General features: G+C 35.8%; 1 long non-coding RNA gene across 2 annotated transcripts; it reads left to right on the top strand.

The window, feature by feature from the left end:
- The first annotated feature begins 23,252 nt into the window (after positions 1 to 23,252).
- On the top strand, positions 23,253 to 124,159 carry LOC140615612 (uncharacterized). Of its 2 annotated transcripts, XR_012016106.1 has the most exons (4): positions 23,253 to 23,376; positions 54,283 to 54,380; positions 111,461 to 111,597; positions 123,971 to 124,159. It is a non-coding gene; the product is annotated as an uncharacterized lncRNA (long non-coding RNA). The 2 variants fall into 2 exon arrangements; XR_012016107.1 differs by lacking the exon at positions 54,283 to 54,380 and having other exon boundaries at positions 23,261 to 23,376.
- Positions 124,160 to 144,179: the final 20,020 nt, after the last annotated feature.

The raw sequence follows: 144,179 nt of genomic DNA, 5'->3' as shown, positions 1-144,179 counted from the left end.
ATTTTAAGTGGGACTCTTAAAATTTCCCTTCAAGAAGAAGTCCAACGGAACAATCCACAAAAACAGGGACTGAATAGATATCATGATGACACTAAGTTCATATCTGTCAATAGTAACTCTGAACGTGAATGGGCTTAATGACCCCATCAAAAGGCGCAGGGTTTCAGACTGGATAAAAAAACAGGACCCATCTATTTGCTGTCTACAAGAGATTCATTTTAGACCTAAGGACACCTACAGCCTGAAAATAAAAGGTTGGAGAACCATTTACCATTCAGATGGTCCTAAAAAGAAAGCAGGGGTAGCCATCCTTATATCAGATAAACTAAAATTTACCCCAAAGACTGTAGTGAGAGATGAAGAGGGACACTATATCATACTTAAAGGATCTATTCAACAAGAGGACTTAACAATCCTCAATATATATGCCCCGAATGTGGGAGCTGCCAAATATATCAATCAATTAATAACCAAACTTAAGACATACACTTTGATAATAACATTTATAATTGGTGACTTCAATCTAGCGCTGTCTATACTCCATAGGTCTTCTAAGCACAACATCTCCAAAGAAACAAGAGCTTTAAATGATACACTGGACCAGATATATTTCACAGATATCTACAGTACTTTATGTCCAAATGCAACTGAATACACATTCTTCTCAAGTGCACATGGAACTTTCTCCAGAATAGACCACATATTGGGTCACAAATCGGGTCTGAACCGATACCAAAAGATTGGGATTGTCCCCTGCATATTCTCAGACCATAATGCCTTGAAATTAGAACTAAATCACAACAAGAAGTTTGGAAGGACTTCAAACACATGGAGGTTAAGGACCATCTTGCTAAACGATGAAAGGGTCAACCAGGAAAATAAGGAAGAATTAAGATTCATGGAAACTAATGAGAATGAAGATACAACTGTTCAAAATCTTTGGGATACAGCAAAAGCATTCCTGAGGGGGAAATACATCGCAATAAAAGCATCCAACCAAAAACTGGAAAGAACTCAAATACAAAAGCTAACCCTACACCTAAAGGAGCTAGAGAAAAAAACAGCAAATTGATCCTTCACCCAGCGGAAGAAGAGAGTTAATAAAGATTCAAGCAGAACTCAACGAAATCGAGACCAGAAGAACTGTGGAACAGATCAACAGAACCAGGAGTTGGTTCTTTGAAAGAATTAATAAGATAGATAAGCCATTAGCCAGCCTTATTAAAAAGAAGAGAGAGAAGACTCAAATTAATAAAATCATGAATGAGAAAGGAGAAATCACTACCAACACCAAGTAAATACAAACAATTTTAAAAACATATTATGAACAGCTATACACCAATAAATTGGGCAATCTAGAAGAAATGGACGCATTCCTGGAAAGCCACAAACTACCAAAACTGGAACAGGAAGAAATAGAAAACCTGAACAGGCCAATAACCAGGGAGGAAATTGAAGGAGTCATAAAAAACTTCCCAAAACACAAAAGTCCAGGGCCAGATAGCTTCCCAGGAGAGTTCTGTCAAACGTTTAAAGAAGAAACCATACCTATTCTCCTAAAGCTGTTCAGAAAGATAGAAAGAGATGGAGTACTTCCAAATTCCTTCTATGAGGCCAGCTGTCACCTTAATTTCAAAACCAGACAAAGACCCCACCAAAAAGGAGAATTATAGACCAATATCCCTGATGAAAATGGATGCAAAAATTCTCAACAAGATACTAACCAATAGGATCCAACAGTACATTAAGAAGATTATTCACCATGATCAAGTAGGATTTATCCCTGGGACACAAGGCTGGTTCAACACTCGTAAAACAATCAATGTGATTCATCATATCAGCAAGAGAAAAACCAAGAACCATATGATCCTCTCATTAGATGCAGAGAAAGCATTTGACAAAATACAGCATCCATTCCTGATCAAAACTCTTCAGAGTATAGGGATAGAGGGAACATTCCTCAACATCTTAAAAGCCATCTACGAAAAGCCCACAGCAAATATCATTCTCAATGGGGAAGCACTGTGAGCCTTTCCCCTAAGATCAGAAACAAGACAAGATGTCCACTCTCACCACTGCTATTCAACATAGTACTGCAAGTCCTAGCCTCCGCAATCAGACAACAAAACGACATAACAGGCATTCAAATTGGCAAAGAAGAAGTCAAACTCTCCCTCCTCGCTGATGACATGACACTCTACATAGAAAACCCAAAAGACTCCACCCCAAGATTGCTAGAACTCATACAGCAATTTGGCAGTGTGGCAGGATACAAAATCAATGCCCAGGAGTCAGTGGCATTTCTATGCACTAACAATGAGACTGAAGAAAGAGAAATTAAGGAGTCAATCCCATTTACAATTGCACCCAAAAGCATAAGATACCTAGGAATAAACCTAACCAAGGAGGTAAAGGATCTATCTCCTAAAAACTATAGAACATTTCTGAAAGAAATAGAGGAAGACACAAAGACATGGAAAAACACTCCATGCTCATGGATTGGAAGAATTAATATTGTGAAAATGTCAATGTTACCCAGGGCAATTTACACGTTTAATGCAATCCCTATCAAAATACCATGGACTTTCTTCAGAGAGCTAGAACAAATTATTTTAAGATTTGTGTGGAATCAGAAAAAACCCCGAATAGCCAGGGGAATTTTAAAAAAGAAAACCATAGCTGGGGGCATCACAATGCCAGATTTCAGGTTGTAGTACAAAGCTGTGGTCATCAAGACAGTGTGGTACTGGCACAAAAACAGACACATAGATCAATGGAACAGAATAGAGAATCCAGAAGTGGACCCTCAAGTTTATGATAAACTAATATTCGACAAAGGAGGAAAGACTATCCACTGGAAGAAAGACAGTCTCTTCAATAAATGGTGCTGGGAAAACTGGACATCCACATGCAGAGGAATGAAACTAGACTACTCTCTTGCACCAGACACAAAGATAAACTCAAAATGGATGAAAGATCTAAATGTGAGACAAGAGTCCATCAAAATCCTAGAGGAGAACACAGGCAACACCCTTTTTGAACTCGGCCACAGTAACTTCTTGCAAGATACATCCACGAAGGCAAAAGAAACAAAAGCAAAAATGAGCTATTGGGACTTCATCAAGATAAGAAGCGTTTGCACAGCAAATACAGTCAACAAAACTAAAAGACAACCTACAGAATGGGAGAAGATATTTGCGAATGACATATCAGATAAAGGGCTAGTTTCCAAGATGTATAAAAAACTTATTGAACTCAACACCAAAGAAACAAACAATCCAATCATGAAATGGGCAAAAGACATGAACAGAAATCTCACAGAGGAAGACATAGACATGGCCAACAAGCACATGAGAAAATGCTCCGCATCACTGGCCATCAGGGAAATACAAATCAAAACCACAATGAGACACCACCTCACACCAGTGAGAATGGGGAACATTAACAAGGCAAGAAACCACAAATGTTGCAGAGGATGCGGAGAAAAGGGAACCCTCTTGCACTTTTGGTGAGAATGTGAAATGGTGCAGCCACTATGGAAAACTGTGTGAATGTTGCTCAAAGAGTTAAAAATAGAAGCGCCCTACGACCCAGCAATTGCACTGCTGGGGATTTACCCCAAAAATACAGATGCAGTGAAATGGCAGAACACCTGCACCCCGATGTTTCTAGCAGCAATGTCCACAATAGCCAAACTGTGGAAGGAGCCTCGGTGTCCATCGAAAGATGAATGGATGAAGAAGATGTGGTCTATGTATACAATGGGATATTCCTCAGCCATTAGAAACGACAAATACCCATCATTTGCTTCGACGTGTATGGAACTGGAGGGTATTATCCTGAGTGAAATAAGTCAATTGGAGAAGGATAAACATTATATGGTCTCATTCATTTGGGGAATATAAATAATAGTGAAAGAGAATAAAAGGGAAAGGAGAAAAAATAAGTGGGAAATATCAGAAAGGGAGACAGAACATAAAGACTCCTAACTCTGGGAAACAAACTAGGGGTGGTGGAAGGGGAGGAGGGTGGGGGTGGGGGTGACTGGGTGGTGGGCACTGAGGGGGGCACTTGATGGGATGAGCACTGGGTGTTATTCTGTATGTTGGCAAATTGAACACCAATAACAAATAAATTCATTATTAAAAAATTTTAAAAAATTAAAGGAGTGCAAAAATTATTTAGATAAGAATTATAATATTAAGGAAATCATAGGTTCTACCTTTTATAAAAGAGATAATATAATAGAAACAGTTACTATTATGATAATATTCTCTTAGTGTCTAATATTTAATTACATTTTTTCTAACTTTTCTGTTCAGAGAAACACATTTAGATGAACTACACACTAATATATTCTATCTGAAGCCCTTTGTTTCTAAATCCCTGTGAAAAATTTTATAATGAGTTGTGGATCTAATTAATAATTTAATAAAATTAAAACTGCAGAAAAAGAACATTGACTTGGTATAACTTAACACTCATTTAATCTATATGCTCTGCAAACTCAGAGAATTATTTTTGTTGGGCCCCATTGGGTTAAATGCCCATGATCCTTTCTTTAGGAATATTTAAAGAGAAATCATTGTCTGTTTTCTTAAGGGAATATAATCAGTATAAATCCCAATAACTAGAAAAAAGTAGTTTATGCATCCAATAATTTATTAAACAAATATTCACTGAGCACAGACTATATCCTGGCTTTGCCTTAGCTTTCAGAAAGGCCAAAAGAATACCATAAGACACTGTCCTCTAGAAGTACTAGATTTGTTTATGGAAACATATGTGAAAAACCACATTATGTGTTAATATAATAGTACTATTTTCAAAGCATTATGAGAGCTCAAAGGAAAAAAACTCATTCTGAAGGATTAAAGAACGTTAAAGGTGATTTTTATTTAAAGGTACACATTTAGGGGCATCTGGGTGGCTCAGTGGTTGAGCATCTGCCTTCTGCTGAGGTTGTGATCCCTGAATCCTGGGACTGAGTTCCTCACTGGGCTCCCAGCAGGGAGCCTGCAACCTCCTCTGCCTATATCTCTGCCTCTTTCTCGTGTCTCTCATGAATAAATAAATAAAATATTTAAAAAAATAAAGACAAATTTCTAGGATAAGTAGAAACTAAAATGCTGTAAGAGGGGAAGAAATTTCCAAAAGATAAAAATAAGATTCATAAAATTATGGGTGGGTAAACATGTGGAATGTTCAGAAAAAAATCAAAACAATCCCCCTTCCCCCAAAAAAATGGAAAGAAAAGAAGAGAAAAAGGTATATTGTAGCTTTTGAGGCTGTTAATGCTTCCTGAATGACTTTCTTTGGAACCCAGTAGTTTAGGAATAGGAAATCTGTTTGGAATTCTAAATGGACTTTGGCATACAGACTGGCTGGCCATAGTATTCCTTAAAATGGAACTAACTAACCAGAGTTAACATTTTAAAAGTATTAATTTAATGAAAAGCTTTAAGAAAGTATAATATAATATAAACATGTAGAATACTGAGTAAACTATATATTTGTAAATATTAATATAAGTATTTAGATATAGATTTTCAAAATCCCCAAATGTGTTATGTTGAAATATCTAAGAGGGCCAAATGGATTAATGTCTAATAGGTATATACTTATTAAAGTGGATACCCTATATGCCCATGAATTCAGGAATAGTTAAGAGAATGTGTAACAGAGATAAAATGGCTGCTCTTATATTTTGAAGATGGAGAGTTTAAACTAAATGATATTGAGTCTTTTAAAAATAATATTTATCCCTAACAATGATAATAGGAAACATTCATCTTATGATCAGTGTCATGCATTTGCAAAGCACATACTAGAAGTCAATGTTATAATCATACCTTTGGCCCTGATTTAGAATCCCATAGAATCAGTTTCCATTTATCTTTTTTAACGTAGCTAAGCATAAAATAGAAGAAACTAGTAGGGTGATCTAAACATGACCATGGCACCTCAACTGAGAAAAATAGAGTTTTTCCATCCCCATCTTTAGAAATAATTATTACCATGATTTCAGAGAGTGTTTACTTGTTATGAAGATAATGGGACACAGAGCTATTTCTATAGATAGCATTTCAAACAGAAGTATGTTGATCTGAGAATCAACCCAATAAATCTGGCAGTAAAAATATAAAGAAAATAAGTTTCCTTGAGAGAATCTGTGTATAAAATATTTTTCCTTGACATATGGTCTTTGGGTAAAGAGAAGTACTACTTCTTTCTTTTGTAATTTCAGAAATAAAATATGTACTGTTTAACATCTGCCAAGTTAACCAGACTTTAAAAAGGAAATGTGGGCAGCCCGGGTGGCTCAGCGGTTTAGCACCACCTTTGGCCCAAGGCATGATCCTAGAGGCCAATGATCGAATCCCATGTCAGGTTCCCTGCATGGAGCCTGCTTCTCCCTCTGCCTGTGTCTCTTCCTCTGTGTGTGTGTGTGTCTCTCATGAATAAATAAATAAAATCTTTAAAAACAAAAAAAAAGGAAATGTGCTAAAGGATGCCATTTCCACTGTCTAAACCTCTGTCTTGATGAAAATTAGTAAAGGGGAGGAGGAGAACTAGGTTAGATTTTGCATTTTATTTGGCCCTAAGTGGTTTTTAATAACTAATTGGTTGTAGAAGGGAGAACAAACAGTAACATTCCTTAGATGTTCCTCACCACAGCTAGATTTTTTAAAAGTAAAAATAAACCACTTATTTTCCTACCCCTAGTGAAATAATGTCAGTAGGTGAACTATTTGGCAGCACATTAAGAAGAGTAATGACGATGAAATTTCTCAAATTCTCAAGTAAAGTGAAAACCATGGTGATTTGAGGAAAAGAAAAAGCAATGTTACATGTGTTTGGGCTAGGAAGAGCAAGAGCAGCCCAAAGCTAAATATTTGGCTTTTTAACTTTCAGTTAGTCAATGTGAAAATAAGAAAATTCTTAACTTTAAAAAGTCATTTTATTTTTAATGATCAGGCTGGCTACCATCATTCTATATTCCAGGATTTTGATTCTAAAGAAGCCTCATCTTGCATGCCAAACTTAATACAAGGTAGGAGCTGCAGGGAGGTACCATATTTAGTGAAATTCTGAGAATGCATTTGGGTAATTTCAGAAAAACTGTCTTAATTGATACATCATTTATGATCTTGGAAACAGAATGGATACCAGCTAGTTCAAATGAAATTTAATGAAGGTACTACTACTTAAAGAGTAGTGGGCAGCATAAAGAGAACTGGTAAAGGGTGAAGAGATAACCAGAGATAAACAACAGAGAAACCCCCTGGCTGAAAAGGTGGGGATGAAATAATGTTACCAATTCCTTTGTGAGAGGGGATCCTGGAAGGTGGGCCTCCTTGATAGGAATAGTGGAAGAGAAAGTAGGGGATGCTTTTCAAAATGAAGCTCTGAAGCAAGGAGAGGAAAGGATGAAGTATCTATCTTTTTTCCTGCATTCTGATCTGTCCATACCTCCGATGGCTAACCCAGGGAGTTAACACTGATAAATGAAGTGTTTAAAAAATGGCTTTCAAAACAAAAACAAAATCTTGATTTTAGAATTTGCCAGTATCTGTAGTATAATCACTCCCACCATGGCTGGGTTTGATCTACCAATGTTATGTCATTGAACTGGAGGTGGAAAGAGATGCATACAATTGGCTCTTGCAAGCTGGTATGAGTTGGCTCCCACATACCACTGGATGAACCTAAAACAAAAGTTAATCACCATGGAGCCTGGGGGATGCAGTACAGAGGAGATTTAGAGCAAAGCAAAGATTAGTAGTGAATGGATTTAGGAGTAGGAGAGTGATCACATAGAGAATGACCATATTAATGAGGTATAGGATTTGACTCAAATTTCTGCATAATTGACCCAGCCAAGACTCAAACTAATTCTGATATAAGTGCAGAGTATTCTCTCCTATACTGTTCTAGCTCTTTAATACAATGCCTGTATATGCAACCACCAATTTCTTAAGACAAACTTTTGACTCAAGCCCAAATTAAAACAAAGATTCAGAGATGAAAAGCCTCTTGTTGGAAGTTTAGCTTCTCAGTGAATATGCAAAAAGAAAATACATTTTAGGCTTAGAAACTGAGCCTTTCCATCTTGACTTTTAAAATGGCGTGGAGTAGTTGGGAGAGATTTCAGTAGGATCCAATGATAGGAAAAGAAAAAAAGCAATTGCTTTCTACTTCCAGAAAGCTTATTCAGACACTGATGGAAAAAACTCATTCTATATAAGTCACCACATTGACAAGGCTTTTGAAAATGATATTGAAGCATCCACATGGTAGAGGTTGTAATTAAGTATCTTTTAGGAACTTTAAAAACTGAGAATTGATCTGGAATCATCTAGCTGGTACATATAATAGTTATTTTTTCTATGAAATTATAATTACTAATCTAAGACTTCTATTTATCTATCAGATGTGAGGCACTCTTTATAATAAAATAACATATTGGGAGGTTAATATAGGACATTTTCTGTCTCAGATTAGATTGAGGATGCAAAAGACCATGAAGAAACCAATTTGTGACATGTCCTCCTAAATTCCAAAGTGAGCATTTGCAAAAAAGAAAGTTTCCTCAATGTTTTCAAACCCTGTAGGCCTCATATCTTATCAGGAGTGTAAATAGATTGAATCTGAACAAGTTGGGAGAGGAGATTACTATAGAAAGTGTTGGTGCCTATTTACCCTCCTCTGCTAGAGTTGGGTTAGAGGGGTTTAAAATGAAGCTTGATAAAGGGTTTCTGTGGGTGTCCTGGCATTTGGATGAGATATTCCATGGGAATACTGTTTGACAACAGCTTTTGAGTGATCTAAAGTTGCAAGGGTAAATAAATCAGTCTGAGGAATGAAAAGGTGAGAAATAGGATGGCAATAGGACTGAGTTTTACTTCTACCAACAGTAGGGCAACAAAAGTATGAATCTTAGTCATGAGTTAAAGTGGGCACTGGTTTAAACTGACTGCAGTCCTCTTAAGTCCTGTATCAAGGTGGGATGTGGGAATGAAATGACACCGACAGAAAAAATAGACTGCCAGATGCCCAAGGATCCAGAGAAAAAAATTGAAGCAGCCAGATGAAAAAGTGATAATAAAACACCACCTGCATCTTGGGAAGGACAGTCCAGAAAAACACCACCAAGAGAGAGAACTGAATAGTCACAAACCTAAGAAAGCCCAATGTTAAAGCAGGATAAGATCTGTCGAGTAAAGTGGCTGATTCTTAATTATCTCTAGCTCACTCCAGCTTCAAAGTATTCAAATACTGGATGGCCAGAAGCCATGGCTAGTTGACTTGCAGTAGGTAAAGAAAAGCAAGAAGAGAACATAGCCAGACATCACCCTTTTCCAGTATAACTTCCTCAAGCATAGAGCAACCTCAAAGTAGGAAAGTTTTTTATTATTTGAGAAAAAAAATAATCTCTAAATTTTTGTTATAAGAAGTATCTAACTCTTTTAAGTATCAGAATAACCAAAGAAATTAGTCATAGAAAGCACGAATAAGAAAAATAAGAGATAAATATTAATATATTACCAGTAAGAAAAATAGAGATGGGGCAGTGCAGGTGGCTCAGCGGTTTAGCGCCACCTTCAGCCCAGGGCCTGATCCTGGAGACTCGGAATCAAGTTCCATGTTGGGCCCCCTGCATGGAGCCTGCTTCTCCCTCTGCCTGTGTCTCTGCCTCTCTCTCTCTCTCTCTCTCTCTCTCTCTGTGTGTGTGTGTCTTATGACTAAATAAATAAAATCTTTTAAAAAAAATAGAGATGATGTTTGTAATGTATCTTTGAATATAAAAATAACTCAAATATATAAGGAAAAAAGAATCGATTACATAGAAAAAAGGGGAGCAATGCCATTTAATAGGCATTTCACAGAATAGAAAATATGAATGCCAGTAAATATTGGGAAGCTGTTGAATCCCTTTAAAGAGCAGGGAAGGGAAATACAAATTATAATCTGAATAAAATACTATTTTATTATATATATTATTATATATATTATTAATATTATTAAATAATAATATAATATAACATAATTTTATAATAATTATAATTTAATTTTTATAATTATTAATTATTAATAATTATTAATTAATAATTAATTTTAATTATAATTATAATTAAAATAATATGATAATAATATAATATAATTAAATATTATTAATATTATTATATTATATTATTATATATTTATTATATATATATTTTATTATATATATAAGATATGCAAAATGAAAGCCTAACAAAGCAAGGACTAATAAGAATGAAGAGCAAGAGAAATTAACACATTGCTAGTAGGGTAAAAATTGGAACAACTTTGGAAAAATATTTGGAATTAATTACCTCATGAAGTTGATGTAATGGTGTTATGCTATTTCAATTTAGGTAATCTGTAAATGTGAATTCCAGAATTCTTCTTGTATGCTTTCATGTTAGGGTTTGTCACATGAGAAATTTACACATTGTTTAGTTAGAATCTGTAAGGGGCAGACTCTGTGGGGATAGTGTGTTCCTGTTTGTCTTCCTGCTTTACTCCTCATTCAACCAAGCTTTCCTTCTCTGTCAGCCTGCTGGATGAATTGCTGCAGATCCAGTGAAAATATCCATGAAAACTCAACACACTACCATGGATTTCTATCCCAGACTCCTGCAGGATTCACTCCCGCAACAGATATACCTAGCTTCTCACAAGCTTCAACTTTATCAAACTCACCATATCAAATATTTTTACTTTTCTCTGATCCATTCATCTTTGTCTTACCAGCACTTCCTATAATTCCGTAAGATTATTTTTTGTAATAAATTCTTTAACCATACAGCAGTTCTGCTACTCTGATCCAACACTGACCCATACATAATTTCTGATTCTGCAAATCCATTCCTAAGCACATATTCTGGAGTACTTCTAGTCCCTGTACCCCAAGAAATAAAAAAAAGGACCCTTTTGTGTTTAGGAATACCACTGCAACATATTCATAACAATAAAAGTGAATTTAACCAACAGACCCATTAAATATGAAATAATTAACTAATGTCTTGATAAAGTTTCTTACAAAGCAAATCAGTAAGTTATAGCTTTCACATCAACATGGTCAAATCTCAAGAAACATAATACTGACATAAAATGTTAGATAAGATTATATAATGTTTATAAAAATAAATTATCTTTTGGGATCCCTGGGTGGCTCAGTGGTTGAGTGTCTGCCTTTGGCTCAGGACATGGTCCTGAAGTCCCGGGATTGAGTCCCACATCAGGCTCCCTGCATGGAGCCTGCTTCTCGTTCTGCCTGTGTCTCTGCCTCTCTCTCTCTGTGTGTCTCTCATGAATAACTAGATAAAAATCTTTATAAATAAATAAATAAATAATCTTTTAAGCACAAACAATATTTTTGCCATACTTTAATATTTGGTAAAATAGTAAGGAAAAGGAGAGGAATAATAATCATTGAAGTCAGGGTAGTTATCCTAGAAAACAAAGACTAGAATGGAATTGGGAGACTGGAAGGTATTATGGGTTGAACTGTGTTCCTGCAAAATTCATATGTTGAAGTCCTAGCCCTCAGGACCTCAGAATGTCAATTTATCTGGAGATGGCACCTTTGTAGAGATAGTTAAATTAGTGAGGTCACTAGAGTGGGCCCATGTCCAAGATGACTGGCATCCTTTTGAAAAGGGAAATATGTCCATAGAGATATCTGTAGAGGTAAGATCATGTGAACACAGGAAAAAAAGAGGCCATCTACACATCAAGGAGAAAGACCTGGAATATATTCTTCCTTCACAGCCCTCAGAAAGAACAAACCCTGCCAGCACTTCCCCTGGGACTTCTATTCTCTGGAATTGTGAGGCAATAAACTTTGATTGTGCCAGCCACTCCTGTCCATCCTGCTTCTCTGGAGAACACTACGTCTTACAAGAAATATCTTGAGGCTCCACTTAATCCAAGCAGTGGAGAGAAATTATCCCTATGAAACACATTTGGACAAGCAAGTGTAGGAAAGCATAAAACGGTTAGAAGAGTATGTATGACCCATCAAGTTCTGCATGTTCAATGCAATGATTACAGAGCATTATCTCACTTAGTCACAAGAAGAAGCTGGGAACAAGGCATGATTACCCTCAGTTTAAATATACAGAAAAGGAGACTTTTAGAGTTGCTAATTAACTTACTCTAAGTCACATAGCTAGTAAATACCAAACCAGGAATTTATAACTTCAGTGGTTCCAAGGAATAAGTTTATAAAACAGGCTGAACTTAATAGACTGCTACTATAAAAAACTATCCTTTCTTGAGAAAGGTGTGAATATACATTTCTTCTTTTATAAGATCTCTCTCCTTGTTTCTCCCTTTAGTTCTTCTAGCACCTGGGATTGTCACCAGTCAAAACCAGAGAGCCAAGAAGGCCAACTAGTTGGCTAGCAGTGATATCCAAACCTGGATATCATCCAAAGCACTAGGGGAGCATTTTTAAACATAAATGTTTAGAATTCCTAGGTTTACAAAGTGCTATTGACCAATCTCTGAAATCCTATCCACATTTTTTAGCTTTAGTGAGGTATAACATTGTGTAAGTTCAGGGTACTCCATGTGTTGACCTAATACATTTAGCAATTGCCACCATAGCAATAGCTAACACCTCCCTCCTATCACATAATTACCTTTTCTTTCTTGCGAGAATTCTAACCATATTTCTAAAAATTTTTATCCATATTTAAAAACTCTGTTTTCACCTGACCCAATTTCCTAACAGCAATAGAGTACAACTTCTCTGAAAACTTATAGCACTTATGTAACCATTTATATACATATCAAACAATATCTTGCACTGTAGTTATTTTAGGTTAATATTTCTTGAAATTAGGCTTTCATGTTCTTGAAATTTAGGCTTTTCCCAAAATAAAAAGCATAGTATTTATATATTTAAATACTGTATATATACATATATATATTTACAATGTATAAATTTAGACATAAATAAATAGATTTATCAATTGGAAAACAATAGTAGTGAAGTTAAGTAGTGAAGTAGTGATAAATCTTACAAAGAGATACAGAGAGGAAAAGAAACAGAAAAAGTACATATGGCTTTAAAACATTGTTATAAATATGTGTAAAGGATTAGGATAAACAAGTGTTTATGGATTGTCATGAAAATGTTGAATAAATAAATGTACTCCTCTCCACATAACATTAATTTTAATCTGAAACTAGTTTGACCTATAATTTATTGAATGCATTCCAGATACCGTAGACAATGGTCTACCTACTTTATACTATTTATTTTATCTAATTCTCACAAATCTGTAAGATATTTTTTTATTTATATCTTTAAGATAAAGAAACAGGGATAGAATAATATTCTAATACCAATATTTTAATTCCTAATAATAAATCTGTATATGGTCCTTGATACCATCAGGTGAGGACCATTGCTTAGACCAGAATACAGATTTTATCCAGCATTTCAAATCAGTCATAGAGAAGGGCCCATATTAGTCCCTAAAAAACAGAATACTAGACCTCAACTAAGTAGCAGACTGGAGTTAAATTCATTATTTCAAGAGTTTATTTACTATACAAGTACTTTTGGGTCACCTCCATCCTAAACACTGTGCAAACCTGTCTATAGAAAGAGCTATAATGTGTATGTGAGCACCAACTACCTCTGTGCATTCATTACTTTGAGGAACTGACTTAATCATTAATAATGCTATACATTTATCTGTGAAATGGAAACATTACTTCAATTCATCTCATGATTATTGTGATAAATCGCTTATAAAAACAATTTAAAAGCACTTAAGAAGAACAAAGTACTAGGGGAAAAAACTCAAAATATTCCCTATAGTACTGGGTCTATACTAAAACTATATGTATTGTCAAAGGGACATTTTTTTCCTAATTACAGCTCTGTCCTTTAATTTAAAATGAACCTGTTAGCTTAAAATAAATCTGGCATTAAAATAGGTTTTATGTCAAATGAATGTGTTTTCCCCCCAAAGAAAGTTCGATAAAATCCATTTAATTGTGTTATCTTAATTTGCCATTATTGGGTAACTGAAATTAGCAATGATAGGTGTTTAAATAAGCGAATTCCAAGTACTATTAACATAAGCAATTCATTATTCCAAATATAATCAATGTAGCTATTAAAGTACTGTAAACAGAATTATCAATGTGAATTATATTCCTACCATACAGAGTCTGTCAGATACAGTTTTTTGGTGAGTTTCCTTTTTTTAACCTTGTATATTTATGTATTACGTATGCTACATATGTATATTTAAAATGCTCCTTGTGAACATTCCCCTTTGTCTCTTTTTCTTTTAAGGTTTATAAACAAAGGTAGAACATTACAGATTTGTAAATAGTACATACCAGCAAAAACCTATCCTTATTTTACACTAAAACCCATTGACTAAAGATGGCTGGCTGTGACTTTCAGGTCTAATTTTAAGCATATGTTGTATCCATTATTTTCCCCCTATTTTAAAGAGATACAGTCTCATCATAACTATATGGCCGGAAACATCTTTAATGAAGTATGGAGTAAATTATGGCTTAGGGTAAGACATTTCAGATATTTGGAATCTGCCAGTTTGACAGAAGATGGTAGTGGTAGTTGTGTGTGGTGTGTATATGTGATATACATATGCAGGGGGGCAAATATAATAAGCTAAAATGCTTATTAGAGGAATAATTGCTGCACTGATCAGACCAAGGGTTCCCTTAGCGAAACCCAGAAGACTCCACACCACCGCACACATGAGTTTAAAGAGCACTGGAATTAACTGGCCAACCAATGAACTTGAAAAAGCAGGCATCATTATTTCTACTTTACAAAAGACAGAACTAATTCTGTAAACAGTTTAAATATTATTTTCTCCAAAATGTCTGTCTAGATAATAACAGCTAAATACTGAAGGTTTAATAGGCAGTCTATTGATTATTAAAGGTAAAGAAGGACAACTTCGTATAAATGCTAAGTGGACACTATGGAAACAAACTAATGTGAAATAGTTTTCCAGTAGGTGACAGAGAGGGCAAGATAGTTCTAGACCATAACTACTTTTGTGAAGTTTTAGTGGTTAGAAAGGGACAAAACTGTTTAATTAATTTTGCCTAATACTTTTCAATCCTTTTGAGTAACATATTTTATTTGTACAAAATTATTTTGTTTTACAATGATAAGGCAAAATTCTATTCTGTAAGGAGTGTTTTATGCCCATGAAGTCAAAGCAGCCATAACAATGAAATTTGGCATCATTAGTGATAGAGCTGTTTTGCAGCATATTATCTTTTTCTTTGGGAAAACAGCTCATTCCCCCATCCCCTTCTGCTACTACCACTGCCCAGAGGCTGGAACTTCCACCCCGGGGAGAAGAGGAGAGCTCTGGCATCAAACTCATTCCCTTGAAGCAATTAAGTTATACAGAATGGCCCCTACATCACAAAAACTGACTGGAAGAAGGAGAAAGTTAATCAAGAAGCAAATCTGTAGGAAGGACCTTGGACTGGACTAATTATGACTGATTCAAAGTGTGCTCCTCTAGTTTGCCCAACTCTTCAAGTAAATTTTCTTAAGTGACCAAGCTTGGTATTAGCAATCATTTTGGGGAAAATATAGAAGGGTCCCACACCTTGCAAGGCACAAAGTAGCATAGCAGAAGCAGAAATTGCCAAAAGTTTATAGTCAGCAAAAAAAGACCTGCAAGAAAAATAGGCAATGGTCTAGAGCCCCACTAGGTAGATAGCCAGGCTAACAAGCAACAATTAGAATGTATTTGAGAAATAAATAAGCATTCCTCACAGGATGTCTAGAGAAATCTGTAGAAGTGACTCTGTAGAGTCATTCATTATACTCAAGCATAAGACTTGCATCTTCATGATGTGTGTCTTTTTTGGGAGTCATCAGCAGGGGGATTGTTATATCCAGGTTTGTGACCAACACATGCTTATGTGACATAAGATACAGTTTCAAAGTTTCCTTGTCCTGAAATGTAAAGAGAACCAGGGATTCTAGAGGCTAGTATTTGAAGCAATCATTAATGAAATTTCATTCCACAATTTGAATGAATGCATGTCATGCTGCCTATCATGGTTGTCCTAAGACTGATATAGTAATCATTTTTTATAGGTGTAATCACTCAAGGAAGAGGCAACATGTTTGGTGTACCACGTTTGGAAACTAAATTTGAGATCACCAAGATTTAACATCAAACTTGTCACTATATACCTCTAAGTCTTATCTCTTCTAACTTGTTTTATGGCCCATTAGTATTCACAATATTTTCAAGTTATTTTAAATTACCATACTCAATAATGTGAATTACATTAGATTTTAACTGTAGCAGCTGAGCCTTACTATCTCTATTACATTTTCATCTATTTTTAATTAAAATTTAGTATGAGAAAATTACCAAATAAACCCAGTATGGTACTTTCCTGTATTAGAATTGCATCTGCTAAACAAGGACTCATCATCTGGTCCTACTTAGTAGGAACAAGGATTAAGTGGAAATCAGAGACCACCCAATTTCCATTTGTTCTCGTCACAGATAGACTGCTACAGCATTTTAAGACTAAACAGTGACTATGGGGAGAGGATTCTGGTACCAAGATTTAGGCACATCAGTTCCCCTCATCACTTCAGTTCAAATGAATGTAAATAAATGAGTCCAAAGGAATTCAAAATAGCTTGAAAACTGGGTCAATTTTCTTTCGTGCTTGTAAATAACGTGCATAGCAATGACAGCCTGTTACAGAGCTCAACAAAATTAGTGGGAGGACATCAACTTTAAAAATGTGAGACTGCATTCTCTTCCCAAGGACACAAGATGAGAACTGCCAAACACACACAACAAAGGCACAAAACAAAATTAGGTAATAAAAAGAAAACAAACAAAAAAAGAGAAAAGGAGGTTTTTTGTAGATATTATCTATTAATCTTTAAAACTACACTGTAAAGTGAGTATTACTATCAGTGTTATATTAAAGAGAAATCAGGCTCACTGAGCTTAAGAAACAGCACTAACACCACTTACAAATTAAACAACAGAATGGGAGAATCTAAACCCAAATCATCCTATTTTATGTCTCTGTGCCCCACTGTACCTCATGTTTCAAGGTGTTATCTCTTCCAAACACCCTCCCCTTGTACCAGTCTTTGAATCATCACTTTGTTATCTTTTTGTTTTCCTGAGTTTTGTTCTGTTGCACCTTTTGAAATTCAGTGAAAACAGAATTGAATCTTATATCCTTGCTGTGTTCCTATTAGATCACACATGAAAAGCGAACTCCGGGTAATGGACATTTTATCTTGTAAATTGAAATAATTAGTATTAAGAATGAGATGTAGTTAGAGGACTTACTGAGCATATTAATTCAGTTAATATAACCCCAAAAGAAGAGAACAAGCTGGTTCTATTTTATGGCACACCTGGTTTCCTGCTGCATAAAAAAAGGATTGCTGTGAAGGCAAAGAAGAAATTCTATATCTCAAAGGAGAGCAAATTTTCCTTTAAGAGAGGCAATTATATCACATTCCCTGCTCTATCCCTTCTCTTTGTTGTTCACCAGGACTAAAATAATAGATTCATCTGCCCTAAAGGTAGACATTATTAGTTGCTCGCTTGTATCAACGAAAGTTTGCCTCATTAACAGCAGGCTCCCCCATGCTGTGGTTAGTCATGGTTATGCATTAAGCAGAAAACTTCATTAAATCAGCATTTCAATGTTTTCTTTTTACCTTTACATTTGGAATTTATGAAATGAACTTATTCAGCTTCCTCACCCCTGAATAATCTGCACAATTGATTAGTTCATCAAGTGCATCCAATCTCTTCTTTGTAAATATATTCACATCTGTAGCAAGAATCACATGTGTACAGTTACATAACCATGCATTTTTCATGGGTACAGAAGCTGGGGGTATTGATCATTACTGGTACTTTAAAAGAGAAAAGAAGGTCTTCTGAGTAGTTTCAAGTTTCTCAAGGCATATTATATCACAGTATCAATGTATGCCTTAGGATGTTTATTTAAGCTCTGTTTTCCAAGAATCATTATCTTATCCATACAAGATAAAGTGACATTGGAAATAACTCAAGTATAGAATTACTTCTGCTCTGAACTCAGTGTTTGATTTGGAATCCAGCCCCTGGTCTTCTAAGCTATGATTACTTGGCCATTTGGTGTAGTTCTTTAAATAACACAGTACTCATTTCAATAAGAGTTAGAATCACACATCTCTTACTTCAATCTTGCATCAGTTCTGATTTTATTTAACAAAAATAGCCAATATTTCTAGAAATGATTCAAGGGTTAATTCACTGAATAATAGTCTTTCACTAAGTTCTTTTGCTTAAGAGATATTTTGCAAAGCTTTTCTTGTTTTGACTTTGACTTTGAGAAATTGTGAAGGAGAAACTACATAAATAAAAGGAATTGTAGAGATATGTAGGCTGTTGTATATAGTTAATAATAGATGTACCTATAGCAAAAATGCAGTGCAAAACCAAAAGTAACGAAACAGTGAACATAATGCTCTTTATGTATTTATAATAAACAACTTTGGAAAGCACTTTCATATATGTGTGTCATTGGAAACATTTAAATTGATTTTTTTAATGGTTATAAGTTAGATGCCAGTAAAAACACGCTAGGTACTCAGAAGAATCATGTACCAGTTCTAACTGCTCTTGGACTTCAGATGCCTCATGTTCATAAAATGATTATAATTCCACCCCTCTGAGAATTTATATAAAAGATTAAATAAAATATGTAATATTAGTGCAAAGCATAATGTACCTGCAAATATTAAAGGCTTTATTGCTATAAATATATATTTTTGCAGTCATGTCTATAAAAGATTCAAATTTTGAGCTTGTTTTTGTTCCATTTACTCCTAAATATCTACTTTCTATAAGTTTTTTTTTAAGATTTTATTTATTTATTTATTTATTTATTTATTTATTTATTTGAGAGAGAGAGAGAGATAGAGAGAGTGAGTGAACATGAGGAGCGGTGAAGGAGGAGGGCAGAGGGAGAAGCGGCCTCCCCACTGAGCAGGAAGCCAGACACAGGACTTGATCCCAGGACCCTGGAACCATGACCTGAGCTGAAGGCAGCCACTTAATCAACTAAGCCAACCAGGCACTCCTGTTTTTTGTTTTGTTTTGGTTTGGTTTTTGTTTTTTTTAAAGCACCTTGTCATCCCAAGTTACTCCTTTGCCTGCCATGCCCATTAATTATCCTATGGTTTGTCTATTCAAAAACATGTACTTCCCTTTATTGATTTAGATTGGATTGTCTTTTTTTTAGAAAGTGTTATTTTATTTCCCTGTTCATAGATAAAACATCTTTTATAATACTATACTTCTTTCCAAAGTTAACCTTCTCTTCACTCCTTCCCCAAAATACTATCCAAAGGATGTCACAGATTTATAGAGCAGTCCATGTTTCTACTGAAATCTTGAGAATTTTCCAGTCACAGAAGGCAGTGTTTCTGTAACATACAAGTAAATGTGTAGCACATGCATGGGAGTATATGAATATATGTACATGTGAGTATAAAATTAGAAGAATTTATTAATAAATTGGATAGAAAACAAAAGAGTTTCACTCAAAGGCTGAGAATAGGGAGCAGCAGGTTAGTGGACATAGTGACAATACAGCTTGCAACACACTAATATTGTAAAAGACCCACAAACTAGTGGCTGCTATTTTTGGCATGAGATACCTCTGGAGCTGCTTCTTTTCTGGAAAAGATCAACTGAATTTGAAGTAATAACCAAATTAGTATTTGAAAAATAAAGGTCAAGTGGAGGAGTATTCAGTTTGTTTCCTCTTGTTTATTTATTTACATAATCTGGAAGTTCTCATTGACTAAAAGATAGTTAAGTCAGGCATCACTCCATTCACTGGCATGTGTAATTTCCCAATGTGGCCTATAAAAGTCCCAAAATGGTTTTCCCTAGATCATTGCTCAAATCCTGTTTTGGTCCTTCCTAAATCAGAATTCTCTCTGTTAATTCAATTAAAATTAGTAGAAGGAACAAAATTAAGATAATTTGCAATTGAACTTTATCAAAACAACATTTTCCAGGAGAAATTCCTGTAGTCTTTCTAGTCTGATGAAAGAGAAGATAGACTTTAAACAATAGAGGACAAAGAAGACCATCAATGCTTACAAAACATGGACCAGACTTAAATTTCTATTTCCAGCCTAGCCCACTCCCCTGAACTCCAGAACTGACTATCCAGTGGCTCACTCAAGACCTCCCCTATAGGGGACGCCTGGGCAGCTCAGTGGTTGAGCATCTGCCTTTGGCTCAGGTTGTGATCCCAGGATCCTGGGATCAAGCCCCACATCGGGCTCCCTGCAGGGAGACTGCTTCTCCCTCTGCCTATGTTTCTGCCTCTCCCAGTGTGTCTCTCATGAAATAAGTAAAATCTTAAAAAAAGAAGACTCCCCCTATAGATTTCTATCAAGAATCTCTATCAAAGGTAATACTGTACCAACTGAACTTGATCTCTTACAGTTGCCCCAAAACTGTCCCTCCCTCAGATTATTGCAGTAAAAGCTAACTCTAATCTTCTAGTTGCCTAGGAAAAGATGTTTTTAACATTTCACATGTAATTTCTCAGCATATCTTTTTATTTTCAAATTATATTACAAACTTCTATCCCTGCAGTCTCTATTCTGCCAGTCTCTGGAACTTCCTCATTCCTAGAGATGAGCATCCTCCTTTCCAGACACAGTTGCCCTTCTACATGCTATTCTCAGTACAGTAGTGGGAGTAATTCTGCTAAAAGAAACTAGTATCATATCACCCTTAGTGCTCAAAACCGAAGTCTTCTCATTTCACTTAAAACAAGTCATAGGTCCTACAGTAATCTGTATTCTCTACAAAGAGCAGCTCCTGCTCTCTTCGACCTCATCTCCTACCACTCTCAACTACCTTCCCTTTCTTTACTCCATTCTAACTAAACTTCATTAACACTCAAGACACATTTCTGTTCCAGATCCTTTGTATTTGTTGTCCTTACTTCCTGGAATACTCTTCTTTCAAATATCTAACAGCTTGTTCTCTCATTTCTTTCTAGTCTTTACTTAAATATTCCTTTTTTAGTGTAGCCTTCACCAACCACATGATCAAATACAAACCCTCTAAGAAAGCCCTTCCTTCCACAACACTTACATCTAAGTGTTAGTCTTACCATCTAATTTATGATACGTTTTACTTATCTTATTTTTCATTGATTTCCTATTACTAGAATGTAAGCTTAAAGAAGACAGGGGTCTTTTTCTGTTTTGTTTTCTGTGGTGTCCCAGAGTTTAAACTTTTACCTGATGAAAGGAGTTTCCAATTTTAACACCATGCCTACAGGAAATGCAAAAACAGTCTGTATATGGTAGTTTCTTCATACGACTCTTAATAAGTCAGAAAAAAAAAAAAACCTTCCAAATGGAATAAAGGAATGGTGTTCAGGTAAGGATTTAGAATAAAATGAGTCACAATATAGACTTGTTTAGCTCATAATGCTGTGAGGGAGATAAAGCCCAGTAAAAGAAGAATAAGGGATATCATGTCACTTAAAAGAAGAATAAGGGATATCATGTCACTTGGAATCAAAATGGATTCTCATCCTAATTTCCCCTAATAGTCAAGACCCATTAATTCTCCAGTTTCTTTAAATTACTTGAGAAAGAATTTAGCTCCTTTACTCCAGTTAGGCACTATGTGGTTTTATGTGAGATTCCACATATCAGAAAAATAGGATATATATAGAATTGATGAATTACTGTACCTATTTCACGTAAAGAATTTGTCTTACTAAGCACTGGAAGAAAAAATCCAAAACAGATAATTTATAGCTTAGTAGGTATTACACTTTTCTAGCATTTTTGCCTCATGATTTGGCATTTCTTCTCACAGATTTCACACCTTGAAAATGGAAATAAATGACAATATTTAATTCAAATTTGTTACCAGTGTCAATTTCTAGGATGAATTTTCTTAAAATGGGTTGACTATTTGCTTTGCAAAAACAAATTTGGAATGGCTTTTGGTAGTTATACAAATTCTCAAAACTGTAAGTGCACAGAGACTCCAAAAGTCAAAATATTTGTCTTTCTAATTATTTGTGTTTACATCATGGAAATCTCAGAATCAAATGACAACATTAGAAAACATATATCCTTAGATATTCAAGCTTTAACTTACATTTAATTTTTCTATACCAATGGAAATCTAATTTTTTTAAAATATGAATTTCACCTCTCCCCTACCAAGCTATGGCCTGATGTCAGAAGCATAGATCTGAGTTAAAGCTGAATATCTGAATATCTAATTATTTGTGGATATATATATGTATATATTTTTAAATTTACATATTAAAATATAAATCTATTTAAATTTTGTTCCTAATACAATCTATAGCCACATATTAAACATTTAGTTTCTATAGTATCTACTTTAAAAAAAATCAGTCTCACTTTTCTATGTTTATTTTAGTTTAAGGATTGTTTGCATTTCTAGGTTTTATTTATGTAGAGCAACTTATTTAAGTATTTTCATCTAAGGCATTTATCTTTTCCCTGCATTCATTTTTATAGCAGCAAAGAGTATTATTTGGATGTAAGTGAACATATAGTGATCAGAATAATATATGTTACAAATAGGATGATTTGGAGATGGTGATGGGCTGAGCTCTGAGAATGTTTAGAAACTTAATGAGTGAAGAGATGTAAAACTCTTAGCACAGAGCCTAGGGAATCAAGAACACTGTGTAAGTGTTGCCTCTGCTGATGCACTGACTGCTCTGGCCATGTAGGAGAGGAGCTAAGGTGATTCATTTCATTCAGTGGGTATTTAAAGACAATTGTAAAATAATTATAAATGCTTTCCCAATTAAAGTGAAAAGAAAATCCCCCAAGTGCTGTGAATATTCAGACTTAGTTCAGATAACCAACGTTTATTTTGTCAAATATCTCCTATGAAATTGAAATAAAACACAGAGAAAGAAAGCCAGCATTTAGGCACTGTCCAATAAACAGATTTGGTAAAATTGACTTGGTCCTTAATGATTTGCTTAATGAAAATGTTGCTGTTTGACGGATCTTAATTACTAAACCACTGATTATACTGTACTACTTTATCTTAAAATGTCATAATTAATAGTCTGAACACATAATCTGGTGCCTATGACTAAGCCTTAAGACTTCACTCTAAGTTAGTTCAAGCAATACAAAACAAATGAATGTCATGGATAACTTTTCAGCATTACAGAATCTGCTGTTATCTGAGAGCTTTTGACAACTAACAAGTACCACATAAGATCCTACATCTGGAGATGGTAATAGCCCCAGAAATTCCACTAAATTGCCTTTACCTAATCTCTAGACTTCAGTGTTCTCATCTAGAATTAGAGAAATATTGAGTAGAAGAATTGATTTAATCAACGAATATTTATTTAGTAGCTATTAAATGCCAAACAATGTGCTAGCTGAGAATAGAAGATATTAGTGCTTGGGATTTGTACAAAGACAGATATGCAAGCAAATTAGTTTAATTTAATAAAATGACAACTAAAGGTCAGGCAAGTTAAAAGGTCTGTAGGGGCAAAGGAGAGTTGTTGAGAAAGCATTTCAGTATTGTCTGAGGATGAATTATTTGCCAAGCAAACAAAAAATTAAAGGAAATAGGAGAAAAGAGATAAACAGGAAGGGGAGGGAAAAAGGGAGGGACAGAGAAAAAGTTCTCACTTCTAGAGAGAACTTGGTGCACAAATACATTGAAAGCTTAAAAAGCTGGTTAAATTTTGGAAAATTCTAGTGAGAAAGGATGAATTCTGAGCAGCACCAGAAAGTAGTGCTACATAGTAAAGAGGGACAGAAGAGCCTAATCTATCTTCTAAAATGTTTAGTGTTCAAGTAATTTATTTAAACAAAAGAAGTCTTGAAGAATTTTGAGGTAGAAATACAATCAGATTTGCAAATGCTAAGAATTTCTATGACATAGGAAATATGTTAGAGAGTAATGAGATTCAAAGCTTAGAGAAACTTGAGAAAAGACAAGGGGCTAACTTGTAAGAGCTAATTATTTTTTAGTACTTATTATTTACTATTTTGCATTTTTTATATTTTTATGTATTTTTCATTTTTATTTATTTGTTTGTTTAAATTTGATTTGCCAACATATAGTATAACACTCAGTGCTCTTCCCATCAAGTGTCCCCCTCAATGCCCATGGCCCAGTTACCTCATCCCCCAACCCACTTCCCTTTCTGCAACCCTTTGTTCGTTTCCCAGAGTTACGAGTCTCTCGTGGTTTGTCTCCCTCTCTAATTTTTCCCACTCAGTTCCCCTCCTTTGCCTTATAATTCCTTTCAGTATTTTTTATACTCCCCATATGAGTGAAACCATATGATGATTGTCCTCCAATTGACTTATTTCACTCAGCATAATACCCTCCAGTTCCATCCACGTTGAAGCAAATGGTGGATATTCGTCCTTTCTGATGGCTGAGTAGTATTCCATTGTATATACAACCACATCTTCTCTATCCATTCATTTTTCGACGGACACTAAGGCTCTTTCCAGTTTGGCTATTGTGGACATTGCTGCTGTGAACACTGGGGTGTAAGAGTCCTGGCTTTTCACTACATCTGTATCTTTGAGGTAAATACCCAGTAGTACAAATGCTGGGTCATAGGGGAGCTCTATTTTTAACTCTTTGAGGTTCCTCCTCTTTGAGGAACCTCCACACTGTTTTCCAGAGTGGCTGTACCAGTTCACATTACCACCAACAGTGCAAGATAGTTCCCCTTTTCCCCTTTTCCTTCTTACAGGGGTTGCATTCTGTGCATAAATCTCAAGTTAATGACTAAGGGAAGACAGTAATTTCTTTTTTTCATAAATACAAAAAGCTAGAGAACGATGTGTGTACCCCTCATCAAACATGGATGGCAGACAGGAAAATATGAACAAAATGAACTGGAGCTCAGAACCATCTTCATGCAGTGTCACACACCATCTAAATTAAATATCAGAGCAGTTAGGATAAATACAAGCAAGTGTCAGTTTTAGCTAAATAGGGTAACATTTTAAAGTTACGTGGACATCAAGCTTTTGCATTGATTGTACTTTTTCAGAGTATGTTTACTTAAATTATGAAACCTTGCACAGAATTTGATAATTGTGTAAGTGTTGCACAAAACTAATACAATATGCAAATATAATGTCATATTGTCTCATTAGCCATGAGTGAATCTTTATTATAATAAACCTGATATCTAATTTAGAGTTTTTTACATAATTTATTTTAATTTGTGGATGAAAGATCTGCATTGTAATTACAAAATTTAATTTGATTAAGTCTTCCATCTGATAAGAGCATTTATGCAGATTTATACATACCTAACTAACATCAAAGCCCATGGAACTGTTAAGCTCTTACCCTGGTTTCAATATTTTAACTTTCAAAATACAATTTTGATATGTAATAGTGAAGATACATACTAATACTCTGAAGATGCATTACATAGTAGAGATTCTTCAATCCCTCTATTTTTCAAAGTTGTTTAAATCTCACATCTTCTGAAGTATCCTTAAAGGCAGTAATATTAAGTTGCAATAAAACTTTCCAGCTGAAGACACTTTTATAATAATACTGTAAGGAAGATACAGATAATTACACTCAATTTAAAGATGAGAAATTTTCAGGAAACTTAAGACTAATTTCACCTAAAAAGCATTCAATTGCTAGGTTGAGAAGCTAGGCTCAGATTCTAGTCTACATTGATCTTTATTTTTCTTAAAAGCCCAGAGCATGTTCTGTACTACTCATGTTGACTTTTGATGACAGTCTTAAGTTTTCTAAAATAATTTCCTAAAAGCTAAATCACATATACTTCATAGGATTAAAAAAATACTGGAAAAATGATCTCTTCATCTATTATTATACTTTAATTCTGAAATGTCATTGGACACTTATGACTCAATAAAATTATTGATAAAATCATTTTAATTTTTTAGGATAAAAATATAATTTTAGAATAAAAAATTATTTTTTAAAGATTTTTTTTTGAGAGAGAGAGAAAGAGGGAGAGTATATGTGCACATGAATGGGAGGAGGGGCAGAGAGAATGGGAGAAGGACAAGCAGACTACATTGAATGGGACCCCCTCAGTCTCATGACCCTGAGATCAAGACCTGAGCTGAAATCAAGGGTCAGCTGCTTAACTGACTGAGCCACCTAGGAGCCCTCTAAATATGTATTTTTAAATACATTATCGTATCTAATCTTTTTAACAACCTTGTGTATTAGAAGTTGTCTTTTTCCCGTTTTTCTTAAAATGAGAAAACTTAAGACAGGGAATTTAAGGAGATTTCTCAGTTATCCACATTGTACATGGTACAATCAAAATTCAACGGCATCCCTGTAGATTAACTTTCACCAATTTGGGAAACTTTCGAAATAGGAAAAAGCTTAACATGAATTTAGATTGATCTGTGACATTCAATGTAATGGAGGGAAAATTAAAAATGGTAGAACTTGTAATTGCAAGAGTTTAATAAACAATTACAATGCTTGGTTTCCATGTTAATTTCACATTAATGTCCTCTCTTTCCTAGTTGTAGCATTTTAATAGAATGTGCTGCTTTAAAGGTGTTGTTTGTTGATTAAAATGATTTAATGAGGGCAATACATAAACCATGTTTCCATTCCAAATCTGATCCTATATAATAGGCTAAAAATAAATTGCCTTTGTTTAAAGTAAAAACTGTACTTGACAGTTAAACAGTGTTCTCATTTCTTAGGACTTAAAGAGGTGGGAGTTTAATAAAAATAACTGAACAAAATTCCACAAAAGCACTCCTTCATATACCAGAGGCATGAAACTCAGAGATAAGTGTTCCAAATTTCAAGCCAATTGCTCTCAAGTCTTACAAAACGTCAGTGTGTGAAAGCAGGTCACTTGCACTGAACCACTGCCAACATATCAGAGTAAAACATATTTCTTGATGAAATGTAAATGTTTGAACTCCGAACTCCTTCATAATATGTTTGCCATTATAGGATATTTGAGGCCACTGTTTGACCTGTGCTAAAAATAAAAACCACAGACACTGGTTGACCTCAGTTTATTGCCTGGAAACTTCTCTTCTGTGGGGGAAATGGCCTTAGCGTTAGAGTTTGAATTTCTAGTTCTAGTCTTTATGTAGTAGAACTAGCCTTGTAAATTGTAAACTAAGTATGTATAGAACACACATATCCGTGACAAGGATATTATACTGTACAACTAATTTTATATTACAAATGAAGTTTGCACTGAATTATCTATTTTATATTGAATCTCAATAGTTAATCGAGGTAAAAGTTTCCTTTCCATTAACACTAACAGATTGAGTATTAAAAATATAATTCCTGTTATCCGGAAATAAGTACACGTTTATAGACAATGAGAAGAGTACTAGTCTTTTCCTCGTCTCCTAAATGCTCTCACCCCACTTCTGAATTTTTTTTTTCCCCACTTCTGAAATTATTCTGACTGGCTTGATTCTGTGATGCTGACTTGTCCTATTAATTATGGCAACAGAAACTATCTTGACACACTGTACATTATTTAAATCTCACATCTTCTGAAGTATCCTTAAAGGCTGTAATATTAATCCTTAAAGCAGAGATGCTCTTTTCTTCCTTTCATATAGTACCTTTTATTTTGCATTTGCAAAAGTTGACTCTGTCATCATTTAGTTTCTCTCTCACTGAGAAGAGTAAAGAACTATGAATTCTGCATAAATAGTAAGCTGACCCAGCTAGTTCTAGCACTTCTTTATGTCTTTTCATTGGCAGTCAGAGGGTAGCTAAATCCTTGAATTCAGGTTTAGGCTTTAAGGAATGAAAGGAGATCTCTTGGGCTTAAGTAACCTTTGTAACCTTGAAAACTAAATAAACAGTTGGGGTACAAGCTTAGGTAAAATAATGGGGTTTTTTGTGTGTTATCATGTCTCTTATGCATTTATATCCTGGATGAAGCATAAAGCAAAGGGTAGTTGAGTCAAGGTATGATTTATGTATTTCTGAGCTTGATACCATCTAATAACTCTACACTCTCATAATTTATAATCTCACTCACTGCCTTCCCTGCTATTAACAACATTCTGCTAAGTATGATGCTGGACGGAGATGTACTCAATTCATTCTTTCTAAGCTTTATTTTATCTCACGTATGTTCACATGCATAATTATCTTGTGGGCATAACCACATTTTGATATCTGGTTTGGCTTTCTGCAGGATTAATTAATTATACTTTCCTGTATTCTTACAAGTAATCATCACTCAAGAGCATTGAGAATTCCCATAGAAAATGGGTGAATTGTGGCCCTGGCTTGGACAAGAGTAGAACATCTGAGTAGGAAAGGTGGTAAGAACCAAACTAGAACTCAGTTTTATTCATGCACATAATCTCATAAAATAAAACGAACCAATTCTCCAATAAGCAGTCATTCGAACTTTTGCCAACCACTTAACCACTCTAGAAGTCAGTTTCTTCATCTGTGTTACCAGATGTATAGGTTAGCAGAGGAGTAGCAGCCTCTAGCTCTAATATATTATGAACCTAAACTTAAACTCCTTGAAGTAAATACTTTTTGTTTCTCCTCCTGAACTATGAGTATCCTAGAATAATTAGAAAGCTAGTAGTAACTTAGAAAAAAAAGATAAGAAAAGGATCAAAAAAGAATTATTCCAAAGAGTATTTTAATCATTGGCTTTATTAGATTATCCACTTCAAATACATGCCAAAACCTGGTTTAGGATACAGTTAAAGAATTAGCAGAGTAGAGGAAGAGTCTCTAGGTAGAACAGAGGAAAATGGAAAAGGGATATCTTAGAAGCATAAATTCCTTTTGTCCACTTCTACACTGTTAATTTTTTAAAAAGATTTTATAATTTATTTATTCATGAGAGACACAGAGAGAGTGAGAGAGAGGCAGAGAGAGAAGCAGGCTCCACGCAGGGAACCCAATGTGGGACTCGATTCTGGGACTCCAGGATCACACCCTGGGCCAAAAGCAGACGCTCAACCGCTGAGCCACCCAGGTGTCCCTGCACCATTACTTTTAATAGCTGAAGTTGAATCGATGCCTTGAATACTACATTAAAAGTTCTTAGCCTTAAAGAGAGACAAAATGTTAGTGTTATTATTGTTTTTTTTTACTTACTTTCTTCTACAGTATATGCAAAGGAAAAGGTTTCTTTAACAAAACTTCCCTAAGAGGCTAATTAGTACATTTGACATGCTTGAAATTCTACCAAGTAGTTGATTCCTTCAGTTGGAGACTTTAATTTCTCCAAAAATATAATTCTTTATGACAGAAGTGTGGCTTTAGCTTGACTGTTTTTGATAATAGGTTTTTATATGGAGCTGCATAAAAATCAGGAGCCCCAAAAGACAAAGTAAGAGTAAAATAATCAGGAAAGGAGAGCAATGGGCAAGGGTCATCCTATCTGGGTTTCCCTGTCAGAAAACCTTTCTTAATTATCCCCTTTACAATGGATGCAACTACACACAGCATCACCTTAACTCATCACATTCCCTAAAAAGCTTTTTAATTTTTCCCCAAAGAAAAATTACAACCTCAGTATCAGCTCAATAAATGGTATGCATGGCTATAAAGCCATCTTATATGACAAGGATAAATCTTTCAGGAAAGTCTGCTTCCCATTCAAGATAGGGTTCAACTGCAATAACATTTACAGGATTTAAGAATTGAACTGTGGAAGAAAAAAACTTCTCAGGGGATGAATTTTGGCTCTGTATTGGCCCAACCTAAATACCCTAAGCGCAAGAGGGGATCGTGACTCTACTTGTTATTTGTAGTAAGTTCAAAAAGGGTAGAATGGGACAATTGTGTTTGAATTATTAATGTGAAAATGTATGCAGTGAGTTGGATGAGGAGGGAAAATATACTAAAATGGTAACTATTTTTTTTTTAAAAATTAAGCTTTTAAGCACAGCATATCAATCAGTTAAGTGTATTTATTGAGATTATCTGAGGTCTCTAGCACAATTTTTCCCAATCTTATTTCTGCTACAACATATATAACAGTAACATGCACATGCTTGAGAAACCACAGCAGACTTAGGTTATACACTAGCTTAAATAAGTGAACTATGGGCTATTTTAAAACTGAGGATGAAATGTCTTTATCTTGACCTCACATAATAAATTTTCAATATTATGTGTGGAAGAACAGTGGCTGAGTATCACCTGCATGATATATAGAAGAGACTTTGTGAATGCTTATTGTGTCAATGAGTGGATGGATGTCTAGGATGTCACAAACTACATCAAAATATCAATACCTTCAAAGATTGTGGGTTGGTAGGCAAGCTGAGGCAAGAGGAATATTAAAGGAGAGAAGCTATTTCAGTATAAATACATATTTCAAGGAAAGAAAGACTCCTACATTTTGAAACCTTTGTGTTCAAGATTATTTCCATTCATTCTTCCAATAAATATTTATCAAGGACCTAAAATTAACTGCAACATGTTCTAGAATCATCAATACAAAGATAAATGATAGTTTTGTCTTTAAGAATTCACATTCCCTTGAGAAGAATTGTCACGTAAACAGAGAAGTATTGAGTACAGGAACTCCTTTTCTGTAAAGGCAAAAGACAGAGTGTGGTAGAGTAATTTTAAAATTAGAATAGCTGTTCTCTATTATTTAAGTATCTCATTACTGGATGGAGACACTGTTACTTTTGTATTTCTACCTAGTTCTGTAATCCTATAATCCATGATAAATATGTATCAAAGGCAAACAGACTTGATAATTAAACATAATTGTAAATTTAATTGTGGTCATATGCAGAGATCGATGAAAAATGATTTCTCTAGAATTCCTTCAAAAGAAAACTCAATATAAATTTTGCCACAGAATATGCTGAATTCTTTATTCCTTGACCAATATATGAAAATGCTGCTAAGAACTAGGTGGATTTCACAACCTCACTCAGTAGATGATATGCTTTTCTGAATCTGAGTGTCATGGCTTTTTTTCCCCCCCATATGTGGGACCCAAGATGAATTTTTGAATGTCAGTGTGGCATTTAACATTTGAGAACCATATCTGATGAGTCTATTAAACCTTTACAAGTCCACTTCCTGGGGTCTTTTTCAAAGGAGAGCCATAGATATTCTGCAATGGGCAAGGAGGAAGCATGAACTCTTGAAAAAGAGGGAGTGGTTAAATTAAAGGCATTAAATTAGATGGGATGAGGAAAGTAATAAAGTGAAAATGGTTCATCGTGTTAGTAACCTTGTGCTAAGAGGGGCAAGCTCTGCTGGAGTTCATCATGAAACTCCAGAGAAATTACCAAATGAAAGAAATCAGAGCTTTTAAATGTGAGAGGTTTGATCTGAAAGCTTGTTTTCCTTATTGTTCTTCTTCACACACAATTTCCCAAAGTTGAAAAGACTAGAAAAAGTAACTTCATATTCCTTCACTCCGTCTTTTATGTGCCTTTATTATATAAGTGTGTATCTATAGAGAAATAACAAAAGCCTCTACAAATTCTATTTTTCCTAAATAATCACATTTTCACAACCATTATTTAAACAATACTGAATAGATTTTTTTTAATAGACTCTTTTATTCCTTCCCATGGGAGTGATCACTTATACCTGTCAGATGTGGGGATTGAGCAGGATATAAATAGAGCAAAGAAGCAAAGATCAAAAGCTGAATAAAATATACCCAAGAGGCAGAGAAGATCTTTTGGGTGCTGGTCTAGCTATAGGTATGGAGACTGATATTTACTGAGTCTGATTGATAGGCACAATGTGTTTAGGATTATTGTATTCTCTGACTATTGTCCAGACAAAATGTTATCAACTGGTAGTTCAGAATGAAATTCTATTTTGTGTAATAACAGTGGATGGGAACCCAGCATGCATATAACATTACATGCTCAGGAAGACTGGGAGGTGGTCTAAGCAGTGGTAGGGATCCAATGATGTTCAGGGACAGACCTCAACATCTGTGACTAGAATTGGGAAAATCATGGTAGGGTTTATTTCTAGGTGGGAACAGAATTTTAAGCTGGTAACCAGAATAGAGATTTAGAAGCAATGATAAAGGCCTTGTTAGAGCAATAAGAAAGAGACACAAAATGTTAAATAATAACAAGGCCCTTAAAAAGATGGCCATTCAAGAGATGTCAGAAGGAGAAATGTGACTAAGCTCTGAAAGAGATGCATAGATACTGATTGTTGTAAATGGTCTCCTGTGGGGAAAGGATTGTTTTTAGCTACTCTTGTTGGCAGCACAATTTGAACTTTACTTTCCTTATAAGTCTAATTACAGCATAATGACAAGTGCCACAGAGAAATATAAAGAAGTTCTGCATAATCACAGAGGAAGTTACCAACTCTACTTGAAATTCAGTTAAAATAACACTTTATTTGCCTATCTTGAAAGAACATTTAAGAGGTATTTGAAATGAGGAGATCTATTGAAGACAAACAAGATATACAGGTATATAGTTGTGAATAGGAAGAGGTGGTTGGTGGAGATGGATTTTCACTGGGGTCTGGTAGGCTAGAACTGAGGGGAGGAGAAGGTAAGAAGGAAGGAGAAGATAAGGGCAATTATGTAAAGCTCATATGAAAGAACATAGCCAGCACAGTGTCAATACTAGAGACCCAGAAAGATCTTTAAGCTGGTAACAGTTATGATCAGATTGAATTGTAGGAAAATTATTTCAGTCACAGAGTTTGAGAACTGTGAAGAAGTATACTCTACTGGAAAAGATTTATTGAATTAAAATATATAGATGAAGTGAAATGTAGAGAATTTTCTAGATAAATCCAATGATAAAGACAGAGAAGGATAATGGATGAGAAGGATAGCTTAGTAAGTAGTATGAATCATGTTGGAAAGAATGTGCAAAAAGGAAAATGCTGTGAGAATCACCTGAAAAAGAATGTAATGACTCCTTGTTGTTAACTTCTATTTTTTTCATGCCAAGCATTATGTTATACTCCTTATATTCATTTTCTCATGTCATTTACATTTATTTACCCTATGAGGCAAAAATTATCGCCAATTTTAGGATGAGGGAATCAGCTCCCAAAACACAAGTATTAGAAATATTATTAAATCTGGCTTCCAAACTTCTGTGGAAATCTCTTGCACATGCTCTAGTTTTCCTTGATTTTGTGGATTTCTATCTTTCTGCCATTTTAGTAGTATTTCAGGAGAGAACTAAATTTTAAAGAATAAGTGAAATATTCTCTTTCAAGCAAGAAAGAGAAAGACTTTATGTCAAAAGAATATACACTGAATGCAAAAATTTTGAGAGAACTGGAACTTATGAACATCTTTCCTCTACTGATCCGAATCTGGTCTGAGAGCTGGTTTATCTCTCTGGTTTATTCACCAGGTATGCCCTGATATGTACTGTCCAGCCATGACTTCAGGTGGTAGGTGCACAGGCAATAACAGGCAATAAGTCTCATAATGCTCATGCATTATGTTCAAACTTTTAAATATTTTTCTATGACTCATTTTGAAAACCACAACAGTAGAACCCATAGCAAACTGGCCTATTTTAAAAACAGTATTTCCCTTATAAAAGGAATACAAAATTAACTTATTTCTGTTCTCCAATTCCTCCTAGTACATAATCCTTTATGACCTCAGATATTGTTATATTAGTCTTTAGTTGTAAACACATCCTGATACACATTTGAAACAAATGTTGACTAATAAGATAATAAACTCCATCAAAGGTACTGGGTAGACCTACTCTTGACTGCTATTACTTCAAAGAATAAAGATTTTTAAAATATTTCTCATATAAACATTGTGTGACAGTAGTTGAAAGGACAAATGCAAAAGTCAAACTAAGGTCTTCTCATGGTCTTTTGCCTCTCTTGCATGTGCTTCTACTATTCTTCAGTCTGGGAGAGAAGTACGGGCAGCAACATGGGTGAGATAAAAACTGCCCATCTGCCTCTCCAGAGTACTTGGCAGGTATCTATTTTGTTATAACTTGAGAGTACTTAAAGACCCGAGTGACTCAACACATCCAGATTCCTCTTAGGCTCTTCATGTTATTTTCAACATTGTGAAAATACATAAATGTGTGTTAGTAAACAAAATTCAAGGAGAACCTATTATATACCAAATAAACTATTCTTGACATTATAGCTATGTCAATTCTGCAAAACAATTATCTAGGCAGTGCCCATTCTAACATATGAGTAAACTGAAGTTCAGTCCTTAATTAGTTTCTCCAATTTTAGATAATGAAAAGATGGCAAAGCCAAGAGCTGAACCTTATACAACTAACATTAACTCTTCTTACTTCATATTCTGACTCTCTAGGCAGGTATTAAGTACAGGTAGCTTTTACAGACCACAGGATTTTTATTATATAAGTATGAATGAAAAATAAATATGAGCTTAAAATAGGACAACTGTATACAAAACAGGTTTAATAGTCTCCATTCATTCTGTTTCAATTTTGACATACCCCATGATAAAAATTGAGTCATCTAATTAACTTAAATCCCAAAGTAATTTTAAAAATTGGTAAACTCTTATACTCATTATATAGATGAGCAAGTAATGTAATTAGAATACCATTAACTCCTCTTGACTTCAGATTTATGTTATTATATACAATTCCACATTTCCAAATTTCCCCCAAATTTTAAAAGACCTCCAGCTCTGAATGTCTTTAACATGGGTGCTCTGGTTATAATAATGACTGAGATATGAATGCTTATAAACTAACTAGTGGGGATAAGCCATGTTCATAAATAACTATAAAGGTAGAGATCTCTTCATAATTACTTAATGCTACTTTTCCAATTGTATCTATTTCTCCAAAAATATGTATTTTACCTATAATTTCTCATTTCTGACTTTTGCTTAGTATGCTCTTTTCTTATTTCCCTATAGTCAATCCTTTAAGCCAAATTCATATGTTACCTATAGTAACATTCTTCTCTAGAACCACATACTTTCTAAAACGTATTTACTAGTATTTACTCCTTCTATGGAGTCTTATAATATATCACTTCTATTTCCCTTATGTAAATTATCAAAGCCTACCTTGTGTGTAAATGCCTGGGTTTCCAAATGTTGTATTATTAACCTATATATCAATTCTCTCAACTTTTCCATGCTATTTCTATCATCACATCATTTAGTAGCATGTAGACAACCAAAATACTGTATTTTTCTGAACCACATGAATAGAAATAAACATTTTTGAAGATTCTAAAAGATAAACAACATTTCCCCACCCTAATATGGAAGAACTGGATAGGCAACATCATTAAATGCATCAATTAATTGTTATCAATACTTCTGTCAAAGGATGGAGAGAGGAAGCAAGAAGACAAAAGAAGAATGCAGAAAAATTAGAAGGCAGGAGTTAATAGATTTGAGGGACTCAGTCACTGGTTTGGATTTCAGAACAGGGACTAAAGAGTAATATACTGTCTTCATGCACAGGTAAAAATCAGAAACAGCCAAGCACAGAGTAAGGGAGAGAATAAGCGCACCGTGGTAAAGAGTTTATACATGGCACTATGAATCTGGTGTAGTCTTTTGAGAAGACAATCTGTATGTGACTTTCAACATGCAAAACTTTGATAGAATAGATATGCTAATATTATGTAAATGAGACAAAGATGGTCTTATATATTGGCATTTTGATTGTTTCTTCACAGCAGGCTAGGACCATTAGCTCAAAACTCACAGATATAAAAGGCAAATTTTATACATCTAATTATTTTATTTATTTATTTATTTATTTATTTATTTATTTTTACATCTACTTATTTTAAATACAGCCAAATTAAGCATATTTTTTAAGCTATTTAGAGCCTGTAATTTGTAAAACTACACACATTTGCTAGTCATAGATAAAACAAGACCTGAGCTATAAAAGATCCCAAGCAGCTTCTTTCAGAGCTCCGCGATGCATAGGCTTTTGTTGAGCAATATTACCTATACATGTAAGCCCCTTCCCTAGGAATTTCCTTACCCTCATCCCCTTCTGGTTGGTGGCTTCATGTCTCCAGGTCTAGGGGACCTTGCTTTCCCTGGCATTCCCTATCAAAGCACTACCCTATACAGCTCATTTTGTACTATTGTCATGTTGCAATCATGCATTTTTCTTTGATAAACTCCAAAATCTTCAAACTCACTATAGGTAATTAATTTTAATTCTCATTGATTGATGGGAGCCATAGGTACACTGATGTCAGTAGAGCCTCCCAATCTAGGACAATGTTGAACATGCCAATGGATGAGACCCATGAACTGATTATAGCTGACAGCTACATCAGAGAAAATAAGGTATAGGCTGGTCACAGGAAAGGCAAAGTAATGGTGAAAATTTAAAATACATCTCTATTTTCATGGAATTAGCTGGAAGAGTGTATTAATCATTTTTCTTTTGATTTTATGATGTTTTGACATTGTGAGGGCCTTGCATACCCAGGGATGGACTGCCTTCTCCAAGATTAGCTAATTCCCAGAGATAGCAAACAACTATTCAAACGAACCAATCCTACACCCATATCCTCCTTCTACCTTCTTTTATCAGGCTCCTGTAGTCCAGGACACTATCTTTCTGTCCTAACTCACCTGGGGCCAGGTGCTGGGCAATGAAGGATTACCATACAGCCTAGAGCCTGCCAAAATTATTCCAACTATACAATCCTAAACCTACTCTTCTTTCTACTTTGCTTTGCATATTCTTTATCATGAACACCAACAATAAAGACTCCAGCCATTCTTTTCTATCACTTTTTCTGCCTCCTGACCAAACGTTGCTGTAGTTCTTTTATAGTCCTGAATGTTGTGGTATGGAGTGCCTCTCCTCTTGGGAACTGTAACAAAATATCTTTTCATGGTAATGTTCTCCTGATCCACTGGCTTCATCACACCTGAATAAAAGCAAAATATCAAGAATATTTTATTTTATTTGTCAAGTACATTTTAAATCAAAGGATCATTCTCAAATCTCAAATGTATCAGGAAAGAAATTCTGTATCATATCCTCTGACCACTACTCCCACTACACTACTAACACTGATGTGGCTGCAGCGTGTTGCAGGAGAAAGAACATGGAGTTTGAGTTCTAGGCCTTGTAGCCCAGATTCTAATCCTATTTCTTCCATTTTCTAATTGTTACATTAAGTAAGTTATTTCACCTCTCTAATGTCCATTTCCACATTTATAAAAAGGGCATACTACTATTGACCTGGAAAGTTGTATGATGAAATAAGTTAATTTCTAACAGACAACCAGGGACCCAGTAATTACAGTGCAACTCTAATTTATCTTTCTTCCATTATTCCAGTAAAATTATGAATAAAAATAGTCTAAGTGTTATATCTAAAGGTTAATGTTAAGCCAATGTCTAGAAGCTATAAAAAGACAGCTTTTGGCTCAATAGAAAAAGGGAAATTTCTGATTCCACCTTCAACAGGTAAAGACTTTGGGAGCTTCCAACCCATACTTACAAGAAAATGCTGACCAAACTAAAAATCAATGAATTTTCTTAGGCCCATTAGAGAATTTAGGTCAGATGACAAGCATCACTCCAGAATCTGGAGAGAAAGGCAAATACAGAGAATCATAGTTGAGATCAATTTACTCAGAGCAAAAGCTGCTGGAAGGCATAAGTTGGTAGGAAGACTTAACTAGCAATATGTACCTAAATGGTAAATGCTGGAAGTGTAATGTAGGCTAGCATTATAGTAAGAATCTCCTGGAGGACACAGTCTTAAGTGAGGGGACACTTTCATGGGTTTTACCTATTGAAACATCACTAGTTTCTCAGGATGAAAAGCTAAGAAAAAATCCTTCTGTTTCTAGTAGGGAGGCAGAAATAGCAAACACTTGAAATATGCCCGGAGTTTCTAGAGTGTTCTTCATAATAAAAGTGTACTCAGCAAGGGAAAAATCTTTACTCATAATTTATCTGATCGGGGAAAGGAGAAATTACTCAACTGTAGCTCATTTGAACCACTACATTACTAACAGAAGGGTTAAAAAGAACAAATAAACATTTGTGAAGGTTGCAATCAGGGTTACAGACCCACCAAAAGATTAAGATTTAATCATAGGATTACAAAATGCTTCCCATTACACTTCAATTTACCACGACATCAAAAGACCCCCAATGAAATAACATTGGATTATACTTAAAAGACCTTAAGGAATAGACTCTATTTTAAAAAGAGATTAAAAGAAAGACTTTTGACCCCATGATTATAACAAGTATTAAACACAGATCTTCTACTAGTCCATCGTTAAATCACACGTTAAAGATCTAGTTGCCTGAGTTATTATTAGTCAATACATCATGTCTGGAGTTCAACAAAAATTAAAAGGCATACCAAAGACAATTTAAAAACAGACTATGAAGAGGCAAAGCAAGCATCAGAACCACACACAGATATAAGCAGTGTGGGGGTGGCTCAGTCCGTTGAGCCTCTGACTCGATATCAGCTTGTATCATGATCTGCGGGTTGTGAGATCAAGTCCTGAGTTCAGCCCCACCTGGAGCCCTGTTTTGAGCCCAAAGTCAGGCTCCACACTCAGCACAGAGTCTGCTTGAGTTTCTCTCCCTCTGTCCCTCCTCTCACTCACAAACATTCTCTTTCTCTCTAGGAAATTAAATAAATAAATCTTTTTAAAAAAGAATCAGACACAGATGTGAGACAGATTTTTAAAATATCAGATAAGGTATTAAAAATAACCACAATTAACAGATTAAAGACTCTAATGGAAAAAATGTGAACAACACGCAACAACAAATGGATAATGTAAGCACAGAGATGGGAGTTCTAACCAATAGTAAAAGAAATGCTAGAAATCTAAAAAACTATTAACAGAAATTTAAAAAAGCATGGATGTGGGATGCCAGGGTGGCTCAGCACTTGAGCACCTGCCTTCGCTCCAGGGCATGATCCTGGAGTCCTGGAATCAAGTCCCACATTGGGCTCCCTGCATGGAGCCTGATTCTCCCTCTACCTATGTTTCTGCCTCTCTCTGGTGTGTCTCTCATGAATAAATAAATCAAATCTTTAAAAAATTTTTTAAAAAAATGCATAGATGAACTCATCAGTAAACAACTGAACTCAGATGAGGAAAGAGTACATGAGATTCAAGCTATATCAACAGAAACTTCTGAAACTGAAAAACAAGAAATAATTAAAAATGTCAAAGAATATCCAAAAAACAGTGGGAAATTTTCAAAAGGTGTAACAAACATATAATGAAATGCCAAAAGCGGATGGAAAGAAAATGAACTGCACACACACACAAAATTTAAATACATGTTTGAGATTTTTTTTTTAACAAGAAATGACAGACTCCAAACTACATATCCAGGGACTCAAAGAATGCAAAAGAGGAAAAATACTAAAAATTCAACAATTAAGCATGTCATATGCAAACTGCAAAAAAAACAAACAAACAAAAACAAAGACAAGAGACAATCAGGGGAGCAGGTAGAAAGAAAATAAAACCTTGCCTAGAGAAATAAGAATTACATTGGACTTTTGTTCAGAAAATTTGCAAGCTAAAAGAGACTGAAGTAAAAAAAATGTTAAGTATTTTTAAAAAGATGAAGAAAAAAAGAAAACTACAACCCTAGAATTTTATATTTTAGCCCCCCCCCCAAAAAAAATCCTTCAAAAGTAAAGAAGGGCACTTGAGTTGCTCAGTCAGTTGTCTGCCTTCTACCCATGTCAGGATCCCAGGGTCCCATAATGAAGTCTTGCATTGGATTCCCTGCCTGCCTCTCCCTCTGCCTCCCTCTTTCCCTCTCTGCGTCTCATTAATAAATAAATAAAACCTTTAAAAAAATAGTAAAGCAGAAATTTTCCAGGAAGATGGTGAAATAGGAAGCATCAGAAATCTATTTCTCTACCTATACAACAATTATACTGACAGAATCATCTTATGTAATCACTATGGAACTCTGGAGTCTGTTGAAGGCATGCAACTTCTGGTAAACTGCAGTTAATTTTCAGTTAACCTCAGCTTTCAGCACAGGAGCGGCTACTCATTCCCCAATATCTCAGCTGCATGGCAAGAAGCTATGTGTGTGCTCCTTGTGCAGCTTGCACATCTTGCAAGAGTAAGGATGAACAAAGATAGAACCCTGTCCTCCAAGCAGCAGGGATCCATGCTCTGAGCTGATTTCTGCTTCTGATTATAGAGGTGCAGAAAAAGAGGCAGGTGGACATCATTGCAAGCAGTTCCCCCTCAAGTTGAAGTGACTTCATGTGTTGTATAGATCTGGTGTCTTTCCCTTTTCCTCCTTTCATGTTTCTCTTTTTTTCCCTTTAAGGAGTCATACATTAAAGTGCAGGGCACTCAAAAACTTCTGCCTATATAGAAAAAATTAGAAAGTGATGCACATCCAAGAAAAAGCTAGAAAGACAGGAGAGAACCTAAATTTTGCACTCAGGAAGATCTTTGCCACAGAAACAGCCTACAAAAAACAAAACAATAACAAGAAATAGCAAATCTGTAGGAAGGGGGAGAATCTAACTTCCACAGTAATACTACTAGTATTAAATTCAAATGCCCAACTTTCAACAACAAAACATGACAAAGCATACAAAGAAACAGGAAAGTTTGGACAACTCAAAGGAGGGAAAATAAACTACTGCTGAAAAAGAATGAAGGAAGTTATACTAGAAAATGACTTTAAAACAACTGACTTAGGTGCCTTGATGGCTCTATCAGGTAAGCAACCAACTCTTAATTTCTGCTCAGATTATTATCTTGTGGTCCTGGGACAGAGCCTTACATCAAGTTCTATACTCAGTGGGGAGTCCACTCAAAGATTCTCTTCCTCTGCCCCTCCCTCCCATTCTCTCTCACTCTCAAATAAATAAATAAATAAATAAATAAATAAATAAATAATATTTTAAAATATTTAAAAATAAAAAAAATTTAAAGATGCTCAAAACTCAAGGAAGATGTGGTGAGAGTCAACAAAATGATGCATGAACAAAATGAAAATATCAAAAGGAGAATGAAATCTAAAATGAAACCAAAAATAAATTGTAGGCCTGAAAATCATTAAAACTGAAATAAACAATTAACTAGAGGAATATAAAAACAGACTGGAGCAGGAAAAAGAAAATAATACTGAATATGAAGATAGTACAATAAAATTATATTGAATATTCAATATATTCAATATAAATTTGGAAAAGAAAGAAAAAGGATTCAAAAAAAATGAACATAGCCTGAGTGACCTGTGAAGTAACACCAAGCAGATCCACATAGTTATTTTAGGAGTCCTGTAAAAAGAGGGAGAGACAAAGAGAATAAATGAAGAAATAAAGCTCTAAAACTTCCAAAATGTGATGATATACAGGCATATAGACATCTAGAAAGCTCAACAGACTTCAGATAAAATGAATACAAAGACCCACTCTGAGAACATTATACTAAAATTTTCAAAGACAAAGAATTTTTAAAGCAATGGAAGAGAAGTGACTAGTCATGTATAAGGGATCCTAAGTAAGATTATCAACAGATTTTCTCATGAGAAACCTTAGAGGCAGGGCACCTGGATGGCTCAGTGATTGAGTGTCTGCCTTCGGCTCAGGTCATGATCCCAGGATCCTGGGATCGAGTCCCACATTGGGCTCCTCACAGGGAGCCTGCTTCTCCCTCTGCCTATGTCTTTCCCTCTCTGTGTGTCCCTCATGAATAAATAAATAAAATCTTAAAAAAAAAAAAAGAAAAGAAATTTTAGAGACCAGAAGGCAGTCTGCTGTTAAAGCCAAAGCATTAAAGGAAAAAATACTGTCAACCAAGAATCTTACATCTAGAAAATACTCTTCAAAAATAAAAAAGAACTTAAAGATACCTAGTTAAATAAAAACAGAGAGCTCATAACCACTAGACCTGCCCTGCAAGAAATGCTCAAGAAATTCCTGTAGGGTGAGATGAAAGGACACTAAACAGCAACTGAAACCAATAAGAAGCCATAAATGTCTCAATAATGGTGAATACATGGGCATTATTGTAATAATAGTGTGTAATGTTACTATTAATTATCTATGATTGAGGCACCTGGGTGGCTCAGTGATTGAGCATCTATGCCTTTGTCTCAAGTCATGAACCTGGGGTTCTGGGATCGAGTCCCACATCAGACTTCCTGTTGAGAGTCTGCTTCTCCCTCTGCCTATGTCTCTGTGTCTCTCATGAATAAATAAATACATAAAATCTTTTAGAAAATATTTGTCTGAATGATTAAGGAACTACTACATTTTAATGATTTTTCATGTAGTTATTTATTTATTTTAATGAAGTATAATTGACATACAGCATTCTTATAGTTTCAGGTGCACAGTATAATGATTAAACAATTCTATACATTTCTTAGTGTTCTTCAAGATAAGTGCACTGTTAATTTTGTATATATATTTTTTTAATTAGATACATTTTAAGTCGTCCAAATGTAAGTCTTTTTTTTACTTTGATTTGTAACTCAATATTTTGTTTTCTACTTACTTTAAGGAACTAGTGAATTTAAAATAATTATTAATTTATATTTTAGGGCACACAATATATAAGTATATAATATTTGTGACACCAATGATCAAAAGGAAAAAGGATAAAGCTGCAAAGGAGTATAAGTTTTATATAGTTCTGAGGTTAATCTGATAAAGAGTCAAACTAGAATGTTATTATTTTAGGATGTTAAATGTAATCCTCATGATAACTTCAAAGAAAATTCTTTTAAAATATATACAAAAGGAAATGAGAAGAGAATTTAACATTTCACTGAAAAAATATCAACTACACACAAAAGACAAGAGAAATGCAGAAAATGAAGGGCAAGAGATATTATAAGGCATATATAAAACAAATAGCAAAATGACAGAAGTAAGTCTCTTTTTATCAATAATTATTTTAAATGTAAATGGATTACATTCCACAATTGAAAAACAGAGTATGGCAATGTGGTTTAAAAAAAAAAGATCCAACTAAATGCTATATCTACAAGAGACTTGCTTTTAGATCCATGATACAAATAGATTGAAAGTGAAGGAATGAAAAAATATATTCGATGAAATCATAACCAAAAACTGCAAGAGTGGCTGTACAATCATGAACAAAACAGACTTTAAATCAGAATAGGTTACAATAGAAAAAGACATTATGTATTTATAAAAAGTTTAACATAGCAAAATTATGTAATAACCATAAATAACCATAATCATTTACACATATGATGAAAGACCATAAAAATATGATATAAAAAGGTGCCTGGCTAGATCAGCTGGTACAGCATGCGCCCCTTTATCTCTAGGTCATAAGTCAAGCCTCACCATGGGAATGGAGCAGTTTGAAAAAAAATGAAGTAAAAATTGATAGAATTGAGGGGAAAAATAGGCATTTCTACAATAATAGTTGGAAACTTCAGTACCCCACTCTTAATAATGGATACAGCATGACATAAGTACGGAAATAGAAGACTCACACAATATAATAAATCAGTTTGATCTAACAGATCTATACAGAACACTTTACCCCACACAAAAGCATAAACATTCTCAAGTGCACATGAGGAATCTTCTAGGATAAACCATGTGTTAAGCCACCAATTAAGACTCAACAGATATTTTAAGATAGATATCTTACAAAGGATCTTCTCCAGCCACAGTGGAACACTGTTAGAATCAATAACAGAGGGCAGCCCGGGTGGCTTGGCAGTTTAGTGCAGCCTTCAGCCCAGGGCGTGATTCTGGAGACCCGGGATCGAGTCCCATGTTGGGCTCCTTGCATGGCACCTGCTTCTCCCTCTGCCTGTGTCTCTGCCTTTCTCTCTCTCTGTGTCTCTCATGAATAAATAAATAAAATATTAAAAAAAAAAGAATCAATAACAGAAAAAAAATACCCTGAGAAATTCACAAATTACTAGAAATTAACACACTCTGAAATAACCAATGGGTCAAAGAAGAACCCAGAAATGAAATTTAAAAAGTCTTGAAAGAAATAAATATAGAAACACAACATACCAAAATTGATGGGTGAAGCAAAAGCAGTGCAAAAAGGGAAATTTATACATGTACACACTTAAATTAAAAAACAAGAAAGATCTCATGTTTACAACCTAACTTCTCAATTTAAGGTACCAGAAAAAGAATAAACTAATTCTAAAGCTACCAAAAGCTAGAAAGTAAAGATTAGAGCAGAGATAAATAAAATAATAAATTGAAAAACAATGAAGAAAATCAATGGGACCAAAAATCTGTGCTTGAAAAGATAAAGAAAATTAACATTTACTTGATTAGCTAAAAAAAGAGAGAAGTCTCAAATTATTAAAATCAGAAATGAAAATGAGGACATTACTAATTCTATAGAAATAAAAGGATTATAAGACAGTTCTAAAAATAATTGTATACCAAAAAACTGGATAACCTATATAAAATAAACAAATTTCTAGAAGTGGAAAACCTACCAAGACTTATTATAAAGAAATTTAAAAATCTGAATAGACCTATAACTGGTAAGAAGATTGAATCAGTAACCAGATTTATTCTGACAGAGAAAAATGCTGGACATGATGGCTTTCACTGGTGAACTCTACCAAACATTTGAAGAGAAATTAATACCAATCCTTTTCAAACTTTGCCAAAAAAAAAAAAAAAAAAAAAGAGAGTGAGAGAGAGAGAGACAGAGAGACAGAGAGAGAAAGAGAGAGAGAGAAAGAGAAAGAATGAAAGGAAAAGAAAAAAAAGAAAGAAAGAAAACAATGGGAACATGTCTTAATTCATTCTATGGAGTTAGCATTATCTTGATACCAAAGCCAGACAAAGATACTATGAGAAAACTACAGACCAATATCCCTCATGAACATTGGTGTTAAAATTCTCAAGAATACTAGCAAACTGAATTTAGCAGCATATTAGAAGAATTATATACCATGATCAAGTAACAGTTATTCCTGGAATGCAAGGATGGTTCTGCATATGAAAATCAATCAATGCAATGTCACATTAACATAATAAAGGGAAAATACACATATAATTGCATTTGATATAGGAAAAGCATTTGACAAAATTAAAAAGCTTTTCATGATAAAAACACTAAGAAATAAGAACAAACAAAAACTAGGATTAAAGGAAACTATCTTAACATAAAAATCCATATAAGAAAATCCCAAACAACAAACATTGCACTCAGTGGTAAAGACAAAGATTTTCCTCTAAGATCAGAAACAAGACAAAAATGCCACTTTTACTACTTGAAGTTCTAGTCAGAATAATTAGGCAAGGAAAAGCAATGAAAGCATCCAAGTTGCAAAGGAAGAAATAAAATAACCTTTGTTCACAAAGGATATAATCTTATATGTAGAAAACACTGATGTTTCAGCAATAATTAATTTTGTGCACAAAATCAGCCACATTTACAGACACTAAATATAAATGATCTGAAAATAAAAAATTATGAAAAAAAATATTTACAATGGTATCAAAAAGAATAACACACTGAGGAATTAACCAGAAGTGAAAGATTTGTGTGATAGAAATCACAAAGTATTGCTAAAGGAAATTTTAAAAGACCTACACAAATGATTATATATCCCATGTTCCTGGATTGGAAGACTTAACGTTGCTAATATATACATCTGTAATTATAGATTCAGAGTAATCGCTATCAAAATCGCAATGACACTTTTTTTCAGGAATTAAAAAGGCCATCCTAAAATTAATTTAGAATCTTAAAGGATTCCTAATAATCAAAACAATCTTGAAAAAGAGGAACAAAGATGAAATACTCATACATCCTGATTTCAAAACTTACAACAAAACTACAATAATCAAAATTGTGTGGTATTAGCATAAAGACATATAGATCAAAGGAGTAAAGCAGAGAGCTCACATATTTTATCAAATATTTTTTTGATAAGGGCACCAAGACTACTAAATGAGAGAAAATACAATTATTTAATTTTTTTTTTTTTTTTATTTATGATAGGCACACAGTGAGAGAGAGAGAGAGAGGCAGAGACACAGGCAGAGGGAGAAGCAGGCTCCATGCACCGGGAGCCCGACGTGGGATTCGATCCCGGGTCTCCAGGATCACGCCCTGGGCCAAAGGCAGGCGCTAAACCGCTGTGCCACCCAGGGATCCCAAAATACAATTATTTAAATAAATAGTGCTAGGGAAAGTGGATATCTATCTACACGCAAAAGAACGAGTTTAGACCTCATGCAAAAATTAACTCAAAATGGATCAAAGGCCTAATTGTAAGACCTAAAGTTAAAACTCTCAGAAGAAAAGATAGGCCAAAAGCTTCATGACACTAGATATAGAATAATTTCTTGAATAGAATATAATACCAAAGGCACAAGAAGCAAAAAATGTCTACTGTCAGGAAGGAAGGAAGGAAGGAAGGAAGGAAGGAAGGAAGGAAGGAAGGAAGGAAAAGAAAGAAAGAAAGAAGAAAAAGAAAGAAAGAAAGAAAGAAAGAAAGAAAGAAAGAAAGAAAGAAAGAAAGAAAGAAAGAAGAAAGAAAGAAGAAAGAAAGAAAGAAAAGATCTGAACAGACATGCTGTCAAAGAATATAAACAGCAGGGCAGCCCCGGTGGCTCAGCGGTTTAGCGCCGCCTGCAGCCCGAGGTGTGATCCTGGAGACCTGGGATTGAGTCCCATATGGGGCTTCCTACATGGAGCCTGCTTCTTCCTCTGCCTGTGTCTCTGACTCTCTCTCTCTCTGAATAAATAAAAAAATCTTTTATATATATATATATATATATGCATATATATATATATATATATATATAAACAGCAATAATCACATGTAAAGATCCTCAGCATCATTGGTCATGAGGGAATTATAAATTTAAACATCACTAAGATATATCTATGTATTTATTAGAGTGTGTAAAATTCAGAAAGCCAGCAATAGTAAATTCTGTCAAGAATGCAGAAAAATAGGAACTGCCATTCATTGTGGGTGAGAATGAAAAATAATACAGCCACTTTGGAAGAGGACTTGGTGGTCTCTTACAAAGCTTAATATAGTGATACCATATAATCCACCAATTGCCCCCCAGGTATTTACACAAATGATTTGAAAATTTAGGTCCAGACAAAAACCTGTACACAGATGTTTACAGCAGCCTTATTCATAGCAGTCAAGAACTGGAAGTAATGAAGATATCCTTCAACAGATTAGTAGATGAACAAAGTGGGATTCATTCTTTGAATGAAACACTATTCAACAATAAACAAGAATGAACTATTGACCAGGCAAATATATGGATAAATCTTAAATGAGTGGAGCTAAGTGAAAGAAGTCTATTGTAAAAGGCTACACACTGTATAATTCCAATTATTGGATATTCTGGAAAAGGTAAACTACAGAGAAAATAAAATGATTGATGGTTGCCAGGGGCCAACTGTAGAAGGAAGGAATAGGTAAAGTGAAGGAAATGTTTGTCCATAATTCTATTCTGCATTAAATAATAATAATGGATACATAACATTACCTATGTGTCAAACCTCATAGAACTTTAAAGCACAAAAGTGTACTTTAATGTATACAATTTAAAAATGTAATTTAGGAAGTTGAGAGATCACAGGATAGAATGCAGAATATAACAAAAGAATGTAATAATATGGCAAATATATGAAATAATATCACTGAAGTAAATTGTCATTGGGGAAATGGTGCTAACCTTACAAAATGGATTCTGTGTGACTAAAGACAAAAGAATCTGTGCACAGGTACTAACATCCAGTTGATAAAACTGGTTCCCATAGGGCACCAGTTAAAACTCCGATACTGCTTTGTATGTATACTGGTATTGAACAATTAAAGATTTGGTGCATATTGGAAGCTAGACTTCTTTTTCATTGTTGGCATGAGAATTTACAGATAAGCAAGGGAATCCAGATGGCAGTGAATTAGAGTTTCATAAATAATACAAACTCATTTTTAGCTTAATTAATATAGATAGATGGTTACATTTAGAAATATGTATATGTATAAGTGTTATAATACATATTTATGTGCTGTCAGCTGAGAGCATCTAAAGGAAATGACAGTTCAGGTACAAAAAGTGCATCTAGTCTCAAAATCTTGGTTTCCAATACCATTCTCAATGAAAGGAATCAAGACTCTTTGGAGAAATGGCTAATCCACACGTTGGGGTAGAATACATAGAAGATGAGCCTGGAGAGCTTTCTCTAGGGCCAGAACATAATAAAGTGCTAAGAAAGGGAGGGTAGAAAAAAAAGGGGGGGCAAAGGAAAGAAAAAGAAAAAAAGGAGAAAAGAGAAGAAAAGAATAAAAGAAACCACATTGTTGAAAGAACTCCTGTGGCCAAAGCTGGAACAATTTAAGCAACCAATTTAAACAATAAATAAAGGATCACTGGGTCATAGCCCAAAGTATAAAATAAACACCCATGATCCATACTGATATACATGAGTACAATGATAGAACATGTTATTGAATGGCTGAGACAAATTTCCCATATTGTTCTAAATAATTTATATGGATATCCACTTTCTATGAAGTTAGCATGACTAGTCACTCCTCAGGTATGGATTGAGCAGAGTACCTCCTTCAAAAAAAGCCAAAACAACAACAACAACAAAAAACAACAGAAAAAAACACACCCAAAAATGAAAAGGTTTATGGTTATGGTGCACATTTACCTGGCAAACACTACCTTCAGCCAGGTATGTGATCAAGGTCAACATCAACAACCATAAACCATATTGACATTTTTTATCCTTGATAAAATGTAATAAAAATAACACTTTCATTCTGTGGTCTTCTTTCCAATAACTCATTATTCCAATCTTATCTTCCGGTAAAATACCTGGCTAATACTTGTCAAAATTCTCAAGGTCATTAAAAATGAGGAAGATCTGAAAAAATGCCATAACCAATAGAAGCCTAAGGATATACATGAACTGTTTATCTCATGATATCCTAGGTGAGATCATGGAGCAGAAAAGAACACTTGAGGTAAAAATTAAGGAGATCTGAATAAATTATGAACTTCAGTTAATAAAATATATCTGTATCAGTTTATTTTTTTTTTAAGATTTTATTTATTTATTCATGAGAGACACGAGAGAAAGAGGCAGAGACACAGGCAGAGGGAGTAGCAGGCTCCATACAAGGAGCCTGAGGTGGGACTCGATTCCAGGTCTCCAGGATCACACTCTGGGCTCTAGGCGGCGCTAAACCGCTGAGTCACATGGGCTGCCCTGTATCAGTTTAATTTAACAAGTGTATCATGTTAATGTAAAATGTTAATGTTAATAACTGGGTAGGGGATTAAGGAAACATTCTCAAGTTTTCTGTAAATGTAAACTTGTTCTAAAAATGCAAATCTCAAAAGAAAACGGAGTTGGGAAGAGCTCTTCAAAGATGCAATGTGCTACCTGAGAATAAAGGGAGCTATTTTCACTGACTTTTTAAAATCCAAGTTTGGATTATATATTAGGATTCCCTACAGATTCACCATCACAGGTGACCACTCAGAAACCATTAAAAAAGGAGTTGAAACTTTGTTATGGTAATTTATCTCATTCAACCCAGATATCCTCTGACTAAATATTTCTACCATTTTGCATTACTCCAAGAATTATGTAGGTAGGAGAAAATTAACTCTGTCCTATAGCACATAGTCCAGGTTTCCAGGGACTGAACTCGGGGCATGCATATGAATAATCATTTTTATGAAGTTTGTTCCACATAGGATTTCAACTGATCCTCACAAAGCTCCAGAATATTTGATCTAGTTAATATTGTCAGTATATCTCAGGCTTCATTTGGGTAAAAATTATTTTCTCAAAGTAGCCTAAGAATCTGATATTTACAGTTTTGATTCCAAGTGAAAATTTAGTATTTCAGTCACCTTACAAACAAAGAAAAACCAGAGATTTTAGATTGGAAACTGTTGGCATAATACTTGTGATAGACAGCTGATATAAATTAACACAGAAAGAAGGTGGGATTCAGTTGCATCTGTATTCACCACAACGCTGTCACCCTAAATAATTATAGATAAATATGGAATAAAGAACTAAAGATTGTATCCTAACTACAGGGTAGTGATTTGCCATTAGTCAACTAGCCATATTAGGATGTACACAGGGATTAATATAAAATTAGGAAAACAAATGTACTCAATTGTGGTACTGATTGTTGAGGGAGTGGTTAGCCAGAAATAGTGTTTCTAAGGGGAAATTATCTTGTATTCCAAACTTTAGGAAACTTTTATTAAAAACAGCCATTCATAACTTGTAATTGTCAATATAATGCCTATTGTGGATACCTATTTACTAAATTAGATAAGAAAAATACAGAAATAGCTGCAATCCTTATTGGTCAGGCTGGACCCACTTGGAAAAAGTAATCAAAGGGATGACATACTGGTAGAATTCTTCTGTGGTGGCATTTTACCCTACTTGTGAGCAGGAGCAATAACCAGGCAAAGGTTCCTTCTCTAAACTAAAATGTGTACTCCTACATACTCATCAACTTCCTTACCTGGTTCTATTTTTTCCCATAGCAATTATCAATTTCTAACATATATGTATTAGTTTGCTAGAGCAGCCATAATAAAATACCACAGGATGTGTGGCTTATACAACAGAAATTTATTGTCCTACAGTTCCAGAGGTTAGAAGTCCAAGATTAAGTTGTCAGCAGGCTTGGTTGCTTCTGAAGAATGTAGGGTAAGCCTCTCACCATGGCTCATAGATGGCCATCTTTTCTCTGTGTCTTTATCTAGTCTTCCCTCTGTAAGTGCCTCTAAATTACCTTTTTTTTTATAAGAACATCCATTTCGAATAGGGCCTACACTAATGATCTCATTTCAATTTGATGATCCTATCTCTAAATACAGTTACTATATTTAGATAGATGAGGTACAGGGGTTAGGACTTCAACATATAAATTTTGGAGACACATTTCAGTCCGTAACACTATATAACTTTCCTGTTAGGTTATTTATTGTCTCTCCCATGCCCACACTCATCACTAGCATATAGTCTCTGAGACAGTATTTTTCCATGTTTTGTTCAATGATATATTTCAATTACTGAGAATAGCAACCAATCTTACTAATTACAGAAGAACGTTTCTACATGTTGTATAAATATTCTTTATGACATAAATTATTTGAAGCCCTATGACATACCAAGTATTTTGCATGAGTTAACTGTCAAAAAATAGGATGTAGGTTCTAGGATATTTCCATTTTAAACTATATGTCATCATGCTCATTGATGCACCAAACTCACAAAAATTGAAGCTGGAGTTGAGTCTGGATATTTGGCTACATGTCTTCATGCTTAGACTCTGTGCTGTGATGTCTGTGCAGATATAGCAGTGATTTTTGATCGGTGGTAGAGAGAGAGGAGAGTGATAAATATACTGATATAAAGTTTTATTGATATAAAATGAGATATCTATTAAAATAAAAAGGGGTTGTGATAGGCAGGATAATAGTTCCCCAAAGATGTTCATGCCATAACCCTAGAACCTGTAAATATGTTGCATTACATGGAGAAAGGAATTTTTCAGATGTAATTAAGGATATATCCTTGAGATGGGAAAATCATCCTGAATTAGGTGGGCCCAACCTAATTATATGAGTTCTAAAAAGCGGAACAAGTTTCATTCTTTTGCATATAGCTATCCATTTTTCCCAACACCATCTGTTGAAGAGACTGTTTTTTCCCCCAATTATATATTCTTTCCTCCTTTGTTGACAATTAATTGACCATATTATTGTGGGTTTATTTCTGGATTTTCTATTCTGTTCTATTGATCTATGTGTCTGCTTTTGTGCTAATACCACACTCTTTTGATTACTACAGCTTGTAATAAGACTCAAAGTCTGGAATTGTGATACTTCCAGTTTTGTTTTTCTTTCAAGATTATTTTGGGTATTTGGGGTCTTTTGTGGTTCCATACAAATTTTAGGATTGTTCTAGTTCTATAAAAGTGCTCTTGGTATTTTAATAAGGATTACCTTAAATCTGTAGATTGCTTTGTAGTATAAGCATTTTTAACAATATTTGTTCTTTTAACCCAGTGTCTTTCCATCTCTTCGTGTAGTCTTCAATTTCTTTCATCAATGTTTTATAGTTTTCAGAGTACAGGTCTTTCACTTCTTTGGTTAGGTATATTCCTATGTATTTTATTATTTTTGGTGCAATTGCAAATGGGATTATCTCAATTTTTCAATTTATTCATAATTAATCATTAATCTATAAACAGATTTCTATACACTGATTTTTGTATCCTATGACTTTACTAAATTCATTTATCAGTTCTAGTAGGGTTTTTTTGTAGTCTTTAGGGATTTCTATACATAGTATCACATTATCTGCAAATAGTGAAATTTCAATCCCTCCCAAAACAAATCATCCAATTTAAAAAATGGGCAGAAGATATGAACAGACGTTTCTCCAAAGAAGACGCACAGATGGCCAACAGACATGAAAAGATGCTCAAAATCACTCATCATTACAGGAATGCAGGTCAAAACTACAATGAGATACCACCTCACACCTAACAGAATTACTAAACTCAAAAACACAAGAAATAGCAAGTGCTGGTGAGGAAATGGAAGTAAAAGGAACCCTCTTGCACTGTTGGTGGGAAAGTAAAGTGGTGCAGCCACTGTGGATAACAGTATGGAAGTTCCTCAAAAAGTCAAAAGTAGAACTACCCTATGATCCAGTAACCACACTATTGGGTATTTACCCTCAAAATAGAAAACACTAATCCCAAGTGATAATTGCATTCCTATGTTATAGCAGCAATATTTACTATAGCCAAATTATGGAAGCAGCTGAAGTGTCCCCATCAATAGATGAATGGATAAAGAAAATATGGTGTGTATATATGTATGGTGGGATATTTTTCAGCTATTAAAAGGAATGGAATCTTGCCATTTGCGACAACATAGATGGAACTACAGTATATGATGCTATGTGAAATAAGTCAGAAAAGACAAATACCATATGATTTCACTCAGATGTGGAATTTAAGAAACAGATGAGCAAAGGAAAATTTTAAAAAGAGAGAGACAAACCAAGAAATAGACTCTTAACTGAACAAAACAAACTGATGGTTAACAGAAGGGTTGGGTGAAATTGGTGATGAGAATTAAAGAGTACACTTACCATGATGAGCACTAAGTAATGCGTAGAGCTGTTGGATCATTACGTCATATATCTGAAACTAATATAGTACTGTGTTAACTATACCAGAATTAAAATTAAAAGCTCGATTAAAAAAAACTTTAAAAGTAAAACAGGGAGGCAAAGAGTGTGTGAGAGAGGTGCCACAGGAAGACTTGAGTCATTGTTTCTGGTTTTAAAGATAGATAGAGAAGGCCACATGAAAAGGAATGCAGGCAGGCTTTAGAAGCTGGGAATAGTGGAAATGGATTCTCTGTTAGAGCATCCAGAAAGGAAGGGAGTTCTGCCAACATTGTGATATTACTTCAGTAAGATTGGTGTCGATCAATCTTTCCACCTTTACAATGATAAAATAATAAATCTTAGTATTTAAAGAGTCATCCTTAGGGATTTCTAAACAAAGGAAGATGAAAGCCCAACAAACATTAAATTGCACTAGTACTTAAGGGAATGAAAATAAAAACAAAATTAGATATCAGCACCTTTCCTGAGATAAAGATTAAACGAATAATACCTAGTGTTGGCAAGCACCTTGAGAAAGAGGCACTTTCATCCATCTTTGGCAACATGTATCACAGACTCTACAAACTTTCAGAAATTTAACATTTAGAAATTCATCCTAAGAAATTAATAAGCAAAAGTACATGATAGAGATCAGATGTCCACTGAAGAATTGTTTATGATTTCCACTACAGGTAACTATTTAAATAATCAAAAATAGAGAACTAGTTAAATGAATAATGACCTGTCTCTACAAAGGGATGCTATGAAGAGATTTAGAATAATGAGGAGGAATCTATATTTATTAACTAAAAAGAGAAAAAATACATTAAAATGTTAAATATAGTTTTATCTCATTTTAATAACATTTATAGTTTGTATTTTTATTTATTTAATTGCATTAGAAAAGTTCTTCAAAAACATGTTTCAGATTTTTTCATAATGATTATATCTGCTTAATGAGATTTATTTTCAAATGTATATTTTTTCCAGCTTCATTGAGATATAATTGAATAACATGAAGGAAGCTAAAGGTGAACAAAATGAGGATTTGATACATACATGTGTTGCAAAATGATTACCACAATAAGGTTAGTTAACACATCTGTTATCTCACATAATTTTGTGTGTTGAGATCATTTAAGATCTATTCTTTTAGCCACTTCACTTTTCCAACTTTTTTAGTATAATTTACATATACTATCATTTAAGTTTATGACATACGATGTGTTGATTTGATACATACATATTGCAAAACGATTACCACCATAGCATTAGCTAACATCCCCTTCACATATTTACCATTTCTTTTTTGTGGTAAGAACATGTAAGATATACTCTTTAAGCAACTTTCAGGTATATAATACAATATTGTTAACTATAGTCACCATGCTATGCATTAGATCCCCAGAACTTATTTATCTTCTGTCTGGGAATCTGAGTCAGTTCATAGTATAGGGAGATGTGGATGTGGTACAAAATGCATTGGGTGGGCCCATAGGCCACTTCTGGGATCCAGTTGTGAGGCTTTCAGAGATTTATTGTCATGCTTCATATTAGAATCTACAATGCAGCTCTCAAGAACCATCCCCTTTAATATCCTTTGAGAATCTTATCTGCTATTCTTCCTATTCCTTCCCCCCCAGTCAAGAAGCTTTCAACTTAGTAGTGTAGAAATTAGTCTCTTTGGCAGTATTCAGTACAGATGAGGATACCAGATATATACCCAACTCACTCTCCTTTTCCCCTGCAGGAGAAATCAAAGGCCCAGAAAGTCTTGCTTATCTCTAAACTGTGCTGCCTTAGGGAAAAGGTAATGCAGGCAAAGTCAAATTTTACATATGTTTTTACACACACACACACACACACATGCACACACAGTTCTAGTGTAAACTAGAACTTCTCTAGAAATCTGGACTTTGACAAAGGCTTGTCCATTGGTAACTATTTAAGTCCATATCCTCCAGGTATTTCCAGACCATAGCCAAAAAGGAGCTGGAACATGTTCACAGACTATAGCAGTTTCCACAGCTGGTATCAATATCTGTTTACCTATTACTGATACACATTCTCTGCCTGTGTCCCCTGGCATATGGTATTGAACTTCTCAGTTCCCACAAAGGCACTTTTATTCATGGCTGGATGCTGAATTTATTTGTTGGGTGGGGTAAAAATGAGGAATGTCTTACGTAGCCATGATGCAGGTGTCATGTGCAATTTTTAGGTATATAAGACAGTGTTGATAACTACAGTCCACATGCTGAATATGAGATCTCTAGAACTTATTCACTTTATAGTGGGAGTTTGTAACCTTTATCAAATATATAGTTCTTGAAACTATGATTAAATTCTTAAACCACAATCCCAGAGAATAGTAAAAAGTAGTAGGTAGTGAAGAAGAGAACATAAACTTGAATGAAATAAGATTGAGACTCGAGATAACAGAAGCAAATAACAAAAATAGCTATTGAAAGTTATATACAAATCACACAGCTAAATTGTTTGCATGCAATAATTATTATTATTTTATTTTATTTTATTTTTTCAAGAAGTCTGAAAGGTAGCACTTTTAGTCCCATTTTATTTTTTTTAAATTTTATTTATTTATGATAGTCACACACAGAGAGAGAGAGAGAGAGAGAGAGAGGCAGAGACTCAGGCAGAGGGAGAAGCAGGCTCCATGCAGGGAGCCTGACGTGGGATTCGATCCTGGTTCTCCAGGATCGCACCCTGGGCCAAAGGCAGGCGCTAAACCGCTGCGCCACCCAGGGATCCCTAGTCATTTTAAAGATTTAAAAAGGGGCTTAAAGAGGGACACCTGGGTGGCTCAATGGTTGAGTGTCTGCCTTTGGCTCAGGGTGTGATCCCGGGGTCCCAGGATCGAGTCCCACATCGAGCTTCCTGCATGAAGCCGGCTTTTCCCTCTGCCTGCTTCTCCCTCTGCCTGTATCTCTGCCTCTCTCTCTATGTGTCTCTCATGAAAAAATAAATAAAATCTTTAAAAAAAAAAAAAGTAGCTCAAAGGGTGATATCAGTACCATGGAACAGTAAGTCCATGTCCTTTTTTTCCCCTTTTTGTAAACAAATTAGACATCTGTAACCAAACAAAAGTGTTTCTGCACTTTGCAGAAAAGGACCTAAAAGCTTTCTGGACCATGGTTCAATTGTAAGAACCAAATAAAATATAAAAGCTTAGTTAAGGGCATATCTGCTACTTCAAGTGCAAAAGCAGAAGAACATACCTATAAACACAGTGAAAAATCAATATGGAATCACAAAAAGAAAATGATAATGCTCCAGCAATCAAATGCAAAAGCATGGAATATTACAATCTCATCGATAAAGATTCAAAATAGCTATAATGAAGACATTCCATGAGCTATAAGAAATCTCAAAAAAATTTAATGAAATCAGGAATAAATTGATGAACAGAAGGAGTTCTTTACCAAAGTGATTGAAATTCTTTCAAAGAACCAAACAAAAATTCTAGAGGTAAGGAATTTGATAAAGGAGATGAAGAATGTAATAGAAAGCATCAATAAAAGGCAGACTTGATAGAAGAAACAATAAGGAACTTGGAGGATAGGAAAATAGATGTATTCTGCTTAAAAAGGAGAAAAACGAAGATATTTTAAAAAAGAAACTGTAAGAACTTTGGATTTGCTCAGAAATATTAGAATAATCAGTGTTCTAGAAAAAGAAGAGAGAGAAAAGAAGCAGAGCTTATTTAAATTTATAATGAGAAGCAGAGTGTTTATTTAAATTTATAATAGCTGATAACTTCCCAAACCTAGAAAAAGACTTGGCATTATATAAGTCCATGAAGCTAATAGAATATCCTGTCATCTCAATGCAAAAAGACATTTTCCCAGATATATTACAATAAAACTGTCAAAAAATCATTGATAAAGAAATCATCTTAAAGATAACCAAAAAAAAAAGAAAGAAAGAAAAGAAAAGAAAAAAAGAAAAGAAAAGAAAAGAAAGAAAGAAAAGAAAAGAAAGAAAAGAAAAAAAAGAAAAGAAAAGAAAAGAAAAGAAAAAAAGAAAAGAAAAGAAAAGAAAAGAAAAGGAAAATAACTTACAAAGAAATCCCCATTAGGCTATCAGCAAAAATTTTCTCAGCAAAAAATTCTATAGGCCAGGAGAGTCAAATGACATATTCTAAATGTAGAAAGATAAAAACTGCCAGCCAATAATATTTCATCTGGCAAAGTGAGTGTTCAGAGAAGGAGAAATAAAGGTATTCCCAGATAAAAGAAGCTGAGGGAGTTCACCATCACTAGACCTGCCTTATAAGAAATGATGAAAGTTCTTTACACTGAAATGAAAAGATACATATCAGCAACATGAAAACATATGAAAGTATCCAACATTGGGGCACCTCTGTGGGCTCTCTGGGCCTGCCTTCAGGGTGATCCGGAAGTCCCAGAATCAAGTCCCACTTTAGGCTCCCTGTGTGGAGCCTGCAACTCCCTCTGCCTATGTGTCTGCCTTTGTCTCTCTGTGTCTCTCATGAATAAATAAATAAACACTTTTAAAAAAAGTATCCAACACACTAGTAAAAATAAAAAATAGAAGTAGAAAACTGCAATTACATTAGAATGGTGTGGTAACTGCTTACGTATAGTGTAAAAATTAAAGACTAAGAATAATGAAAGTAACTATATTTACCATAACTTGTTAACAAATACACAACATAAATATATGTAAATTACAACATCAAAAATAAAAATGGAAATGAAAGAGTAGAGCCTTTATAGATGAATAAAAATGGATCAAATGGACTATTTTATTTATGAGAGGTTTATGTAAGCCTCATGGTAACTGTAAAGGAAAAAACTAGTAAACTCATGAAACAAACAAAAAAAGGGGTGGGTGAGTGGGGGAGAAACAGAGCATACCATCATGAAAAACCACCAATTTGTAAAGGGCAAAAAGAGAAGGGAAAAAACATAATGGGTATAGAAAACAATGAGAAAGCAAACAATAAGATAGCAGTAGTAGGTTCTTACATATGAATAATCACACTAAATGCAAATGAAGTGACTCACCAATAGAAAGACACAGAGTGAATAGATGGATTAAAAAAAGGCCTTAAAAAAAAAAAAAAGGCCTTGACTATATGCTGCCTATAAGAAACTCATTTTAGTTCAAAAGTCACACACAGGCTCAAATTGAAAGGATGGAAGACAACATTCTATTTTTTTGGAACCTCTCCCCCAAAAAGTGAAGTTAGCCATATGTGTATCAGACAAAATATACTTTAAAAACATTACCAAGATACAAAGAATGTCATTATATAATGAAAAAGGGGTCAATATATCAAGAATATATATCACAAATATATATGCACCCAAACCTTGGTGCATCTAAGATGCTCTGTTATTAAGCAAACAATAACAGATCTGAAGTGATAGACAATTACAGTAATAAATATATATTAAGAAATTAGATCTCAAACAACCTAACATTGTACCTCAAGGAACTAGAAAAAGAACAAATTAAGCCCAAAGATAGCAGAAAGAAGGGAATAATAAAGATCAGAGAAGAGGAACACCTGGGTGGCTCAGCAGTTGGGTACCTGCTTTTGGCCCAGGTCGTGATCCTGAGATCTGGGATTGAGTCCTGCACCCGGCTCCCTGTGAGGAGCCTGCTTCTCCCTCTGCCTATGTCTCTGCCTCTCTCTCTCTCTCATGAATATAAAAAAAAGAAGAAAGAAAGAAGAAGAAAGAAAGAAAAGAAAGGAAAGAAAGAAAGAAAGAAAGAAAGAAAGAAAGAAAGAAAGAAAGGAAAGAAAGAAGAAAGAAAGGAAAGAAAGGAAGAAGGAAAGGAAAGAAAGAAAGAAAGAAGAAAGAAAGAAAGAAAGAAAGAAAGAAAGAAAGAAAGAGAAAGAAAGAAAGAAAGAAAGAAAGAAAGAAAGAAAGAAAGAAGAAAGAAAGAAAGAGAAAGAAAGAAAGAAAGAAAGAAAGAGAAAGAAAGAAAGAAAGAAAGAAAGAAAGAAAGAAAGAAAGAAAGAAGAAAGAAAGAAAGAAGAAAGAAAGAAATTCAGAGAAGAAGTAAGTGATATTGAGACTGAGACTGGTAAAACAATAGAAATTATTTTTGAAACTGAGAGCTGGTTTAAAAAAATGACCAACCTTTATTCAAACTATGAAAAGAGGAAAAAGATGCAAATAAAATTAGAAATAAAAGCGGAGACATTACAACTGATAAATAAAATTTATAGGATCAAAATAGACTCTTCTAAACAATTATATGCCACACATTAGATGACCTAAATGGATAAATCCTTAGAAACACACAATTTACCAAGATCAAATTAAGAGCAAAAAGGGGCAGCCAGAGTGGCTCAGTGCTGCCTTCAGCCCAGGGCATGATGCTGAAGACCCTGGATCGATTCCCATGTCGGGCTCTCTGCAAGGAGCCTGCTTCTGTCTCTGCCTCTCTCTCTCCATTTCTTATGAATAAATAAATAAAATTTTTTAAAAAAAGAGCAAATAGAAAATCAGACCACTAATGAGTAAAGAGATTGAATTAGTAGTAAAAAATATTCCAACACAGAAAAGAGTTTACTAGAGAATTCTACCAAACATTTGAAGAAATAGCACCAATCCTCCTTAAACTTTCAAAAAATTTGAATAGAAGAGAATAGTGCCAAATTCTATGTGGTCAAAGACAAGTGAGGACACTGAAGAAAAGTATAAACCAATATTTTAAAGGCTCTATGTATTCATGAGAGACACAGAGCTAGAGAGAGGCAGAGACACAGGCAGAGGGAGAAGCAGGCTCTGTGCAAGGAGCCCAATGTGGGACTTGATCCCGAGTCTCCAGGATCACAACCCGGGTCAAAGGTGGCGCTAAGCTCCTGAGCCACCAGGGCTACTAGACCAATATTTTAGATGAATATACATAAAAAATTCTTAGTGGAATATTAGCAAACCAAATTCAAGAAAACATTAAAAGGATTATACTACACCATGACCAAGTGGGATTTACCACTAGGATGCAAGGATGGTCCGACAACCACAAATCAATGAATGTCAGTCAGGTCGTCTGGGTAGCTCAGAGGTTTAGCGCCTGCCTTTGGCCCAGGGTGTGATCCTGAAGTCCTGGTGATCAAGTCCCACGTTGGGCTCCCTGCATGGAGCCTCCTTCTCCCTCTGCCTGTGTCTCTGCCTCTCTCTCTCTCTCTCTCTCTGTCTCTCATGAATAAATAAATAAAATTTTTTTTAAAAAAATCAATAAACATCATACATTAGAACAAAGATAACAATCACATGATATTTCAATAGATACAAGAAAGGATTTGAAAAATTACAACATATATTTCTGATAAAAAAACTTACAACATATCATGCATAAAAGGAACATACTTCAACATAATATGTTGACAACATAATGACAAATCCACAGATAACAATATAGTCAATACTGAAACATTGAAAGCTTTTCTTCTAATCAAGAACAAGACAAATATGCCCATCCTCACCTTTCTTCTTCAATGTAGTACTGGAGGTCCTAGGTAAAGCAATTAGAAAAGACAAAGAAACAAAAAGCATCCAAATCAGAAAGGAAAAATTTAAATTGGTATTAGCAGATGATGTGATTTTGTATGCAGAAAATTTCACAGACTCAACCAAAACACTAATCAATGAATTCAATAAAGTTGCAGGATATAAAATCAACATACAACAATCAGTTACATTTCTATGCACTAATAATAAAACATCTGAAAAAAAAAGAAAGCTATCCTATTCAAATAGCATCAAAAACAACAAAATATTTAGGAATAAATGCAACCAAACAAGTGAAAGATCTGTACAATAAAAAACTATATGACTTTGTTGAAAGAAATCAAGACAACACAAATGGAAAAACATTTTGTGTTTAGGAGTCAGAAGAATTAATACTGGCGAAATGTCCATATTTCACAAAGTCACCTATAGATTCAATAAAAGTCAAAGTTCTATCAAAACTCCAAAACCATTTTCAAAGTAATTTTTAAAAAATCCTAAAATGTGTGTGGAGTCATGAAAGACCCAAATAACCAAAGCAATCCTGAGAAACAAGAGCAAAGCCAGAGGTATCACACTTCCTGATTTTAACTAAACAAGAAAGCTATAATGAACACAGCACAGGATTGACATAAAAACAGACACATATACCAATAAAACAAATTGGAGAGCCCAAAATTAACCTTCTGCATATAATGCCAGCTAAAAATTGACAAGTAAGCCAAGAACACCCAGTGAGGAAAGGTTAGTCTCTTTAATAAAAGGTGTGAAAAACCTGAAAATACACTTGTAGAACAATGTAATTGGACTATTACCTTACACCATTCACAAAAGTTATGTCAAAATGGATCAGACTTAAACATAAGACCAGATATCATAATATTCTTAAAAGTAAACATAGAAAAGAAACTTCTTGACATTTTTTTTAGCAATGAGTTTTTGGATATGACACCAGAAGCTCAAACAACAAAAGCAGAAATTAACAAGTGGGACTATATCAAACTTACAAGCTACTACATAGCAAAAGAAATAATCAACAAAATAAAAAGGTAATGTACTGAATGAGAACAAAATTTTGCAAACCATATAGTGAATTAGCAAACTAAAATACATTTTAAAAAAATCGCACAGCTCAATAACAAAAAACAATTTAATTAAAAAATAGGCAGAGGAACTAAATACACATTTTCCTAATAAGACATCCAAATAGCAGATAGGTATATGAAAAGATGTTCAACATCACAACATCATCATTTGGAATGAAAATCTAAACCACAATGAGCTATCACCTCACACCTATTAGAATGTCTATCATCAAAAAGACAAGATAACAAATGTTGGTAAGGACATGGAGAAGAGTAAATCCTCGTATATCATTGTTAGAAATGTAAATTAGTTCAGCCAACATAGAATACAATATGGAGGCTTCTCAAAAAAATTTAAGAAATGGATCTACCACATATATATCCAGCAATTCTGGATAACAAAAAATGAAAACAGGATATCAAAGAGAAACATGCATTCCCTAGTTCATTGCAACATTATTCACAATAGTAAAGATAAGAAAGTAACTTAACCTCTCATCAATGAATAAATGGAAAAGAAAATGTGCTATAGGGGTGCCAAGTGGCTCAGCTGGCACTGAGACTGAGACCTGTATCTCAGTAGGTCTTTCCTTAGCAGGGGGTTGAGATCTGTATCTGGCTCTTTGCTCAGCAGGGAGCCTGCTTCTCTCTTTCCCTCAGCTGCTCCCCCTGCTTGCACTCTCTCTCTCTGTCAAATAAATAAATTTAAAACCTTTCCTTCTTTTTTTTTTTTTTTTTTTTTAAAGAAGATGTGGTATAATCATTCAGGAGAAAAAAAGACATCCTGCCATATGTGGCATCAATGGATCTTCAGCACATTATAAGTGATGTAAATCAGACAAAGAAAAACAAATACTAAATGATATCACTTATATGTGGAAGCTAAAAAAGCTAACCTCATAAAATCAAAGTAAAATGATGGTTACCATGGGATGGGAAGTGGGAGGATAATATAGACATTGTACAAGGGTACAAACTTGCTATGAGTAGTAATTAAGTCCTACCTATCCAATATATGGTATAATGAAGACAGACAATAATATTGTATTATAATTATGAAATTTGCTAGGAGACTAGAGCTTAATTTATTCTATTACAAAGAAATAATTATGTAACATGATGGTGGTACTAATTTTCAGTATGATGGCAATATTACAATATATAAATGTATCAAATTAACATGGTGTACACCTTAAATTTTTAGTGTTACATGTCAAATATATTTCAGTAACAAAAGCAAACAAGCTCAGAGGCTTAAGTATGGTACTGAAAATCATAGCTAATAACTGTCTGAACTAAGATCTGTACTTTACCAGTTTGCCTACAGGATTAAGATCATTACAAAATAAATTATATTTATAGAATTCAATTAGGATTTGTGGTAAGGTAAAAAACTGACATGTAAATAAGGGAACCAGTGTGAAGCTGAAGCTAACTTAATGAGCTCCAGTCTAGATGCTGATATCTAGGCTCATGGCCAGGATCCACCTGCAGGAAGATTTCCAAATTCACGAGGGCTTACAATGTATATGACAGGAGGTTTGTTTGGGGTTAAGTATATTTTGGACATGTGAGCTTTTCTAAATTCATTGACCATATAATTTCATAATGTCCATCATAAACATTTACAAGCTTATCAAAAAAATAATATTTCTAAGTCTTGAATACTTGAAATGTACTTATTTGGAAATTTCACAGCCCTGTTTTCATCCATCTTATATCTAAAAAGACTAAGAAAAAAACAAAAAAGCCCTAGGGATAGTTATTACAACTGTGTGAGTATTTTCAATGTTATGATTGAAATTAAACATAAAACTCTCTCCTAGATATACCATATATCTACTACTTCCTGAGTCATTGCACAGTATTTCTCAATTTCTAGACAATGTGTTTGTTCTTTTATTGAAAGTTAATCGGAATTTGTTATTTTTAGATTCCCCAGTCCCAACAGAAGTGTTTCTTTATTTTCCTTTGTTTAACTACAGTTGTGTGTGTGTGTTTTAAACAAGGCATTCAATTAGCCAATCCTCTCTACTGAACTTTCCATTGTTTTATCTGACAAAATATCTGCTGTAGTGAATGACAAATATGTCTTTCTTTGAGCCTATCCACATGGATACCAGTGACATCCATTTATAAGTGGGCTGTACTAGTGGCATGTCACTAGTACATTGTCAAGCCCATAGTACAGCCTACTAAGGGCAAACCATTGAAGCTCTGTAGTGTATGAAATGTTTTTATCTTATCAAATCATGGTTACAATATCCACTTAACTAAGTCATTTCAACTTGGAAACTGTAAAATATCTCCTGGAAATAGCTACACTATTCATTAATCAGGAGACCAAAATAATTAAGTCATCCATCAATGCTGATGGTTGCTCGGATGTGTGGTTTCCTTGTTGTCTTGACCTTGGTATGTCTGGTGCTGAGGTAAAGCCTTTGATGGATATGTTAACTACCTCAAGGCTTGAACAACCCAGTGTGCTGAAAGTGAGAAAAACATCATATTTATCCTTATGTTTTCAATCATCATGACATTCTCCTACAATGTGCCACTTCAACACAACCACTCAAGCTAATTATTTCTTCTTGGTGTTCCCGTAGTCCTTTCCAATTATCCCTATTATAATCCTTAGTACACTGTATTATGAATGCTTGTATGTTTCTCCTGTTTTAATGTAATCTCTTCAAAAGATTGGATTATATCTTACTTAAGCTTTGTTTCCCTTGAGCAAGCCTACAGACTGTTAAATAAAAATTGATTAGTAATGGATATAATTTTGAGTTTTATCACTATTTGGTATAGATACAGCTAGAATAATAATATTCTTTAAAAGAAAAAAAGGAAATTAGAATAACAATCTATTGAGTACTAATCATGTTGCATAAAACATATTAGAAAAGATATTATCTCCCTAGATTTAAAACCATGTAGTCGGGGATCCCTGGGTGGCACAGCAGTTTGGCGCCTGCTTTAGGCCCAGCACGCAATTCTGGAGACCCGGGATCGAGTCCCACGTCGGGCTCCCGGTGCATGGATCCTGCTTCTCCCTCTGCCTGTGTCTCTGCCTCTCTCTCTCTCTCTCTCTGTGTGACTATCATAAATAAAAAATAAAAAATAAATTAAAAAAAATAAAACCATGTAGTCTTGTTTAAACCTGGACTATGCCACTTTGGAACAGAATGGTGTTTGGAAAGTAATTTTAATTTTCTATCAGTTTCCTCAACTTAAAAAAAAAAAAGCTTCAAAATGTGTACAACCCAGGATTACTGCAAAATAAAATCAGGAAAATTATTTTGAAGTGACTTATAAACTGTAATGTATAACGTAAAAGATGCAATTAATTTAAGTTCTACTATTATTAATGCTATCAAATTTTTCCCTTCCTTGATCTATTTACAGCATTTGGCACAGCTAATCATCTCCTCCTCTTTAGAATACTTTCATTTTTCTCCCTACCCACTTAGTTATTCAGTTACTCTTGCTTTTATGTCCTCATACCCCTAACTTCTTAAAGCTGGAGTCAGTTCTTACATCTTTTGTCCTCTCAGTGATTAAACAGTAAAAAGAAAACTGGTCCAAAATGGAGTTACTTGTGCTATGCCCCATGTCAACAAAATGTGTCTCTTTGGCATCTGGATTATGCTCCCTTAGGTTCTTCTTGGCTGTGAGAATTTCTCAGACTTTCCCTGTTTTTGACAATTTTGACAGTTTTGACAAATAAGATCAAGTAGCTTATAAAATGTCTTTTAACTGGAATTTTTGTAATATATATCTCATGATTAGGTCAGATTCATGAATTTTGAGAAGAAGACGCATGACTTGTCACTGTTGAACCCCTGATAACTAAGGTAGTTTTACTGTCTTTGTAGTTTTACATATTCCAAAATATTATAATTGGAAACAAAGTACGTGGCTTTTGTAGTCTGGCTTCTTTCATTTAGCAGTATATATTTAAGGTTAGTTCATGTCTTCGCCTGACTTGATCATTCATTTCTTTTTTATTGCTGGAGTGCCCTTTGATGGATGAACCCCAATTTTTTCACCTATTAAAACCTATTGAAGCACATCCCATTCAGGTTTTTGGTCTATTATGAATAAAATTTCAGCAAATGTCTGTGTATAGGTTTTTGTGTGGATATATGTTTTCAATTGATTTGAGTAAATACATGGGAGAGCATTGTTGGGTCCTATGGTAAGATTATATTTGGTTTTTTAAGAAATTGCCAAACTGACACCTGGGTGGCTCAGCAGTTAAGCGTGTGCCTTTGGCTCAGGGTGTGATCCTGGACTCCTGAGATCAAGTCCCACATCAGGCTCCCTGTGTGGAGCCTGCTTCTCCCTCTGCCTATGTCTGTGCCTCTCTTTGTGTGTGTCTCTCATGGATAAATAAAATTTAAAAATCTTAAAAAAAAAAAAGAAATTGCCAAACTGTCTTCCAGAGTATCTGTGCCATTTTGCAATTTCACCAACAATAAAGAAGAGTTTCTGTTGCTCTGTATTTCAATAGCTTGGTATTATCAATGTTTGAAGTTTAGTCATTCTTGGAGGTGTATAGTAATATGATTGTTTTAATTTATATTTCTCTAATGAAGGTTAAGATGATTATCTCTACCTATACATATTTGCCATCTATATTCGTGCTGGAGACCAAAAAACTTCAATGACAATCATTCTCCATATTCTAAGTAAATTGAAATGACCAAGGGAACCATCAGTTGCTGCAGTGAGGTGTCCAGGTCCTATTTCCATCATTTAATCATCGGTTGTTTTGTTTTGTTTTGTTTTAATTGTTGAGTTTTAAGAAGTCCTCTGTCATATAGGTGTTTTGCAAATATTTTGTTCCAGTTTATCACTTTCATTTTCATTCCCTTAATGGTGTCTTTCACAGAGAGGAAATTTTGACTTTAATAAAGACAAACACAAATTTTTTTATTTAATGAATCCTGTGATGGTGTTACATCTAAAACCTCTTCAATAAACACAAGCACATGTAGGTTTTCTATGTTTCCATTTAGAAGTTTTATAGTTTTGAATTTAACATTTAGGTCTATGGCTCATTTTAAGTTAATTTGAGGAAAAATTATAAAATCTGTGACTAGACTCTGTTTTCATCTGACATTCAATTGTTTCAGTTCCTTTTCTTCAATGTCTGCATTTGCTTTATTATGTAGTCTTTGCTCCTTTGTCAAATTTCATTAAATATATGTGTGTAAGTCTATTTCTGGGTTCTCCTATTTTGTTTTATTAATTTATTTGCATAATCTCTCAACAGTGCCACATTACTTTGATTACTATAGATTTATATGGTAGGTCTTGAAATCAGGTAGTGTAACTCTTACAACTTTTTTTTTTTTTAGTATAGTGTTGATTATTCTATGTCTATTGATTTTTATATAAACTTTAGAAACAGTTTATTTTATGTCTATATATAGCTCTCTGGGATTTTTGTAGGGATTACATTGAATTTATAAATGAAATCAGAAAAAATTGACATCATTGTAATATTGAGTCTTCTAATTCATAAACATGGACTATCTCTATTTTGATCTTTGATTTCTTTCATCAGTGATTTATAATTTTCTGAACACAGATCCTGTGCATATTCTATAAGATTTAAATGTTACTTCTCTGGTTTAAAAAATTGTATTTTAAGATCTCCATTTATATTTATCTCTTTATTTCTATACTTATTGGAAACCTCCCTCTAAATTATATTTATATTTTATTTATAATTATGTATTATGTATATTTAAATAGACTGTATAGTTAATGTTAAGGTAGGACCTAGCAGGGATCCCTGGGTGGCGCAGCGGTTTAGTGCCTGCCTTTGGCCCAGGGTGCGATCCTGGAGACCCGGGATCGAATCCCACGTCGGGCTCCCTGCATGGAGCCTGCTTCTCCCTCTGCCTGTGTCTCTGCCTCTCTCTCTCTCTCTGTGACTATCATAAATAAATAAAAATTAAAAAAAAAAGATTTAATAAAAAAAAAGATTTAAGGTAGGACCTAGCACACAGTACACTAACTACATCTGACTGTAGTTCCAGTAATACAAGAACAGGAGTGAAAAGACTTGGTGGAGAGAGAGAGAATGGAGGGGCCTAGTACCAATTCAGCCACATTCTAGAGGTATCCCTGCTCTGCACTCATCATGGGGATTATATGAGGTCTGTGAAACCATTTTGAAAACTCTCTATAGTATAAAAGGTATGAATAAGAAACACAGCCATCAACCTGCAAATAACTTTAGTATTTATAACTCTTACTTATTTAATGTAGATTGTCATAAGAATACATTTTAGAGATCACTGAATGTCACATATTAAACTCAATACCACAACAGTTTAGCTCTCTTTGCTTTAAACCAACTTCCCAAATTATCTTAATTTTTGCTAGATATAATAAAGTGTTTGAAAACAGGCCAAAAAATATGTATTTATAGACATTCAGTGTGAAGAACAGCTGGTAGACCCTTAAAATAGTATATTATATGCATTATTCCTCATAAATGTTTTAAAATTCTCACTAAAGAGGAAAAAAAGAAAACTTTATCCAAAGAATCCTACTTCAATGTTGTAGCATATTTGTAGCAGCATGGATCATAAATATATATTGAAATTCTATATAACAAATAGGAGAATTACAAATGAGATTCAAAGATTCACAAATATTTTAAACTGCAGCACATTTTTCACTTTAGAATTGTAATGACCAACAATGATCTATAACAGATCATTAACCCAAACTGTATAAATGCCCTTATATCATAAGCACTTAAGAACTTGGGGTCACAGTGCCAAGTTTTATATTTCACCTTGTCTTCATATTATCTTAGATATATATCTATGAGCCTTTAATATGCTTAACACATATGCAAGACTAAAATCTTTTGCCAAGAGGACTCAAAAATGAAATAGCAATTGTTCTCCATATGCCAACAGAATTGAAATGGTCAAAGAAATGATCAATTACAGATATTATACTAGTGACACCTGATAATTTTCACCTTTAACTACCACAGGAGAGGCAAGCCATAGAACCTACAGACTTTGAAAGTAGATCTTATATTTTAATGTTTATCTTCATTGATGTGTAACATACTGAGTTAACTCTAAATTCTGCTACTCACATATGCAGATAGTCTTCTTTGCAGAGAGAAGTCAGAAAACACTAGGAGATGAATCTTATCCCACTTTTCAACAAATAAGTACAATGTTCGTGTAAGCAGTTTTATATTATAAACATTTTTATGCTTACAAAAATATAAATTAAATCCAACAGCATAATTTCTCACTGGAATATAAAATGAGAGAGAAAGAATACCTACCATTTGGAATGGCCAGATCAAAAGGGCAGAGTGAAAAAGATAAGACTCTACAGAATCAAAATAGAAAGTACATATGCATGGAACCATATTTAAATCTCCTAAAACTCTGGTGCATGATGTTGCATTGCAGTTTAACTTTTACATTGCAGGACTACAGTTCTACAGTTTCAGTATGTATCTCTAAAATTCAGAAATGTTGATACTACTACCCATGCATCACAAAGAAATATTCAACATATGGGCTGGCAAAATTTTATGCATCCACATACGATTAAGCCAGGCAACACAAAAAATGATACAGTTTGAACACAAATTAATTTTGGAATAGGCTGTAGAAAATTTGCTAGACTTTGTAATTCATGATTTAAAAAAATATTATAATAGCTAACATACATTGAGGATTTGCTACATGCCAGGAAACTGTGCTAATTGCTTTATATGCATCAATTATTTTAATCTCAATGACATTACTTAGGTTGGTTTAATTATCTTCCCTCTTTTACAGGTAGTAAAACTGACATTAAAAAGTTTAAGGAATTGTTCGAGGTTTTATAGATTATGTATTTGGAGACAGAACTGTCATATAAATCAGACTGACTCAAAAACCCATTCTTGTAACCACTTTATCAGCCACTGTATTAGGTATTAGGGAAATAAAAATTAAAACATTCTCCCAGGAAGTCTGGGTGGCTGAGCAGTTTAGCGCTGCCTTCCGCCCAGGGCATGATCCTGGAAACCCGGGATTGAGTCCCATGTCGGGCTCCCTGCATGGAGCCTGCTTCTCCCTCTGTGTCTCTACCTCTCTATCTCTGTTTCTCATGAATAAATAAATAAAATCTTAAAAAATAAGTAAAAAGACATTCTCCCTTTCCTTGAGAAGCCCACAACCTACAAAAGAAACATGGAAGCAGCATATAAAATATAGTACGTTAAGTGTGATGATAGAGTTGATGACCTCATACTGTGTGAGAAAACACTTCACAGAAGGGCTAATATTTGTACAGTGGTTTCAGGAATTTTAAGATATAGAGAGAAGGGGCCCACGAGAAGTTTCTAGAATCCTAAATATGATCATCAAGTGAGGTTGCCCTGCTTGTGGAAATTGATAGAGATTTCATATGTTGGTTTCAATAAAAGGGTATAAAAACAGTAAATGATGAGGGATGTGAGACATATGTTCTGCTAAAATTAAGCATTCTCAAAAAAATAAAATTAAGCATTCTCAGTTTGCAGAAATATGTGGCTGAGGAGTAAGCAAATATGGGAAAGTACATTCTGCTGTTTCAGTTTCAGGAAGAAAGATTAATAATTTTGGCTCAAGATTGTGATTCTTTGACATGCAATGGCTGAAGAAAGCAACCGCAAGTCACTGAGGCATTGCAGAAATAGAAACCTTTTACAGTTCTTCCTTTTTACCAAAAGGAAGTCTCTTCCTTGGCTATGTCCAGGCCTGCATTATTCAGACACCTTGTCAAACCACAGTATCAGTAGTCTCTATCTGGGTTATGAAGTATTATTTGGATACCTTAAATTACAAGATTATTTTCTGTAAAATCTGTCAATTAAGCAAATAAACAACCATATATAAGACTCTGGGTATTGCCTTAAGAGGATGGCTAGATAAGTAAAGGAAATAATTATTGGTAGTCATTATATAAGTCCTTTTATCCATATTAAGAGTTCCAAGATTTAGCTGAATGGAGTGATCCTGTTCCTTGCCAGAAAATTTTCCAACACCTTTTGTAAGGTAAGTTTTTTTCAACAGTACTTTCTAATTTTTGCATTAAGTTCCCAGATCATTTTGATGGTGTTAAAGATCCAGGATAAATCTCAAAGCATATAAAAACAGAGATACTTCCTTAGGATTGTCCAGTCACCATATCTATAGGCTAGAATATCATCTATTACTGCTTTTGTGTACTCCAACTTGACTTTTTTTTTTAATGGCTACCTCTAGAGGTATAAGTCTATAGTTCCTGGGACATAGTATGTCTGTTTTTTGTTTTGTTTTGTTTTGTTTTTTATAGTATGTCTGGTTGATTCTCTTTTAACCATAGCATAGAGAACTTGATTACAAATCAGGCCTCTTAAAAACAAAAAACAGAGGGGAGGAGCAAGATGGCGGAAGAGTAGGGTCTCCAAATCACCTGTCTCCACCAAACTACCTAGAAAACCTTCAAATTATCCTGAAAATCTATGAATTCGGCCTGAGATTTAAAGAGAGACCAGCTGGAATGCGACAGTGAGAAGAGTTCGCGCATCTATCAAGGTAGGAAGACGGGGAAAAAGAAGTAAAGAAACAAAGGCCTCCAAGGGGGAGGGGCCCGCGAGGAGCCGGGCTGAGGCCGGGGCGAGTGTCCCCAGGACAGGAGAGCCCCGTCCCGGAGGAGCAGGAGCTGCACCGACCTTCCCGGGGGAAAGGGGCTCGCGGGGAGGTGGAGCAGGACCCAGGAGGGCGGGGATGCCCTCGGGCTCCCGGGGACAGTAACAGCAACTGCGCGCCCAGGAGAGTGCCCCGAGCTCCCTAAGGGCTGCAGCGCGCACAGCGGGACCCGGCGGGACCCGGAGCAGCTGAAGGGGTTCGGGCGGCGGCTCCGCGGAGGGGGCTGCGCGGCCCGGGAGCGCGAATCCACCAGCGCAGGCTCCGGAGCACAGGGCGCCGGGACACAGCCCAGGATCCCGCCTCCCCCGGGACAGGCAGAGGCCGGGAGGGCACAGGACAGCGAGGACGCTCCTGCCCCGAGCTGAGCAGATCAGCAGCCCCGCCCGGAGCCTCCAGGCCCTGCAGACGGAGTTCCTGCCGGAGCTGAATCCAGGTTTCCAGAGCTGCCCCGCCACTGGGGCTGTTCCTCCTGCGGCCTCACGGGGTAAACAACCCCCACCGAGCCCTGCACCAGGCAGGGGCACAGCAGCTCCCCCAACTGCTAACACCTGGAAATCAGCACAACAGGCCCCTCCCCCAGAACACCAGCGAGACGGACAAGGTCCAGGGGAAGCCAAGGGACTTAAAGTACACAGAATCAGAAGATACTCCCCGGTGGTTCTTTTTTTGTTTGTTTGTTTTTGTTTTTGTTTTTGTTTTTGTTTTTGTTTTGTTTTGCTTTTTGATTTGTTTCCTTCCCCCACCCCCTTTTTTTCTCCTTTCTTTTTCTTTCTCTTTTTCTTCTTCTTTTTTTTTTTTCGTTTTTTTTTTTTTCTTTTTCTTCCCTTTTTTTTTCTCTTTCTCTTTTCTTTCCTTCTTTCTCTCCTCTCTTTTTCTCTTTTTCCCAATACAACTTGCTTTTGGCCACTCTGCACTGAGCAAAATGACTAGAAGGAAAACCTCACCTCAAAAGAAAGAATCAGAAACAGTCCTCTCTCCCACAGAGTTACAAAATCTGGATTACAATTCAATGTCAGAAAGCCAATTCAGAAGCACTATTATACAGCTACTGGTGGCTCTAGAAAAAAGTATAAAGGACTCAAGAGACTTCATGACTGCAGAATTTAGAGCTAATCAGGCAGAAATTAAAAATCAATTGAATGAGATGCAATCCAAACTAGAAGTCCTAACGACGAGGGTTAACGAGGTGGAAGAACGAATGAGTGACCTAGAAGACAAGTTGATAGCAAAGAGGGAAACTGAGGAAAAAAGAGACAAACAATTAAAAGACCATGAAGATAGATTAAGGGAAATAAACGACAGCCTGAGGAAGAAAAACCTACGTTTAATTGGGGTTCCCGAGGGCGCCGAAAGGGACAGAGGGCCAGAATATGTATTTGAACAAATTCTAGCTGAAAACTTTCCTCATCTGGGAAGGGAAACAGGCATTCAGATCCAGGAAATAGAGAAATCCCCCCCTAAAATCAATAAAAACCGTTCAACACCTCGACATTTAATTGTGAAGCTTGCAAATTCCAAAGATAAGGAGAAGATCCTTAAAGCAGCAAGAGACAAGAAATCCCTGACTTTTATGGGGAGGAGTATTAGGGTAACAGCAGACCTCTCCACAGAGACCTGGCAGGCCAGAAAGGGCTGGCAGGATATATTCAGGGTCCTAAAGGAGAAGAACATGCAACCAAGAATACTTTATCCAGCAAGGCTCTCATTCAAAATGGAAGGAGAGATAAAGAGCTTCCAAGACAGGCAGCAACTAAAAGAATATGTGACCTCCAAACCAGCTCTGCAAGAAATTTTAAGGGGGCCTCTTAAAATTCCCCTTTAAGAAGAAGTTCAGTGGAACAGTCCACAAAAACAAAGACTGAATAGATATCATGATGACACTAAACTCATATCTCTCAATAGTAACTCTGAATGTGAACGGGCTTAATGACCCCATCAAAAGGCGCAGGGTTTCAGACTGGATAAAAAAGCAGGACCCATCTATTTGCTGTCTACAAGAGACTCATTTTAGACAGAAGGACACCTACAGCCTGAAAATAAAAGGTTGGAGAACCATTTACCATTCGAATGGTCCTCAAAAGAAAGCAGGGGTAGCCATCCTTATATCAGATAAACTAAAATTTACCCCAAAGACTGTAGTGAGAGATGAAGAGGGACACTATATCATACTTAAAGGATCTATTCAACAAGAGGACTTAACAATCCTCAATATATATGCTCCGAATGTGGGAGCTGCCAAATATATAAATCAATTATTAACCAAAGTGAAGAAATACTTAGATAATAATACACTTATACTTGGTGACTTCAATCTAGCTCTTTCTATACTTGATAGGTCTTCTAAGCAAAACATCTCCAAAGAAACGAGAGCTTTAAATGATACACTGGACCAGATGGATTTCACAGATATCTACAGAACTTTACATCCAAACTCAACTGAATACACATTCTTCTCAAGCGCACATGGAACTTTCTCCAGAATAGACCACATATTGGGTCACAAATCGGGTCTGAACCGATACCAAAAGATTGGGGTTGTCCCCTGTATATTCTCGGACCATAATGCCTTGAAATTAGAACTAAATCACAACAAGAAGTTTGGAAGGACCTCAAACACATGGAGGTTAAGGACCATCCTGCTAAAAGATAAAAGGGTCAACCAGGAAATTAAGGAAGAATTAAAAAGATTCATGGAAACTAATGAGAATGAAGATACAACCGTTCAAAATCTTTGGGATGCAGCAAAAGCAGTCCTAAGGGGGAAATACATCGCAATACAAGCATCCATTCAAAAACTGGAAAGAACTCAAATACAAAAGCTAACCTTACACATAAAGGAGCTAGAGAAAAAACAGCAAATAGATCCTACACCCAAGAGAAGAAGGGAGATAATAAAGATTCGAGCAGAACTCAACGAAATCGAGACCAGAAGAACTGTGGAACAGATCAACAGAACCAGGAGTTGGTTCTTTGAAAGAATTAATAAGATAGATAAACCATTAGCCAGCCTTATTAAAAAGAAGAGAGAGAAGACTCAAATTAATAAAATCATGAATGAGAAAGGAGAGATCACTACCAACACCAAGGAAATACAAACGATTTTAAAAACATATTATGAACAGCTCTACGCCAATAAATTAGGCAATCTAGAAGAAATGGACGCATTCCTGGAAAGCCACAAACTACCAAAACTGGAACAGGAAGAAATAGAAAACCTGAACAGGCCAATAACCAGGGAGGAAATTGAAGCAGTCATCAAAAACCTCCCAAGACACAAGAGTCCAGGGCCAGATGGCTTCCCAGGAGAATTTTATCAAACGTTTAAAGAAGAAATCATACCTATTCTCCTAAAGCTGTTTGGAAAGATAGAAAGAGATGGAGTACTTCCAAATTCGTTCTATGAAGCCAGCATCACCTTAATTCCAAAGCCAGACAAAGACCCCGCCAAAAAGGAGAATTACAGACCAATATCCCTGATGAACATGGATGCAAAAATTCTCAACAAGATACTGGCCAATAGGATCCAACAGTACATTAAGAAAATTATTCACCATGACCAAGTAGGATTTATCCCTGGGACACAAGGCTGGTTCAACACCCGTAAAACAATCAATGTGATTCATCATATCAGCAAGAGAAAAACCAAGAACCATATGATCCTCTCATTGGATGCAGAGAAAGCATTTGACAAAATACAGCATCCATTCCTGATCAAAACTCTTCAAAGTGTAGGGATAGAGGGAACATTCCTCGACATCTTAAAAGCCATCTATGAAAAGCCCACAGCAAATATCATTCTCAATGGGGAAGCACTGGGAGCCTTTCCCCTAAGATCAGGAACAAGACAGGGATGTCCACTCTCACCACTGCTATTCAACATAGTACTGGAAGTCCTAGCCTCAGCAATCAGACAACAAAAAGACATTAAAGGCATTCAAATTGGCAAAGAAGAAGTCAAACTCTCTCTCTTCGCCGATGACATGATACTCTACATAGAAAACCCAAAAGTCTCCACCCCAAGATTGCTAGAACTCATACAGCAATTCGGTAGCGTGGCAGGATACAAAATCAATGCCCAGAAGTCAGTGGCATTTCTATACACTAACAATGAGACAGAAGAAAGAGAAATTAAGGAGTCAATCCCATTTACAATTGCACCCAAAAGCATAAGATACCTAGGAATAAACCTCACCAAAGATGTAAAGGATCTATACCCTCAAAACTATAGAACACTTCTGAAAGAAATTGAGGAAGACACAAAGAGATGGAAAAATATTCCATGCTCATGGATTGGCAGAATTAATATTGTGAAAATGTCAATGTTACCCAGGGCAATATACACGTTTAATGCAATCCCTATCAAAATACCATGGACTTTCTTCAGAGAGTTAGAACAAATTATTTTAAGATTTGTGTGGAATCAGAAAAGACCCCGAATAGCCAGGGGAATTTTACAGAAGAAAACCATAGCTGGGGGCATCACAATGCCAGATTTCAGGTTGTACTACAAAGCTGTGGTCATCAAGACAGTGTGGTACTGGCACAAAAACAGACACATAGATCAGTGGAACAGAATAGAGAATCCAGAAGTGGACCCTGAACTTTATGGGCAACTAATATTCGATAAAGGAGGAAAGACTATCCATTGGAAGAAAGACAGTCTCTTCAATAAATGGTGCTGGGAAAATTGGACATCCACATGCAGAAGAATGAAACTAGACCACTCCCTTTCACCATACACAAAGATAAACTCAAAATGGATGAAAGATCTAAATGTGAGACAAGATTCCATCAAAATCCTAGAGAAGAACACAGGCAACACCCTTTTTGAACTCGGCCATAGTAACTTCTTGCAAGATACATCCACAAAGGCAAAAGAAACAAAAGCAAAAATGAACTATTGGGACTTCATCAAGATAAGAAGCTTTTGCACAGCAAAGGATACAGTCAACAAAACTCAAAGACAACCTACAGAATGGGAGAAGATATTTGCAAATGACATATCAGATAAAGGGCTAGTTTCCAAGATCTATAAAGAACTTATTAAACTCAACACCAAAGAAACAAACAATCCAATCATGAAATGGGCAAAAGACATGAACAGAAATCTCACAGAGGAAGACATAGACATGGCCAACATGCATATGAGAAAATGCTCTGCATCACTTGCCATCAGGGAAATACAAATCAAAACTACAATGAGATACCACCTCACACCAGTGAGAATGGGGAAAATTAACAAGGCAGGAAACAACAAATGTTGGAGAGGATGCGGAGAAAAGGGAACCCTCCTACACTGTTGGTGGGAATGTGAATTGGTGCAGCCACTCTGGAAAACTGTGTGGAGGTTCCTCAAACAGTTAAAAATATACCTGCCCTACGACCCAGCAATTGCACTGTTGGGGATTTACCCCAAAGATACAAATGCAATGAAACGCCGGGACACCTGCACCCCGATGTTTCTAGCAGCAATGGCCACGATAGCCAAACTGTGGAAGGAGCCTCGGTGTCCAACGAAAGATGAATGGATAAAGAAGATGTGGTTTATGTATACAATGGAATATTACTCAGCTATTAGAAATGACAAATACCCACCATTTGCTTCAACGTGGATGGAACTGGAGGGTATTATGCTGAGTGAAGTAAGTCAGTCGGAGAAGGACAAACATTATATGTTCTCATTCATTTGGGGAATATAAATAATAGTGAAAGGGAAAACAAGGGAAGGGAGAAGAAATGTGTGGGAAATATCAGAAAGGGAGACAGAACGTAAAGACTGCTAACTCTGGGAAACGAACTAGGGGTGGTAGAAGGGGAGGAGGGCGGGGGGTGGGAGTGAATGGGTGACGGGCACTGGGTGTTATTCTGTATGTTAGTAAATTGAACACCAATAAAAAACAAAAAACAAAAAACAAAAAAAACCCAAATCAGGCCTCTTTAAAATCATTCATCACAGGTACACAGGGGCAAAAGGCTATATTCTAATAGTCTTTTTGATTGGTCAATCTATTTCATTAATACAAATTAATACCAAACTCTTTGTCTGTTTCTGTGATAATTTCAAGTTTGTCAAACATGAGTAAAATATTATCTATCTGTGTGACATTTTTCATGCTATACTGTAAGCCTGGTAGCACTTTCTAAAACCCTTTTGTGCCAGGTTTCATAGTATAAATAGGGAGTCATCACATTCAGCTATTGAGTAAAAGAGTAAAACACCAATACTGGGTAATTCTGGACTTATTCTTTATATATTGGCTTAACATTTGTAAGAAACTTGTGGTAGCTTCAGTGAAACCTTGGGACATGATTGTTGACTTTCCAACATGAATACAAATATACTGGCTATCAGGCTGGAAAGTGTTTCTAAAGAAGGCTGAGCTTAAGTCAACTACAGTGAAATAAACAGCATTAGATGGAGAGGCAAAGAGAATAATACTGGATATTAAATGATAAGGGAATGAGGAATGACAATTCAGTTAATGGCCTGAAGATACTGACCAAAGCAATATCCTAGGCTATTAGTAGTGGTGGTGTTCTTAGCAAGCAAAACATAAGACATGGATAATTAACCTCTCTAAATTAACCTCTCAAACATCCTGAGCCATGGGTTGACAACCTTTTTCTATAAAGAGCAAGATAGTAAATATTTTAGGTTTTGCAGAGCATATAGCTGGCCTCTTTTGCAAGCTTTTTACTCTATTCTGCCATTATAGTGTGAAAGCAGCCCTAAGCAATATATAAATATATGGGCATGGTTGTATTCCAATAAAACTTTATTTAACAGGCATTTGGGTGGATTTGGACTGCCAATTCCTGCTCTATAGTCAAGGGCTTCTTGGATACTAATAGGCAGAGTTCTAAAAATGGTTTACTATTATTTTCACCCTGTGTAACACCTCCCCTTTGAACATAGGCAGAGCCTCATCCAAATTAGATGAAAATAAGGAAATATTACTATCATTATGTTACATTATATGGCAAAAAAGAGAGCATTTGGATGTGCTAATCCAAACACATCAACCCTTAAAAGTTAAAACATTTCCTCCAGGTAATAGCTGATGAGAAACTCAGACATTTGAAGCATAAGAAAGATGTACTACAAGGTTTTTCATTACTAAGGTGGAGAAGGCTCATGACAACCTCAAGCTTTGAGAGCAGCTTTCACTGACAGCCAGAGGGAAAACAGGGATCTCTGTCTTCAGGCCATAGGAAACTGAATTCAACCTATAACCTGAATCAGCATAGAAACAGATTCTTTCCTAGAACCCCCAGATAAGAGCCCAGTGTGGCCAACACTTTGATTTTAACCTTGTAAGCTCTAAATAGAAGAGTCAGGTGAAGTTATATGGACTGTTGACTTACAGAAATATGCAATAATAAGTTGTGTTATTTTATGCTGTAGAAATTTTTTTTTACATAGAAATAGAAAACTAACATATATAATCTATTCATGGATAAGGTATTGAAGTTTATATAGTAGTCTAGAGGGGTCAATGGCAACCTTCAGTGATCCTTCACTTGAATGTACATCAAGTATTTAACAGTTTCTAGCCCACATGCTTTCTGGAACTTCCCTAAGTTCTATCTGGAACGTGGTGAAACATCCTGACAATAATTTTAAGATGACAATAAGGAGGAATTAACTAAATTTCCCACTTAAAGAAAATCTAAAAATAGGCCATCAGAATTATATCTGATTAGAGGATTCCATTTTCACAAAATATATATATATATATTTCCTTCATCCAAAGCACTGAATTACTGAGAACATATCATGCCAAAAATCCTAATAAGACAGTTGAGACAGGTAGATGTTGAGGGATGTAACAATATGTCAAAACATATTTTTTGACTCAGGGGAAGATAGAACAAGAAACTGGTGAGAATTGCAGTTGACATCGTAGCTTATATTTATAATAAAATACGTCTGTTTTCTAAGATACAGAGTTGAAAGATAGCATTAAAAAAGAATAGACCAAGTCCTTCAGAAGGTAATTGTAGGGGCAGAGTCAAAATTAAGAATAGTTAGTATTGACTATTCTTAATTTGGACTGCTCCATTTGTACTGGTGAGAACTGAATAGTTATTTTTCCACTGTACCATAGTTTTCATTATTTAGTGTCTTTTTTTTAAATATATTTTTTTAATTTTTTATTTATGATAGTCACAGAGAGAGAGAGAGAGAAGCAGAGACACAGGCAGAGGGAGAAGCAGGCTCCATGCACCGGTAGCCCGATGTGGGATTCGATCCTGGGTCTCCAGGATCACGCCCTGGGCCAAAGGCAGGCACTAAACCGCTGCGCCACCCAGGGATCCCTATTTAGTGTCTTTAGCAATAAGAGTTCTCTCGTTAGCCTTTTAATTATCATGAGTTTGGTTTGGACTAAATCTCTCTTTTATTTATAGAATCTCTCCTAAAAGCTCAACTAAGAGTTCTAATTCCTGAAGGGTGTGATTTACTATTTTTTCTCTTTATTTTCTAACTAAGACTTTTCTTTAAACTTAGCTACAAATAGATTTGACAGAACAGTTGATATGAGAATTTTAGTTCCAAGACCTGATTCTTTAAGAGTCATAAGATAATTCCTAAAGTCTAAAAGGGACCTCTATTCTTGCTGATCATATAATTGAATGATTCATTCAACTTTGACAACAAATCTTGGAGGGGTGGCAACCAAGATCACCTTTCTTACCCTTTGGAATTTATTGTATTCTAAATATGTATATTATAATTATTAGGTTTATTGTTTTTGGTTTTCTTCCAGTTTTTCAGATAGCAGATACACTAGATCTTTCCAATTCATGTTTTGGGGGAGGCGGGGCAAGATGGCGGAAGAGTAGGGTCCCCAAGTCACCTGTCCCCACCAATTTACCTAGATAACTCTCAAATCATCCGGACAAACCTATGAATTCAGTCTGAGATTTAAAGAGAGAACAGCTGGAATGCTACAGTGAGAAGAGTTTGTACTTCTATCAAGTACAACTTGTTTTTGGCCACTCTGCACTGAGCAAAATGACTAGAAGGAGAAACTCACCACAAAAGAAAGAATCAGAAACAGTACTGTATCCCAGAGAGTTACAAAATTTGGATTACAATTTGATGTCAGAAAGCCAATTCAGAAGCACAATTATAATGCTACTGGTGGCTCTAGAAAAAAGCATAAAGGATTCAAGAGACTTCATGACTGCAGAATTTAGATCTAATCAGGCAGAAATTAAAAAATCAATAAATGAGATGCAATCCAAACTGGAGGTCCTAACAACGAGAGTTAAAGAGGTAGAAGAACAAGTGAGTGACACAGAATACAAGCTGATGGTAAAGAAGGAAACTGAGGAAAAAAAAGAAAAACCATTAAAAGATCATGAGGATAGGTTAATGGAAAGAAATGACAGCCTCAGAAGGAAAAATCTACGTTTAATTGGGGTTCCCAAGGGTGCCAAAAGGGACAGAAGTCCAGAAACTGTATTTGAACAAATCATAGCTGAGAACTCATCCATTTGGGGAATATAAAAATTAGTGAAAGGAGAATAAAGGGAAAGGAGAGAAAATGAGTGAAAATATCAGTGAGGGTGACAAAACATGAGAGATACCTAACTCTGGGAAATGAACAAGTGGTAGTGAAAGGGGAAATGGAGGGGGGTTGGGGTGACTGGGTGATGGGCAATGAGGGGGGCACTTGGCGGGGTGAGCACTGGGTGTTATGCAATATGTTGGCAAATTGAACTCCAATAAAAAAATTTTACAAAAATTCATGTTTTGGCATCCCTGGGATCAATAAAAAGATGGACCAGTTGATATATATCAGGTAGACTATGGATACAACTCTGGGGTCATCTTGAATTCTTGAATAATTCCTTAATAATTATCTCCTTTTTAATAATAATTTTAAAATTATTAAATTTAAAAATAATAATTTTAAAAACAATTATTTTAATAATTCTTGAATAATTATCTCATCTTAAATAATAATTTTAATAATATTTTTAAATGATCTTTAATAATTATCTCCTTTTTATTTTGTGGAAAATATTAATGATATTCTAAAACCTTGAGAACTGTTTTGTATAGGGAATATCACCAAACTACAGCTTATGAGCTGTGCTGTTTTTGTAAATAAAGTCTTATTGGAAAATAGCTATGTCCAATTGTTTATGTACAAGGCTGTTTATACTTTGCAAATAATGTTGAATAATTGTAACAAAGACCATATGACTCATAAACCTAAAGTACTTACACTATAGTACATTATTGATAAACAGCATGGGCTCTGCTGTCCACCTTCTTGGATTCAAATCCTGATTCTACTACTGATCATTTGTGTGATTATGAATAAGTTACTTAACCTTTTTGTGTCTCTTTTGTTCAACTTTAAAATGTAGTAATGCTCATGGAATTTTGTGTACTATGGATAGAATATAATAGGTGCTCTAATATTAATGTTTTTAATAGTTTATTCCAAGTGAATACACCATTGTTGAAAATCATTTTTTATTACTATTAGGCATTGTCAAATATTACTGTATTAATAATGACTGTTGGCCATTTATGACAGGCAATGTGTAAAATGTTTTAAGCATATATCATTTAATTCTCAAAACAGTCTAATGAAGTACTAATTGCTATACTAGAACAATGGAAAGGTGAAGGCTAAGATGAACTTTTATGATTATATGCAAAACTTTCATAAGTCTTGACTGCTAACACGTTCAGACTCCAGATACTTGAAGTTGTGTTTTTTTTCCAGATACTATAGAAAGAAGGAAAAGTGCTGATTATCATAGTTAATATGGCCATACATACTTGGTAAATCTAACAGGGAAATTTCTGTCAGTCTCTGACATTTACTTAAAGCTGAAGCAATGGCCTTAAATCAATTTACACAGAAATTATGGTGCATCTACTGGCTTGGTAGATCTCCTTACTACATAGTAGGAGAATGTAGTATAACAAAATCTTTGAGGGCATTGTGAAGTGTACTGAGCTGATGAGGACTTCAGAGGAAAAATGAGTGTGACCTAAGAGCCTATGAGCTGTGACCCATTTTAAAATATCATTGTTATTCTAAAGATACCAAAACTCTGGTAGCTTTTATAATTTTTCATTGTCATATAAGAAGACTGTCAGACCCAGTATTTTTTTTATTTTAATTATTTTTTATGGGAGTTCAATTTGCCAACATATAGCATATCACCCAGTGCTCATCCTGTCAAATGCCCCCCTCGATGCCACAGTCACACAGTCACCTCATCCCCCCACCCTCCTCCCCTTCCACTACCCTTTGTTCATTTCCCAGAGTTAGGAATCTCTCGTGATCTGTCACCCTTACTGATATTCCCCACTCATTATCTTTCCTTTCCCCTTTATTCCCCTTCACTATTTTTTTTATTCCCCAAAGTATGAGACCATATACTGTTTGTCCTTCTCCAATTGACTTACTTCACTGAGCATAATACACTCCAGTTCCATCCATGAAGCAAATGGTGGGTATTTGTCATTTCTAATAGCTGAGTAATATTGTATACATTGTATACATTGTATACATAGACCACATCTTCTTTATCCATTCATCTTTTGATGGACGCCGAGGCTCCTTCCACAGTTTGGCTGTTGTGGACATTGCTGCTAGAAACATCGGGGTGCAGGTGTTCTACTGTTTCACTGCATCTGTATCTTCAGGGTAAATCCCCAGCAGTGCAATTGCTGGGTTGTAGGGTAGCTCTATTTTTAACTCTTTGAGGAACCTCCACACAGTTTTCCAGAGTGGCTGCACCAGTTCACATTCCCACCAACAGTGCAAGACGGTTCCCCTTCTCCGCATCCTCTCCAACATTTATGGTTTCCTGCCTTGTTAACTTCCCCATTCTCACTGGTGTGAGGTGGTGTCTCATTGTAGTTTTTATTTGTATTTCCCTGATGGCAAGTGATGTGGAGCATTTTCTCATGTGCATGTTGGCCATGTATATGTCTTCCTCTGTGAGATTTCTGTTCATTTCTTTTGCCCATTTCATGATTGGATTGTTTGTTTCTTGGGTGTTGAGTTTAATAAGTTCTTTATAGATCTTGGATACTAGCCCTTTATCTAATAGGTCATTTGCAAGTATCTTCTCCCATTCTGTAGGTTGTCTTTTAGTTCTGTTGACTGTTTCTTTTGCTGTGCAGAAGCTTTTTATCTTGATGAAGTCCCAATAGTTCATTTTTGCTTTTGTTTCCCTTGCCTTCATAGATGTATCTTGCAAGAAGTTGCTGTGGCCGAGTTCAAAAAAGGTGTTGCCTGTGTTCTCCTCTAGGATTTTGATGGAATCTTGTCTCACATTGAGATCTTTCATCCATTTAGAGTTTATCTTTGTGTATGGTGCAAGAGAGTGGTCTAGTTTCATTCTTCTGCATGTGGATGTCCAATTTTCCCAGCACCATTTATTGAAGAGATTGTCCTTTTTCCAGTGGAGAGTCTTTCCTGCCCTGTCGAATATTAATTGACCATAGACATGAGGGCCCATTTCTGGATTTTTTATTCTGTTCCATTGAACTATGTGTCTGTTTTTGTGCCAGAACGCACTGTCTTGATGATCACAGCTTTGTAGTACAACCTGAATCTAGCATTGTGATGCCCCGGCTATAGTTTTTTTTTTTTTTTTTAATATTCCCCTGGATATTCGGGGTCTTTTCTGATTCCACACAGGTCATAAGATGATTTGTTCCAACTCTCTGAAGAAAGTCCACGGTATTTTGATAGGGATTGTATTAAATGTGTAAATTGCCCTGGATACCATAGACATTTTCACAATATTTATTCTTCCAATCCATGAGCATGGAATTCTTTTCCATCTCTTTGTGACTTCCTTAATTCATTCAGAAGTGTTCTGTAGTTTTTTGGGTATAGATCCTCTACTTCTTTGGTTAGGTTTATTTCTAGGTATCTTATACTTTTGGGTGCAATTGTAAATGGGATTGACTCCTTACTTTATCTTTCTTCAGTCTCATTGTTAGTGTATAGAAATGCCACTGATTTCTGGGCATTGATTTTGGATCCTGCCACACTGCCGAATTAGTGCATGAATTCTAGTAACTTTGGGGTGGAGTCTTTTGGGTTTTCTATGTACTGTATCATGTCATCTGCAAAGAGGGAGAATTGGACTTCTTTGCCAATTTGAATGCCTTTTATTTCTTTTTGTTGCCTGGTTGCTGAGGCTAGGACTTCTAGCACTATGTTAAATAGCAGTAGTGAGAGTGGACATCCCTGTCGTGTTTCTGATCTTAGGGGAAAGGCTCCCAGTGTTTCCCCATTGAGAATGATATATGCTGTGAGCTTTTCATAGATGGATTTTAAGATGCTGAGGAAGGTTCCCTCTATCCCTACACTCTGAAGAGTTTTGATCAGGAATGGATGCTGTATTTTGTCAAATGCTTTCTCTGCATCTATTGAGAGGATCCTATGGTTCTTGTTTTTTCTCTTGTTGATATGATCTATTACATTGTTTGCTTTACGAAGGTTGAACCAGCCTTGCATCCCAGGAATAAATCCTACTTGGTCATGATGAATAATCTTCTTAATGTACTGTTGGATCCTTTTGACTAGTATCTTGAGAATTTTTGCATCTGTGTTCATCAGGGATATTGGTCTATAATTCTCCTTTTTGGTGGGATCTTTGGTTTTGGAATTAAGGTGATGCTGGCCTCATAGAACGAGTCTGGAATTATTCCACCCCTTTCTATATTTCCGAACACCTTTAGTAGAATAGGTATGGTTTCTTCTTTAAACGTTTGATAGAATTCTCCTGGGAAGCCATCTCACCCTGGACTTTTGTGTCTTGGGTGGTTTCTAATGACTGCTTCAATTTCCTCCCTGGTTATTGGCCTGTTCAGGTTTTCTTTTTCTTCCAGTTCCAGTTTTGGTAGTTTGTGGTTTTCTAGAAATGCGTTCATTTTTTCTAGATTACCTAATTTATTGGTGTATAGCTGCTCATAATTTTAAAATCATTTGTATTTCCTTGCTATTGGTGGTGAACTCTCCTTTCTCATTCATGATTTTTTAAATTTGAGTCTTTTCTCTTCTTTTTAATAAGGCTGGCTAATGGTTTATCTATATTATTAATTCTTTCAAGGAACCAACTGCTGGTTTTGTTGATGCGTTCTACAGTTCTTCTGGTCTCTATTTCATTGATTTCCACTCGGATCTCTATTAACTCTCTTCTTCCGCTGGGTGTGGGTTTTATTTGCTCTTTCTCCAGTTCCTTTAGGTGCAAGGTTAGCTTGTATATTTGAGTTTTTTCCAGTTTTTGAGGGATGCTGTTATTGCAATGTATTTCCCTCTCAGGACTGATTTTGCTGCATCCCAAAGATTTTGAATGGTTGTATCTTTGTTCTCAATAGTTTCCACGAATCTTTTCAATTCTTCTCTAATTTCCTGGTTGACCCTTTCATCTTTTAGCAGGATGCTCTTTAACCTCCACATATTTGAATTTCTTCCAAATTTCTTCTTGTGATTTAGTTCAAGTTTCAAAGCATTATGGTCTGAAAATATACAGGGTACAATCCCAACCTTTTGGTATTGGTTAAGACATGATTTGTGACCCAGTATGTAGTCTATTCTGGAGAAAGTTCCATGTGCACTTGAGAAGAATGTGTATTCAGTTGCATTTGGATGGAAAGTTCTGTAAATATCTGCAAAATCCATCTGGTCCAGTGTATCATTTATCCTTGTTTCTTTGCTGATGTTCTGCTTAGAATATTGCTGATGTTCTGCCTTGAATATCTGTCATTTGCAGAAAGCGCCTTGTTGAAGTCTCCCAGTATAAGTGTATTATTATCTAAGTATCTCTCTACTTTGGTTATTAATTGATTGATATACTTGGCAGCTCCCACATTAGGGGCATAAATATTCATGATTTTTAGGTCCTCTTGTTGGATAGATCCGTTAAGTATGATATAGGGTCCCTCTTCATCTCTTACTACAGTCCTTGGGATAAGCCTTAATTTATCTGATATGAGGTTTGCTACCCCTGCTTTTGTTTGAGGACCGTTTGAATGATAAATGGTTCTCCAACCTTTCATTTTCATGCAGTAGGTGTCCTTAGGTCTAAAATGAGTCTCTTGTACTCAGCAAATAGATGAGTCTTGTTTTTTTATCCAGTCTGAAACCCTGCATCTTTGATAGGGTCATTAAGCACATTCACATTCAGAGTTACTATTGAAAGATAAGAATTTAGTGTCATCATAATACCTATTCAGTCCCTGTTTTTGTGGATTGTTTCTTTGGACTTCCTCTTTCTTTTACAGAGTCCCCCTTAGTATTTCTTTCAGAGCTGCTTTGGTGGTCACATATTCTTTCAGTTTCTGCCTGTCTTGGAAGCTCTTTATCTCTCTTTTTATTCTGAATGAGAGCCTTACTGGATAAAGTATCCTTAGCTGCATGGTCTTCTCATTTAGTACCCTGAATATATCCTGCCAGCCCTTTTTGGCCTGCCAGGTTTCTGTGGAGAGGGTGCTGTTAATCTAATATTTCTCTCCATAAAGGTTAGGGATCTCTTGTCTCTTGCTGCTTTAAGGATTTTCTCTTTATATTTGGAATTTGCAAGTTTCACTATTAAATGTCAAGGTGTTGAACAGTTTTTATTGTTTTTAGGGAGGGATCTCTCTATCTCCTGGATCTGAATGCCTGTTTCCCTCTCCAAGTTAGGGAAGTTCTCAGCTATGATTTGTTCAAATATGCTTTTTGGTCCTCTTTCCATTTTGGAGCCCTCTGGAACCCCAATTAAACATAGGTTTTTTCCTTCTGAGGCTGTCATTGATTTCCCTTAAACGTTCCTCATCTCTTTTAATTGTTTTTCTCTTTTTTTTTCTCAGCTTCCTTCCTTACCATCAACTTGTCTTCTACGTCACTCACTCTTTCTTCTACCTCATTAACCCTCATTGTTAGGACCTCCAGTTTGGATTGCATCTCATTTAATTGATTTTTCATTTCGGCGTGATTAAATCTAAATTCTACAGTATGAAGTCTCTTGAATCTTTTATGTTTTCCAGAGCCACCAGTAGCTTTATAATTGTGCTTCTGAATTGGCTTTCTGACATCAAATTGTAATCCAAATTCTGAAACTCTTTGGGAGAGAGTAATGTTTCTGATTCTTTCTTTTGTGGTGAGTTCTTCTTTCTAATGATTTTGCTCAGTGCCGAGTGGCTAAAAATGAGTTGTAGTGGAAAAAGAAAGAAAAAAAGAGACAGAGAGAGAAAAAGGGAAACAAAGAAAAAAACGAAGAACAGAAAACAAAAACAAAAACAAAACAAGGAGGGGTATCCTTTGGTTCTATATACTGTAAATCCCTTGACTTTCCCTGGAGCTTTCCAGTGCTGCTTGGTCAAGAACTTGCTCTTCCCCTGTCCTTCCAGCTGTTCTTCTGGGGGAAGGGCCTTCTGTGCTGATTCTCAGGTATGTGCACCTGGGGGAGCTGCTCTGCCCCCTGCCAGGCGCAGGGCTCAGTGGGAGCTGTTTATTCCATGAGGCCCCTGTTCCCCAGTGGCCTTGACCCTCCCAGGCACAAGGTGACACAAGGAGGAACAACCCCTCTGGCCGCGGCCAGCTCTCCAGCTCTAGAGTCAGCTTCCGCAGTAACTACTGCATTCTCCCAGTCCGCACTGGCTGGATGCTCCAGGGGTGGGGGTTCTTATCTGCACAGCTCCGGGGCTCCCGGCAGCAAGAATGATCTCACTGTCCTGGGCCTTCCCAGCCTCTGCCTGTTGTGGGTGGGGCGGGGGGGGGGGAAATGCAGGATCCTGGGCTGTGTCCCCCAGCGCCCTCCACTCTGGGCCCTGCACTGGTGGAATCTTGCTCCGGGGACGTGCAGCGCACTTTGCCTGGAGCCCCGGCCTGAGCTGCTCCTGAGGCCCTGCTGGGTGCGCACTCCAGCCCTTTACTGCGCTTGGCTGGGGTATGTGGCGTACTCTCTCCGAGGGTGCACTTCCTCTGTTAGTGACTCTGGGAACCTGGGGGCTCCACTGCCCCTCCTGGGATCCTGCCCAAGTTCTCTGTGAGTGCCTTTCCGTCCGGGAAGATTGTTAAAGTTCCTGCTTCTCCAGGACTGGCCTTTCCTGTTCTGGAGGCTCTCGCCACCTGGCCTTAGCCCAGCTCCTCAAGGGGTCCCCTCCCCCACTGGATTCTTTTTTTATTTGTTTTTTTCCATCTTCCTACCTTGTTAGAAGTGCAAACTCTTCTTTCTGTAGCATTCCAGCTGTTCTCTCTTTAAATCTCAGGCCGAATTCGTAAGTTTTCAGGATGATTTGAAAGTTATCTAGGTAAGTTGGTGGAGAGAGGTGACTTAGGACCCTACTCTTCCACCATCTTGCCCTGCCCCTTCCAGAGCCAGTATTGGAAAGATATATGCACCGCCATTTTTATTGAACCATTATTTACATTAGCCAAGATTTGGAAGTAACCTGAATGTCCTTTGATAAATAAATTGATAAAAAAGAAGATAAACACAGCAGAATATTCTGCAGCCATAAAAAAAGGATAATATGCCATTTGCCACAATACTAATAGACCTAGAGGGTATTATACTAAGTGAAATAAGCCAAACTGAGAAAGACAAATACATAGTGATTTCAACTCATATGTGGAATCTTAAAAAACAAAACAGGGGGTGCCTGGTGGCTCAGTGGTTGAGTATCTGCCTTTGGCTCAGGTTGTGATTCCAGGGTCCTGGGATTGAGTCTGCATCAAGCTCCCTGCAGGGAGCCTGCTTATCCCTCAGCCTATGTCTCTGCCTCTCTCTGTGTGTCTCTCATGAATAAATAAATAAAATGTAAAATCTTAAGAAATAATAAAAAATGAAATAAATAAAAGGCAAAACTGGTGAATAAACAAACAAAAAGTATAATCAGATCTATATATACAGAGAACTAATGGTTGCCAGAGGGGAGAAACATGGGGGATGGGAAAAATGATGAAGTGAGGTGGGAGATACAGGCTTCCAGTTATGGAATGAACACGTCACGGGAATAACAGTCACAGTATAAGAAATATAGTCAATGATATTGTAGTAGCATAAGGTGACAGCTACACTTGGTAAACATAGTGTAATGTATAAATTGTCCAATCGCTATGTTGTACACCTGAAACTAATTAACAGTGTGTGTCAACTATATGCAAATACAAAATAATTATAAAATAAACTTAGGCTTTCTATTTCTTAGCCATTTCTCTATACTGTCTGCCAAGAAATATACAATTGTGAAATTCTAACTTAAAGAAGTAGCCTTACTTATTTCTCATGGAACTTCAAAGGATAATTCTATATGAACTGAACAATCAATTTTACTCCAACACAAATTCTATAAAATGTAGCAACTATATGATATCACTTTATTCAGTGCAGAGACACTAACAAAGAGAACTTTTCTAGCATTTTAGGATCTAGTGGAAAAGGTAGACATTACATAAATACAGAGGATGACAACAATAAATGCTATTAAGTACAAACAATATGTTCTGATAATATCTTTAAGGAGAATAAGGCAAAAGACTTTCTCCATTGCTATTTTAGTTTTCTATTGTTCAATATTATATTAAAACTGCAGTTACTTTGGATATATTGATTCCATAAAGTTTGCTAGTTCATCCACACAACTATGATATATCAAAGTCCATTTAAATTTTTATAGTAATTTTTTTCCACGTTTGCTAAATGAATACTGGTTAGAGGCCGTAGATGCATGCTGTAATTATAGGATGTATAGCTTCTAAATCTAACGTAAAATTAACAACAATTAATATGTTTTAACTGTGACTTACCCCAAGGATACATCAGACTGAGATGCACAAACATGGCTGAGTCTCAAAACACCATCTATAAATTAACAACAAAAAAGTTCTTAATTAGATTATAGATGATGTACTTTGTAATTCCTTACATTTTTTCCCTGATTTTATGTCTAGCATAAAGAAATCAATCATGACATCCCTATCTAGAGCTAAACCAAAATGTAATTCAGTATGAAAACATTAATCTTTGTAGTTAGTACAAATGCCATAAATTCTCTGGTATATCATAATTCATTTTATGTTAAAAGGGAGAAAAATTATCTGTGTGGCAAAGTTAAATTTTACCCCAAATGACAACATAGAGATGCATCAGAATACTCAGAAACCAGATTATACTTGGATTTAAAATAGTGAAATAGATAAGTACTGGATATAATGTAACTTGTAACTTGTATATAATGTAAACTACTAAGAAGTTTAGGAATACCCCCCAAACACCTATCAAGATAATCTGGAAGTAACCTCAGGATTGTATAATTGGAATATGACAATTTAATGACATAAAAATCTAATCAACTGCATTATATGCTATTACAGACAATAGGAATATTATTCTAAAAAGAAAGAGAAAAAAATATTTAGGAAAACAAAGTGAGAGAGTGACAGAGATGGAGAGAAAAACCAAGAAAGAAGCAATTATTACCAGGTATCTTTCTGAGAGGGAAAGTCTTGATTGAAAATGTTGGCAGTTTCCTTGTCTTGACTATTTCTAACCTATTATTTTCCCCACAGACTCCTTTGAGAATTTTACTAGTACTTCAGAAATATGCACTGTTTCAGAGAGGTTATAATCCCTCTAATTTCCATTTATGGGCTGGATGTTAAGAAGACAGATTATAGAAGCTGAGAAATCCATGAACCTTGTTGGTTAGTTGATAGTGTTTCCCACCTTATACTCATTCTCACACACTCTTCAGTGTGCTAGCAAAATTGGGTTTCTAAAAGCCAGACAGACCATGAGGTGTGGCTAATTTATCAATATAAATACCACTTTGTGGGGTCTTTTCTAGACTGGCACCAGGCCTGTTTTTTAGACTCCTTTTCTTGTGCTACAAACCTCATATATGAACACTGAATCTTTAAAAACAAAAAGGACAAAAAATAAAGACACCAAATTTATGATATACTGGTACTGCTTATATGTGAATTATTCTTGACTATAGAATGAACAAGCTATCCATTATTTTCAATAAAAATATTTTTCACTAAAATCTCAAAACACATTATTCTGAGGTATCACTTATCTCAGTGAAACTTCCGGAAAAATTATTCATATTCATATATATATATGACATATTTTTTCTCAGTTTTTCATCTCCAAAGAATTTTGAATGAATTCTTATTTAAACCCTGATGTTCTCATCACCAAGTTAAATAGGATATTCAGTTATTCTATAAGGATTTTCCATGTTTCCTGCTCTTTCCTCCTCATCAGAAATATACTAAATATATATTTTTTAAAACATTTTTTTTTATTGGTGTTCAATTTACTAACATACAGAATAACACCCAGTGCCTGTCACCCATTCACTCCCACCCCCCGCCCTCCTCCCCTTCTACCACCCCTAGTTCGTTTCCCAGAGTTAGCAGTCTTTACGTTCTGTCTCCCTTTCTGATATTTCCCACACATTTCTTCTCCCTTCCCTTATATTCCCTTTCACTATTATTTATATTCCCCAAATGAATGAGAACATATAATGTTTGTCCTTCTCCGACTGACTTACTTCACTCAGCATAATACCCTCCAGTTCCATCCACGTTGAAGCAAATGGTGGGTATTTGTCATTTCTAATAGCTGAGTAATATTCCATTGTATACATAAACCACATCTTCTTTATCCATTCATCTTTCGTTGGACACCGAGGCTCCTTCCACAGTTTGGCTATAGTGGCCATTGCTGCTAGAAACATCGGGGTGCAGGTGTCCCGGCGTTTCATTGCATTTGTATCTTTGGGGTAAATCCCCAACAGTGCAATTGCTGGGTCGTAGGGCAGGTATATTTTTAACTGTTTGAGGAACCTCCACACAGTTTTCCAGAGTGGCTGCACCAGTTCACATTCCCACCAACAGTGTAAGAGGGTTCCCTTTTCTCCGCATCCTCTCCAACATTTGTTGTTTCCTGCCTTGTTAATTTTCCCCATTCTCACTGGTGTGAGGTGGTATCTCATTGTAGTTTTGATTTGTATTTCCCTGATGGCAAGTGATGCAGAGCATTTTCTCATATGCATGTTGGCCATGTCTATGTCTTCCTCTGTGAGATTTCTGTTCATGTCTTTTGCCCATTTCATGATTGGATTGTTTGTTTCTTTGGTGTTGAGTTTAATAAGTTCTTTATAGATCTTGGAAACTAGCCCTTTATCTGATATGTCATTTGCAAATATCTTCTCCGATTCTGTAGGTTGTCTTTGAGTTTTGTTGACTGTATCCTTTGCTGTGCAAAAGCTTCTTATCTTGATGAAGTCCCAATAGTTCACTTTTGCTTTTGTTTCTTTTGCCTTTGTGGATGTATCTTGCAAGAAGTTACTATGGCCGAGTTCAAAAAGGGTGTTGCCTGTGTTCTTCTCTAGAATTTTGATGGAATCTTGTCTCACATTTAGATCTTTCATCCATTTTGAGTTTATCTTTGTGTATGGTGAAAGAGAGTGGTCTAGTTTCGTTCTTCTGCATGTGGATGTCCAATTTTCCCAGCACCATTTATTGAAGAGACTGTCTTTCTTCCAATGGATAGTCTTTCCTCCTTTATCGAATATTAGTTGCCCATAAAGTTCAGGGTCCACTTCTGGATTCTCTATTCTGTTCCACTGATCTATGTGTCTGTTTTTGTGCCAGTACCACACTGTCTTGATGACCACAGCTTTGTAGTACAACCTGAAATCTGGCATTGTGATGCCCCCAGCTATGGTTTTCTTTTTTAAAATTCCCCTGGCTATTCGGGGTCTTTTCTGATTCCACACAAATCTTAAAATAATTTGTTCTAACTCTCTGAAGAAAGTCCATGGTATTTTGATAGGGATTGCATTAAACGTGTATATTGCCCTGGGTAACATTGACATTTTCACAATATTAATTCTGCCAATCCATGAGCATGGAATATTTTTCCATCTCTTTGTGTCTTCCTCAATTTCTTTCAGAAGTGTTCTATAGTTTTGAGGGTATAGATCCTTTACATCTTTGGTGAGGTTTATTCCTAGGTATCTTATGCTTTTGGGTGCAATTGTAAATGGGATTGACTCCTTAATTTCTCTTTCTTCAGTCTCATTGTTAGTGTATAGAAATGCCACTGACTTCTGGGCATTGATTTTGTATCCTGCCACGCTACCGAATTGCTGTATGAGTTCTAGCAATCTTGGGGTGGAGACTTTTGGGTTTTCTATGTAGAGTATCATGTCATCGGCGAAGAGAGAGAGTTTGACTACTTCTTTGCCAATTTGAATGCCTTTAATGTCTTTTTGTTGTCTGATTGCTGAGGCTAGGACTTCCAGTACTATGTTGAATAGCAGTGGTGAGAGTGGACATCCCTGTCTTGTTCCTGATCTTAGGGGAAAGGCTCCCAGTGCTTCCCCATTGAGAATGATATTTGCTGTGGGCTTTTCATAGATGGCTTTTAAGATGTCGAGGAATGTTCCCTCTAGCCCTACACTCTGAAGAGTTTTAATCAGGAATGGATGCTGTATTTTGTCAAATGCTTTCTCTGCATCCAATGAGAGGATCATATGGTTCTTGGTTTTTCTCTTGCTGATATGATGAATCACATTGATTGTTTTATGGGTGTTGAACCAGCCTTGTGTCCCAGGGATAAATCCTACTTGGTCATGGTGAATAATTTTCTTAATGTACTGTTGGATCCTATTGGCCAGTATCTTGTTGAGAATTTTTGCATCCATGTTCATCAGGGATATTGGTCTGTAAATCTCCTTTTTGGCGGGGTCTTTGTCTGGTTTTGGAATTAAGGTGATGCTGGCTTCATAGAACGAATTTGGAAGTACTCCATCTCTTTCTATCTTTCCAAACAGCTTTAGGAGAATAGGTATGGTTTCTTCTTTAAACGTTTGATAAAATTCCCCTGGGAAGCCATCTGGCCCTGGACTCTTGTGTCTTGGGAGGTTTTTGATGACTGCTTCAATTTCCTCCCTGGTTATTGGCCTGTTCAGGTTTTCTATTTCTTCCTGTTCCAGTTTTGGTAGTTTGTGGCTTTCCAGGAATGCGTCCATTTCTTCTAGATTGCCTAATTTATTGGCGTATAGCTGTTCATAATATGTTTTTAAAATCGTTTGTATTTCCTTGGTGTTGGTAGTGATCTCTCCTTTCTCATTCATGATTTTATTAATTTGAGTCTTCTCTCTCTTCTTTTTAATAAGGCTGGCTAATGGTTTATCTATCTTATTAATTCTTTCAAAGAACCAACTCCTGGTTCTGTTGATCTGTTCCACAGTTCTTCTGGTCTCGATTTCGTTGAGTTCTGCTCGAATCTTTATTAACTCCCTTCTTCTCTTGGGTGTAGGATCTATTTGCTGTTTTTTCTCTAGCTCCTTTATGTGTAAGGTGAGCTTTTGTATTTGAGTTCTTTCCTGTTTTTGAATGGATGCTTGTATTGCGATGTATTTCCCCCTTAGGACTGCTTTTGCTGCATCCCAAAGATTTTGAACGGTTGTATCTTCATTCTCATTAGTTTCCATGAATCTTTTTAATTCTTCCTTAATTTCCTGGTTGACCCTTTTATCTTTTAGCAGGATGGTCCTTAACCTCCATGTGTTTGAGGTCCTTCCAAACTTCTTGTTGTGATTTAGCTCTAATTTCAAGGCATTATGGTCCGAGAATATGCAGGGGACAATCCCAATCTTTTGGTATCGGTTCAGACCCGATTTGTGACCCAATATGTGGTCTATTCTGGAGAAAGTTCCATGTGCTCTTGAGAAGAATGTGTATTCAGTTGAGTTTGGATGTAAAGTTCTGTAGATATCTGTGAAATCCATCTGGTCCAGTGTATCATTTAAAGCTCTCGTTTCTTTGGAGATGTTTTGCTTAGAAGACCTATCGAGTATAGATAGAGCTAGATTGAAGTCACCAAGTATAAGTGTATTATTATCTAAGTATTTCTTCACTTTGGTTAATAATTGATTTATATATTTGGCAGCTCCCACATTCGGAGCATATATATTGAGGATTGTTAAGTCCTCTTGTTGAATAGATCCTTTAAGTATGATATAGTGTCCCTCTTCATCTCTCACTACAGTCTTTGGGGTAAATTTTAGTTTATCTGATATAAGGATGGCTACCCCTGCTTTCTTTTGAGGACCATTCGAATGGTAAATGGTTCTCCAACCTTTTATTTTCAGGCTGTAGGTGTCCTTCTGTCTAAAATGAGTCTCTTGTAGACAGCAAATAGATGGGTCCTGCTTTTTTATCCAGTCTGAAACCCTGCGCCTTTTGATGGGGTCATTAAGCCCGTTCACATTCAGAGTTACTATTGAGAGATATGAGTTTAGTGTCATCATGATATCTATTCAGTCTTTGTTTTTGTGGACTGTTCCACTGAACTTCTTCTTAAAGGGGAATTTTAAGAGGCCCCCTTAAAATTTCTTGCAGAGCTGGTTTGGAGGTCACATATTCTTTTAGTTGCTGCCTGTCTTGGAAGCTCTTTATCTCTCCTTCCATTTTGAATGAGAGCCTTGCTGGATAAAGTATTCTTGGTTGCATGTTCTTCTCATTTAGGACCCTGAATATATCCTGCCAGCCCTTTCTGGCCTGCCAGGTCTCTGTGGAGAGGTCTGCTGTTACCCTAATACTCCTCCCCATAAAAGTCAGGGATTTCTTGTCTCTTGCTGCTTTAAGGATCTTCTCCTTATCTTTGGAATTTGCAAGCTTCACAATTAAATGTCGAGGTGTTGAACGGTTTTTATTGATTTTAGGGGGGGTCTCTCTATTTCCTGGATCTGAATGCCTGTTTCCCTTCCCAGATGAGGAAAGTTTTCAGCTAGAATTTGTTCAAATACATATTCTGGCCCTCTGTCCCTTTCGGCGCCCTCGGGAACCCCAATTAAACGTAGGTTTTTCTTCCTCAGGCTGTCGTTTATTTCCCTTAATCTATCTTCATGGTCTTTTAATTGTTTGTCTCTTTTTTCCTCAGTTTCCCTCTTTGCTATCAACTTGTCTTCTAGGTCACTCATTCGTTCTTCCACCTCGTTAACCCTCGTCGTTAGGACTTCTAGTTTGGATTGCATCTCATTCAATTGATTTTTAATTTCTGCCTGATTAGCTCTAAATTCTGCAGTCATGAAGTCTCTTGAGTCCTTTATACTTTTTTCTAGAGCCACCAGTAGCTGTATAATAGTGCTTCTGAATTGGCTTTCTGACATTGAATTGTAATCCAGATTTTGTAACTCTGTGGGAGAGAGGACTGTTTCTGATTCTTTCTTTTGAGGTGAGGTTTTCCTTCTAGTCATTTTGCTCAGTGCAGAGTTGCCAAAAGCAACTTGTATTGGGAAAAAGAGAAAAAGAGAGGAGAGAAAGAAGGAAAGAAAAGAGAAAGAGAAAAAAAAAGGGAAGAAAAAGAAAAAAAAAAAAACGAAAAAAAAAAAAAGAAGAAGAAAAAGAGAAAGAAAAAGAAAGGAGAAAAAAAGGGGGTGGGGGAAGGAAACAAATCAAAAAGCAAAACAAAACAAAAACAAAAACAAAAACAAAAACAAAAACAAACAAACAAAAAAAGAACCACCGGGGAGTATCTTCTGATTCTGTGTACTTTAAGTCCCTTGGCTTCCCCTGGACCTTGTCCGTCTCGCTGGTGTTCTGGGGGAGGGGCCTGTTGTGCTGATTTCCAGGTGTTAGCAGTTGGGGGAGCTGCTGTGCCCCTGCCTGGTGCAGGGCTCGGTGGGGGTTGTTTACCCCGTGAGGCCGCAGGAGCAACAGCCCCAGTGGCGGGGCAGCTCTGGAAACCTGGATTCAGCTCCGGCAGGAACTCCGTCTGCAGGGCCTGGAGGCTCCGGGCGGGGCCGCTGATCTGCTCAGCTGGGGCAGGAGCGTCCTCGCTGTCCTGGGCCCTCCCGGCCTCTGCCTGTCCCGGGGGAGGCGGGATCCTGGGCTGTGTCCCGGCGCCCTGTGCTCCGGAGCCTGCGCTGGTGGATTCGCGCTCCCGGGCCGCGCAGCCCCCTCCGCGGAGCCGCCGCCCGAACCCCTTCAGCTGCTCCGGGTCCCGCCGGGTCCCGCTGTGCGCGCTGCAGCCCTTAGGGAGCTCGGCGCACTCTCCTGGGCGCGCAGTTGCTGTTACTGTCCCCGGGAGCCCGAGGGCATCCCCGCCCTCCTGGGTCCTGCTCCACCTCCCCGCGAGCCCCTTTCCCCCGGGAAGGTCGGTGCAGCTCCTGCTCCTCCGGGACGGGGCTCTCCTGTCCTGGGGACACTCGCCCCGGCCTCAGCCCGGCTCCTCGCGGGGCCCTCCCCCTTGGAGACCTTTTGTTCCTTTATTTCTTTTTCCCCGTCTTCCTACCTTGATAGAAGCGCGAACTCTTCTCACTGTAGCATTCCAGGTGGTCTCTCTTTAATTCTCAGGCCGAATTCATAGATTTTCAGGATAATTTGAAGGTTTTCTAGGTAGTTTGGTGGAGACAGGTGATTTGGGGACCCTGCTCTTCCGCCATCTTGCTCCTCCCTTAAAACATTTTATTTATTTATTCATTAGAGACACAGAGAGAGAGGCAGAGACACAGACAGATGGAGAGGCAGGCTCTTCATGGGGTGCCTGATGTGGGACTCCATCCCCAGACTGTGGGATCACACCCTGAGCCGAAGGCAGACACTCAACCACTAAACCATCCAAGGCATCCCCATAAATATTTTTCAATACAAAATATGGGTAAAAAGATATTGTCATATTATTATCTTTCTCAGCCAAGACCTTACTGATTAGATAATATAAGAATATGTGAAATCAATATGAAATCAATACTACTATTTCAAGTATTTATTGGTATGTAAATACACTCATACTCTGATCCACGTAGGTATACACCTACTACAGCCAACAACTAGTGTTTGTGAAAGCAAAGAAGGGTAACTCTACATGGAATTACCATTATGGAAAACTGGCCAGGTTGTAATGTGAATGTGTTCAGTTAGTCCATCATAATGAGTAGGGGTAGCCTGTTTAATACTTCTATTGGGACTTATGCCACAGTAATATAGTTTTTTGTCATTCAAGATTGTTACTCAGAATAGTTTAAAAAATAAGAATATCAGATTATCAGATATGCCAATATGAAATGGCAGTGCCCTTAATAATCCTCAGAGGATCTTTTTCTTGTTTCAACAACACATAACATTGAATTTATGCTGATAATGAGAGAAAGCCTAAGAAAAAAACAAAGAATTACCTAGATAAGGATTTACCCAGTGTGGTACTTGGAGAGGACTAAAGTTCAATCCCGTGTTAGGACAACTACAAAGCAAGAATTAAAGAGAGGTGGCACTTTCATGTGAAGGCAGAATAAAGGTCATCACTTTTACCCACTTGTATTAACATATCAATGCTTGTAATTTAAGACTTTTTAGGAATTCTCCAGGTCCATGTGCAGTTTATATGTTTAATATCTGGCACATATACCACAAGGTTTGTATCTAAATGAAGCTTCTTAGAAAAACTAGGCCACAGTTTCTGCATGTAGACTATCTGTTTTTGTAGAGTTTGAATGTCCCCAAGTAGTATTTGTATATCTAACAAAGAGGGCTAATTTTAAGAAATCTGTATCACTTACCTGACTACATCCCTCTCTCTAAGCACTAAAACTGATGCCTAGGGATACTAACCATGTTATTTCTCCTCAGGCATTTGATGTGCAATTCATTTTCTCTCAATTCAGCTCCTAATCTGGTTTTCTTTGTTGCCATTTATTCTGGTCACTACTTACTCTGAAGTCCGCCCAAAAACCTTAAAGTTTTCTATTCTCTCATGTCCCCATCAGTTATAGGCACTTATCACATCCATTATATTTCAACTTCTGAACACATTAAAGTAATCTCAATCATTCCCAAATTTATTGTCACTGCCTTAGTGTATGGGTCCATCATATCCCACCAGAATTAGTCTATGGCCTTCTGTAAAATCTACTTACTTCACTTGTAAATTAGGAATTCTCATAAGAATATTAAAGGCCCATAGATCAAACCTTTAGAATCAAGTTTAAATCTCACAGATTAGCAATGATAGCCAATCCCCATTTCTTATTTCCTTTGTCCAATTTTTTAATTGAAGTTCGATTTGCCAACATATAGTATAACACCCAGTGCTCATCTCATCAAGTGCCCTCCTCAGTTCCCATCACCCATTTACCCCATTCCTCTGCCCACATCCCCTTCCAAAACCCTTTGTTCATGTTCATTTCTCAGAGTTAGGAGTCTCTCATGGTTTGTCACATTCTCTAATTTTTCCCCATCATTTTTCCTCCATTCCCTTATAATCCCTTTCACTATTTCTTATATTCCCCATATGAGTGAAACCATATGATGATTGTCCTTCTCTAATTGATTTATTTCACTCAGCATAATACCTTCCAGTTTTATCCATGTTGAAGCAGATGGTGTGTATTCATCCTCTCTGTATAGACCATATTGTCTTTATCCATTCTTCAATCAAATGACTTCTTGGCTCCTTCCACAATGTGGCTATTGTGGACATTGCTGCTAGAAACATTGGGATGCAGGTGTCCTGGCATTTCACTGCATCTGTATTTTTGGATAACTACCCAGTAGTGCAATTGCAGGGTCACAGGGTTGCTCTATTTTTAACTCTTTGAGGAACCTCCACACAGTTTTCTAGAGTGGCTGCACCAGTTCACATTCCCACCAACAGTGCAAGACGGTTCCCCTTTCTCCACATCCTCTCCAACATTTGTGGTTTCCTGTCTTGTTAATTTTCCCCATTCTCACTGATGTGAGGTGGTGTCTCATTGTGGTTTTAATTTGTATTTCCCTGATGGCAAGTGATGAGGAGCATTTTCTCATGTGCTTGTTGGCCATGTCTATGTCTTATTTGGTGAAATTTCTGTTCATGTCTTCTGCCCATTTCATGATTGGATTATTTGTTTCTTTGCTGTTGAGTTGAATAAGTTCTTTATAGGTCTTGGAAACTAGCCCTTTATCTGATAGGTCATTTGCAAATATCTTCTCCCAATCTGTAGGTTGTCTTTTAGTTTTGTTGACTAATTCTTTAGCTGTGCAGAAGCTTTTTATCTTGATGGAGTCCCAATAGTTCATTTTTGCTTTTGCTTCTCTTGCCTTCATAGACGTATCTTGCAAGAAGTTACTGTAACCAAGTTCAAAAAGGGTGTTGCCTGTGTTCTTCTCTAGGATTTTGATGGATTCTTGTCTCACATTTAGATCTTTCAACCATTTTGAGTGTATCTTTGTGTGTGGTATAAGAGAGTGGTCTAGTTTCATTCTTCTGCATGTGGATGTCCAATCTTCCCAGCACCATTTATTGAAGAGACTGTCATTTATCCAGTGGATAGTCTTTCCTGCTTTGTTGAATATTAGTTGACCATATTGTTGAGGGCCCATTTCTGGATTCTCTATTCTGTTCCATTGATCTATGTGTCTGTTTTTGTGCCAGCACCATACCATCTATCTTGATGATCACAGCTTTATAACACCACTTGAAATCCAGTAATGTGATACACCCAGCTCTGGTTTTCTTTCTCAATATTCCCCCTGGCTATTCGGGGTCTTTTCTGATTCCACACAAATCTTAAGATTATTTTTTCAAGCTCTCTGAAGAAAACCTATAGTATTTTGATAGGGATTGCATTAAATGTGTAAATTGCCCTGGGTACCATAGACATTTTCACAATATTTACCCTTCCAATCCATGAGCATGGAATGCTTTTCCAACTTTTTGTGTCTTCCTCAAATTCTTTCAGAAGTGTTCTGTAGTTTTTAGGGTATAGATCTTTTACCTCTTTGGTTAGATTTATTCCTAGGTATCTTACCTAAGTATCTTATGCTTTTCGGTGCAGTTGTAAATGGGATTGACTCCTTAATTTCTTTTTCTTCAGTCTCATTGTTAGTGTAGAGAGTTGCCACTGATTTCTAGGCATTGATTTTGTATCCTGCCACACTGCCAAATTGCTGTATGAGTTCTTGCAATCTTGGGGTAGAGTTTTTTTGGGTTTTCTATGTACAGTATCACATCGTCTGTGAAAAGGGAGAGTTTGGCTTCTCTTTGCTGATTTGATTGCCTTTTATTTCTTTTAGTTGTCTGACTGCTGAGGCTATGACTTATAGTACTATGTTGAATAGCAGTGGTGAGAGTGGACATCCCTCTCATGTTCCTGATCTTAGGAAAGTCTCTCATTTTTTTCCCCATTGAGAATGATATTTGCTGTGAGCTTTTCGTAGATGGCTTTTAAGATGTCGAGGAATGTTCCCTCTATCCCTACACTCTGAAGAGTTTTGATCAGGAATGGATGCTGTATTTTGTCAAATGCTTTCCCTGCATCTATTGAGAGGATCCTATGGTTCTTGTTTTTTCTCTTGCTGATATGATGAATCACATTGATTGTTTTACGAGTGTTGAACCAGCCTTGTGTCCCGGGGATAAATCCTACTTGGTCATGGTGAATAATCTTCTTAATGTCCTGTTGGATCCTATTGGCTAGTATCTTGTTGAGAATTTTTGCATCCATGTTCATCAGGGAAATTGGTCTATAATTTTCCTTTTAGGTGTGGTCTTTGTCTGATTTTGGAATCAAGGTAATTCTTGCCTCAAAAAATGTGTTTGGAATTATTCCTTCCCTTTCTATCTTTCCTAACAGCTTTACTAGAATAGGTATCATTTCTTCTTTAAACGTTTGATAGAATTACCCTGGGAAGCCAACTCACCCTGGACTGTTGTGTTTTGGGAGGCTTTTGATGATTGCTTCAATTTCCTCCCTGGTTATTGGCCTGTTCATGTTTTCTATTTCTTCCTGTTCCAATTTTGGTAGTTTGTGGTTTTCCAGAAATGGGTCCATTTCTTCTAGATTGCCTAATTTATTGACATATAGATGCTCATTACATGTCATTAGAATCATTTGTATTTCCTTGGTATTGGTTGTGATTTCTCCTCTTCCATTCGTGATTTTATTGAGTGTTTTTTTTTTTTTCTTTTTAATAAGGCTCGCTAGTGGTTTATTTATCTCTTTAATTCTTTCAAAGAACCAACTTCTGGTTTTGTTGATCTATTCTACAGTTCTTCTGGTCTCTATTTCATTGAGGTCTGCTCGAATCTTTATTAACTTTCTTCTTCTGCTGAGTGTAGGTTTTACTTGCTGTTCTTTCTCCAGATCCTTTAGGTGGGAGGTTAGCTTGTGTATCTGAGGTTTTTCCAATTTTTGGAGGGAGGCTTATATTGTGATGTATTTCCCTCTTATGATCGCTTTTGCTGTATCCCAAAGAATTTTTACGTTTGTATCTTCATTTTAGTTAGTTTCCGTGAATCTTTTTAATTCTCTAATTTCCTGGCTGACCCTTTCATCTTTTAGAAGGATGGTCTTTAACCTCCACGTGTTTGAGTTTCCTCCAAAATTCTTCTTCTGATTGAGTTCTAGTTTTAAAGCATTGTGGTTTGAAAATATACAGGGGATGATCCCAATCTTCTGCTATCGGTTAAGACCTGATTTGTGACCCAATATGTGGTCTATTCTGGAAAATGTTCCATGTGCACTTGAGAAGAAAGTATTCTATTGCATTCGTATGGAAAGTTCTGTATATATTTGTGAAATCCATCTGATCCAGTGTATCATTTAAGACTCTTGTTTCCTTGCTAATGTTCTGCTTAGAAAATCTGACATTTGCAGAAAGTGCCATGTTGAAGTCTCCCATTATAAGTGTATTATTATCTAAGTATCTCTCTACTTTGGTTATTAATTGATTGATATACTTGGCAGCTCCCACATTAGGGGCATAAATATTCATGATTCTTAGTTCCTCTTGTTGGATAGATCCTTTAAGTATGATATAGTGCCTGTTCCTCTTCATCTCTTACTACAGTCTTTGGTACCAACCTTAATTTATCTGATATGAGGATTGCTACCCCTGCTTTCTTTTGAGGACCTCTTGAATGGTAAATGGTTCTCCACCCCTTCCTGTTCAGGCTGGAGGTGTCCTTAGGTCTAAAATGAGTCTCTTGTAGACAGCATATAGATGGGTCTTGCTTTTTTATCCAGTCTGATATCCTGCATCTTTTGATGGGATCATTTAGTCTATTCATATTCAGAGTAATTATTGAAATATATCAATTTAGTGTCATCATAATGTCTATTCAGTCCCTGTTTTGTGGATTATTTCTTTGGGTTTCCTATTTCTTTTACAGGGTCCCCCTTAATATTTCTTGCAGTGTATGTTTTTTGGTTACATATTCTTTCAGTTTCTGCCTATCTTGGAAGCTCTTTATCTCTCCCTCTATTCTGAATGACAGGCTTGCTGGATAAAGTATTCTTGGCTGCATGCTCTTCTCATTTAGTGCCCTGAATATATCATGCTAGCCCTTTCTGGACTGCCAGGTTTCTGTGGAGAGGTCTGCTGTTAATCTGATATTTCTCTCCATATAAGTTAAGAATCTTGTCTCATGCTGCTTTAGGGATTTTCTCTTTATCTTGGAGTTTTCAAGTTTCACTATTAAATGTCTAGGTGTTGAATGGTTTTTATTGATTTTTGGAGAGGCCCTCTCTATCTCTTGGATGTGAATGCCTGTTTCCATCCCCAAATTAGGGAAGTTCTCAGCTATGATTTGTTCAAATATACTTTGTGGTCCTCTCTCCCTCTTAGTCTCTTCTGGAACCCCAATTATACCTAAATTCTTCCTTCTCAGGCTATCATTTATTTCCCTAAGCCTTTTCTCAGTCTCTTGTTTTTTTCTTTTTTCCTCAGCTTCAACTTGTCTTCTATGTTGCTCACTCTTTCTTCCACCTCATTAACCCTAGCAGTTAGGACACCCAGTTTGGATTGCATATCATTTAATCTATTTTTAATTTCACCCTGATTAGATGTCAATTCTGCACTAATGAAGTCCCTAGAGTGCTTTATGCTTTTTTCCAAGCCACCAATAGCTTTATAATTGTACTTCTGAATTGACTTTCTGACATTGTACTGAAGTCCATATTCTGTAACTCTGTGACAGAGATTACTGTTCCTGTTTCTTTCTTTTGTGGTAAATTCTTCCTTCTAGTTATTTTGTCCAGTGCAGAGTGACTATATGAGCGGGCTGAGTCAAAAATATCAAACAAGACCTAAGAAAATACATCCTAGGTGATTCTAAAGAGTTCAGAGGCCAGAAAATGAAAAAGATCAGCACAAAATGAAACAAGAGGACCACTAAAGTGATAAACAGATTTTATAAGAAAGTAGTAAATAATAAAAGGCCAAAAGTCTTAAAGAAGGAAAAAAAAGAAAAAAAGAAAAAAAATGCAAGAGGAAAATGATAAAAAAAGAGAAAAGGAGGGGCAGACTGGGGGATGGTGGTAGTGAAGAAGTGGTAGTGGAATGTAGTCTACCTGAGGGGTCCTAGAGGGTGATCTTGGTTCTGAGTGTATTTTGTTCTGTGTGTTAGAAGATGCTCAAGACAAAATTTATATAAACCTGCAATACTTATAGAAAGCCCCAACACTGCCCACAAAAACATAAATGAGATAAAAGAGAAGGGCAGAATGGGAAGGAAGAGAGAATATAATCTCACAGAATGAATCAACACGGTATTCCACTTGGTTCTGGGTGCATGCTGGTCATGTTTTAGGTATTAACTTCTGACATTGTAGTACAAAATGAGGCAGAGAAAATAAAACAAAACAAAAAAACACAAAACAAAAACTTCAATCTCATATATCTCCCCAAATTAAATTGACTACATTGAAGGGAATTCAGAAGTGGAAAATACCTCTAAGACATGTAATTGTAGAAATATGAAAGTCAGGAAGGAAAAAAGCTTAAAAATGAAGAATTGGCAAAATATTGAAAAGGTGGAAAGGAAAAAATATTGGAAATATTTAGTCTGATATAAAAATGAGTTGTAGTGGAAAAAAGAAAAGAAAAGAAAGTACCCTCTAGTTCTATGTACTATTTTCTCTCGGTCCTGGAGCTTTCCAAAATTGTTTGGTAAATAAATTTGCTCTTCCCTTGTTCTTACAGCTGGTCTTCTGAGGGAGGGGTCTGGTGCCCTGATTCTCAGGTGTGTGTGTACCCAGGCAGAGGTACACTGACTGGCTTCTTCCAATGCCCCGGAGGGCTGCAGTGCTCCAGCCTTTTACCGATATTGGACTGCAGTTTGTGGATGTGCTTTCCCCAGGCCACCCCTCCTCTAATAGTGACTTGGGGAATCTTGAGGTTTCACTGCCCTTCCTGCCATTCTGCCCAATTTCCCCTCTAAGCACTTTTCCATCCAGGAAAACTCCAGTGCAGATTTTTAAAGTTCCCACTTCTCCAGGGCTGGGCTTTCCTGTCCTCAGGCTCTCACCATTCTGCTTTAGGCTGGCTACTTGTGGTGCCCCTTCCCCACTTTATTCTTTTTTATTTATTTATTTTCTGCCTTTCTACCTCTACCTAGAAGGGAAAACTTTTCTCTCTGTAGCATTCCGGTTGTTCTCTCTTTAAATCTCAGATCAAATTCTTAGGTTTTCAGGATGTTTTGAAAGTTATCCAGGTAAGTTGGTGGGGCCCGGTGAGTTGAGGACCCTACTCTTCCATCCTCTTGCCCCTCCTCGCTTTCTCCATTTTATACTATTTCTCCCCAAAACCCTTTGCATTTACATATCTATGCTAACTAACCCACATGCTGTTCTTTCTTTTCACTTTTTAAACTAACTTTACACTTCTGTCAAGATTTCTAAATTATAGATTCCATGATGTAAAGGACAACATTTGTCTTCCTGGTAGTTTTCATGTCAGAGTCTACCAGAACTTGTTTTTAATAAATAAGTGAATAAGTGAACTTTAGTATGATCTCTTTCAAAAGTCTTCTCTAATACCTCTTCTTTGTGTTGGCATTTGAACACATCTTTACCATAACCCATGACATTGTACATTCATATTTATTTATTTCATTGACTACATTTTGAGACGAGTGAATAGGTTAGAAATGTTAAGGAAACATTTCTAAAAACAAAAAGTGAAGGAAGAGGATAACCAGGATTTATCGTAATGTTTATGGCACCTAGTTCAGAAGCCATAGAAACAATTCCCTCTTTTCCTCTTCAAAACCAATACTATTTTAAAATATTAACCTCTGAAAATGTAACTATTCATCCTACACTTGCAACCCTGCTGAGAGTGAAGTCTTCATAGGAAAAGTGCTTCTGCTGTAAACAGAATGTCTTCAGATGCTGGGCACAAATGAATCATAGTGAGTTTAAGTAGTGATTCTTGATCCCTGATGCACAATCACCTAACTCACGTTTTATTTGATCAGAATGATCTGGCACTGGTGTTTTTTAAGACTTCTCCCACCCAAGTAATTTTAGTATATATTAGGGTTGATAACCACTAAGTTTGAAGGACAGACTGATTAGAGCAAATTGCAACAAAGACGTCATATCCAAGATATTCATTTTCTCTTCCTGAGTTTTCTGATTCTGAATGTTCTTAACCAGCAAAGAGAGAAACAATTTTCATCTCATAGTTAAAGGATTAACTTAATGATTGTTAACAGCTAGTGTTTATTCTCTGCATTGAGCAACTTACAAGTATTTTCTCACTTATCCTGAAAATAATGTGATTATGTATTATAATCCTCATTTTGCAGATGAGAAAAATGAGTTTTAGGAAAGTTAAGTAACTTTTCTATGCAATACATCAGGGAGTTAGGAGCATAGCCATATTCACTTGACTACAAAGCTCATGCTGGTAACTACTGCTTCTCTTTCCAGAAACACAATATGAATTCTTTCATTCATCCAGGGAGTAGAAGAGGACAATGCTACTTTTTTCTTTTGCTTAAAGACCACTTATGTTAAAAGAAAATTATAGCTTTCTCCACCATAAAATTCAGTATTATGCAATTAGTAGTGAATGATACAACATTCCTTTCCTATGGCTTTCTGCATTAGCATATCTATATGTGAGGTTTCTCAGACTTCCTACTTACTTCCCAAGCTCCCACCTCCAACAGAGGTGACCTCAAGACAAATTCAAAGATTAATGATCTGCTTACTTTCTTCAGTTCTTTTCTCCTGATCATGTAATAGAAGTTAATTTGCAAGACTCTCCTTGACATCCTTAATATCTGTATGGTTTTTAAACTGTCAGTAGGACTCAACTGAGGATACTGATTCAGGAGGATATCAACTGGAAAATGTTTCCCATTGTCTAATTTCTCTATCTGAATATCATGTACCGGGGATCCCTGGGTGGCTCAGTGGTTTAGCACCTGCCTTTGGCCCAGGGTGTGATCCTGGAGACCTGGGATCGAGTCCCGTGTCGGGCTCCCTGCATGGAGCCTGCTTCTCCCTCTGCCTGTGTCTCTGCTTCTCTGTGTGTGTGTGTGTGTCTCTCATGAATAAATAAATACAATCTAAAAAAAAATGAATATCATGTACCTGATATCCTATATAACACATACTCAACACCAAAGAATTTCTTTATTCAAAACTACTGCAGGCAGGAAGAGTAATAATACTGCCTGATCTTGTGATGAATCCTGTGAAGTTTTTGGTTGATCCTAGTTCCATTTGGAAAATTATCCTTGCTTGCCAATTAAATATATTCAAACAAAATATAGCTGAGAGCTTTCTTATTTTTTACATAGCCCTGAAAATACCAGATGGACCAACTCTCTGCAGGGCCATTATCTCATTGAAGACTTGGATATATCCTAGCTTATATTTAACAACTGGTCAAATAAATAGTGCAAGGTCCATCTTAAACACAAAAATATAAAGTGAATAGGCAAAACTAGCACACTAGTAGCTACAGCACACAACTAGACCAGTTAGACTGAAGGACAAGCACTGACCTATAAGGGACCTGATAACATCACCAATAATATTAAGTTGCCAAGAAAAAGAGATGTAAAAATAAAATATATAGCTGGAAGAAAGACTTCAGTAAGAAATTTGAAATGGGAGCTGAAGCCAATAAGTGACGTAGCAAAACAAAGTCAGTGAAATTCTCGTGTAAGAAAAGTGTTTTTCTAAAATTATAAGGCTTTGGTTTTGCTTAACTATGGAGACGTAGTTACGATCATCAAAAGTATCTTTATCTTTAGGACAACTGTAGATCTCTTCCCATCTCTCCTAGCAAGTGTGGAGTGCCAAGGAGATGACAAATGCCTAATCTGTTGGCAGGAGAGAAAGGGAAAGTTTTGTATATTGTCAAGTTTCCTTCAAATCAAAAGCACTTCACCCAGTAAACATAAAATCACATAACCCATTTTCTCTTATTGACTATTTTAAATCTTTGATTATTCATATGCTAGTAAGAACTAGTTTGACTAAAAATATATGATTATGATTATCTTCATCTAATTCCTAAGGTAATGTTAAAAAATGGGAAGAGGAAGAAATGTGAATATGAGGCGCTGCCACCCTAGGTAAAACCATACAATTCATTGCAATAATCTCCTGAAGATATCCTAGTTTTTATTCTATGTGATAGCCTTACCTCCATGCAGTGGCTAAATCATGCCAACTCTCTCTCTCTTAAAAAAAAAAAAAAAAAAGTCTACAGCTTTCCATATTCCTTGAATTCAATCAAAACATTTACTTTAGAATATAAAGCCCTATAGGACTTGTTCAACTACTCCACCTTCAAAACTGCTCAGGCAATAAACAGACACCAGTTTGTGTTTAAGTATATCCTACATTGCCTGTACTTTGTGCTTCCAGCCTAAGTGAAATTCTTCAAATGGCTTTCACTAAATTGCAGAGTTTCTATACCTTAGCAAGCATCCACCAAGAGAACATGTTTTCAATGTCTTTTTCAGATATGCAACCTTGATCTCTACAAACTCTTCTATTTGCTTGAGAGAGATACACAACAGCCAAAGAACATGCTCTCTAGGCTTTTGACTCTCTTCCAGGACTCCCCCATTTGTACTTTCTTTGTATAGAAACTGAAAGATATTGGTCTGAAAGCTCAAAAGAACATTTTGGTCATTTCTTAGTAAAAGAAGCATCAGGCATCTCTATTCATGGTTTAGGATGTCAGTCAATAGAAAACTCTTATTCAACATCCTTCATTAGTAGCAAAATAGCTATAGAGTCTTACTTATCTTAGAGAGGCAGCACAGTATTATGGTTGGCCAGAAAATGTAGTCCACTCAAATGATATATTAATCTCTGCAAGTTCATAGACATGAAGCAATTTTCCTTAAATCACAATTCATTTGTGTCACGGAAGATAAGACTTGAGTTTAAAATCTGGCTCTTCCATTTACAAGGTAGGTGACCTTAGGAAAGTTCTTTACCTTTGCAAAGACCATTTTTCACAAATATGAATTGGAGATCTGATACAACTTCAAAAGGGTTTTGTGAAGATGATAAAATGCTACCAGTCTTATGAAGTTTCTGGCCCCTGCATATTGATAAAAATGTGCAGGTTTTGAATGCTTATTATAAACAAGACACAGATCTCAAGATTTTATGTTAGTAAATAAACTTAGAAAATTTACATAATGGGAAGTCACTTGAACCTTCAGTTTTACATATACACAAATAGTACCCTCTGGAGTGGAAGAGATTCATTTGCAAAACCACACAGGAAGACCTTATTGACATTTTATTTCTAAACTTTATTTAGGGCTACAATTCTACCCTGACAAGTAAGAATTAATTCTGTTTAAAATAAGCACTCTTGATGAAAAAGCTTAACAGCAATACTTTCCAGCAACCACTAAGTTAACCCTATAAACAAGCTCATGAGGAAAGTTCTTATTTTTAAATCTACTTTATAGATTGCATACATTTTAAGCTCAGAGTGACTCCTTTTAAAGACTTGCAGCTTCTAGATGGAGGACACCAGACATAAGCTCATGCCTTCTCATTCTAAATCCCTATCATTTTGGAATATTTTGTGAAAACACTAATGTAAGCTATCTCTTCATTATTATCCATTTCAACAATGAAATTTGTCAGGCTATCTAAAAGCTCCCATCTTTGGGGTTTTCATGATAGTAACCTGCTCATTGATCAAATCCAGAATGAAAGAAACTGTTGGCTGTAACTCAGTCCTTGTTTTTTCTTACCAGCAGCACAGGGCTGCCATCTACCAGTAATAAGGGAATTTGCAGTTCTAGTTTAACAACAGAGAAGAAAAAAGAAATGCTTTTCAATACTTTGCTTTCATATTAAATTTCTGAATTCCTAAAATGTTTGAAATTTTGAAACTATCAACAAACACAAATATTTTCAATTTCAAAAGAATTAGCCTATAGGACATTCCTACCTAAACCAGGGCCTAAAAATTTGATAGCAAAGCCTGTTTTCTGTAAGATCATAAAGAAGTTTACTTTGGCAAGTTCATAAATGATGGGAAAACTAAAAAGACAAGGTTTCTGAAAGAAGTATCCAAATACTGAATACACTAAGCAGAGACTGTTCTAGATGAACTAGATGGCAATCCAGTACACTCTAAGTAAAATGTCCTTGGAGACAGCCTGAGTAGATGTTCAAGTAAGTCTATGTACTTCTAATATTAACAGGTAGTATCTACACTGTGTTTATTATAAGTGCCATGCTCAGTTTTAAATGTTTTATGTATATTAATTCATTTAATCTCAATGAAAATACTGTGGAAGTAGTTAAAATTCTTACCATCTTAGTAATGGTTACCTTCATGTATTCAGCTTGATTGGACCACCAATGTTTACTTAAACATCATTTCTTACTGTGTTTGTGAAGGTGTTTCTAGAAAGGATTAACATTTCAATTGGTGAAGTGAGTAAAGCACATGGTCCTCCCCAAGGTAGGTGGGGATCATCCAATGTATTGAGGTCCTGAATAGACCAAAAAGGTGGAAGAAGGATGAATCTGCTGTCTTCCTGACTGTTGAGCTGACACATGGTTTTTTCCTTCCCTTGGTTCTCCTAGTATTTAGGTCTTCAGACTCAGACTAATATCTACAGCCTTGGTTCTCCAGCTCTCAAGCCTTCAAAGCACACCACTGGCTTGCATGGTCTATAGCTTGCAGACAGCAGATCATGGGACTTTTCAGCCTCCAAAATCATGTGAGTCAATTCTTTATAATAAATCTTATCTAGATTTAGGTAGATGATCTAGATTTAGATAGATGATAAGTAGATAATAGAAACAGAGATAGACACAGACAATAGACATATATGGATACCCAGTTGTTTCTTTGGAGAACCCTAATATACATCTCTATCATAAATAAAGGAAGCAGATATGATAAATGCATGTAGTTTTCTAAGAGCCAATTTTCAAATCATGTCCATGGATGGTGTCCTGCCTTTCTAATTCCTAAACATTTAAGATGAGAAGAGAAGAAAGTGATCAGAGAGATGGTATCTAGATCCTCCAAGGAGACTGCAAAGTAGAGTAATATTTGAACAACATTGATGAGGGTAATAGAAGATGTGAAATCTATTCCTGTATCTCTCATAGTTTATGATTTTTGGAAAATTAATTTACTTCTCTGGGACTTACTTCTTTATTACTAACATGAAACAAGGTAGTAAATAATAATTAAATATCCACTCTCTAAATCTAAAGTGGTGGTTACAGGATTATGTGTCTCAGATGATGAAAGGAGATGAATGTGATATAGATTCATTGTAAATTGGTGTGTTTCATCACAAGGGATTATCCTTCCAGACTCAGCCCTCCATCATATCCTTTATGGATTTTAAGTTTGCACATATCCATGAAATGTAAAATAAGGTTCTATGAGAAATTGTCTAAACATCCTGTCCTATTATAACCCAGGAGAGTTCCCACTGGGTGTGACAAAAGCCCTTCTGTGTTCCCTGAAAACAGAACTGCAAAATCCTTGTTTTATTCTATATGACCTGGAACATTGTAAGACCGACAAATGAGAAATAGAGTGCAAGGAAGTAAAGTGAATGAAATCCAGTGGTGAGAGAAGAAAGCTTTTCTGATATGGTATCGAATCCAGGTTTTTGTCATTTGTTTTGTTTTGCTTTTGGCCTATATAAATGATACAAAAATAATTCAAGTAAATTAGGAAATCAAAGTGTTGGTAAGATGTTAATCTCTTCCAGATAAATTGTCTTCTTAGTCTCTACTTCCATACACAAGTGTTAGTAGTGTTCTCATATCTTTCTCCTAAAAGCAACAAACAGCAAAGCTTTACATCTTTAACCTACAAATAAAGTCTGTGTTGTTGGGGTGGGGGTGGTGGAAATCAAATCAAGGCCCTGTGGGCAAAGAAGTAAATCATCAATCTTTCTTGTCACTGCAGTGGGTACGATCCCTATAAACTGCTTGATTAGCCTTTTGGCACCAATATGTCTGAAGTCCCATCATTATGATTAATTTGTTTTTCATCAGTGTTTCTACAAGTAAGTCCAAATCTTGAGCAATAAGAGGTTAAAAAATCCAATAAAATATTATAAAATGACTTTAGGAAAAAAATTCACTGAGATATCAAAGTGTTGATGAAACAGTCCCAAATCTGCCTAGTCTAAATTAGATTACAAACAAACCTTCTGATTTTAATTTGTTTTTCTACAAGGGCAGTGCAAATGTCAAAAGTGTGTGTTTAAAGGGCATCATAAATATTCAATGCTTGTCATTTATAGTTCTCAATACGAATTTTATTAATTTGCATTTTATATAAATATATACAAATAAAACTAACAGTCAAAAGACAAATATCAATAATAACTTAAGAAATACTACAGTTAAAATATGAAGACCCAAATCTTTGAAGCCAAATAATTCTTTCAAGGTCGGTTAAGGCTTATCATATTTCTTTCTGATACAAGAGGTCAGGTACCCTTGTGCAGTTCCATGAAGTTTGGTAGAAACTAAACTGATCTTGAAACTTAATGGATTGGCTCTCTTCAGGCTGCATGTCATACAGGACATTCAATAAGGGTACAGTCTTCTTGTTGAGGATAACAAATGGTGACTTTGGAACTATATTGTATTGCCCCTGCAAGGTCACAGCTATCAAGGGAATGTGGCAAATGTAGCATTCACCTGTTCCCCTTCTCAAACAGCCTTCCTCTGTTTTGTTTTCTAAAGTAAAGTCTGGAAATTGATACCAAGGAGGAAAGGGAGACAGAAGTAGGCTTGATGTCACTGACTGATGTTGCTATTATGTGCCTGTCATAAAATATGCACATGAGATAAAATTGGGAATTAAACACAGAGACTGAATCCTTCATCCAGGTGAAACATACAAAGGAACTTATTTATAGTGTTAATATGATAGTAGCTATAGTCATATGGTTGTGCAGATGAAAGAGAAATTAATTTTGCTGGTGGAGTGTCAGGAAGGCCTCACAAAGGAGTGGACATTTGAGCAAGACTGAAACATTAGTAGGACTATGGATGCCAGAAAAAATTGTGGTGCTAAAAAAATCTCAAGAAGAGAAAATGCCATAGAAGTAAGAAAGTCCATGGCATATTGTGGGATGACAATTAGTCCTGTGTTTGAGAATATAGGGAAAAGGGGGGACAGGGTCAAGAATGCTAAAATGTGTGATGCGAAGGTGGGAGGACCATATCAATATGTTTAAAATGTATCCTGTGGCCAATAAGGGATTCACTAAACTTTCATGTTCTAGTGTCTCTCGGGTTTATACAGAGCTAGAAAAATGTTTGCCCCCCTTATTTCCTGTCATAATTTATTCTTTTAGAAATCATTAGTTGAAGAAATACTCTGGACATGTGCAGAGAGAAAAAGCCATGCAGGGGCACCTGGGTGGTATGGTCAGTTAAGGCTCCGATTCTTGGTTTCCATTCAGGTCATGATGTCAGGATTGTAAGATCAAGCTTCTCGTCTATCTCAGCACTCAGAGTGGAATCTGCTTAAGACCCTCTCCCCCTCTAAAAATAAATACATAAAATCTTAAAACTTTGAAAAGAAAAATCCATGCAGTTGCTTTTCCCAAGAAGGTTAAGGTCTACTGGGAAAAGCAAGACTTATAGGAATGAAAAGTTAGGCATAATGCAAGGTAGTTTATAAATTTCAAATAAGACACAAAGGCAAATCCAGTTTGACTCCTGTGATTTCCACATCTCAACTCCTCTGGTATTAGTAAGTATACGGTAGGATCCAGGGGGCAATAGGAGATATAAAATGGTTAGTAAAGCTAAGAAGGTTCCTATAAAGTAGATTCTCATTTCGACCTCACCTGTACTTCACAGGTAAACATACTTCTAAAATTAATGAACACTTGTCAATTATTATGATCCACTTACATAAAATCCTGATAGAAGTATAGGTATTTATATACAATGTCCACTTTAGAAGAATGCTCTTGATGACAAATGTAAATCAAACTGTCTTACTTCTCTTCCTTTCAGTGAGTCATTTAATCACTGACCAATGTTCATGGATACTCAACCCTTCAGCTCCTGTCCTGTCTATTGTTGTTTTCTTCTTCCTTACCTCCTTCCTACTCCCTCTTCCTTAGGCTTTAAATTCTTATTTTAACTTGAGTCTGTAGGATTTCTTCTTTCCTAAGTGAATCTCAAGATCCAGTCATTTGTTTTCCAATCCATCCATCCCTCATTTCCTCTTTCCCTGGGCTTTCCTTTGTCCATTAGGAGAAGAATGAAGTTATTCTTTATACTTTCTAGAAGCATAATTTTTTTGTTTTTATTCCCTTTAAAAGCAGCAGCCTCAGAGTAACAATTTTTACATGCAATCCTCAAAGGGGAAAAAAAAGCTAAGGGAATATTGATGTGCAGGTCTAATTCCAAGAGACCCCGAACTCCATAATAGGATCTATAAACATAGAGTCAGAAGATCAGTGAATATTCTGAAGCCATCAGAGGTCTATAACCAGCTAACCTGGCAATGATGAGCAGACCCAGGATTTGGGTTCATGGAAAGGCCAGGTTGTATATTATTGTTAAATTATAGTTGGAATAATGCTAAAAATTTTATCAACTGTCTATATTATCTTATGCCTTAATGCATATTATATTTCTACTCTGAAATGACTTATATTAATGATTTTGTACATTTTACTATAGATTTACTAAAATGTCAACAAAAATTTGCCTTTTGAGAAATTCAAGTTGCCTTTCAACAAACTCAAGAAAATTTATATTAAAATTAATTCTGTACAATTATTCCTTTGAAATTTGTTATCAGATGAGGAGTAAACAACCATAATGGAGTCATGAAGGGTCATTAGGTATCCAGTTCATAAAGTTTCAGAGTGTCTGAACCAAATTTTCAAACTTTCAGAGTATACATATAAACATGTATGCATTTGTAACCAAGACGAGCAAATGTGGCAAATTCAACCTTGTTGAAGGCTATGTGGTCATTTATTTTAATGTTCTTTCAGCCTTCTGTTAGTTTTGATTTTTTTATTAAAAAAAAGAGAAAGGAAGAATGAAGGGAGGGATGGAGACAATGTGCCCTGCATGTCCACCACTGCAGACTCCAAGATTAGCTGGATCTGTTGAAATCTTGCCCTGGCAAATTTCAGTCTATTCCATGGTAGTAGGCTGCAGCACCTGTCTCAGGAGCCAACAGGCAGCTATAGAACAGGAAGGATGGTTAAGAAGTTTAACAACCATAAATGCTGTTTAAAGATTGGCAAAGGGTGAAGAGTGAAGATGCTCACAGTGGCTGCAGAGGGGAAAAAAAAACAGCAATGTGATGGAACATTTCTTTATATTCAAAGCTTGCAAAGCTGCCTCCTCTTCCAGAGTAACTGCAGAGATCTGTGTTTTTCAAATACACAAGATGCAAAGGACAAGAATCATGCTCCAATTTCTACAAAGCTTATAGGAAAGTTGCTTTCAATAGCATGGCAGATCACCTCTTCAATACAGACTTACATGCTTTTCAAATCGAAAGATTTTTTGATATTCCTGTGCATAATTTGCAGTATTTATCATCTGCAGAATACTAGAATAGAATATTGCAGAATGGAGGAACTAACATGTTTTCCCCTAATGGAGGTATAACCAAATGGCTATTTAATTGCAGACTGACTAAAGTAATAAGAGAAAAATAATGAAATAGAAGGGATGACTTTGGTTAGTGATATTGTTAAATTTCTTAGTTGTTTTTATTTTTAGATGTATGATAAAGTACTTAGAAATGAGGTGTCACGATGTCCAAAAATTGTTGCAAAGGATTAGGAATAAAAATAATAAGTAAAATGTCAAAATACTTGTTTTTAAATATAGAATTCTAAATCTAAAATTCATGAGTTTAAGTATTTAATTTTTAAATCTAGTTGGTGGATATACACATGTTCATTTTCGTGTCTTTTCATATTTTCTTCATGTTCGAAAAATGGTATGCTAATATTCTAAAAGAACAAAAATAACTTGCCACCCATATAATTCATGAATACATAAAAACTGACTTAATTTGTAGTTCAATTTATCTATATTTATTTGTTTTAATTTTCAACACAATTTTCAATGATTCTTGTGCTGCTAAACTATTTGTTAATCTCTGATTTGATCAAGAGCTGAAGTATTTTTATTTGTTTCTACAGTCTTTTGGGTTATTCTGTTCCCTGGTGGTTCTTAAAACCAGCTCTTCCTATAAAGATTCCCCCCTGCTGCTATTTAAACTGATTTTTATGTTACTCCAAATTAAATCCATTCTTTCTAGTCTATCAATTTTCTAACTTGAATCAGCACCCTTGAAGATTCCCATCTGCTATCTATTGTGAAGCCAGTTTTTAAATCTGTCTTTTTGTCCTCCCTAGCCTGGCCTCCTCAGGTGCTTTGGAAGCTCCATTCACAGACTTTCCAGGTACTCATCTCTGCCTGCCAGGGATGTCTGGGCTATTCTCTGCAGAACCCCATACCAGGCATCCTTCCATGGATTTACTACCAGACTTAAATATTCAAATTCCAAAGAGCTCCCAAGCCATGATTAAAGTTAGCTCCCAAAAGAAATCTGTAAAGTCCATAGGATATAGATATTAAGAGACTACAGTAAAAGGATATGAGTGTACTAATTAAAAAAATCCCTGGGTTAAGAATCAAGAGAATTGGAATCTAACTGTGGTCTGAACCTTGGCCAAGCCCCTAAAAATGATGTCCCTAAACTATAGATAAGAGAAATGGAATACATAGAATCAGTGGTCCAACTTGATTTTTAAATAATTTTATTGTTTAGTATTAATAAAATTAATTTTTATATTATTATAATACATTTAGAAGTTGGGTATCTAGGAAGGAAATACTCATAATATCACCTAGAATTGCCTACTTTAAGTTATTCTTGTGTTTCCTCCTAACTTTGTGTGTGCACATATGTATATATTTGTTTCTGTATATGGGCACATAGACATAAACTTAGATTTATTAGAAAAATAAAATATTTTAGGCATGATGATATTTTATAATTTTTCTGTGTCATTAAATACCATTTGGGAACTTATCTTTTAGTTACCATACTATATAACATGGATAGGTCATAATGTATACTCATCAGCTTTAATAATTTACATTTGTAGACTAAACAGCGTGCTATAGAAATACCTTCATACATATGAAATTGTTTCCTACTTCATGGACTATAGATTTTGTCAAAGCAAGTTTAATATGTATTTCAGGATTCCATTATTTCTTAGACAAAACAAAGAAAAGATTCTTTTCTGGAAGTGTCTTGTTTTGAAGAGATAATATTTTGGTCATCCTCACTAGAGCCTAGAAAGCAACAAATGGAAATTTATGGGTTCCAAATAGCTTTCTGTTTTTTTCTAAACAAATAATTATATAATCATACTCTTTTAGGTACTATTATTTTTCTGTTGCTATAGTGAGACAATTTTTCATGGTTTCTCTCATTTTGAACATCTTATAAGAAGATAATTTGAACTAGTAGCCTTTATTTTAGAGTATGTATTTAGGGGTATTGGTATAATTAACAGCCTTGGAAGATGAAGGTAGTACCTTCCCTCAGAGCAGAGTACCTTCCCTTCTGGCTGGCTTTTGTTTTTGCTTTATATATATGCTATCTAGTATAATAAAGATAATGTCACTCTCAAGGACAAGTTTAATAGATTTGCTTGCAGTCGAAAATAATAAAAGATTTAGGTTTCCTAAGTTTGACATTTTTCCAGCTGTGCTGAGCATCTACCTGGGCCTCTCTATCTTGCCCGCATGGGACTTGGGAGACAAGGGGATCTGAAGTGTATATAAATCCCACGTTGATTTTGTATCATGAGTAATATAATCTGTACCTATAAAATTGTGGCAAGCTGATTTATAAACTAGAAATAGGGTAAAATCCAAGAACCTTCACAGTTCTTAAAACTATCGCCATATAAAACAAAAATGAGAAAGAATGGTCATGATGAAGGGTGAGCTTCTAAGGATAAAGGAAATTAAGGCTATTTTTAAAATTGTAAAGAACAAATTACTGGACTAGGAAAAGTATTTATTTTGTACTGACTTCTGGGCATATGGTCTTATTGCTAAATATTTAAATATTTAAATATTTAAATATTTATATTTAAATATAGCAAATATTTATATTTGCTAAATATTTAATTAAATTACCAGAAAAATAGTGATTTCTCAGAACTGTTCACATTCACAGTCTATGTACTAGAAAAAGTTTGCTCTTTGTTTTCTACATCCTGTGTAATACAAGTTATTACAGAGGCACTACAGATTTTTTAAGAAGCAAAGCAGGTAGGAAAACTTTCAGCAAATGGTCAACAAACTTAAAGAACAAATGTGTTCTAATATACATATAATTCCCTCAATATATTCAAGAGATATTATTTTTATACTAATATAAAGGAGCAAGACCTCTTTTGAAATATAAAAGAGAAAGACCTCTCTATCTCCTACCACATTATCAACATCCTTCTTATAAAGAGGATCCTGAATATAAAAAGAAACTATGTACCCTGAATTTAGTCTGTTTCTTTTATGTATATCCCTGATAGACTCCTCATTCCCTCCCATATTTATACTACCCAAATGCTTATAAGCAATTATCACAATCTTCTTATTATATATCTAGCTTATTTGGAAGTAGGTTCTTTCTTCTCACTAGTCTAAAGATAAACTATCTCCCATAAAATTTTAAATTTCTCACCATAATCTTATCTATGACACCTTGTTTTTGAGATTAAGCATATGTGGGATCTTTATTCTGGTGACCTTACAGTCCTGGGGCAAAACATTGATATCAGTCAAGCAAGCAGGCTTATGGGTTCACTGTTTGTAGCAACCTATTTAGAGCTTGATTGAACTTTAATGCCCTTCTGTCCTGGCATCTTCAATGAAAGGTAATGAAGCTGAATCTCTTGAGTTTAAATGACTGGTCCAACTCGCAAATAAACTATTTCACTGATATCTCTGCTATAGAACACCAGTGATTGATGGGAAAATACCACTTTAGTATTAACAGGCAAATTCTTGAGAGAATTCAGGAAATGTCAGCTTCATGAAAACCCATAAAGAAGTGGAAAGTGAGTAAAAATTGCTGTGATCATCACATTTGGAATTCAAGTGTATGTTAATGACTTACAGCTCCTTTCTAAAGCTAAAAGAAATTCCAGAGACTAGTGAAATGGGTCATAAGACACACTGGGGGTTTATGAAACCCCCAATCCAGAAATTACATTTTTATTCTGTGAAAATATATTTCGATCGCAAATTATCACAGCAAAGGAAAAGTTTATTCTTAAATAGATGAAAATACTTATTCACATTAAAAAATAATGCAAAAAGCAAAGAAAACAGACTGTTTTAAAGATATATTTGTAGATTTCAGTAGTTAACCACAGATCTCAATTTGAGAGACATTAGATAAAGGGGATATAGACATATAAAAACAAAGTGCAATACTGGTCATGTCTATTGATATGAAAGGCTGTATAGAGCACAAAGAAAAGAGCTGCTCATTCTAGCTGGGGCTGGGGAGATAGAAAAGGTTTAATAGAGAAATTGATTTTTAAGCTAAGTTCTGAAAGATGAGACAGTATTGACAGACCAACAGCATGATTGATTGGAAGCACTCTAGGTAAAGGAAGCAGTGAGATAAATATACAATGGCACAAAGTCATGGAACAGCAGCATATGTAGTGAATTTATGATATTTCTATAGGGTTAATGAAAGTGCTGAGCAAGAAAACATGAAGGAATAAATAGGAAGGGCTGGGAGCATAATGGAAAAAAGTACTGTTGAATTAGAAGATAAAATACAGATATGAAGAGTTTATTAAGGAATGTTAACTGATAGAAATCAGAATAAATAACTGCCTTAGTTTCCAGGACACAGGATATCAATGGTAAAATTGGGACAGTCCCAGAGGAATAAAATGGTTGGTCATCCTAATGTCAATATAAACGGATGCTGTTTTCTCTAACCATATATTAATCTGCACTATATTAAATTTTCCTTAATGGTATTTCATATTTCATAGCTTTGCCCTCACACTTGGTTAATGGAATGGATTCAGTTCAAATCTAAATTCTCTATTTATCATCATAAAAAGATAAACAACCTTTCATCTGAAAATTAATTCAAAGTTCTCCCTTCCCTCAAACCTGGTAGAGCTGTGTGTGGCTCCAGAAATTGAGAGGCGTTGGAAGTCTCCTTTCTACAAATTCTCCAACTTCCTCTCCTTAATTGGCTACCTCCTCTAATGCACTGCACAATGAGAAGGGGTGAGAAGAATAGTGTTACTTATTAAGTTTGAGTCCTTCCTTTGAAGGGCAGTTTTATTGCCCATCGACCCCTATATCCTATCCATCAACTACCTCCTCATGGCAACAAGGGTAGGTTCCAAAGGCAGCTGACAACAGCCCGCTAGTTTCTACACAACATGCTAACTGTGCTGCTTCCAGCTACTCCCTCTAGACCACCAACAGTTATACTATTCTCTGCAAAATATTTAGGCAGACACCACTCAAAATTGAGTAGCAAGCAGAGCAAAGTAGTTAAACAGCCTCTGGTGGCAGAATGTGTGGATTCAAAAACCCATTTGGCTACTTAGCAAATTGAGGGATTTAAAACTCCTGTGCCTCAATTTCCTCCACTTTAAAAAGGTGATAATAATAGTATCCTCTAGTATTGGTCTAAAATGTCATACTAAAAATAAATAAATAAATAAAATGTTATAGCAAATCAACCTACATGTGTAAGAGCTCATAGCACAGTAAAAATTCATTTTTCACTTACATAGTAGTCCAGGGCAGAGGTGCAGATTGTAAACCACAGTTCTAATTGTGATAACTGAGAAAGCTTGTTCCTTCCAACATGTAGCTCTGCCATTCAGGAGGGCCATCCTTTACATACCAGTTGGCAAAAGGAAAAAGTGCTAGAGAAGATACACGAAATTCTTCAAGGCTTTGACTAGAAGTTAGACATACACCTTCCTCTCACATTCTGCTGGCAAGAATTTGTCACAAGCCCATACCTACTGTTACAGAGGGCTGGGAGATGACATATTTTGGATTGTTTAGATAATTAAATAATACATATAAAGGGCTTTAAAAATCCTGACACAGGCTAAGTGCTCAATAAATAATAGCTACTATTACCACCAGAGCCTTAAAACAGTTCCAAGTTCTTAAAGACCTTTCTCCCTAATTCATACTAGAGGGAATCATTTTGAAATCTCAGCAGCAGGAATGATACTAAATAGAGTAGATAAAATGATGAATTTTAAAACTAATCTTTAAAAACTCGAGAAATTTAATATTCATGTATTCATATTCTAAAAGTAACTTCAGCATCTTTTCAAATAAAATATTGCTGATAATCCAAAGAATCCATGCAAGTTATCCTTATCTTTAAGGCAGTGACACTTCCCCACTTGGAACTTATGCAGCAAGATGCAGTCTTGGGTTTAAGATCATTTCTTTTGATAGCTGCAGGTGACTGTTTTCTCCTGGCTGTGCAAGATATTAATTGACACTGATCACTTCCTCCCAATAGTGAACCAAAGTGGTCTGAGGATGACACTGCTGGGTTTCCCACCCTGTCTCTATGACCTTCAAACAGAGTTGAAGCCAACTCCTCTCAAATTCTTTCATTAATGAGCTGATGCTTCCATTTTGGGTATATTCCTGCAAACTCATCATGAAACTTGTCTGACAGTTTTAAAAGTTAATGGACTTCAAATTACTATTCTGCAAGGTGTATACATTTACAAATCACCAGGTAGCCACCATTATGGCTTATATTTGATTAATAAAATTATATTCCCAAATAAACAAATCATGTAAGCATGCTAATTATATTACTTGTTAGCTGAAGCTACTAATTGTCTCCCCACTGGGCAGCTCCCCACTTTTATTTCAATAGTTTTCTTTCCTGAATAGTCCCTTACAAATTTGTCAGGTACCATATAACACCTACAAAGTTAAATTCACACAATTCTCTTCACCCCAATTCTGACTCTAAAATTTTCAGACAAATAAGAAGCTGAATGAATCTTTGCTCTGAGTTCTTGATTCTTACACCATGATATATTTTTTTAAGTGCTCAGGAGAGGGATGCTATTATTTTCTGAGATCCATTTAGCAGATACCAACTTAGAATTTTATTGTGCCTCACTGAGGAAAATTTTCCATTTTTTCTTTTATTCTAAAAATGCATTTGTTAGCTAATAATTGAACATCTCCGTGAGATTTTTTGGTAAGTGTGACTTTTAAATCTTTCTGTCAATTCAAATTGTAGCTTAAGAATATTCTAGCAGTTTGGAAATTTCTTCAGAAAAGCTATTACTTTTCATCCATTCAAAAAAGGTAGCTGGACACTTCCTATGCATCATTCACACCGTTGGATCCTGAAATACTGTGCAAGAATAGATAGGAAGGTCTCCTACTCAGAGTTTACTGGCAAGACAGTCTGGAACAGCATTTAAGCAGCAACCTGAAGAATGCAGGAAGCTTAGCTAGGAAGAGAGAATAGCAAGGAAGTTCAGGACAGAAGAAACATTTTTTTGTAAGGATTACTGTGGCCTAAAAATTGTGTTGCCTGAAAGGAAGGTGTCTGAGTATGTTCAGAGAAAAAGAATATCTTTCCAGAGCAGACAGGCACTGTCCCTGGGGATACAGAGCCTTAACATTTCATAAGCTCTTTAGGTATACAGTTCATAAATGTTAAATATTATTCTAAAATCATGACAATGATGACTTTGCCAGGTTTCCAGTCTTTTCTGACTTGTTCTCAGAGATTATGAGACCCAAATTTAGAGAACGATTAGATTAGCCTAAGATCCATTCTGAACGGGGAACACAAAGGAGAGTCTTGAGAAAGTTTCCCTCATAGTGCAGGCCTTCTGGAAAGGAATAGCAGTTGCTAGAGGAAGGGCATGAGGCTCTGCCTTGGTTGGTTCTTCCCTATCTCCCGTATTGTAAAGGAACCTGAGTCTGCAAGGGGAAGGACAATTTCAAAACAGTAAAACTGATATAATTGCCACTTTTCCCCTACAGATATATTGCAAAGTCTGAAGAGATTAATAAGAGGATATAGAAGAATGTGCTTTGAAGCCTGTGAAGTGCTACAGACATTGAACATAATACTATTAAAATCTTTCATGAAGAGGAGAATTTATGAATTCAGAGAGAATGTAACAATAAATCAAAGAATTTACTGATCTTGAAAAACTGCATTTTCAGAGGAGACAGAAACTGAAAATTACTTTTTTGAATCCTGTTTTATGTACTCTTAAAATAATATTGGAAGGGGGACATTACTCTTTTGAGGCTTCATTGCTTTTCTTTAGTTTCAGTACCTATCAGTAATTGGGTGATTTTAAAGTAAGTATACTTAAACAACTACAAAGAAGAATACAACTTTTAAGTGTTTAGCTAGATAATTCATCAAAAAGTAAAAACAAAGCAAACAAACCAAAAGAAGGTACCAAACTCCCAGATCAGAACATAAAATTCTAGCAATCTAAAAGTCCAAATTGTACTCTAAAAGGGAGGCACAACCTCTGCTTTCAGGATGATGATTATCCTGAATTAATACTGTGAGTTAATTTTGCCATTTTTTTAACTTGCTATACATGGAATCATACTTATATAACCTTCTACCTGGCTTCATCTACTATTCTGGGTGGTTGTAGTTCAGTCTGGTTGCAGGAGAATAAGCCACTGTGGGAGCAAACCACAATTTATGTTGCTTTCTGCTATTGAAGGGCATATGTGTTGCTCTACTTTAGGGCTAATTCAGTAGTATTATTATTAACAACCTCACATATATACTTTGGTAAGCATATGTCCCCCACTTCTTTTCTTTTTGAATGTATACCTGAGACTAGAATTATTAGACTATTGGATGTGCATTTATTTAGCTTTAGTGATATTGACAAAACAGGCTCTAGAATGATTATTTTCTCCTACCAAAGCCATATGAAAGTTCCTTTCCTCCACCTCCTTGTCAATATGTAGCACTGTCAGTCCTTTATATTTTTAGACATTCTGGTGGGTTGGGAATAGAGTCATTTTGTGGTTTTAATGTGAATTTCTTTGATGACTAGCAATGTGGAGCCTAGGTAATCAAGTGTGGCCCAGTAGGCAACAGCATCTACATCATTTGAGAGCTTATCAAAAATGTACACTCTCAGGTCTCATCCAGATCTACGAAATCTGAATAGGTATTTTATTTATTTATTTTTAAAGACTTTTAAAGATTCGAGCAGAACTCAATGAAATAGAGACCGGGAGAACTGTGGAACAGATCAACAAAATCAGGAGTTGGTTCTTTGAAAGAATTAATAAGATAGATAAACCATTAGCCAGCCTTATTAAAAAGAAGAGAGAGAAGACTCAAATTAATAAAATCATGAATGAGAAAGGAGAGATCATTACCAACACCAAGGAAATACAAACAATTTTAAAAACATATTATGAGCAGCTATACGCCAATAAATTAGGCAACCTAGAAGAATGGACACATTTCTGGAAAATCACAAACTACCAAAACTGGAACAGGAAGAAATAGAAAACCTGAACAGGCCAATAACCAGGGAGGAAATTGAAGCAATTATCAAAAACCTCCCAAGACACAAAGGTCCAGGGCCAGATGGCTTCCCTGGGGAATTCAATCAAACCTTTAAAGAAGAAACCAGGGATCCCTGGGTGGCGCAGCGGTTTGGCGCCTGCCTTTGGCCGAGGGCTTGATCCTGGAGATCCGGGATCGAATCCCACATCGGGCTCCCGGTGCATGGAGCCTGCTCCCTCTGCCTATGCCTCTGCCTCTCTCTCTTTCTCTCTCTGTGACTATCATAAATAAATAAAAATTAAAAAAAAAAAAAGAAGAAACCATACCTATTATACTAAAGCTGTTCGGACAGATAGAAAGAGATGGAGTACTTCCAAACTCGTTCTATGAGGCCAGCATCATCTTCATTCCAAAACCAGACAAAGACCACACCTAAAAGGAAAATTATAGACCAATTTCCCTGATGAACATGGATGCAAAAATTCTCAACAAGATACTAGCAAATAGGATACAACAATACATTAAGAAGATTATTCACCATGACCAAGTAGGACTTATCCCCAGGATGCAAGGCTGGTTTAACACTCGTAAAACAATCAATGTGATTCATATTATCAGCAAGAGAAAAAACAAGAACCATAGGATCCTCTCAATAGATGCAGGGAAAGCATTTGACAAAATACAGCATCCATTCCTGATCAAAACTCTTCAGAGTGTAGGGATAGAGTGAACATTCCTCAACATCTTAAAAGTCATCTACGAAAAGCCCACAGCAAACATCATTCTCAATGGGAAAGCACTGGGAGCCTTTCCCCTAAGTTCAGGAACATGAGAGGGATGTCCACTCTCACCACTGCTATTCAACATAGTACTGGAAGTCCTAGCCTCAGCAATCAGACAACAAAAAGACATTAAAGGCATTCAAATTGGCAAAGAAAAAGTCAAACTCTCCCTCTTCGCTGATGACATGATACTCTACATAGAAAACCCAAAAGACTCCACCCCAAGATTGCTAGAACTCATACAGCAATTTGGCAGTGTGGCAGGATACAAAATCAATGCCCAGAAGTCAGAGGCATTTCTATACACTAACAATGAGACTGAAGAAAGAGAATTTAAGGAGTCAATCCCATTTATAATTGCACCCAAAGGCATAAGATACCTAGGAATAAACCTAACCAAAGAGGTAAAGGATCTATACCCTAAAAACTACAGAACACTTCTGAAAGAAATTGAGGAAGACACAAAGAGATGGAAAAACACTCCATGCTCATGGATTGGAAGAATTATATTGTGAAAATGTCAATGTTACCCAGGGCAATTTACACGTTAATGCAATCTCTATCAAAATATCATGGACTTTCTTCAAAAAGTTGGAACAAATTATTTTAAGATTTGTGTTGAATCAGAAAAGACCCCGAATAGCCACGGGAATTTTAAAAAAGGAAACCATAGCTGGGGGCATCACAATGCCAGATTTCAGGTTGTACTACAAAGCTGTGGTCATCAAGACAGTGTGGTACTGGCACAAAAACAGACACATAGATCAATGGAACAGAATAGAGAATCCAGAAGTGGACCCTCAACTTTATGGTCAACTAATATTCGATAAAGGAGGAAAGACTATCCACTGGAAAAAAGACAGTCTCTTCAATAAATGGTGCTGGGAAGATTGGACATCCACATGCAGAAGAATGAAACTAGACCATTCTCTTTTACTATACACAAAGATAAACTCAAAATGGATGAAAGATCTAAATGTGAGACAAGATTCCATCAAAATCCTAGAGAAGAACACAGGCAACACCCTTTTTGAACTCGGCCATAGTAACTTCTTGCAAGATACATCCATGAAGGCAAGAGAAACAAAAGCAAAGTGAACTATTGGGACTTCATCAAGAAACTTCATCAGTTTCAGTCAACAAAACTGAAAGACAACCTACAGAATAGGAGAAGATATTTGCAAACGATGTATCAGATAAAGGGCTAGTATCCAAGATCTATGAAGAACTTATTTAACTCAACAGCAAAGAAACAAACAATCCAGTCATGAAATGGGCAAAAGACATGAACAGAAATCTCACAGAGGAAGACATAGACATGGCCAACATGCACATGAGAAAATGCTCCGCCTCACTTGCCATCAGGGAAATACAAATCAAAACCAGAATGAGATCCCACCTCACACCAGTGAGAATGGGGCAAATTAACAAGGCAGGAAACCACAAATGTTGGAGAGGATGTGGAGAAAGGGGAACCCTCCTGCACTGTTGGTGGGAATGTGAACTGGTGCAGCCACTCTGGAAAACTGTGTGGAGGTTCCTCAAAGAGTTAAAAATAGACCTGCCCTACGACCCAGCAATTGTACTCTTGGGGATTTACCCCAAAGATACCAATACAGTGAAACGCCGGGATACCTGCACCCCGATGTTTCTAGCAGCAATGTCCACAATATGAAAACTGTGGAAGGAGCCTCGGTGTCCATCGAAGATGAATGGATAAAGAAGATGTGGTCTATGTATACAACGGAATATTCCTCAGCCATTAGAAATGACAAATACCCACCATTTGCTTCTAGGTGGATGGAACTGGAGGGTATTATGCTGAATGAAATAAGTCTATCAGAGAAGGACAAACATTATATGGTCTCATTCATTTGGGGAATATAAAATAGTGAAAGGGAATAAAGGAGAAAGGAGAGAAAATGAGTGGGAAATATCAGAAGGAGACAGAAAATGAGGACTCCTAACTCTGGGAAACGAACTAAGGGTGGCGGAAGGGGAGGAGGTCGGGGGGTGGGGATGAGTGGGTGTTGGGCACTGAAGGGGGCACTTGATGGTATGAGCACTGGGTGTTATTCTATATGTTGGCAAATTAAACACCAATAAAAAATAAATTTATATAAAAAATAAATATTTCAAAACTGTTTCAACAATCACTTAAAAAAAAAAGTCCAGTTTTGGTGTGGGGATCTAGAAAGCTAGAAATACCATTACTCCCAAACTTGTAGCAAGTAAAACTAAACAAAATGCAAGTTCACCACTTTTCTTGAATCCATCAAAAAAGTGAGGTATTGGGATAACTAACCCAAAATCTGCAGAAAGACAAATGACTGCAGGACATGTTTACCTGGGGCAGGCAAAACCAAAGAGTGGTGAAAAGAAATACACTAGTATAGTTAATGAATTCTTGAGGCCCAGTGTGGGCAGCAGGCAAGAGTGAAGCCCTCATAACCACTTACTGCCCCGGTTAGGACTCCAGTACAATGTTGAAGAGAAGTGATTATGGCAGGCATTTTTTCCTCATTAAGGCAAAAATTTTCAATAATTCACCATTAGACATGATGTTTGTTCTTGGAGATATATATATATTATATATATAATATATTCATATAATTATTAGATTGTGAAAATTTTCATATTAGATTGTGAAAATTTTCCTCAATTCTTAGTTTGCCAATTTGTTTTTGCTTTTGCATGAGTGACTATTGAATTTTATCAAATGTGGATTCAGTGTATTTCGAGAGGATCATATATAATTATGTAATGTGATGAATTGTAATATTAGATTTTCCCTATATTAAGTGATGATTGCTTTCCTGGATTCAAGTCACGAAATTTTGTGTAATTTTTATATATAATAAAATTTGATACAGTATTTCATTTAACAATTTAACATGAATCTTAATGACAAATACTGGTATAACATTTTGTTTTCTAGTAATAACTTCATCAAGATTTGGATGAAGGTTATAATAGCCTAATAAAACAAGGTGAAAGTGTCTTTTAGTTTTCTCAACTTTTGAGAACTTTTATGATCCTTAAATCTTTGAAAAGCTTATTTTTTAGGCTGCCTGGGATCTGAGTTTTTTTTCTAGAAAGGCTTTTAAAATAAATTCAAGGTATTTAAATAAATATTCAAATTTTCTTTTCATCTTGTGTCAGTGCAAGTAAATTGTTTCAATGAGCTTTTCTATTTAAACAAAAATGTCAAAACCGTTAGCTTAAAGTTATTCATAATACTCTTATTATCTATTTACTGTTTGTACTTTCTTTTGAAAGTTTCCCTTTTGATTCCCAATGGTAGTCATTCTTGTGTTGTCCTATCCCCTTCCACCCACCGTCAGTTTCGCCAAATGTTATTCAGTTCTATTGATCTTTTTAAAGAGCCAATTTGAAGTTTTAGGCTCTGTTTTTAGTTTCTTTGCTTTCTGTTCCTATTTTTTTTATTTTCCATGTTAACAGTTTGATTTGAATTTGCTGTTGTTTTCTATTTATAGGAGTAGAATTATACATCATTAATTTTCAGTCTCTTTTTATATTTTGCACATTTAAAACACCACATTTTCTGAGTACGGCTGTTGCTACATTTCCCTGGTTTTGATGCATCAAATCTTCATTAGCCAACAGTTAAAACTGTTTTCTCATTTTCATTTTGATTTCATTTTCCACCTGGAGTGAATTCAAAGGATATTGTTCAGTTTCAGAGGAGTTAGAGATTTTCAGTTGTCTCTATGTCCATAATTTCTATCTTAATTCCATTGTGGTTGGAGAAGAAACCACTTCATTAAGGATTGTCTTATGATTTAGCATATGGTCAATTTTGGGAAATGCTCATAGCTTACATTAAAAAATTAAAATTTGCATTTAGGCTTAGTATCACTTGAGTATATGAATTATTTTTAGCTCTGATGATGAAAACATTTTATATCTGAGCATTCAAACACAGTAGCCACTTCATGCACAGCTCTTGAGAATATGAAATATGCCTAGTTCAGCTGAGGAAATACAATTTTATATAAATTTAAATGTAATTTAATAACCACTATATGTACATTATATACTATGTAAATTGATCAAGTCAATATAAATAACCAATTACCTTTAGTGTTTTGATATTTTCATCCTTTTTCTTTCAAACTTCCTGTGTCTCTATATGTAAGAAATGTATCCTATATGAAATATGTAGCTGTTTTTTTAAATCAGTCTAAAAACCTCCATTTCTTATAGGTATTATTTTGTCAATGTATATTTAGTGCTACTACTTACATATGTGGGGTTTATATTTTTCCTTTTATTTCCTTTTGACCAGCATGTTTTAAGTCCCTCTTGATTTGCTTTCCATTCACCACGTATCTTTTTTTCTCCACTAGATCTTGTTTGTTACACATTCTGGAACTCTTATTCTTGGGCTTGTCCCAGAGATTTTCACATACTATCTTATCATAGTCTGATACAAACTAATACTTGCTAGAACTTTACCTCTAGACTCTTTAGGACATTTCAAATAAAAGGGGATGGGGAGGGTTGCATGAGGCAAGACTGAAAGGCAAGGTCAGGGATATGTAGCCAAGCAAAGCATGAACATGTAAATAAGGGAGGCAGTGTAAGACTGAAGGTGAATTAATGAGTTCCAATCTAGATGCTAATATCTAGGTTGATGGCCAGGATCAATCCAAGGGAATCTCCCCAAATTCATAAGTGCTTGAATTGAATGTGACGGAGATTTGTTTGGAGTTAAGTAGCTGTTAGAAATGTGGGCTTTTCTAAATTTCCTGACCATATAAATTCATAATATCCAATATGAACCTCTAGAGGCTTACCAAAAATAATTTCTAAGTCTATACTCGAAACGTACATGTTTGGAAATCTCACAGCTGTCTTCATCTACCTTCCATATAAAAAGATGTAAACAAACAAAAACCAATAAGATCAAGGGTTAGTTATTGCAACTGTGTGAATATTTTAAAATTTGTGATTGAAATTGAATATAAAACATATCTTCTAAATATATCATATACCTCCTCCTTTCCTGAGATATTGCCCAAGTATTTTTCAATTTCTAGATAATGTATTTGCTCTCTTATTGAAAGTTAATGTGATGGAGGCGCTGTGATAGAGATGCTAATTATCACTACCCTGGCAATCCTATTACAGTGTATAAATGTATCAAAGATGCTATACATCTTAAATTTATACAATGTTATTTCAAATATATTAAAACTGGGGCACCTGGGTGGATCTGTTAGTTCAATATCTCTCGATCTCAGCATTGTGCATTTAAGCCCTACATTGGGCTCCACGCTCGGTGTGGAACTTACATAAAAATTACATATAATATGTATATGTATTCATACATGTATTCAAATGAAACTTTAAAAAGTATTTTAAGAAGAATATGAATAGGATAAATAAGGACACGTGCAGAAGGTACATTTATATATTACTTTGTGAAGTATGATGTTTTGATAGAATTTTTCCTGGGTATTTATTCCAAGTATTCCTATGCACTTTTCAAACATGAAGTGATAGCTCTTAACACAGTAGCTCCTTTAGCAAAAGAACTTTTCAGATATTTGAATGTTAATATTTTAGTGCCATCTGATGATTGAAACATTATGCTAGCCATGAATACATAATGAGTATGTAATTATAAAAAAAATCAGGAAAACAGATTGAGGAAACTTTTAATATAAAGGAAGACACAACTATATTCTTTTAAAATGTCAAGGTCATAAAACACAAAAGCTATGGTAATGTTCCAAAATTTTAAAGAGACTAATAGATGAGGCAACTCAAAACCTATATCCTATAGTGGCACAAAAAAATCCTACAAAGGAAGTTATTTGTTCCAGTGAAAAATTGCATTATAGATCATAGGTTACATGGAACTATTGGATCCTTATTATAGTAATACTCCTATTTTTAGGAAATGCACAGAAAAATCTGGTAGCAAAAGGCCATTTGTCACTCAAACTATTCAAATAGGGTAAAATGCTAGCAGTAGGTGAATATGTATAAAAGGGATAAAGATGTTCTCTGTACTGCACTTATTTTTGAACCTTTCCTATAAGGTTGAAATACTTGCCAAGTAAAATGTTAGAAATCTTAATGTTAATTAATGCTTTGTTTTTGTATTTGGTATATGACAAGTTTAGTAAGTCCTCAAAGAACATTAAGACTATTAGTTAGGGCCTCCTATCTTTCTACAGGTGAAGACACTGAATGGAAAATGATAATATTAAAAACTGAAAGTCATTTCTTAACTTTATGCATTACAACTTAACTTTTTTTTAAAGACAGCCCCACTGCTTTAAACCATTTGCTTCAGTCTCATACACATACACATTCACACACACATCACTTTTGTACACTTGCTAAATTCTGTTGTGTGAAAAAAATCTAAAGTGCAAAATAAAGAGACATTGAAAAAAAGCTACAGCTTGTCTGTCCTCTTTCTATTGTCTTTTCTTTGACTGCCTCTCTGTGAATTATTTTACTGACACTTGTGAGTAAGCCAAGGCTAATTCTTGTTACAAATTCCATTCATTGGTATTTTTAAAAATACCAAGTAGTCATGGTGAGACACACCCCACTCCCCACGTGCCAGAGTCAAGGATGAAAACCAACTCTGCACAGACTTCAGATCTTCCTTGTTGAGTTCAACAGGGTTCTCACAAGGCTATTTTAAAAGCAATGTAATTGAAAAGCATCAAGGTCTCTGTTTTCTATTTGAATGACTGATAGAAACCAATCTTTGTATAAAAATAAAACATTTTTTAGATAAAGGAAAGTCATAAGGTGAATTTTTTTACAATGAAAAAAAGTTATTCAGAACAGTTTAAATTTCAAGAACAATATGCTCTTTCCAGAATACCATCCTCTAAGCAAGTAATAAATCCAAAAACCAGGTTTTGAGTAATTTTCAATGCTTCTCCTAATACAAACAATGGGGAATCACCTTGAAGAAACAATTTAGGTAAATTGAATACCATTATCTCAGTGTTCTGGGATTAGTCACCTTCCCCACAGATAAGTCTCCAGACTTTAGCACTGAGAATGTTAAAAATAAAAGAGAGAGAGAGAGAGTTGTGGAGCATCCACTGGTTTTTCAGTTATTATCATAAAAATATGTTTCCTAATATCACTCACCTTAATATCTATATCTCCCTGACAGGTTAAAGAAAACAGAATTAGTTTATTCATGTTGAACCTGGTGGAAAAAAAAAAAAAAAAAGGAAGAATTTAGTTACTACTTACCTTACTAGTAAATCCTCAAGCCTAAACCTGTGGAGAATGTCTGGCCATTGCCTAGACAGTCCTTCTATTAAAGGTCATTTTTAGCAGTCGGATATACTGGAGCCTACTTAAAATAAAAAACAAAATACTTTTAATATTGTATATTCCAGGGATTATCCATATCTAAACCAAGCATTTTTCACCATATGCTGGGACTATCTCTTAATTCAACTCCCAGTCTCTGGATTGTCCCTATAGGGGCCAAGAGCATACTGATGGCCACTTTGACATATTGATTACTTTAAAAAAATGTTCTTAAGTCACAGCCAGGGACACCTGGGTGGCTCAGCGGTTGAGCATCTGCCTTTGGCCCAGCGCGTGATCTCAGGATGCTGGATCAGGTCCCACATCGGGCTCCTTGTGGGGAGCCTGCTTCTCCATCTGCCTATGTCTCTGCCTCTCTCTCTCTCTGTGTCTCTCATGAATAAATAAATGAAATCTTAAAAAAAAAAAAAAAAAAGAAAGTAACAGCCAGTGCAAGGACACCCAAACCCTCCTCTGTCCCCTTGAAATCAGGAAACAGATCTCTCATATAAAAAATATCCAACCCGTATGAAATAGAAGACATCCTCACCACCAGAGATAGGAACTTCAAAGCCAAGAAAGCTATAGAAACAAATTTAGTTACTTTTTTCTAATCTACTACCTCAGCCTAAATTCTGTTTAGAATTCCCTAGTAATTAAAGCTCCAATCACCTGTTTTCTTTAACCTGACAATTTCTTACATATGTATTATCTTTCTAAAATGTGTATCATAAGAACTACTCGTCTTAAGCCATGCGTGGGGAGGGTGGCATGTTCAATTTCACTATTGGGCCTCCATAGGCACGTATCAAAATCTTGTTTACAGCCCGTTAGAGCTTTATGTAAATTTTATTATTAGTCCAGCTGAAAAGTAGAATTTTTCTTCTCTATATCCTTATGTGTATTTTTTCCTTTCCATTTCAATTGTCAAACGGATGCGGTTGCTTTATGCTTGAGCCTCAATGGTTAATTCAGATTTATGTTTCCTCATTTCACCTCGGACATATGATTGAAAAAAATAAATCTTACCACTGCTTTCACCAAGTGTAATATGAAATAACAATGATATAAATAAATCTTCAATATATAGAGGATTTTTTAAAAATCATGACTAGAGCATATTCTTGGGGAACCGGGCTTTGAGAAACATGTTGGATTATACCACTTGTTAACATGTTAATCCTTTCAGCTGCAAAAAGAAATTCATTCTCCTCCTGCTGCATTGTTCTTTTTTATTTCTTCACCAAAACCAGGCATTAGCTGCTTGCAAATGCCTTTGCAGAATGTGGAATTTTGTGGAATGTGGAATTTTGTGATTTCAACTTTATTTTGGCTTACATTTTGGTTCATATAATCTTGGTATTTCTTTTTCATGATTTTCTGCTTTTCTAAGACTTTTTCCTTATTTTTTATCTCATATAAGCCGTTGGCCATTTAAACACTCACAATGAGAGGATCTTCTATAGAAAATTTATTTTCTCATGTATAGTTACTGTTATAGTAGGACTTATTTTGCCATTTTTATTTCACATTGTCCACTTATTGTACTTGGTTATTGATTTTTTTTCTTACTTGCCAAGCATTCACAATTTAATGACAATTAACTCCAAAAAAAAATGCATGGAAGTCAGACAGTAGGCCCCACTTTGGGCCAAGTATTGGCAGGTTATGCATTCGAAAGCAGCAGTGTAACTCTAGAGAACTTGAAAAATAATGTGGCTCTTTGTAGCTGGTTTCTTTATAGGGGCATCACTGTGGTTTCACAACCAATCCCCTGGACAACTTCATAAATTTCCCCTTTGGCATCTCTCCCTCTGTCACAAGTATGCCTAGACATAGAAACTGCTAAAAATTTTCTTATTCTTTCTCTCTTTTCCCCCACAGGCTCCATCCTACTCTCCATGCACAAATAGATCAATATCACACAGCAAGGACCTTTGAATCATGATGCTCGTCTACCCACATTTCTTTTTCTATCAGGCTACCCAAACACACTGTATTTCTAACGTGTCCACACAGGTACTCATTTGATGCAGCCTTCCAGGGAAACTAGGGTCATTGTGAAAGACTGAGTCTATGTTCTTAAATATTTGTTGCCTTACCTGAAAGGATGATTGTATTTCTTTAACCTTATTGCACAGACATGGTAATGTGATTTTGTTTAGCTAATGAAATAATCACAAATGTGGTGCGTCATGTTAGGGCAGCAGATTTAAAAACCATCATGAACAATGGTTTGCTAGTGCTCACTATTCCCTCTGTCATAGCTATGAATAATGTTTCCATGATGGAAATTTACCATGAGTGAGAAATAAACCTTGTCATCTGTAATTTACCAAGATTTGGGGGTCTCTTACAATGCAGCCAAGCACCTCTTGATCAATACATTTACCTGTCTTTCTCTGTCTGCATAGTGGTGTTGCATTCATTAGTATCTCTGGGATATTTGGAAAGTAAATGGCTCCACAAAACAGAAGACTGATTGTGGAAAGTACTGTAATAGAAATACCAATGCATTAATTAGTAAAAATGGACAATTCTGATGGAGAAAAACAGGAGAGCCTCATAGAGATAGAGCTTTAATCAATTAAGTAAGCTAGTTTATTTGAGGATTTTGAGGAGTACCTTGTACAGGGTAAGCTAGGAAGAACTCTCTCGATTTTGGCGAAGATGCCGATCAGCTACTGCTAATAAAAGATTTTTAAGTTTGGCACACACATACACACACACCAAAATAGATCAATGTTAACCTGATACCACACCATTGGTTGTGCTTATTAGAAATTTTAAAGATATGGTTTTAAAGAAAAGAACAAAATTTCCAAAAGGACTCTCCAGCCAGACTGTTAATGAATGATTTCTATGGCAAGTGGCTTCCCTTCAAATTTCAGCTTAACTGAATGATTAAAACAAAGAGATAAAGTTGGAGAATATATTAGTTTTCTATCACTGCTGTGACAATTTGTAACAAAATTAGTGCCTTAAAACAATACAAATTTATCATCTTACAGTTTTGTAGGTCAGGCATCCAACATGGATCTTAATAGGCGAATCTCAAGGTATCAGCAGGGCTACATTCTTCCTGAGGCTCTAGCAGAAAATTCATTTCCTTATCTTCCCTGACTTCATGGCCCTTTCCTCGGTCTGCTAAGCCAACGACTTCAGACTGAGTCCTCATTCTGCCATCTTATCAACTCTCTCTTTCAAATCCCTCTTCGACTTTTAAGGATACTTGTAATTACATTGGACCCCCCTGCAAAATCCAGGATACTTGCCCTCTTTTAAGGTCTGCTGATTGGCATCTATTCTTCCATCTACAACCTTAATTTCTCTTTGCTCCCTCATATATTCACAGGTTCTAAAGATTGAGATGTAGCCAACTTTGGGATGTAGCATTAGTCTGCCTGCTGGAGGAGGTAGTTCCATTTTGCAGTCAATATTAAAATTGATGTATACTCATCTTCCAGGAGATAGGAGTATGCTCAAATGTGAAGAGATATTGTAGCAATGCCCTCTCCCTTGTTTTTCAGGGGGTTCCTTTACTTATTTATTTATTTTTAAAAGATTTATTTGTTTATTCATGAGACACAGAGAGAGAGGCAGAGACATAAGCAGAGGGAGAAGCAGGCTCCCCGCAGGGATCCCAATGTGGGACTAGATCCCCGGACCTGGGATCACGCTCTGAGCTGAAGGCAGATGCTCAATCACTGAGCCACTCAGGCATCCTTGCGGGGGGGGGGGGGGGGAGGTCCCTTTAATCTAAGATGAAGCCCACCAAAGAATTTATGCTGTATTGCCCTATAACTATTAAGAGTAAAGTGTTTTTCTACCAAGAGCTTTAATGCAGACTTTGCCTGTGTCATCTTGAATGACTCTAAAAGTTTTGTTATTTATGGAACCTTGCTCCTGAAAACATCTCCATGACTAAATGGCTTCCCTCCACACGCCAAGAACTTGATGAAGAAAGATGATCCATGGTCACTGACACCTTCAGGCTGCTGTAGTCAATTTGTTACCAGAAATTTCTTTTTCAGCCTCTACCTCAGTTTGGAAGAGAACTGTAGGTCTATAACTAACATCAGAGGAAGAAAGGAATAGAAAAAGTCCCCCAAATTTTCAAATGGTATTAAAGTCTTATCCATTTTTGAAAATATTTGTGATATCAAAATGCTATTGACCAGAATTAACTGCAGTTATCACAAAGAATCCAGGAACAGGGAAAGAAATTGACATGTAAATTACTTTGTTGTATTTGCATCAGGTGAGGTAGTTTAACAAATTAAGACAAATGACTATGCCTTAACTCTATCCCAGATTTATGGCAATGTGTTCTATTTCATTATCAACTTATTTTATTACCAACTAAAATTGTTCAGTATAAATATCCTTGCAACATACCCTAAATGGTTTCTTATGCTCATGAGGCCTTTTTGGATTAGGTTTTGATTAAAGTGGGCAGATTACAGAAGGATGCAGACAATAAGATGATTCATAGAGCAGGAGGTACACACTGCAAAAATCATAGGCAAAGATTGAAAGGTGTGGTTCAGTCAAAGAAGGTTTGCTAAAAAGTCTTGGTGGAAGGTTCCAGATCAATTTTCTTTCTTTCTTTCTTTCTTTTCTTTTCTTTTTTTTTTTTTTTGTCATTGACATAGAAAACTCTTTAAAAAAAAAAAGAAAAAAAAACTCTTTAGAAACTAGCTTCTGTATCAAGATTGATGAAACATAGCTAGTTAGACTCAATTCCACTAATTGCTGACTAAAATTGAAATATGCCCTGTGTATCAGCACAAATTCCTCCCTTATTCTAAAAACTCCCATGTTCCTCACACAGGCATCTTTAGGACCCATTCAGTCTACTTTGTGTTACACCTTTATAGACAATTACATCTTTCTTCAAGTATCATGTGCACTATATTTTATGATACTCCAGGTGAAGTCTAACTATGTTAGATACAATAAGACCATCTCTTTGATTTATACTGTATTTCTCTAGAATTCTGCTTACCTTTTTCAATGTAGAATTATAGTGAACTTCAAGCCATTGGGAATAGTTTTGTAATAACTCCCAAATTCATTTGCAACTGATTGTTTGGTGCAGAATTTTACATTTTTTAAGGGTTTCTCAGAATTTGTTACTCTATTTTGTCTGAACTAAATTTTAGTTGCATGTTAGGAAGTGCATTGCAAAAAGCTCCTTTTTATCAACCTTTTCTTCCTTTTTACACATTAATATCTCCTATCTATAATTATTTTCAAACTGAAGTATACTAGTTTTCACAGTTGCACATATTAAGCAGAAATTACTGAAAGGATCTAGGTGTATTCCAATCTTTGATAAAAATCAAGTTGATGGAAAAGCAACTGAGAAAAAGACCTTTTGATTTAAAAAAAAATCAAGATAAAGAATACTTGAAAGGACAATAGGACAAAATGCATTTTTTCCTTCCTTTATTTTTTTCTTTACCATCCTGAGCATGTGAAAGAGGACTTTGGCTGCCTCCATTTTGACCTCAAACTTACTAGTTGGATTTTTCTCTCTAGCTTGTCTTCTGACTCAGGTGGAAAGCCCTGAGGACAAAGCATCCCCTGAAGAGACAGGAAACTACCTCCTCAAGCAGAAGGAGTACTCAGAGCCAGCAGGACTCCACCCACAATTGACTCCAAGACAATGATGGATGGATTTGACCTTTGCTGCCCACCTAGCTGTAACCACCCACTTTACCCCACATTTTCCTTATATAAACCTGGAAGCATTTTTGGCACTGTGGAGACAATCTTATTCTACTGTGGAGACCTTATTCTCTTTGGCACTGTGGAGACCTTATTCTACTGTCTTCCCAGTGCTAGCCTCACTGAAATCAATTCCTTTCTTGTTCCGCCACCAGTCATTTCTCTGTCTTTGGATTTTGTCAGTGATGAGTGGCCAAACCTGGTGTGCCTGGGACCCCTAGAGCCAAGGGCTTTTGTGCCTCTGGGCCAGGGCTACTCTTGAAGAAAATATCATTCTATTGCTCTTCCTTGATCAATGTTAATTGCTCTCCCAATCCTCACCTTTACTCGGCCTTATCATTCTTACAGGCTGGAAAGGAAACCAGTATGTTTGAATAATAACAGAAAACAATATATTTTAACTATGTCTGTATTTATACAGATAATAAAAAGTCAAGAGAACAGTTTTATAGTTTGAAGACCACAAAAACAATCAGAAGAAAGACAACTATAAACTTGTACATCTTCTATAAAAAAAGTAATAAGCCACTTTTCCCTCCTTTACCTTATATCAATAGTACTATGTTGGGTAGGTTAATAAAATTGCTGTCTTTGATTTTGGAGTTTTGGTCTGGGAAGGGAATGTAAGAAGAGGCCTTCCAAAGGAAGATGTCCATGGAATCCAAACTTAAAAATCCACACAAATAGAAATGGAATAGCTTTGCTGGACTGCCCAAATCCCATGTTAGTGAGCACTGTGTGCTTCAATGACCAAAGAGCTGCAAAGAGCCATGTGGTATCTGGAGACCATCAAGCACTTGAGTGAGGACTGCACATCACCTGAAACGAGTTCATTTATTAGCTGTCTTTTTAAAAAGATGTTACTTACTTATTCATAAGAGACACACAGAGAGAGGCAGAGACATAGGCAGAGGGAGAAGCAGGCTCCCTGCAGGACTTGATCCCAGAACCCCGGGATCACTACCTGAGCCAAAGGCTGATGTTCAACCACTGAGCCATCCAGGAGTCCTATCTTTCTTGTTTTTGTCTTGTAAATACCTTCTCATGGAAAGCAATCAATACATCACAGTTTCATTTGTCCAGGTGGAGCAAAGTCTTTCAGTGACCTGAAGCTTTGCTTGGACCAAGACAAATTGTCCCTTTACAAACAACTTCCTCCTTTATCAAAGGCTAAGTTTTCCCCCCTGAAGATTATTAGATCTATAAACATATAACCTTACACTCGAGCAAGATTAGACTGAATCAGTCTGAGATAGTTCCTCAAATTTGCACAGTTGTGAAAACACAACCTGCAACGTGAATTAATACCTCTGAGCTAAAAATGAAATATCAAAGGTATTATATGGAAAGTATCATACTTTAAATAGGAATCAATCATTAGCATAGACCACAAACAAGAAGTTATTCTTCCTAACAGAGGGATTGAAATGTCCTATCATTCATTACACAAGATTGCCAGATGAGAAAACAAGTATGTCCAAATTAGTATATCAATCATTGTAGCAATCATCCTCAAAAAATCTTTGGTCATTTTAAAATCCTAACATAACTTTTAAAAAACCTTACTATACAGAGATATCAGGGCTAGGTTCAGTTAGGATACTGACAAAAATATCAAGATTTCAGTAGCAAGGATGTTAATACCATTATGTATTAACGTATTAGGATGAAGAGGCTAAATGGCATGATGGTTAAAACCAGAAGATATGAAATCATAGTACAGCCTGAACTCATATTCTGAGTTAATTCCCAGCTCTGTTATATGCACTGCTAATACATTGATGGAAATAATTATATTAATAAAATTATCAGTATTACTGTGTGTCAGGTATTGTATTGACTATTTTGTAATTATCTATAACCTATAAATATGATTTACTTGTGATGTTTTCTTTATCTGCCATGCCTTTCCATGCTCACTCTTTCATATGTCTATGACATTGTCTAAACTTGATAGACAAGTCAAATGTCATCATCTCTAGAATTTTATAAATCTGCACCCTATCATACCTTCTTTCATGGCCATTATACCCAGGTATAATTGACTAATCTCTCCTTCTAATATGTTCCCATCAAACATTTTTCTATTGTTTCAGTTTTTCATGTGTTTGTATGCCTACATGGAATATGGACTTCTTAATATACTTTTGTATAAGTTTCTGTCCTATTGTTCCTATTGAGTATACCCTGAAAAAATAGTGGCTTATTGAAGATGGGAGTCCATGATTCTGGAACTGTGTAACATGGCTTATAATAGTTCAAAGTCAAAAAAGAGGAAAATAGTTCAAAGTCTTCAGATAGGGAAGAGATAATTTTTCATTAAAAGAATTATTTAGGAAATGGATATATGCAAATTTTCTGTGACTAAAATATAAAACTATGAGAACTAAGAAGAAAAATAAAGGACTCACCCAATCACCTGAAAGCAAAAGGAGACTGGCAGATTTCTATATCAGAAGGATCAGAGGGCAGCCCAGGTGGCTCAGCAGTTTAGCGCCGCCTTCAGCTCAGGGCCTGATACTGGAGATCCAGGATTGAGTCCCACAACAGGCTCCCTGCATGGAGCCTGCTTCTCCCTTTGCCTGTACCTCTGCCTCTCTCTCTGTCTCTCATGAATAAATAAATAAATCTTTAAAAAAAAAAAAAAGAAGGATCAGAGATTAAAATCAGAATGGCATCTCTTCAAATGGCAGTTGATTTGAATGCCTGGGAAAATAACCTTTTGATTTTATACAAAGTGTTTTTATTCTTGCTAAATTATATATGTCTGTGGCTCTAAATTGAAACAATTCTGTAAGTATTTATAATAATGCAATAAGAGAAAGAGATGATTCCATAGGAAATTTTTTAGTGCTAGAGAAACATTTATTCATTTATTTTTCTCAACAATTCTTCTGGTGTGCTATATATAAGTGAGGCATAATTTTAGCTACTAAAGATGGAATTATCAAAAAAAAGGCATTGACCTTGTGGAATTTATAATCTATTAAAAGGAGACAGACAATAATCAAATAAACACACAAAAATGAAGTATACTAAATGATAGTAAGGGCTCTGGATAGAAAGAGGTGAGGGGAGTGAGTACTGGGGTGTGATGGGTACAGGACAATCAGGGAAGCCCAAACTTGTAGAGTGAAGTTTGAGTAGAAATCTGAAGAAAGGACACAGGAAGCCATGTGGGTTTTGGGGGAAGAGAAATCAGTAAAAGAGAATAGTAAAGGCAAAGAGAGCCTGAAAATTCAAGCCAAACACTTGGACTCCAGATACTACACTCCTATAGTACTCTACACTCCCTTGTAAGGCTGTTAGGAGGATTATATGAGTTACTATATAAAGCCATTTATCATGGTGCTTTTAAAAAATCTGTTATTAAACTATAAATGCTTGCATAGGCCAAAGCAGATAATAGTTATACAGACCTTTTACTCTTCAGATATAATAGTGACATCTTTTATCATCTGTAAAATTTGGCAGAATTGCAGAAATGTAACTTTCTAATAACTACCCCAAAATAAGACATTAAAAATCATTACTACTCAGCTGTGAAAATATTGGCACATAAAAGGAATTTTCTTACTAGACTACATGATTCAGGATTAAAAATAAGAGTCAAGGAAAAGAACAAGAACCAAAGGAATTTTCTGAGCAATCATCGGTGAATATTTTTGTAAGCTTACTGCTAGCAGATTTTATCCAACTGTGTTTTATCATGACACTTTCAATAAAATGTAAATAAAAACCCTATCCCATAAAATGTTCCTTTATTTGTAGAATCTGCCCGTTCTGGAACTGCATATGCCCATCAGTGTCTTCAATATATTCCCAGAGCCAAGTGGCAGATGTACCATGCTGCTGGAGGATGACTTGCCTGCCCATGTGACTACACATCATGACTGAATTTGCAACACCCCATCAGTTTCAAAATGCTCTGTTGGCACAGCCTTTTCTGGCAGTGACCAGATGGTCACTCCTGAATTCACACTTATAGAAAGGCCAGGCAAGCCTCTTTGTGATGGCATAACTCAAAGGTCAGCTCAGATGAGCTCAGAGATACAGTATTTTCGTGAACATCAGAAATTAGTCAATTTTGTTATTAGACAGAGAAAGTTAAGAGTTTTAATCATCACTAACTCCCATAAATTGACTATCTCTGGGTCGATGCTTTCATTTAAATGCCCTTCATCAGCTTCTCACCCATTGAATTCCAATAGTACCAATCACTTCCACCCCCTCATTGTATCCATATCTGAGCAATGTCTTCTCTATCTCTAGAGTTACTCCCTTCTGAGCACCTCACAGAGGTCTACAGAGTGAGCAGATCATGCAGACTTATGCTATCTTGTTTACCAATATGTTCTTTTGAAGAGCCATACCAACTCATTTTACTTCTCAAGGTTTTCCTATCTCTGAGACTTAGAGAAAGTTACAGAGATTTCAAAAATCTTGCCAAATCATTACAATCTCTATCCCTTCTTGGTAGAGCCTATTTTCCTGAAAGCCCAAGTCCTTGCTATGCCTATATTATTCCTCAGTGAACTCCCTAGGTAACAATGCAAGTATAAGTTAATCTAAATTTTTACATTATTCTCACATTAAAGAACCCAACTGTACAACAGCTCTTATTATCTCCTTTTGAATATGAGACTAAGGCAGAGGGCTGCCTGGGTGGCCAAGTTAGTTAAACAGCCAACTCTTGGTTTCAGCTCAGACTGTCATCTCAGGGTAGTGAGATCGAGCCCTGCTTTGGGCTCCGCCGGCTTAGAGCAGAGTCTGCTTAAGATTTGCTCTTCCTCTGTCTGCCTTTGCTCCTCACCTCTGTGCATGTGCTTGTGCTGTCTCTTTCTCAATCTCTCTCTCT

This window comes from Canis lupus, chromosome 23 (genome assembly GCF_048164855.1).
Source record: "Canis lupus baileyi chromosome 23, mCanLup2.hap1, whole genome shotgun sequence".
Taxonomy (NCBI): Eukaryota; Metazoa; Chordata; class Mammalia; order Carnivora; family Canidae; genus Canis; species Canis lupus.
This window is presented reverse-complemented; position numbering and strand designations above follow the sequence as displayed.